At 40.7% G+C, this 144179-nt stretch overlaps 5 protein-coding genes across 5 annotated transcripts; 3 read left to right on the top strand and 2 right to left on the bottom strand.

Annotated features, from left to right (window-relative positions):
- The first annotated feature begins 47655 nt into the window (after positions 1 to 47655).
- On the top strand, positions 47656 to 69448 carry comtd1 (catechol-O-methyltransferase domain containing 1). The gene is made up of 7 exons (XM_034185557.1): positions 47656 to 47763; positions 47858 to 47976; positions 60361 to 60466; positions 60550 to 60668; positions 62201 to 62255; positions 68765 to 68898; positions 69010 to 69448. Exons 1-7 carry the CDS (start codon positions 47712 to 47714, stop codon positions 69160 to 69162), a joined length of 738 nt encoding a protein of 245 aa, XP_034041448.1. The 5' UTR covers positions 47656 to 47711; the 3' UTR covers positions 69163 to 69448.
- Positions 69449 to 70258: 810 nt separating this feature from the next.
- polh (polymerase (DNA directed), eta) lies at positions 70259 to 114491 on the top strand. Its single transcript, XM_034185554.1, has 13 exons — positions 70259 to 70266; positions 70483 to 70487; positions 91456 to 91646; positions 93332 to 93466; positions 93584 to 93816; positions 94959 to 95137; positions 95216 to 95319; positions 95417 to 95536; positions 96994 to 97117; positions 97303 to 97368; positions 98312 to 98484; positions 98568 to 99428; positions 114480 to 114491. The coding sequence occupies exons 3-12, from the start codon at positions 91510 to 91512 to the stop codon at positions 99424 to 99426; spliced, it is 2130 nt and encodes a 709-aa protein (XP_034041445.1). The 5' UTR covers positions 70259 to 70266; positions 70483 to 70487; positions 91456 to 91509; the 3' UTR covers positions 99427 to 99428; positions 114480 to 114491.
- On the bottom strand, positions 72796 to 88539 carry vdac2 (voltage-dependent anion channel 2). Its single transcript, XM_034185556.1, has 9 exons — positions 88392 to 88539; positions 77582 to 77656; positions 77427 to 77476; positions 75351 to 75503; positions 75203 to 75255; positions 74222 to 74449; positions 73801 to 73951; positions 73646 to 73703; positions 72796 to 73414 (listed from the first exon to the last, which is right to left on the bottom strand). The coding sequence occupies exons 2-9, from the start codon at positions 77649 to 77651 to the stop codon at positions 73323 to 73325; spliced, it is 855 nt and encodes a 284-aa protein (XP_034041447.1). The 5' UTR covers positions 77652 to 77656; positions 88392 to 88539; the 3' UTR covers positions 72796 to 73322.
- LOC117523932 (GTP-binding protein 2-like) lies at positions 106503 to 125327 on the bottom strand. The gene is made up of 12 exons (XM_034185555.1): positions 124976 to 125327; positions 119552 to 119578; positions 118854 to 119038; positions 118333 to 118441; positions 118037 to 118234; positions 116630 to 116804; positions 113690 to 113909; positions 113328 to 113463; positions 112764 to 112822; positions 112448 to 112619; positions 109509 to 109673; positions 106503 to 107216 (listed from the first exon to the last, which is right to left on the bottom strand). Exons 1-12 carry the CDS (start codon positions 125171 to 125173, stop codon positions 107034 to 107036), a joined length of 1827 nt encoding a protein of 608 aa, XP_034041446.1. The 5' UTR covers positions 125174 to 125327; the 3' UTR covers positions 106503 to 107033.
- A 4494-nt stretch (positions 125328 to 129821) lies between these two features.
- LOC117523505 (otoraplin-like) lies at positions 129822 to 131530 on the top strand. The gene is made up of 4 exons (XM_034185057.1): positions 129822 to 130021; positions 130171 to 130310; positions 130477 to 130587; positions 131443 to 131530. The coding sequence occupies exons 1-4, from the start codon at positions 129907 to 129909 to the stop codon at positions 131464 to 131466; spliced, it is 390 nt and encodes a 129-aa protein (XP_034040948.1). The 5' UTR covers positions 129822 to 129906; the 3' UTR covers positions 131467 to 131530.
- The last annotated feature ends 12649 nt before the right edge of the window (positions 131531 to 144179 follow it).

Here is a 144179-nt window from a genome sequence, read left to right as displayed (position 1 = left end):
GACTGGTTGGGGCTGAGGGAGAGAACCAGGAAAAAGACATGCAGTGGAGGGGAGCAGAGATCAATCACTAATGATTAAATGCAGAGTGGTGCATACAGAGCAAAAAGAGAAAGAAACACTCAGTGCATCATGGGAACCCCCCAGCAGTCTAAGTCTATAGCAGCATAACTAAGGGATGGTTCAGGGTCACCTGATCCAGCCCTAACTATAAGCTTTAGCAAAAAGGAAAGTTTTAAGCCTAATCTTAAAAGTAGAGAGGGTGTCTGTCTCCTTGATCCGAATTGGGAGCTGGTTCCAGAGGAGAGGAGCCTGAAAGCTGAAGGCTCTGCCTCCCATTCTACTCTTACAAATCCTAGGAACTACAAGTAAGCCTGCAGTCTGAGAGCGAAGCGCTCTATTGGGGTGATATGGTACTATGAGGTCCCTAAGATAAGATGGGACCTGATTATTCAAAACCTTATAAGTAAGAAGAAGAATTTTAAATTCTATTCTAGAATTAACAGGAAGCCAATGAAGAGAGGCCAATATGGGTGAGATATGCTCTCTCCTTCTAGTCCCTGTCAGTACTCTAGCTGCAGCATTTTGAATTAACTGAAGGCTTTTCAGGGAACTTTTAGGACAACAAGATAATGAATTACAGTAGTCCAGCCTAGAGGAAATAAATGCATGAATTAGTTTTTCAGCATCACTCTGAGACAAGACCTTTCTAATTTTAGAGATATTGCGCAAATGCAAAAAAGCAGTCCTACATATTTGTTTAATATGCGCATTGAATGACATATCCTGATCAAAAATGACTCCAAGATTTCTCACAGTATTACTAGAGGTCAGGGTAATCCCATCCAGAGTAAGGATCTGGTTAGACACCATGTTTCTAAGATTTGTGGGGCCAAGTACAATAACTTCAGTTTTATCTGAGTTTAAAAGCAGGAAATTAGAGGTCATCCATGTCTTTATGTCTGTAAGACAATCCTGCAGTTTAGCTAATTGGTGTGTGTCCTCTGGCTTCATGGATAGATAAAGCTGGGTATCATCTGCGTAACAATGAAAATTTAAGCAATGCTGTCTAATAATACTGCCTAAGGGAAGCATGTATAAAGTGAATAAAATTGGTCCTAGCACAGAACCTTGTGGAACTCCATAATTAACCTTAGTCTGTGAAGAAGATTCCCCATTTACATGAACAAATTGTAATCTATTAGATAAATATGATTCAAACCACCACAGCGCAGTGCCTTTAATACCTATGGCATGCTCTAATCTCTGTAATAAAATTTTAGGGTCAACAGTATCAAAAGCAGCACTGAGGTCTAACAGAACAAGCACAGAGATGAGTCCACTGTCTGAGGCCATAAGAAGATCATTTGCGACCTTCACTAATGCTGTTTCTGTACTATGATGAATTCTAAACCCTGACTGAAACTCTTCAAATAGACCATTCCTCTGCAGATGATCAGTTAGCTGTTTTACAACTACCCTTTCAAGAATTTTTGAGAGAAAAGGAAGGTTGGAGATTGGCCTATAATTAGCTAAGATAGCTGGGTCAAGTGATGGCTTTTTAAGTAATGGTTTAATTACTGCCACCTTAAAAGCCTGTGGTACATAGCCAACTAATAAAGATAGATTGATCATATTTAAGATCAAAGCATTAATTAATGGTAGGGCTTCCTTGAGCAGCCTGGTAGGAATGGGGTCTAATAGACATGATGGTTTGGAGGAAGTAACTAATGAAAATAACTCAGACAGAACAATCGGAATGAATGAATGAATTAATGAAAACTGTTTATTTCAAACATTTGATACAACAACAATTACAAGATAGATCAGTGAAGACAACAACAAAAAAGTTCCTACTGTGTACCCAACATGTCCGAAAATGGGTAGGGTGAAGCATCAGCTTATTTTTCCCTACCCGTTCTTCCCCACAACCAGTGATACCCTTTGCCACATATACACATAGATTCCTACACACCTAAACCTATATATATATATATATATATATATATATATATATATATATATATATATATATATATATATATATATATATATACATATACATACACACACACACATATATACACACAAACATAAATATACACCTACACATACCTACTTACATACAAAATACTATATATTTACAAGCCGAAGCAAAAAAAAAAAACACCCTAACCCTCATTACCCTTCCTCCTCCCTATACCTAGAAAAAAACATATTTTTGTACCATTGTTTGAACTGGTTCATGCTTGGACATTGCTTGAGCCCCACTCCCAATCTGTTCCACATCCTCACCCCACAGACAGAAATACAGAAACCTTTTAATGTTGTTCGTGCCCACTGATGCTTTAAATTAAATTTCCCCCTCAGACTGCAATCCCCTGATCTGTTAAAAAAACATATTTTTAATATTTGCTGGAAGTAAATTGTTTATTGCTTTATACACGATTTGTACTGTTTGAAAATGAACCAAGTCTGTGAATTTTAAGAATTTGGATTGTAAAAATAGTGGATTTGTATGATCTCTATAGCCAGTATTATGAATAATTCTTATAGCTCTTTTCTGCATTACTGATAGTGATTGTGTTGTACCTTTATAAGTATTACCCCATACCTCTGCACAGTACTGTAAATATGGTAAAACCAGTGAGCAGTAAAGAATGCGGAGTGAGTTGTGGTCCAGAATATGTTTCGCTTTGTTTAGAACTGAAATGCTTCTTGACAGTTTACTTTGTATATGTTTTATATGAGTCTTCCAGTTTATCGTATCTATTTTCACCCCCAGAAACTTATTTTCATGTACCCTTTCAATATCTACCCCCTCGACTTGTAACTGAACCTGTATGTCTGTATTACAATAGCCAAATAACATGTATTTTGTTTTACTTAAGTTTAATGATAATTTGTTTCTGTCAAACCATATTTTCAATTTTCCCATTTCTATACTGATCCTCCTCAGTAACTCCTGCAAATCCCCCCTGAACAAAAAATGCTTGTGTCATCTGCAAATAATACTAATTTTAATATTTTGGAAACATTGACAATATCATTTATATAAATTAGAAACAGTTTTGGACCCAATACTGACCCCTGTGGGACGCCACAAGCATTGTCCAAGCATGATGATGTATATTCCCCCAACTTCACAAACTGTTTTCTGTTACTTAAGTAGCTTCTCACCCAGTGCAACACCAACCCCCTAATCCCATACTGTTCAAGTTTATTAATATGTCATGATTGATTGTATCAAAAGCCTTTTTAAGGTCTATAAATATTCCAACTGAATGTAATTTGTGGTCTATGGCGTTTGTAATCTCCTCAACTGATTCTATTAATGCAAGTGATGTTGAACTATGTGCTCTGAATCCATATTGACTATCAGTAATTAATTTATGTTTATTTATGAATTTGTCTAATCTATTATTGAATAACTTTTCTAATAATTTGGAAAATTGTGGAAGCAAAGAAACAGGTCTATAATTTGTGAAGTGGTGTCCATCCCCAGTCTTATACAGCGGCACAACCTTAGCTATTTTCATTTGATTGGGAAGTTTACCGGTTTGAAATGATAAGTTACAGATGTATGTTAATGGTTCTACAATCCATTCAATGACCTGTTTTACCACCACCATATCAATTTCATTTAAATCGGTAGATGTTTTATATTTACAATTATTCACAATGTCAATAATTTCTTTTCCATCCACTGCTGTGAGGAACATTGAACAGGGATTTCTTTCTATGAGATTATTATCCCAATCCTCAGGTTGGGAATCAGGATTTTTTTCTGCCAAGCTTGGTCCAATATTTACAAAAAAATTATTAAAACCGTTGACTACCTCCCGTTGACTCCTTATTTTCCTTCTTGACATTATTATCAATGAAATACTGAGGGTAACTCTGTTTTTTATTACCATTTTTGATAATGCTATTTAATATATCCCATATTCCTTTAATATTGTTTTTGTTATTATATAATATGTTACTATAATATTCCTTCCTACATACCCGTATAATATTAATCTATTTTTGTATTTCTTATATCTATTTTCTGCCTCTTTAGTCTTTAGTTTTATGAATTCTCTATACAGTGTTTTTTTCTTATTACATGCATTTCGTAACCCTTTCGTCATCCATGGTCGAGCTTGGATTTTTTGTTTTCTGTAGTCTTGTTTAATTGGACAATTTTTATCATATAATGATGTAAATATTTGTAAAAAAGTTTCATATGCACTATCAACATCACTTTCACTGTATACCTTTTCCCAGTTTTGCTCCTGTAAATCCTTCTTTAGTGTGTTCATGTTTTCCTCTGTCTGCACTCGCCTGTATTTTATTTTCTCCTCTGGCTGATTCCGCCAATGGTTTCTATTATAAACGATGAAAACTGGTAGATGATCACTAATGTCATTGATTAATAATCCACTCACAGTGTTATTCTCAATATCATTGCTGAATATATTATCAATTAAGGTAGCACTATGGGATGTAATTCTGCTTGGCCTGGTGATTTTTGGATATAAACTCATACTGTACATTATATTGATAAATTCATCTGTTATTTTATGCTTATTTGGATTGAGCAGATCAATATTTAAGTCACCACAAATGAACAGTTTTTTGATTAGTTTTTGAGAACATTTTTCCCATACACTCAGTGAATGTTTCAATATTAGATCCTGGTGCTCTATATATACAGCTGACTAATACATTTTTGCTTTTTTCTTCACATATTTCAATAGTTATACATTCTAATAAGTTATCGATCACAGTTGTCATATTGTCTACTATTTTATAATCCATGTTCTTATCCACATACACAGCCACTCTTCCTCCACTCTTATTCTTTCTGTTCACACAATTAAATTCATATCCATCCAGTTCAAAATCCATTCCTTTGTCTTCATTGATCCATGTTTCTGATATAGCAATTATGTTAAATATTTTTTTAAATTGACTTTAACATTCTTTAATGTTGTTAAAGTTTGCATATAGACTTCTGCTGTTGAAATGGATTATTGATAATTTGTTATCCGTTTTAATGATCCAATTAAACTGTTCATCTGTATAATAGCAACAACTGTCATTGATATTTGAGAAGAAATTATTGTCCGGGTCTATATCGTGCTCCAAGTCCAGTACATTGTGGTCTGTGTATTTAAATGTTCTCAGTTCTACTTCTCCATGATCAACAATCCTTTGAGTTATATCCTTCTTGTCTCCAGATGTAGATGATGTAGTAGATGAATAGGTTCCTCTGGTCTGTGTCATGGTGTTGTGATGTGTTTGTGTCCTCATACCTTATTGGTCGTATTTGTCCAGTTCCTCTATGTTCCTGATTACCATAACCTTTGCTTGTTCTGGTGTTCCATTCAATTTGATAAATGTTTTGCAGTTGGATGTCCATGTCTGTTGAATTTTTCCCTGCTTTTTTAAGAAACGAGCTTTCCTGGCGATGTCTGCGTTTCTTTTGGTCAGATGTTCATTGATGAATACGTTTGTTCCTTTGAGTTTCCGTCCCTGTTTTAACAATGCCATTTTATGTTTTCTGTTGACAAACCTCATAACTGCTCGCCTGTCTCCATCCTCTCTCCTGGGCAGGGGGTGGCACGCTTAAATGTTATTACAGTCCATTTGAATACCTTTAGATTGCAGGAAGTCAGCCACCTGTTGTTCCACTGAGCTGGCCTCCTGCTCACTGGCCTCCCCTCCGCTGTCTTCTGACACCGCCCGTGCGTAGGATCGAGGTTTAATATGAATTCCTGTAATAATAACGTCGTTCATCCTTGTGTACTGTTCCAACTCCGCAACACGGTTCTCCAGGTACACCAGACGCCGGTCTTTCTCGGCATTCTGGATCCGGAGAGCCTTCACTTCTTCCACCAGGTCCATAATGGATTTCTGCTGCATTTTAACAACAGAGATTTCCTCAGACAAAAAGTCCAGGGACTTCTTGATATCGTCTCCCTCCTCTGCCGTCAGTGCCTTCTTCGGACCCATGGTCAGATAACTCCGCGCTGGCGCCTCGGGCCTCGGTAAAGCCGCGTCGGTGGAACTGTACTGACGCCTCGGGCCTCGGTGGAGCCGCGCCGGTGGAACTGCGCTGACGCTTCGGGCTTCAGGTGGAGCCGCGCCGGTGGATGTGCGCTGGCGCCTCGGGCCTCGGTGGAGCCGCGCCGGTGGAAAACAATCCTGCTGTGGATCAGCGAACTTCACACTAATAATGTGATTATTAACTGTCAGATGACAATGTAAAACCTCTTAATCATTCTAAAGTTGATTGTAAGCAGAAACAAGGCAGTTTAAGCGCAAATGGGGCGATAATCTCTTAATTGCTGCTAGCACTCAGTCAGCTCCTCAGGAGCTGACTGAGCGCTGACTGAGACTGAGCGCTTTCTCTTTTTTTCAGAGAGAAAGAGTCTAACCGAATCCCGGCATCACTGAAAGCAGCCAAAGAGAACAATATGTCTTTTGGGATGGTTATGAGTAATTTTTTCTCTAATAGTTAAAATTTTATTAGCAAAGAAAGTCATGAAGTCATTACTAGTTAAAGTTAAAGGAATACTCGGCTCAACAGAGCTCTGACTCTTTTTCAGCCTGGCTACAGTGCTCAAAAGAAACCTTGTTCTTATTTTCTTCAATTAGTGATGAGTAGTAAGATGTCCTAGCTTTACGGAGGGCTTTTTTTATAGAGCAACAGACTCTTTTTCCAGGCTAAGTGAAGATCTAAATTAGTGAGACGCCATTTCCTCTCCAACTTACGGGTTATCTGCTTTAAGCTGCGAGTTTGTGAGTTATACCACGGAGTCAGGCACTTCTGATTTAAGGCTCTCTTTTTCAGAGGAGCTACAGCATCCAAAGTTGTCCTCAATCAGGATATAAAACTATTGACGAGATAATCTATCTCACTCACAGCATTTACAACAAGATACAACAAGATGACATCTTGTTGTATGGTATGTTCCATCTTTCAACACTTCTAAATATTCTTACTGTTGCACTCACAAACATTCATTATTTGTACACTCTAATGCAATTAGACTTTTCTTTTGCAGAACGATGATGTGCAAAATAATTTGTTGACCTTAATTGCAGTTACCCAGAGTGAACTTGCAGACAGGCTTTGTAATACTTGATATTTTGCCCGGCACTGCTAAATGTACTGCCAGTGTCCACAAGAGCTATTCCTGGAACCATGTTGCAATGACGACACTGACAGCAATCAACTTTCTCCACAAAGGTCAGCCCAAATGAGCGAGATGTGTCAGTAAACCTGTTTTATAGCAGGCCTCAGGGCACGTGGCTAATGAGACTCAAACATCAACAAAGGAGCATTATTTGAAAGAGCTTACAGGAGTAGACATAAGTTTACATACACCTTGGCTCAAAGCTTTTGCTGTAGCCAAAAAAATGGAAATCAAGACACAGACTGGCAGGAGGCAAAGAACATCCACTGAAAACACTCACTTTATTACAGACATCTGGAGTCCATGGTTACAGCTGAAGACCATCTGTGGAGATTCTCAGTCATCCAGGTTGAGTCCAGTCAACTAGACTTGTTTAGTGCCTCAAAGATAATACACTCTAAAAACAAGTCCAGTTGACTGGACTCAACCTACTAGGAAGTGGAAGACTTGTCTATCGCAGGTTTTTATTCTATACTGCACTGAGGTCAATATGTACAATATGTACATCCAGCTTACTGAAAGCTACATCTCATTTTTTTGTTCATAGTTTTGGGTCATTGACTGACAGCAGTCTATTCCATGTTAGTGAGTCAATCAAAGGTAAAACATAGTAATGTACTTTCATGTACGTGCGAAAGAAGAAGAATTAAGTGTTGTGAAAGTGTCGTGACACGGACCCACAACAGGGGGCGTTAATGAACAGACAATGGATAAGCCAAAAGTAACAATTTAATGTTGTGAATCACACAACGATGTACAGACAATAACAATATAGTGACTGTCAATCATACACCAGGTGACGTGTGGGCAGGCTCGACGATAGAAGACGCCTGGCGAGAGAAAAGCCGGATCACACAGCTTCCACTGCCAACGGAGCTGAAGAACACCGGAGCCGCCAAGCCCTGTGTCCCAGGTGGCCGCTGTCTTCAGCAGTCAGACCCGGTACTGCTGGCAGAGAACAGAGACAGTCCTGATGAGTGTGAGGTCGCACACTCAGTAATCCCACAGTCTGTATTCAGTAAGGAGGGAGAACCTCCACCTCCAATCACACACTCGTGCAGCTCCTGAGATAACCACTTATCTGGGTGGGGTGTGAGGCGAAGCCGTCGCAGTCCACACCAAACGCCAACTCCGCAGACAGGGTATCCGTCCCAGCAAAACGGCTGCAAAAAGAGATCAGACTAATACTCGAATTTGAGGTTTAGCAGAGAATTACCTGATTGGTAGTTGATTTCTCGGCGGGGAGGTGGAGTTGCAGTCCGGCCTTTATGGTGGTGGTGATGAGTAGTGGATGAGTGACAGCTGGTACGGATGATGAGTGACAACTGTCACTCCTGGTCGCTCGTGCTTGAAGCCCGCACCTCAAGCAGGGCGCCATCTTGTGGTGGTGGGCCAGCAGTACCTCCTCTTCAGCGGCCCACACAACATTAAGTCAACATTTTGGATCTCCACAGCCAGGTTCCCCTCAGGGCTCATCTCAGATGCAAGGAATCATGAGCAACTGCACAGTCTACTATAGAGGAACATCAAGGAAATTACTGTTTTAAGGGCCAACCAGAACCTCAAGATCACAACTAAGAAACTGATGGGAGTTGGAGTCCTCGTAATCAAGTGCTCTGAGGTGGACAATGTCACATTTCTATTTCCGGCTCCAACTCTTTCCTTGACTTCCTATTGGACTGGTGGGACAAAGAGTCATTAATTCGAGCCTCCTGCCTAAACGGTGGAAGGTCTGCATATAAAAACAGATTGTACAGTTGTTCATGGTACCATGAATCTTTTCAAGATGGTGCGCAAGGAGGAACCTGGCTTGTGGAGGTCCAGAGGTTTGTTCCAATGCCTTGCCTTAATTCTTTACAATTTTTTATTCGAATTAATGTATAAAGGCACTGGTTCTTCTATTAAGGTGTGTTTACACATAGGCAAGACGCGTTACGAATGTCATATTTGCATCATTCTTGGCACATTCCTGACATTCTTAACGTGACTTAATGCATCTGGCTCTCTGCGTCTCCTCCTCCTCTCTGCGCTACCCCGTGGCACAGAGCTCAATGAAGCATGCAGTCACAAAGTTCTTCTGCTGTGGCTGTTGAGGAAAAACTGGAGCGATCTGAATTGTTCAGCAGCTGACGGTTGGATGAATATGGGTGTGCGCGTGTGTGTGTGGAGACAATTTGCCTCATTCACAACGTGACAGAACTTGATGAGCTGTTACGTGCGATAGCGCACAACAATGCAGAACATTATTCTTGACCATGTGTAATGGTTCCTGATAATTCTCCAGCAACACGTGCCATTAATTGTAATGCGTGGTAACAGGTTAGAGCAGTTCCTGAGGAGACCTGACGCCTCTGCCCTGAATCATCACATTCGTGATCAGCGGCCAAGAATGTATAATTTGTGGCATTTGTGACGTGCTGTCATTATGTGTAAATGCAGCATTAGGCCCGTCAATACAGCTAAAAAAAAATCCCAAATTAACCCCAAATTATGTCATGCACAAGATTTAAAAACATTCTATCAATTACTGCAATCTTCTTTTGTGCCATGAATCCTTCTTATATCTACTGTTTAAAAAAAAAAAAAAAAAAAACTATGGATATAAATATAGTTGACATAACACACAAATTTGATAAAATGGACTGTGTGCAGTAAGACAAAAATTCTTACTAGCTTTTCTCTCAGGGAAGCAGCACACCATGGGTGAATTAATTAATTACAAAGCTGGCTGGGTATCAAAGGTAAATGATTTAATTATATTCTCTGCGTCTTTGTTAAGAAGCCAACTGTCAGGTCCTGGTAAGTGGGGCTGTGGCCCTGTGTGGTGCCTGAGGCACGTGTGTGTCAGACTGTGAAAAAAGAAAAACCCTCTCATATTCATTCATTCACCACTCCCTGCATAACAAACAGCAGCAGCTTGATATTTTGGACACTTGGAGCTTTGGCCATACATGGGTGATTCTTAGACTACGGGCACTTATTATGTCCTTTGATCATATTGTATGAAAAACAGAAAAAAGGGGAAATTTCACACTTTTATAGTTATCTTTATAATGAAAGTGTGTTAAGGAATTTGTTCTAGTAGTCTATGATGACTTTTTCACCTTTTTTCAGCATCATCATATGCAAATATTGCCGTTTTGTGCTTGTCCCACACCCAGACTTTTGATCTTCAATGATAAAAATGAATGGTAAAGAAACATTTTTTCTAATGTTTTAAAATATCTCTGAATAAAATATCAGTAAAATAATCAAAACATAATTGGGGTATTCAATGTCATACAACTGTTGTGATTTTTTTAAACAAAATGTAGTTGTCCCACACTATTGCCGCAATTTCCACCACAACACTGTAATGTCCCTTTAAACAGTTTGTATGAAAGATTGTTTGGGTAGTTTCTATGGAGATAAACAGTGACATCAGAGCACATGTATATAGCGCCAAATCACAACAAACAGTTGCCCCAAGGCCTTTATATTGTAAGGCAATGGTGTGGTGGAAATTACATTTACAAGGCCAATAGTGCCCGTAGTTAAAGAATCACCCATATGTGCGGCTGTTTTAATTCTGATATGGGCTATTATTACGTCTCCCCTACGTGATCCATTACCCATGTGTCACGATACAGATGAGGGGTTGCATTTTGACACCCTTATGACCATATATGTGGGTTAAAATACAAAATGACTATTAAAGTGACAGCTTTGAAGCAGTCTGACGCAACACCCATGTTAGTGCCGCTATTGTCCAAAATGTGCTTTGACATCTTACACGTTTCTCCAACGTTGTGATTTCAAAAACCTTAAGCTCCTTCACTTAGGGCAGTTAATCATTCCCACGAAGGAGGGAGGAGTCCATCATTTTCCAGGAGAGTCCCATTGTAAGTGCAAATCCTGATCTTCCGGTGGAGGTCACAGTCTGCAGCAACCACCAGAACTATGTCATATGCAAAAAGCAAAAATGCAACCCTAAAGCCATCTTTTTAGACATGCTCCGATTCTTAGCTATGCCTCATGATTTTGTACATAAAAAGAATCAGTGCAAAAGCAAAATGTTGACTCAGTCCAGTAGCTCTACTACAGTCACAGGACTTCAGCACCTGCAGTATAAATCATGGGACACCACAAGGGCTACAAGGCTTTTGCAAGTCCACAATGCACATGTGGACTGAGTTACTGCCATGACCCAACCAGAATTCATTGTAAAAGTAAAGAATTTAACATGCACTGTGTATGATGGAGTTTCCATCCTGGTGGAGGCTTTCCAAGGTAGACTGAGATGTCTGTTACCTTTATAACTGCAACACACTCTTCTATCACTTACATTAACAGCAAGAACAAGAAGAGCCGCCACCCAATCAATATTTAAGGCTTGTGACCCAGGAGAAGCCAATAATATTGAACAGTGTCCAGAACTGCCACCATCTCTGGACCAATCCCATTCACTTCCAGGCTTCATTTGTCATGAAAACAAAAATTTGCTAAACGTACCATATAGTCACATCAACTTTTGCATCAACACATTAAAGATGTGATGTCACAGGTAGGCGTGATCCTTTATGTGGGCTGGACACAATATAGAAGTATTCCGGACAAATACAGCTGTTTCTTGGGTTTTTGTCACCACACTGAGAAGTTGTTTATAGCACACATGGCTCAGATAAACCATTTTCTGGCCAAACAAGGTAAATGAAGCATAATTGGAAGCCCATTACTAAATTGAAAAATGGGTGCCTTTTGTTTTAACTGCATTAGAATCGAACTGAGGGCGCCTCTCCTACTCTGTAAACCTGCATCAAACTGCAGGGCTCAATAATTATAATGTTCAGGATCCTTCTGAGGGGCGAAGAAAATCAATAGACTAAGGACAAAGAACCTATAGCCATCACTTAATTCTCTTATCACTGTGATTTAGGGGAAGAGGAGGATGTTAAATAACTGTAAATCTTTGGCTATGGCTTTGAGGGTGCTTTATGGCAGTTCTTACAGCGTCTCCCAGACAGAATGTCCATACCTTCCGCAGACCACACAATTTATAGCTTTATTACCCTTTGTCTTAAAGAGCAGGGAGACATAGCAGGGAGGAAGAAGATAACAGCCAACCCAGAACAGGGGAGGCAGTGGGGGGAAAAAAGTCGGATGCCATCATCGACGGAGACATATCTCTGTGACAGGTTTACGGCTCAGAAGCAGAGCTTCTATTTGGGGTTGGAAGATGATTGAGTGCAGGTCTCTCCACCTCAACAACCTCTCCTATCCTCTCCCACCTGTGTGGGCTGCACACTCCCCAGACTACAGTACGTGGGAGGAGAAAAATTCAATTTTGACTTGTCCTCTGACGTTCAGATGACTCCTCACCGCTGTGGCCACCCTGCAACAACTGGTCTGTAAAAGGTCACAGGGAGGACTGGTGATAGGGGACAACTAAAGCAAGGCAGGGCAGACAGACGAAGTGAGGCGGGGCACATTTTCACCACAGAGTCATGAGTTTCTCTGGACTGAGCAGATGGTTCCTCATATTTTTCTCACTTGGCTGACAAGTAGCTTATTGTCTGCCTTGATAAGGGTACAGTGTTCCTGGTATTGAGAATTAGAGGAAGGCGCAAGTCATTGAGACACTTGGTGAATCTGAATCAATAGATAATGGGAAGTTTTTTTTTTCATGAATGCAAAAGGCACAGTAGCATCAGTACTATATACTCAACAAAAATATAAACGCAACACTTTTGGTTTTGCTCCCATTTTGTATGAGATGAACTCAAAGATCTAAAACTTTTTCCACATACACAATATCACCATTTCCCTCAAATATTGTTCACAAACCAGTCTAAATCTGTGATAGTGAGCACTTCTCCTTTGCTGAGATAATCCATCCCACCTCACAGGTGTGCCATACCAAGATGCTGATTAGACACCATGATTAGTGCACAGGTGTGCCTTAGACTGCCCATAATAAAAGGCCACTCTGAAAGGTGCAGTTTTATCACACAGCACAATGCCACAGATGTCGCAAGATTTGAGGGAGCGTGCAGTTGGCATGCTGACAGCAGGAATGTCAATCAGAGCTGTTGCTCGTGTATTGAATGTTCATGTCTCTACCATAAGCTGTCTCCAAAGGCGTTTCAGAGAATTTGGCAGTACATCCAACCAGCCTCACAACCGCAGACCACGTGTAACCACACCAGCCCAGGACCTTCACATCCAGCATGTTTACCTCCAAGATCGTCTGAGACCAGCCACTCGGACAGCTGCTGGAACAATCGGTTTGCATAACCAAAGCATTTCTGCACAAACTGTCAGAAACCGTCTCAGGGAAGCTCATCTGCATGCTCGTCATCCTCATCGGGGTCTCGACCTGACTCCAGTTCGTCGTCGTAACCGACCTGAGTGGGCAAATGCTCACATTCGCTGGCGTTTGCCACGTTGGAGAGGTGTTCTCTTCACGGATGATGCGAAGGAGATGTGTTGCACTGCATGTTGGCAAATGGTGGTCACACCAGATACTGACTGGTATCCCCCCCCAATAAAACAAAACTGCACCTTTCAGAGTGGCCTTTTATTGTGGGCAGTCTAAGGCACACCTGTGCACTAATCATGGTGTCTAATCAGCATCTTGGTATGGCACACCTGTGAGGTGGGATGGATTATCTCAGCAAAGGAGAAGTGCTCACTATCACAGATTTAGACTGGTTTGTGAACAATATTTGAGGGAAATGGTGATATTGTGTATATGGAAAAAGTTTTAGATCTTTGAGTTCATCTCATACAAAATGGGAGCAAAACCAAAAGTGTTGCGTTTATATTTTTGTTGAGTATATATATATCATTTGGAGCTAGGTGGTATGGAATGCCTTTTCAATATCCTCACATATAATACAGAGGTTACTGCAATTCTACAAATCTGGAATGAAGCATATACCATCTGCTGTACTCTGGTGCAACACAAAGTGTGAATTATAGAGTGACACACGGGGATGGAAATGTTTGCTTTAGCTAGCCAACATTAAACAGGTTTAAAACTGTCCCTGCATCTGAATATTGAGTATGCACTTAATGTTTAGTACATATAACTCAACCATCAATGTAGTATGTATTATAGAAGTAAGCAAGTAGTAGGGACACAATGTGGGTGGACTATACCACCACTTTCTCACTTGTCCTTTGACCTGGATGTTTACAGATGATGTGCATGTGCATAACCAAGTATGCTGTGAAATTTTCTATTTTGCAATGGTACGCTTTTTAAATGGTTCCTGACATATATTTTTACAATGCCATGGTCCCTTGCATGCTGCTTCCATTTTCACGCATGTCTGCTATATTCTTTGAATTTTCCCTGGAAGCTGTTCTTTTGTTACCAGGTTCCAGCTGCATCAGGGGATAACATAGGGTCACCCGTTTGCACACTACAGAGGTAGTAGATCATTTGAATACCATTCGACTGCTACTAAATGCATACAGAATTTTTGGACACCATACGGATTGTAACATACTGCTTTTTTCTACAGTAAGCTAGTATGCATATTTGGATGTAGCCCATTAATTAAGGCAAAAGAAACCAACTAGCATAAGCTAATTTCTAGCTTTTACCTGGAATACATTAGTTTAACTAACAAGCATTTTTCTGTAGACACGTGACACCTCTAAAGGTGAGCAAATGTATTAAACAACCTAGATAGCAACTTACATTAACCTACTATAGTATCTTTGAGTTGTACCACATGCTTGACCATAAATGAGCAATGACAGTCATGAGACAGGATGATGAAATTCTCAACTAACGTTAAGAAATGGTATGGTCAGCTTCAGGGGTGTTGATACTGTATTTGTGTTTTACAATTTACTGGTACGTAGGATATCTAGAAATGTTTCAAATCCTCCGTATTGAACTTAGAAATGTACAAGATGGTCATTTTCGTAAAGCCTGAGAATATCTTTTTAATACACCTGGAGACCTGTAATAGTGTGTTAAGGTATGTAATATGACCTGTTTAAAAGTAATTCTTGCAGGCCTGTTATTTAGTCTTTTTAAAAGAAATAAACAAGTGTAAAAAATTTCAAAAGGGTGCTCTGCAATTCTTTAAGTTATGCCACTAGCTTCTTGAACAATAACGACAAACCACTAGGAAGGGAAGCAAATAAAACAACCTAAAATCAAGAGTAAGGAAATCACAGCAGCCTGTTGCCTGAAAATGACTGGAGCTGTGTGTTTTAGCATCTTGTTGTGATTCATAGAACATGGTCAGCAAGCATGGTAGCACAAGGGTATCTTTGTCTTGACAGCTCCCCCTAGGGTCCTGGAATACATTAAGCACAGAGGTCCACGGGGGTGCTGGGAACAATTACTCACTCCTACCATGTGACACCCTCAATAAATTAACTTCCCCTTTAAGTTTTAAAGGCAAATGCATATTGCGGCCATCAGTTAGAAGCCGGCCTCTCTGTGCAGTAGAATAATTTGTTGTAACAATCTTGCCACAACTTAGTAACACAACCCAGCAGCTAACTACAGATGAGCGAGCAATGTGCCAATAAAGTAGGATGGCGGCAAAGAGGTCTGCAGGAAAAAAAATGCATTAAAGACTATGAGTATGTGTCTTCATAATTAATAAATTCCACTCTGTCAAACTGTAATCTAATTATGAATTATGCATTCATCTGCTGTGATTCATTTCTGCACTTTGTTAACTAAATTAAGGGAAAGAATCCAGACACGTCACATAGATTTAAATTATTATTTTTCCTGATGAAAAGCAAAGACGTTTCCATCCCAACACAAACTGATTGTTAAAACCCTGTAAGCTCAAGCCTTTAAAGAAAGTGTAATTATGTTTTAATAATTGACAAAATAAGCCCAGGGAACTTAATTTCTTTTGGCAATAGCTGTGATCCATAAAATCAGTTTTTCTAACAGCTGCATGTCTAAAAGAGGTAATTACATTCTCTGCTAAAGCATATAAAACCTAAGCAAACATGGCCAGCAGACAGCTGCAGATTAGGGGCGACATGGAGGTGTCATCCTGGCTGCACCATGGTACATCTGGTGGAAAAATACAGCTGGTGAATTTTTTTTTATTTTTCTGAAAATGAGGCTTCTAAATAAAATTCCACTGCTTCTCCTTGTGTAACACTGACAACCGAATGACAACCTCAGAGTTCTCTTAAAACATGGACATATCACACAGAAACTCCCCAAACTGCATCATACTAAGCACAAGGGAGACTGAACAAACATTTCACAGTGTTTTGTAGCTTTGCGTGTCCTTCAAACTCACTTCAAATACAAATAAAACTAAAGGCACTCACTGTCGGTAGCATGTGCCAAGTCACAAACGTGACTTTGCCCAACTTTATTTTTTATATTGTTTAATCACATCAAATTTAAAATGTTCAAACATTCTCTCTGCAACAGAAAACATTTTTTCATGTGTATTAAGAAACTTAATTGTCAGGTTACAACTTCATTTTCAAAACAAAAAACTTTATTCCTTTGAAAGCGTCGTGCCTGCAACAGAACAAAAAGAAAGTTGCTGATGATGACAAAATATATTTTAAAAGTTGGATAAAATATAACCTGACTGTGAATTGCAGGCAATCACCTAAAATTAAATTGTGTTATACTTTTAAATGAAAAATGGTCACATTCTGTCTGTATATATTATATATATATAGACACACACACACACACACACAAAATGCACAATTTCTCCAATCACATCCGCAGAAGCCTATCACTTCTTCAGAGTTGTCGTCGGTGTCTTGGTGGCTTCCCTCACTAGTCTCCTGCACTGTCACTCAGTTTTGGAGAATTGACAAATCCAGATACATTTTCCATAGAGTGCCATACTGTTTGTACTTCTGAAAGTTTGATAGAAATGAAGTCCAAGACATAATCAATGAATTGGAAATGTTCACGTATCCACCCCCTGACTTATCTAAAGAACACTGGCTATAAAAGTGATTTACTATAAATTCATCAAAGGTCCCAATAATTGTGTCCAGCATACATTTTATGTTAGGATTTTTTGTTTCATTTGATGAAAGCATTTGTTTTGTTGTTGTTGTTGTCAAATAAATTTGGACAATTAAAAAAATACTTTGATGAAACAAACATGCTTGTTTATATTTATATATACACAACCCCAATTCCAATGAAGTTGGGATGAGTAAATTGAAAATAAAAACAGAATACAATGATTTGCAAATCCTCTTCAACCTATATTCAACTGAATACACCACAAAGACAAGATATTTAATGTTCAAACTGATAGACTTACTGTTTTGGTGCAAATATTTGTTCATTTTGAAATGGATGCCTGCAATGCGTTTCAAAAAAAATTGGGATGGGGCAACAAAAGACTGGGAAAGTTGATGAATGCTCAAAGAACACCTAACTGGAAACAGGTGAGTGTCATGATTGGGTATAAAAGGAGCATCCCCAAAAAGCTCAGCCGTTCACAGGCAAAGATGGGGCGAGGATCACCACTTTGTGAACAACTGCTTAAAAAAAAAAATAGTCCAACAGTTTAAGAATAATGTTTCTCAACATTCAATTGCAAGGAATGTAGGGATTCCATCATCTACAGTCGATAATATAATCAGAAGATTCAGAGAATCTGGAGAACTTTCTACACGTAAGCGGCTTGGCCGAAAACCAACATTGAATGCCCGTGACCTTCAACCCCTCAGTTGGCACTACATTAAAAACTGACATTGTGTAATGGATCTTACCGCATGGGCTCAGGAACATTTCAGAAAACCATTGTCAGTTAACACAGTTCGTCGCTACATCTACAAGTGCAAGTTAAAACTCTACCATGCAAAGCAAAAGCCATACATCAACAACATCCAGAAATGCTGCCACCTTCTCTGGGCCTGAGCTCATTTGAAATGGACAGATGCAAAGTGAAAAAGTGTGCTGTGGCCTGATGAGTCCACATTTCAAATTGTTTTTGGAAATCATAGACGTTGTGTCCTCCACACAAAAGAGGAAAAAAAACATCCAGATTATTACCAGCGCAAAGTTCAAAAGCCAGCATCTGTGATGGTATGGGGGTGTGTTAGTGCCCATGGCATGGACACCTTACATATCTGTGATGGCACCATCAATACTGAAAGGTACATCCACGTTTTGGAGCAACACATGCTGCCATCCAAGCAACATCTTTTTCAGGGACGTCCCTGCTTATTTCAGCAATGCCAAGACACATTTTGCACGTGTTACAACAGTGTGGCTTCATGGTAAAATAGTGCGGGTACTAGACTGGCCTGCCTGCAGTCCAGACCTGTCGCCCATTGAATGTGTGGCTCATTATGAAGTGAAAACTACAACAACGGAGACCCCGGACTGTTGAACAACTGAAGTCGTACATCAAGCAAGAATGGTGAAGAATTCCACCTACAAAGCTTCAACAATTAGTGTCCTCAGTTCCCAAATACTTAGAGTGCTGTTAGATGGAAAAGTGATGTAACACAGTGGTAAACATACCACTGTCCCAGCTTTTTTGAAACGTGTTGCAGGCATCCATTTCAAAGTGAGCAAATACTTGCACAAAAACAAAGTTTTTCTGTTTGAACATTAAATAGCTTGTCTTTGTGGTGTATTCAATTGAATATAGGTTGAAGAGGATTTGCAAATCATTGTATTCTGTTTCTATTTACATTTTACACAACGTCCCAACTTCATTGGAATTGGGGTTGTATATATATATGGCCTCTGAGTGTGTGTGTGTGTGTGTGTGCTTGGGGCTTCAATCATGCAGAAACTGGGGAGAGCTGACATTTGCCCTTTGGTATGCTTATGTATGAATGATGAAAAATGGAAAGTTGATAGCACTAATATCTTTGGAGAAATTAGCCATTTTAGCTCATCACTATACAATGAACATTGTGCTGCAATGCACCATGGGAGTTCTGGGTTTTAAATGTTATTATGGTTCATGTTACTTTAACAGTGTTAGTGTTATTGGTTTATTGCATTTGTTTAACAGTGTTGTTAGTGTTAATTTATTGTGTTTTTAATAAATCAATTGGTTTAGTCAGTTTAGTTAATTGTCATGTTGTCATTACCATGACTGAAAAGAGTATTGATTGTGATGTCTTCCACCACCACCTCAGTTGGTGCATGTGAAAATTTAAAACACCTGCTTGCAGCAGAATGCAGAAAAGACAAAAAAGGTCTGCATGCATGCGACTGGGGAGAGCTGACATTTGCTATTTGGTATGCTTATGTATTTTGGGTCAAAGATGAACAGAAAGTTGATAGGACTAATATTTTTGGAGAAATTAGCAATTTTATTGACGAGTAAACAATGAACATTGTGCTGCAATGCACTATGGGAGTTTGGGGTTTTAAAGTTATTGTGGTTCATGTTAGTTTAAGAGTGTTGTTAGTGTAACTAATTTATTGTGTTTGTGTAGTTCAGTTGGTTTAGTCACTTTAGTTGTGTCATGTTGCTGTTACCATGACTGAAAAGAGTATTGCTTTTAATGTCTTCTACCACATCTCTATTTGTGCTTGTGTAAAAATTAAAAGCACCTGCTTGCAGCAGAATTCAGAAAAAACAAAAACCTCTGCGTACGTGTGACTGGAACAGCTGACATCTGCCGTTTGGTCAAGGATGAACATTGACAGGACTAATATTTTTTGAGAAACTACCGATATTAGCTTACGTTGCTAATTACATTCTGGACTAACACGCTGTTCCAGCAGGGGGCCATAAATCATCTTTGTATTAAAAGCATTAGTGCGTGCGTGATTTTATCTAGTAAGTTCAATGTAAGTACATAATATAATTGCAAATACGTTAAAAACATGGATGACACAACAAAGTGAAAACGCCATTGCAGTCCATTTAAAAGCAAATAAAATATCAGTAATAACAATAAACATTAATAAGTAATAGTGTGTATATGATAAGAACCTAAACAATCTATAAACCCATTAAGACAGTAAATTAACAGGAAATAAAAGGGTTGAGTTCTTCTAAAAATTGTTGAGATCCAAGATTCTAAAAACATTCTGGAGTCACGCACCATTCCAACTCATTATAGAAACTTTGCTTTATTACCACCCTTGAAAAATGTGGATCCCGCTGGGCAACACGTTAGTATGTATCTGATCTATTCATTTTGGCTTGTATCATACCAGTAATGATGCCAGCATGCCTCTAAAAACACTATACTACTCACATTTATTAAAGGAGCAGGTGGAAATTTTAGGATATGTTATACAAGTAAACATACATAATTGTGCATAAATTCGTTTGTTTTGATACTTAGATATGAGTATTCTTGAGTGGACTGGCAGTTTTTCTCATGATTAAAATCCCCAAAATAACCCAACTCAATCAAGTCTGGAAATTATCTCGTAACAAAACATCTTGGTATGCCAACAAAACATTTATTAAACCAAATTTTAACACTAATCAATAAAATGTTATGTCCCCCTCTAGCATTTACACACTCCTGGCATCAATTTGAGATGTTCCTGATAATCCTGTCAACAGTACAGTAACATACCTGCTCCTTAAATGTGAGTGATGGACATTGGTGCACTATTGTACCAATTTTTGTTTTATTTTACGGAATACACTTTGTTTCATTACGAAACAACCATGTTAACACAGTAAGTAATTTGTAGTTCATCATTCATCAGTTTCCACACAAAGTCATTTTTGTCTCATGTCTCCTGACCAAATAGAAAAAAAAAGACAATTCCAGTCCTGATCAACTTTCTGAGTCCAGTACTTAAAACATACACTGAAATGTTATATTTCAGTTACGTCTTTGCTCTTTTCAACACCTACTAATGAGCTCAATAAAGCAACACATATGTGAAAAAAGGACAAACACAGCATATGTAGAAACCAAAAGCAACAAAGTGTAATGTGATTAGTCGAGTCCCCAACCACGGGCCTCAGTCAAAAGCAGCGGCAAAGATCACGAGACGCATTAAGAGACAATCTGTCATGATGTGAAAGAACATCTGAGCTCTCAGCTGCCGCCATTTATTTTCATAATGACAGTGAATGCAGCTGAAAGCAGTGGGATCTCTGAATGGCATTAAGTGCTCTTCTTTCTACTTTGATTAGGTGACTCGCAGAAGATGAAGAGAAATCATTTAGAGGATGATAAGTGCGTCAAGAGATAATGCCTGCACAGGTTGAACATTGTGAAGATTCTGGCTTTGACTGAAGCTGATGAAACATGGTGACAGCCTGAGAAATCCAGGTGCATGCATGTGCACTGATGCATGCAAAAGTGCAACAAATGATTTGCATGTATTTGAATATGTGCTTGTACATACCAGCTCAAGTGTTCACTTTCTTTGAGTGTTGCCATATGTCTGGGTCTCGGTGACAGTGTTTCAGATTGAAGCACAGCTTGGTAGGAATAAAATAAATGTCTCCAAAAAAAAAAAAAAGCCAGTCTAAAGTACCCATATATATATATATTTATATATATAAATGGACTTTTTGAAAATTTGAGCCAACTGAACCAATTGCGACAGGAGATTCAGTTTTAAAAGGCTCAAAAGACCAACTTCAGCAGTACAGACAGAAAATGATTCACTGTTTCATAATGTTTAAAACATTAAATGACATAACTGCCCCACAAGAAAACACTGTTTCAAAATGCTCAAAACACTGAATGAACCAATTGCTTCAGATGATGCTTTACCATTTTAAAACTCCTGAAAGACTAAGTTAACCACTTGATTTAAAACATTATACTGTATTGAAATGCTCAAAATGTTCAAAGTAACATTTGCTTCATAAAATTATTCCTTATTTCAAAATATTTGAACCACTTGCTTCAGAAAATTATGATTTGCCTTCATCGTTTCTATACACTAAATGACACAATTAGTTCCCCTCAAAAAACTACAGCAGCAAAAGAATTTTTCTGTTTGCTTCAAAATACACGAATTGAACAAATTCCATCACTCTTTCAAACACTTGAAACACATAGTAAGTTTACTTCAGAACATTGGGTGTTCAAAATACTAAATGAACCAAGTGCTTCAGGTAATAGCTCACCGTTTTGAAACATTTAAAGCACTAAATGAAATGATTGCTTCATTATTTTAACGCTTTAATGCTCCAAATTAACCAACTGCTTCTGAAAGTTATACACTTTAGCATATGTAAGTATTTTGAAAACTGTATCAGTTTGATTGGACATACCCCCGCCCACCCCTTTCCCTACCGCCTGGTTACACCCCTGTCCTGAGCTCATTAATGTTCTCGTGCATGTATTTTATTTCAGCACATATCCACTTAGAATCTGGCACGATGAACCACTATGAAGGTATGAGCACCTGGAGATTCAAGTCTGAGCTGTGAAAGTACAAATCCTTCAAAATGTCTTCTAAAAACTTTATGAATGTGCTCTGTGCTCTGACCAAAACAAAACATGATGACAGGTGCCAGTTTACAACACCTCTCTCTTTACGTCAGTCTTCTCATTTTCCCCTGACAACGCAAGACAGAGAGGAAAGAAAGAGCGAGTGAAAGCGAGAAGGGGAAGAAAAAAAAACAGCGCTGGGGACCTGAAGTGTGTTTAGGAGGAAGATGGCTGTCAGTAGCTGTCAATCGTCAACTTTTTGATGCCGTGGTTTTGGCACAGGCCTGTCTGTCTCACAGTGTAACAGCTATCAAAGACACACTCACGGCACAAACAGGCAGCCGCAGTGCAGGCGAATGCAAAATCCACACATTAATTTACACCTGCAACATAAACTTTATGAAATGTGGATGTGTGAATTTTAAAAGATGCTATTGTTCTCGCCCGGCCTTGAATATATGTTGAAGCTGTGACTGTGCAGGAATCTTGGGACAAGAAATGTGATCTGTCTAGTTTAGGTTGGCACTGCCACCTCATAGTAAGATGTGATAGCCATTCAATTCTTATGGCAGCAAACTATACCGAGGTATAGTCTGGCCAAGCCTAAAATATACCCTAATGCAGTGGTTCTCAACCCTGATCCTCAAGTACCACCTAAACTACACATGTTCTGTCTCAGAAAGAGATGGAACATATGCAGGTTAGGTGGTTCTTGAGGACCAGGGTTGAAAACCATTGTCCTAAGGTATAAAACAGCCAAAGCCTCAACTTCTACCAGTCTACACCCTTCTAATCCAGATTATAGCGTCTTGTATTTTTCATGAATGAATCTGCATTTCAATGTGCACAGGTCCCCCACAACAAAAACTACACCAATCCAGTCTCACAGCAGTTCATGGTGGCATTATGAACAGTACATTAATCTATGGGTTCGTGACAGGGGCACACTTACGGTATTGTTAGAGTTAAAGGGGAGGATTATACATAGCAAAATGAAAAAAAAAAGTCACGAAAATGTGGAGGTTTTTACAGCAGCATTTTAGGGCCACATTGAATTTTTATTTTATTTTTATTTTTTTTGGACTTTGAGAATAAAGTCGTAATTTTAAAACTTCAAGAATAAAGTCAATATTGTGAGAATAATCTCATAATATTACATGAATAAAGTTGTAATTTTACGAGAATAAAGTCATATTTTTATGAGAAAAAAAAGCACGTTTTCTGGTTGACACACATCAGCACAGCTAATGTAGGCTGACGCTATCATGTGGAAGCAGCCTTAGAAGTTTTTTTTTTTTTTTCTTTTTTGGAAACAGCCTTAGAAGTAGTTAATTAAACAGTGCCTCAAACTTGGGTTTATGAACAAGCAAAACCGTTTATAGACGTTTGTCATGGATGAGGCGCAACAGAGTGGAGTCACAGAAGCTGTTTAGTGTGCTGTCAATGTTTCATTTCCGGAATCAAAATTTTTTCTCTTTCACGATTACAAGTATTTTCTTGTAAAATTGCGACTTTATTCTCGAAGTCTTTAAAAAAAAAAAAAAAAAAAAAAATCAATGTGGCCCTAAAACGCTGTTGTAGGGTTTTCATGATGGGGCACAAAAAAAAACAAAAAAAACACACAACATGAGACTGGACTGACTATACAATAGAGGATCACTACATTAATCATTAGAATAAAATTAACATTTCAGAGCATATTTTTGGCTATTTTTTGTGTGTATGTCAAAGCAGAGTTTGCCATGGACCATTTCAGAGATGCTGGCTTTTGAGTGTCAAGCAATGCTTTGTGGTCCTGTTTGTATCTAAACAGTTCCCATGTGACAAGGCCAGTTTTGCGCAGAAATACTTAATGAAATGGCATTTTAGGGATCGCACAGTTATAGTTGTGACACTACCAGGAAAGAAATATTAAAATATTCTTTAATAAAAATGATGGAACACGTCTTTGGCCTCATGTATTATATGGATAAATTTGTGACCATAGTTCAATCCGCATACATGAGCAGCACTCAGAAGCCGACCTATTTGCCATACTGATGAAACATTCTGTCACCATCTAAAGCCAAATGGTAACTCTATTCTGTAATTCTTTCCTGTTCTGTGTTCTGGCTGGTATTGTGAGGGTTTGTTTTTTACATGGGCTCTGCAACATTATGTAAAACACAGCTGCTTCAAACTTTTTTGAAATGTGTTGAAGCAGTGCTTCAAATAAGGCAACAGTAACTTGCAGTAACAACAACATTTGGCACCACCCACAACTACACTTTCTGTTGATTCTTTTGATTGTAGTTTTCGTTTCTGGTTATGTTATATATGTCGTCTTAAGTTTGCCCATGTACAGGACATCAGGTTTCTCCTAGAGGTTGCTAGCTCAGCTCCACTTATTAGACACATCTATGGGATATTACACAGACAAAACAAAGCTGCTAATGGGATTTATCAAGCACATCAAAATTCACAAACCAGTATGACTGTGATACATTTGTAATTGATTGAGTTAAATGATGAAAGCATTTGTTTTACAGCTATTGTCTCTACAACCCTACTCTTAAAGCAGGAAAAAGAAATCTGAATTGATTTTTAATAGATGGCCAAAATATGGCCATCGGTTATAGCAAAGACCTTGCGTCTGTCTGTCCAGTCCTGTTAGTGTCAGGGTCTTCAAATTCACAGGGAACATTCTTGGGACAAGTTCAAAGATGACTAACCTTGACCCATTTTAAGAAATCAAAAGGTCACATTCTGTTTCCTGTGTTTATGCTCATATAGCTGAGGGTATTTTAGCATTGCATTATATTACAGTTTATTTTGTTGTTATTATTAAGTTAGTATATTAGTATTATGTTGTTGTTGACTATGTTTTCAGTGGATATGAATTTGTCCTTGGTTGTTTGGTCTTCTTTCTATCTTGTCCACAACAGATCCCTCACATGGCCGAGAGTTCCCACGGCACACCTCATTATTGGTCCAAGACCACGTCAGACTGTGTCCAGATGTCTGTATTGGTGCAGTATGCTGGAAGAAACAGCAGGACGTTTCTTTGCCTTCGTGTTCCATAGTATTCACTTTGTTCACTTGCAGACAGATCAGCAAAGGAATATAAGCTCCGTGCTCAAGCGCACAACTCAGTTTCTGTCAATCTCCTTCCTTTACCGTGCAGCTGCCTTGGAGGAGTCCTGTCAGAGCTCACTGTTTGGCCTTGAACTTGCATTAAGCTATTGAGTTCATCATGCATAAAACATTTAAGATGTACATCCAAAAGGCTGTGGCTGCCTTTTTATTGGCACTCACAGCTCCATAAAGCATTTTCATCCCTTCCAGGATGAGACACACATGCTCTCCAGTCCTGCAGATGGTGTTTAACACAGAATATAAACCATAAAACACAATAATAAACATAAGCGGAACAAATAAATCAGATTCATAATAACCCGGAGGTAGGATTTATGTACGCAAAGATAGAGTCTTTGTGCAAATTGATGGTACAAGCTCTATCAAAGCACCAGTGAGACACTAATACAGTCTTATAAACACACCGGCGATGCCTTAAAGTACCTTCATCTCTCCTCTTTGGCTGGCCTAAGTGCTTAAGTAATGTATTGCTTTCATAAGTGTGGAACTTTGCAACGCTTTCTTTCACAGAAATATGTCTCCATCCTCTGGGTGCTGTGATTAAGAATAAAATACAAAGCGCATTACTGTGGAATAAATTCAGGCACTGACGTAAAGCAGGAAAGCGTTCACCGCTCGAAGCAGAGAGCCCCCAGTGACGGGAGAGCTCCGGCGATATCCATCAGGAGCGCACACTGTCCCCCTGGCACCCGAGCTAATGTATCACCTCTGGATTACAGTAATATCTGCCTGATGGATGCTTTCTGACCACGTGCACACCAGACAGGAGCCTCGGTTGCAGGGTGTAGCTCTGAGGAGATGGGGCCTCTGCTCCAAGAGGTCTATTACAGCTCTACCGTATCTCCATCCTGAACCTCCTCCAGGTCCATTCAGCCTGTCATCTCTCTGCACTTTTGATAGGGTTGTGCATGCACACGCATGCTGGCACGTGTTACTCACAGGTCCCCACCGGGAGGCTGGATGCCATCCCGGGGCGATGCCTGGGCTCCTCCAGTCAACTTTTACTGCTTTCATTTGTCCTGATGAATGGCTAGCTGCCTTATCGGTCCCTCTGCCTGCAATCTCAAGTGGTTCCCCGGAGCGTCACGCTGCCTGCAGATTTGGCTCCTTCGCTCTTTTACACGCGTGTGCACACACGCATTCCGCACAGTCGCGCAATTACATCCAGATATTCTCCACGTACAGTTCAGAAAATGGCATGCGTGTGAACGACAGTGCAACAATTGTGGCGCGTGAGGAGCACAAGCATGGGCGCGCACACACACATCAGCTAGCAAATCCATCATTTCCTTTATTTCTTCCCTGATGTGCTCATATTTTTCTCGTGGCTGCACTGTGCTCGCAAAAAAATGTTTATTTTTCTCTTTCTCTCTCTCCTCCCTTTTCTTGAAAAGGCACAAAAGAAATCACACCTCTCGTTCTTCCTGGCTCATGCCAAAATAATCAGTGCTTTCCAGAGAGGGACTTGTGGTGCGACATGCTTGGAGGGGAAGGCAGGAGGATGCAGACATAGCTCCGGGGCTCCGGTTGTAGATAATAAGTGAGGAGCAGTCCTTGGGTATGTTTTACAGCTATCAAGACTCATCATATTTGACATGCATTCTGGTGTTTACAGAGTCTCCACCATAAAATCCTCTCCAGCTATAGAAGGGAGCAGGATGCGAGGAGCCCAACACACACACACACACACGGCACACAGAAGCGCTTTTAGAAAAGAGCAGCCTGTTGTTGCCTTTGCTTTCTCTATTCTCCGCTTCCCGTCTCTTATCCATGGCACAATTGGCGGCGTTAGCACCTGTCAGCTGACTCACTTCTTGTTCCTGGTGGCTTATGAAAAAATCATGGCTGCTGGGCTTCAGAGGCTGCCTTCCCATCAATATGAATTCACCATGGTCTTCATGCAACATTAGGCCAGGCCCTGTTTTCATACAGCAAGCCATGCGCTCCTTCGTCTGTAATACACAAGAGGAAATGAAAAGAGTAAATAGTCCTTTTAGAATGTTGCATTCGATCACGGGTGGAACCAAGTCACCTATGAAAGAGACCAGTATGCTTGACTCGCCAAAGCACTTTGCTTTCCATCCTCGGGTATTATGGGGCTGTGCCGCCTTATTAGAGCGCTCTCTTTTCCTGTGGAGGCCTCATTGTTAGAATCCAAACCAGGCATCAACAAATACAGCCCGATCTGTGCACTTTTGATTTCAACATTAAAGCAGCAGTTCTAGGGGATGTCACGTTTGAGGATTATGCGTGTACTATAGTGCAGAACTGAATGAAGCAACACAATATTGAATGGATAGTTAAACCTCTCAGTGAACTAATATGGTAGCTTTTATGTATGAGGAAGATGGCGTATCCGGCTAAGGGTGCTTTCACACCAGCCCAGTTTATTTCATTTCAGTCAAGTTGTGGGCTTAAAAATAAAATAAAATTCAAATAGTTTGAATAAATGACCAGCATGTTCCCTCTATAACTGTAGCTAATATCAAGTTATTGATATCTGGTAATGGTAACAAAAATGAAATGATACTAAAATTTCACTCAACAATAAAACCGTGGTCCGTTAGTACGGTGAACCACACACATATCACAGAAATTTGCAATGAAATGCTATGAAAGGACGACCAAATCAGCTGGGTCGCATCCACAGCAGCTCGTGACCACTGCTACACTGGTCTAGAGCCAAAATGCTTCAGAAATAGTCAGACTTGACTTATTTTGGGCCACCGAGAATGAAAATGATGTTTGAAATTTTTGATTGGCTCTGGGTTTTAAGATATGTTACTACTATGCTACTAAGGATTGATATATAACCCTTTTGCTGATTTTAATGTGCTATGAAAAGAGAACAGGGGAAGTATTATTATACAAACAATCAGAAACGTGAAAAACCCATGTTTGTTATTATGAAAACTCTACTATCAATATAATAATGTAAAGATAAAGATCAACTTTATTTATTCCAACAGTGAACATTTTTTTAGATAAGCGCACATTTATGCAAAATGACTGGAACATATTTGCACGAGATGTTTAATAATATTGCACATAACTCTGAATAACTGCTCATTATGTATTCATCCTGCAGAAGGGGGAGGAATTATACACTCTGATTGCTACAGAGAGGAGGGACCTCCTGTGGTGGTGCACCTCGGTGGTCTCAGTCAGGGCTGAAGGTGCTCTGACAGGATGTCAGTGTGGCATGCAGAGGGTGGAAGGTGTTACCCAGGATGCTGCGCAGCTTCCTCAGCATCCTCCTCTCTGACACCATCACAGACTCAGACAGATGTAGACTTGAAAAGAAAAGAAAAAAAAAAAAAAATCTTGGAATCGGTAGCCAAACAGCCATTCTTAAATGGACTGTATTTATATAGCACTTTTCCATCTGCAGATGATGCTCAAAGCACTTTACAATTACGCCTCGCATTCACCCATTCTTTTGTCATATTTTAATTCAGCATGCCAAAATCCATGATAAATAGCACTTTCATTTCTGAAACAACTTAAAAATTTGCAGACCAGTGCTATCAAGGCCTTCGAGGGACACACAAGCTGTCACTCAAAGACAACAAATCATAATTATTCATAATTTTATGGCTTGAAAGAGCGTAAACTGATATGAATTTTATAAAAATTCATCAAAGAGTTATCATGAGCAGAGAAACTAGCTATAAAAAACAAAACCATTTTTTGTACCAGCACGAAACTGGCAGAATTTACGGTAACGCTTTGTATTAGATGTTCTTTTCACCTATTAGGTGTTAAGAAGACTATACAAAATATTAATAATAGCATCATATAAATGTTTATTGTTACACAATTAGCCAATCACATTAAAATTTACGTCAAGTTGTAAAGTGATTACAAAGGTTAATCAGACACTATTGTGGTTCTTATAATTATCTGTGTAAACATTAAAAATACATTTGAGTTTCTCAGGTTCTCAGTCTTCCAGGTAAGAGTTATCTAAAGGTTCATTTGACATAAACTGGACTTCTTGTTGACCTTCAAGCCATTTAGGTGTTTATTGACTTTAACATACTTATTAAGTCATTATTTTATCTTTACTAAGCTTTTATATTACTTTGAGGTTAACAATTAATTATGCATTCATTAGCAGTTACAAACATATAACTTTGAAGTTTGCAGCTATCAGGTCTGAAGTGAGTTTAATTAAGGAATTAATTATTTATCAAGGAATAAATGTGTTTATGATGCCATTGCATCTTATTCACTTATATAATGATAACACGTAATGATTGCCGTACTCATTTTTATAAAGGCCTTATTACCAGTTAACTAATGCTAATTACAAGGACCTTAATGTAACCCATTACCAAATTTACCACCACTACTCCTGACATTCCGCATCATCTCGCTGTTAAGTGAAAAATGCCCAGATGACCCTGGTCACCGTGACCCAGTCCTGTTGCTTAAAAGCTTGTTGAGGCTCAATGACTCCTCCTTCATCCATCCCTGGTTCTCAAGACCAGGCACCTAAGTGGCTCTACGTTACTCTATTCTACTCTTCCTTTTTTAGATATACCGTAGTATACACTAGTAGAGTTCTACCTTAGAAATGGAATATATTCTAGAAGACATACCTTACTGAATTTTCCTGTAACTCTCCAAAGTATTTTTGTAGAAAAAAAACCCCAAAACGTCAGTGCTCGATATGACTTGGGGCTGCCAATCTTCAGTACAGGCAGGCTTGTGTATTAACCCGCCCATGGCTGTGATGATGAAAGACGCACACCACAGTTTGTCCTTTGTAGACATCAGCACGTGTGGTGTGGTTTCCACTGCTGGAAACAAGCTAGAAACAGAACCACATCTAGTTCCACTCCAGATAGGGTATGGTTATTGTTTCTTGTCCCTGTTGTGGTGGAAAAGCACCTGAAACCAACAAAACTGCTCTCCGTCTGTATGGAAAGTCGTATTCCAAAACAACCTGCCACAGTTCAACAATGAAACAGTCTAATTTATTTTGAAATGTTGATTTTAATCTGCTAATAATATAATGACTCATCTGGCCTTGGTTTCACATCTGTTTGGCTGAACCTGCTGCAGACCTTCTCCGTTCCTTCATTTCTGTGTCCATCTAAAACATGTTGAAAGTCAATTATCTACACCACTTCTCTGTGACATCATCGGACTAATCCAAGCTGCTCTTGACCTTATGTTTGTGTGTCTTGGGCGGATGGGAGTGCCGTGCTTCCCCTTGATTGGATTAACTTCAGATGTGGTGTGTGTCTAGATCCATTACACAGGCTGTGTTGTGATATCGAACCCCGAGCCCAGTCCCTTCCCTCCAGCCACCCCTCAATGTGCCACTGTCCCACCCCACTCGTCCTTTACACCTGCCTGAAGGCCTCTTCTCTCTGCGCGCCATCTCACAGCACATCATCACACAGACATATGTCTCTGCTCAAGCCTCAAACAGTCAGAACTCATGTGTCCCTGCTCAGTGATGGAATGCCTGAAGAAAGCCTCCATCCCTCCATCTTACTTTGTTTTGTTTCTCTGAGAACCAACTCAGACCAAGAGTTCATAATCAACGCAATTATACTGCAGTGTAAAATTGGCCGGGATTAGAACATTATCATTAGTGCTTTGTGTGTGGTCAGAGCAGACAGACAAGCAGTGTTAATCGGAGGAGAAAATGCAGGGCCTCTGGACAAAACAAGAAGCAAATACTGACTTTGTGCAGCTGTGCAAATAAAAACAACGGACATGATTTGGCTGTGAATGAAATTTAGTGTTACCTAAAAAGGAATAAATGGGAATTTCTACAACACTTTTCCATCCAATGCAGATGCTTTACAGGGATGCATCACATTCACCCATTTACACTCATGCATTGATGTCAGTGTGCACCCATGCAAGGTGCTCAAGTGCACACTAAAATCAACTAGAGGATTAAGACCCTTGCTTAAGTGACATGAGTGATTATTTTGTTTTACAGGGGATCAAACCATGGATCTTCTGGCTACAGCCCATCTGTCTAAACACTAGACCGCTCTCTTCAAAAATATATTTTTTTTAATGTTAGAGGAAAAAAAGGTTCCCTTTCACTGTGCGTTGAGGCATATGGTACAGTACATTACATAAATGTTTCATCAAAAACCTTAATATTTTAAGTAATTTAATCGTAAGATTGCTTAACAGTAACCACTAAAAATAAAAACTTAAATATCTCATGGTTACCTTTTTCCTCAACGTGTGTAATATTGTAAAGATACAGTCTATTTTGTACATGGCTGACAGAGACATTGGGCCATGCTTTTATTTTGGGTAGAATTGATTATTTGTCTTATTTTAAGGTTCGCTACGCAATAGTATTAAAAGTCTTCCACTGGTTCAGAATGTTGCTGCCATGGTTCAATCCAAGAGGACAAAAACTGACCATGTTATCCGATTCACTGGCTCCCTTCACTGGCTTCCTCCTCATGATAGGTCAAGCACTGTCCCATCTGCTACAGCTTGTAAGAACTTTGCTACATGTACAAGACATATGTATTTCAAAAGTGAAAAAGAAGTCCGCAGGTCACACAGATTTCTCTCATCACTTTTCTTTTCTTTGAGATAGTCTGCCAGCTGAGACACCTTAAAATTAGCTTTCCTGTATCACTGGCTTGTCTCTCACTTCTATTAGACACATCACCCATGACAACAGATTCAGTCTCATCAAAGTAATCTTGTGTCATGATAGCTGAGTATAGGAATCTCCTGCCAATAAATGGATCTAAAATTGAAAAATTGTGTCTTCTCATTACTGATCCCTAATCTCTTTGTAGTCCAGACCACTCCTACATCTTCCTGCTTTATAAGTTATGTTGTGTCTTCTGGTCTGGCTTAATAGAAGGGCTACAGCAGATGGTCACCACACTCAGTCTAGTCTACTTTATGGTTCTTCTTGTAAAATAACAAAAAATGATTAAGTAGTTTTTTTCCTTCCCACTTTTACCGATGTGCTTGCTCATGCAATGGGTTGGGGTCGAGACCTTTCTTATGTATAGCACAATTTTAACTGAAATGAAACCGAATTAATTTTATGTATTTTCAAATCAAGTGGATCATTTTCTCATTTAATTTTCTATGTAGCTACATACACATGGATGTAAAACAACAACAAAGAATTCTGTCAATTTTTTATGATCATTTTGAACTGCCAAATTTGGTCTTTTATTGACATGCTAATGAAGAAAACAGCATAATACATTTTTATAAAAGTACTGGGGTACTTAAGGCTTTTGCACAGCACCGTACAGTACTTTTTCCCCACAATTCTCATTTTTTTGTATTACAACATGAAGAAGCGAATCACAGCCCTGTCCAAAGTTGAACAGGCCAATCAAATGGGCTGGAGGATTGCTTAATTTGCACTCATTAATTCATGAGGGGAGCATATTAACAAGTGACTTCAAACCTTTTTCAGAAATACAGAGTACTTTTTGTGATCAACCCAGTCTCAAGGATTGTCGCGATTCAGCAGCACAGAATATACATTAATCTATTGGTTCATCATCATATTGTCACAAAAAGTGCAAAATTTTCATAATGGCAGCACAAATTCATTCTAATTCATTCTGTGATGGTTGTATGTAATTAAAAGTACAGTGGGGGGGACCATCAGAAAGAAATAATAATAAAAAAAAACCATCACGAAAATTTGACTCATTTCCTGACAGGAGGATGAAAAAAAAAAAAAAAAAAAAAAACATGACACTGGGCTGGATAAACCTATATAAGACTAAATGTAGAGTTAGGGTCATCTAGTGGTGCGGTTCCAAACTGCAGTACGCCGTCGCCGCTCATTATTTTTACTTCTTTGACGGCGTGCTCCCTTGTACACTGTTGTGGCAAACTGTGATCCTCCATTTACCTTTTAGCTTGCACAAGCAATTAGCAAGCAGTGTATAGTTGAGTAACCACCAATTCTGTTTTTTGTTTTTTGTCTTCCAGCCACACTGCAAAATGTGAAAGGCAGATTAAATTTATGAAAATACATAAATATTGTTTGTTGCAGGTAATTCGACACCAACGACCAGATGGCTATGAATGCTCAAAAGCATCTTTGCTAATAAATACTAAATCCTACACACTGTAGCTGTAAAATATTGAGTGCAGCTAAGAAGAGAGTAATAAGTGTCAACCACTGTGTGGCGCTGTGGAAGCTCCAACATAAACATGCTGCCAATCAGAGAACTATATAGCTGAGACACCTGCTAGCTTAAAAACCAGACATTCACCCAGTAATTGTTGTGCAGATGTGACATTTGTCTTTTTTGGCTTGCTCAAGGTGTCAAGCACCTTTCATATTCCCGGGATTTTTCACCTTGGCTCTCGTAGCCTGGAGCATCCCATTTGATCTTTTTGAGGACTGTCAACTTATTGTGTGACTCCATGGAAATTGAATTCTGTATTTATTTACACGCTAGGCTAATAGAATAGATGCCTATAGGTGATTTGAAAGTCAAACAACCACACCTGCCATTCATTCTGGGGATTTTCCCCCCTCTCTGAGGCTGAGACTGTTTTGTTCTCCACCAGGATGCATTTACAAATGGGAGGATGATAACAAATCAAACTGGCTTATCCTTAACGTTCAAGCCTCAAAATGCACAATAGTGTAACATAGCCTCAATAAATGCAGATTTCCATGATGGAAAAGCAGTTAGCTGGTTTAAACAGACACTCTGTGTCCATTTGTTAGAAAAATAAATAAATAAACCAATACGGCGACCCAGTTTCTGCGCATCATCTTCACAAATTGTGCATGTGAGCTTTAAACGCACTTGTCACTTTGTAAGACGCTGCTGTCAAATGGAGGACAAATCTGAGCACGTCAAACACAAACCAACAACTGTCTGTCAGTCATCTTGACGTCTGTCTCTCCGCTGTGATTAATGTCGCTTAATATTCACATGTGCTTATCTGACTGCTGAGACGGCATCAAAGCTTCTAGTTTTGTTTTTGTGATGCCGCGTCACGAGCAGCTCCCTGTGATGAGCACATGATGTAAGAACCGTGTGGCATTACAAGCGTGTTGATACGTGCGGTGCTGCTTGCTCTAAGGGTGTCAAAGGTCAATTCAACAAGAGGAAAATGATATTCCACACAGGAAGTGAAGATCCAGTTGGAGAGGATTAGCTACACAACACTGCCACTTTCTGGTGAAGTCGTGAACAACAGGGAAACAGCTGCATGTGCTCATGCTAAAAGCTAACCAATATACTTCTGAGTTGGTTGAAATTGTTCCTGCTTAAAATAAACACAAAGAAGGTCACAGATTTGACACGACAAAGCTTAAACTATTTTCACATTGTTTTGTGGCTTAGTTTTCAACATTTAAAAACTTTTTTTTTTTTTAAAAAAAGCTCACTGTGTTCCCTCCCACACGCTAACTGCATCAAACCAGGAAGCTGTTGAATTATTTTGTTTCATATTAGCAGTTGTACGTGTCAGTTTTGTTTTCTTCTGTGTCTACCACGTTACTTTTTTTCCCTCTTCACCTCCGAGAGAGAGCATGTGAACGCGTATCATCGTAGCACTCTGACAGTCATGGCTGGGAGGAGGAACAGCAGCGCGCTCGCCGCAGATGGCAGCGCACATTTTTTCATTCCTTAAACAGACACAAAAAGCAGCTGAGGGACCGGGGCCTGTCTGTAGAATGTGCCGGGGAAGAGTAGGTACTTGGCACAAGTAGCAGAAACAATTAGCGTCACATAAGCAGAGGCCCGAAGCAGCGGGGGAGAGAAAGTGAGGGAGACGGTGGCAGAAAAAAGAAAAGCTACCGCGTCTCATTTTCACTGAGGACCTCAGCAGAGCCCCACGCACACTCCAAGACGTCTCCCATCCTTCCCTCATCACAACTCGCACTTTTTTTTTTTTTTTTAAAGAGACAGATCATGTCACGGCTCATTTAATTGATGTGTTCTTGTTGGTGGCGTGTTTTTTGTTTGCATCTGTGCATTATTAATTAGGGAGTAGACAGAGGAAGTGCTGTGTCCTTGGAGAGGCCTCACATCCCACTCACATCCTCCCCCAAAATTCCTTTTTGAACATTCTTGGCTACCATCTTTCCTGTTCCCATTTTGAAGTTAAAAGATGAGACAATCCCAGCTTGTAAACCATTCAGTGTGCTTAACAGATAAGCTTTAAAAAATATTTTACAAGTGAATACTAAAAAACGTTTCCATTCCTCCAACAACTGACAGACCACATTTCAACTTTATGGACCAGTCCACATTTTTTAACACCACGTCTCTCTCTCTCATCTCTGGCTCTCACTGCGGTATTGTATCACTTCCTGTTCCGGAGCACAGCGGTGTTTTTCTGTATCTGTTAGCTGTTTAATCTGCGCAGTTAGATTGATCTAGTTATCTAGATTACAATTTGTTTCACAGTGTAATCTTTACGTGCCTTAACTAAAGCACTCCTTCTGCTGAATCACATCTAAATTATTTACACATTATTCACTTTGCGTGTTTTTAGGAATCCGCTAGCTTAGCGTAGCTACTAGCTCTTAGCCGATTTAGCATGGCGGCTTCTCCTGTCTCTCCCGCACTTTTCTGCTCTGGGTGTGAAATGTTTAGTTATTCCTCGGCCTCCTTTAGCAGTAATGGTACTTGTAATAAGTGTAGCTTATTCGTAGCTTTGGAGGCCAGGCTGGGCGAATTGGAGACTCGGCTCCGCACCGTGGAAAATTCTACAGCTAGCCAGGCCCCTGTAGTCGGTGCGGACCAAGGTAGCTTAGCCGCCGTTAGTTCCCCCCTGGCAGATCCCGAGCAGCCGGGAAAGCAGGCTGACTGGGTGACTGTGAGGAGGAAGCGTAGCCCTAAACAGAAGCCCCGTGTACACCGCCAACCCGTTCACATCTCTAACCGTTTTTCCCCACTCGACGACACACCCGCCGAGGATCAAACTCTGGTTATTGGCGACTCTGTTTTGAGAAATGTGAAGTTAGCGACACCAGCAACCATAGTCAATTGTCTTCCGGGGGCCAGAGCAGGCGACATTGAAGGAAATTTGAAACTGCTGGCTAAGGCTAAGCATAAATTTGGTAAGATTGTAATTCACGTCGGCAGTAATGACACCCGGTTACGCCAATCGGAGGTCACTAAAATTAACATTAAATCGGTGTGTAACTTTGCAAAAACAATGTCGGACTCTGTAGTTTTCTCTGGGCCCCTCCCCAATCACACCGGGAGTGACATGTTTAGCCGCATGTTCTCCTTGAATTGCTGGCTGTCTGAGTGGTGTCCAAAAAATGAGGTGGGCTTCATAGATCATAGATAATTGGCAAAGCTTCTGGGGAAAACCTGGTCTTGTTAGGAGAGACGGCATCCATCCCACTTTGGATGGAGCAGCTCTCATTTCTAGAAATCTGGCCAATTTTCTTAAATCCTCCAAACCGTGACTATCCAGGGTTGGGACCAGGAAGCAGAGTTGTAGTCTTACACACCTCTCTGCAGCTTCTCTCCCCCTGCCATCCCCTCATTACCCCATCCCCGTAGAGACGGTGCCTGCTCCCAGACTACCAATAACCAGCAAAAATCTATTTAAGCATAAAAATTCAAAAAGAAAAAATAATATAGCACCTTCAACTGCACCACAGACTAAAACAGTTAAATGTGGTCTATTAAACATTAGGTCTCTCTCTTCTAAGTCCCTGTTGGTAAATGATATAATAATTGATCAACATATTGATTTATTCTGCCTTACAGAAACCTGGTTACAGCAGGATGAATATGTTAGTTTAAATGAGTCAACACCCCCGAGTCACACTAACTGTCAGAATGCTCGTAGCACGGGCCGGGGCGGTGGATTAGCAGCAATCTTCCATTCCAGCTTATTAATTAATCAAAAACCCAGACAGAGCTTTAATTCATTTGAAAGCTTGTCTCTTAGTCTTGTCCATCCAAATTGGAAGTCCCAAAAACCAGTTTTATTTGTTATTATCTATCGTCCACCTGGTCGTTACTGTGAGTTTCTCTGTGAATTTTCAGACCTTTTGTCTGACTTAGTGCTTAGCTCAGATAAGATAATTATAGTGGGCGATTTTAACATCCACACAGATGCTGAGAATGACAGCCTCAACACTGCATTTAATCTATTATTAGACTCTATTGGCTTTGCTCAAAAAGTAAATGAGTCCACCCACCACTTTAATCATATCTTAGATCTTGTTCTGACTTATGGTATGGAAATAGAAGACTTAACAGTATTCCCTGAAAACTCCCTTCTGTCTGATCATTTTTAATAACATTTACATTTACTCTGATGGACTACCCAGCAGTAGGGAATAAGTTTCATTACACTAGAAGTCTTTCAGAAAGCGCTGTAACTAGGTTTAAGGATATGATTCCTTCTTTATGTTCTCTAATGCCATATAACAACACAGTGCAGAATAGCTACCTAAACTCTGTAAGGGAGTTAGAGTATCTCGTCAATAGTTTTACATCCTCATTGAAGACAACTTTGGATGCTGTAGCTCCTCTGAAAAAGAGAGCTTTAAATCAGAAGTGTCTGACTCCATGGTATAACTCTCAAACTCGTAGCTTAAAGCAGATAACCCGTAAGTTGGAGAGGAAATGGCGTCTCACTAATTTAGAAGATCTTCACTTAGCCTGGAAAAAGAGTCTGTTGCTCTATAAAAAAGCCCTCCGTAAAGCTAGGACATCTTTCTACTCATCACTAATTGAAGAAAATAAGAACAACCCCAGGTTTCTTTTCAGCACTGTAGCCAGGCTGACAAAGAGTCAGAGCTCTACTGAGCTGAGTATTCCATTATCTTTAACTAGTAATGAGTTCATGACTTTCTTTGCTAACAAAATTTTAACTATTAGAGAAAAAATTACTCATAACCATCCCAAAGACGTATCGTTATCTTTGGCTGCTTTCAGTGATGCCGGTATTTGGTTAGACTCTTTCTCTCCGATTGTTCTGTCTGAGTTATTTTCATTAGTTACTTCATCCAAACCATCAACATGTTTATTAGACCCCATTCCTACCAGGCTGCTCAAGGAAGCCCTACCATTATTTAATGCTTCGATCTTAAATATGATCAATCTATCTTTGTTAGTTGGCTATGTACCACAGGCTTTTAAGGTGGCAGTAATTAAACCATTACTTAAAAAGCCATCACTTGACCCAGCTATCTTAGCTAATTATAGGCCAATCTCCAACCTTCCTTTTCTCTCAAAAATTCTTGAAAGGGTAGTTGTAAAACAGCTAACTGATCATCTGCAGAGGAATGGTCTATTTGAAGAGTTTCAGTCAGGTTTTAGAATTCATCATAGTACAGAAACAGCATTAGTGAAGGTTACAAATGATCTTCTTATGGCCTCGGACAGTGGACTCATCTCTGTGCTTGTTCTGTTAGACCTCAGTGCTGCTTTTGATACTGTTGACCATAAAATTTTATTACAGAGATTAGAGCATGCCATAGGTATTAAAGGCACTGCGCTGCGGTGGTTTGAATCATATTTGTCTAATAGATTACAATTTGTTCATGTAAATGGGGAATCTTCTTCACAGACTAAAGCTAATTATGGAGTTCCACAAGGTTCTGTGCTAGGACCAATTTTATTCACTTTATATATGCTTCCCTTAGGCAGTATTATTAGACGGTACTGCTTAAATTTTCATTGTTACGCAGATGATACCCAGCTTTATCTATCCATGAAGCCAGAGGACACACACCAATTAGCTAAACTGCAGGATTGTCTTACAGACATAAAGACATGGATGACCTCTAATTTCCTGCTTTTAAACTCAGATAAAACTGAAGTTATTGTTCTTGGCCCCACAAATCTTAGAAACATGGTGTCTAACCAGATCCTTACTCTGGATGGCATTACCCTGACCTCTAGTAATACTGTGAGAAATCTTGGAGTCATTTTTGATCAGGATATGTCATTCAAAGCGCATATTAAACAAACATGTAGGACTGCTTTTTTGCATTTACGCAATATCTCTAAAATCAGAAAGGTCTTGTCTCAGAGTGATGCTGAAAAACTAATTCATGCATTTATTTCCTCTAGGCTGGACTATTGTAATTCATTATTATCAGGTTGTCCTAAAAGTTCCCTAAAAAGCCTTCAGTTAATTCAAAATGCTGCAGCTAGAGTGCTGACGGGGACTAGAAGGAGAGAGCATATCTCACCCATATTGGCCTCTCTTCATTGGCTTCCTGTTAATTCTAGAATAGAATTTAAAATTCTTCTTCTTACTTATAAGGTTTTGAATAATCAGGTCCCATCTTATCTTAGGGACCTCGTAGTACCATATCACCCCAATAGAGCGCTTCGCTCTCAGACTGCAGGCTTACTTGTAGTTCCTAGGGTTTGTAAGAGTAGAATGGGAGGCAGAGCCTTCAGCTTTCAGGCTCCTCTCCTGTGGAACCAGCTCCCAATTCAGATCAGGGAGACAGACACCCTCTCTACTTTTAAGATTAGGCTTAAAACTTTCCTTTTTGCTAAAGCTTATAGTTAGGGCTGGATCAGGTGACCCTGAACCATCCCTTAGTTATGCTGCTATAGACGTAGACTGCTGGGGGGTTCCCATGATGCACTGTTTCTTTCTCTTTTTGCTCTGTATGCACCACTCTGCATTTAGTCATTAGTGATCGATCTCTGCTCCCCTCCACAGCATGTCTTTTTCCTGGTTCTCTCCCTCAGCCCCAACCAGTCCCAGCAGAAGACTGCCCCTCCCTGAGCCTGGTTCTGCTGGAGGTTTCTTCCTGTTAAAAGGGAGTTTTTCCTTCCCACTGTAGCCAAGTGCTTGCTCACAGGGGGTCGTTTTGACCGTTGGGGTTTTACATCATTATTGTATGGCCTTGCCTTACAATATAAAGCGCCTTGGGGCAACTGTTTGTTGTGATTTGGCGCTATATAAAAAAAAAATTGATTGATTGATTGATTAAAACATGGCATTTAAGATAGAATGTTTTGACAATTCTGCCATATGACAGAAATCCTATTTTAAAAAACTGGAAAAAAAAAAAAATTAAATACGCGGGTTTTAATTATTAATAGGGAACCTAAGCTTTAAAATAACTCAAACCATCTTCCGGCTGTTTGTATGGAGCCCAGGAGCAGGCTTTCAGAGAAAAACTAAATAAATCAAGACAAGGTTTTGCAACATGTGCATAAGATACAGTCCTTGCACACATTTTGCTTTAAGGGGCGCACCAATATTTTTCAACCTGGGCTCTACTTTTAGATGTTTTGGGGTTCAGCTTTTCAATAAGAACAAAAATTTTAGTGGATACTGTACTGATTTATAATGCAAAGTCCGAAATCAACTGTGATGCCAGATTGAGGACCCCTGAGCAAAGTACAACACTGGTAAGGAACAGTCTGTACAAACAGCAGTGGGGGTCTGTATAGTAATGCTATCTGGATGGGAAGAAATGAGGAAGATGGTTGAGGACACAGGTGAGAGCCCAGTACTCAGGAAGACTGTCCGCCAGACAAAAGTGTCCATGAAGGAAGCAGCAAAGGAGTAATCCATAAAAACAGGGAGAGGGTCAATACAGAGCTAACAAATATACCAGGTCGATGGATCATTAAACGACAGGCTAAACTTAGGTGGGTTGGCAACTCTGGGTCAAACACAAGGAAGCAATCTTCAAAAGCAGACATGAGAGCAAGACAATTTGGAGGGTTGGGCTGTGGGTGCTTATATACTGCATGAAACAATGAGGAAGTCAGAATGCACATGAAACCAGAAAGCACATGGAGAGAAGGTGTCAAAAATAATAGCATGAGGAATAACTCACATGAATTAGTTCACTAGGAAAACATGAGAACACTGAGAAGAAACCGAAGAGAGCATGAAGAAATACTAAGCAATATTTATATAAAAAAAAGTTATTACAATCCCAAGATGGAGTAAATACACACCAGTGATGTGAACCATGACACAAATCAGCTACATAATGTAATAACATGGGGCAGGCTATAAACACAGTCAACCACTTCTTATCATAACAGAATGAGTGTCAAGTGGTATTCAGAGGGTCCCTACTGAGGTAAATGTGTTCATGTTTACCTCAATAAATGTAAAAAACAAAAAACTTTAAAACTAATCAACAAGCCCCTCATTGGCAATCGACTTGTAATGACTCAATGAACAGCAAGCAGCCAACATCCCAGCCCTGCTGCAGGATAAGCTCGCTCAGCTTAGCGTGCCCAACTCCACCTGTAGGTGGATCACTGACTTCCTGTCCAACAGGAGGCAGCATGTGAAACTGGGAGGGCACATCTTCAACACACGGTCCATCAGCACCCGATCCCCCCAAGGCTGCGTTCTTTCTCCTCTACTCTTCTCCCTGTACACACCAACAGCTGCACCTCCAGTCTGTGAAGCTCACGTACGATACCACCCTCACTGGACTCCTCTCTGATGGGGACGATTCTGCCTACAGACAGGGGATCAATCACCTGGTGTAAACAGAACTATCTGGAACTCAATGCCCTCAAGACAGTGGAGATGGTTGTTGACTTCAGAAAGAACCCAGTCCCAACCAACCCCATCACCCTGTGTGACGCCCCAGTCGCCACTGTGGAGTCCTTCCATTACCTGGGGATCACCATCACCCACGACCTGAAGTAAGAGTGAACATCAGCTCTCTAACGAACAGAGCACAACATTCTAACCAAGAGAGCACAACATTCTGCGGCAGCTAAGGAAGTTCAACCTGCCAAAAACAATAATGGTGAACAGCTACACTGCCATGATTGAGTCCATCATCTCCTCTTCCTTCACCATCTGGTATGCTGCTGCCACTGCTAAGGACAGGAGCAGGTTGCAGTGTTATCATCCACTCAACAGAGAAGATGGGCTGCAATCTGCCATCCCTACAGGACCTGTACCTCCAGGGCCCTGAGGCAAGCAAGGAAAACAGTGGCCGATCCCTCTCACCCAGAACACAAACTTTTTGTCACCTTCCCCTTTGGCAGACGGCTGAGGTCCATCACGACTAAAACAGCTTCTTTTTGTCCGCAGCTAGACTTATAAATAATACCAGAGACCCCCATTTACCACATCTCCCCCACTCTCACAAAGTACAAATTGCTCATCCCTGCACAGAAAGGTACTGTTCATCTGCATGCCTTGCACAGCCCAATTCCACTATGTTAGATTTATTTGAAAATGAACATAGTTTTGTTCATTGGTCTATTTGACTCCTTCACTTCTTATAGAAATATTTTTTTCCTTTTTATTTTTATTGTTGTTCATGCACTAATGATACCAGATCAAATTCCTTGTATGTGAGAACTTACAGTAGTGTTCAGAATAATAGTGCTATGTGACTAAAAAGATTAATCCAGGTTTTGAGTGTATTTCTTATTGTTACATGGGAAACAAGGTACCAGTAGATGCAATAGATTCTCACAAATCCAACAAGACCAAGCATTCATGATATGCACACTCTTAAGGCTATGAAATTGGGCTATTAGTAAAAAAGTAGAAAAGGAGGTGTTCACAATAATAGCAGTGTGGCATTCTGTCAGTGAGTTCGGCAGTTTTGTGGAACAAACAGGTGTGAATCAGGTGTCCCCTATTTAAGGATGAAGCCAGCACCTGTTGAACATGCTTTTCTCTTTGAAAGCCTGAGGAAAATGGGACATTCAAGACAATGTTCAGAAGAACAGTGTAGTTTGATTAAAAAGTTGATTGGAGAGGGGAAAACCTATACGCATGTGCAAAAATTATAGGCTGTTCATCTACAATGATCTCCAATGCTTTAAAATGGACCAAAAAAAAAAAAAAAAGACACGTGGAAGAAAATGGAAAACAACCATCAAAATGGATAGAAGAATAACCAGAATGACAAAGGCTCACCCATTGATCAGCTCCAGGATGATCAAAGACAGTCTGGAGTTACCTGTAAGTGCTGTGACAGTTAGAAGATGCCTGTGTGAAGCTAATTTATTTGCAAGAATCCCCCGCAAAGTCCCTCTGTTAAATAAAAGACATGTGCAGAAGAGGTTACAATTTACAAAGAACACATCAACTGGCCTAAAGAGAAATGGAGGAATATTTTGTGGACTGATGAGAGTAAAATAGTTCTTTTTGGGTCCAAGAGCCGCAGACAGTTTGTGAGATGACCCCCAAACTCTGAATTCAAGCCACAGTTCACAGTGAAGACACTGAAGCATGGTGGTGCAAGCATCATGATATGGGCATGTTTCTCCTACTATGGTGTTGGGCCTATATATCGCATACCAGGTATCATGGATCAGTTTGGATATGTCAAAATACTTGAAGAGGTCATGCTGCCTTATGCTGAAGAGGACATGCCCTTGAAATGGGTGTTTCAACAAGACAATGACCCCAAGCACACTAGTAAACGAGCAAAATCTTGGTTCCAAACCAACAAAATTAATGTCTCGCAGATGTGAAGAAATCATGAAAAACTGTGGTTAAATAAATACTACGTAGTTCAGTGATTCACAGGATTGCTAAAAACGCAGTTTGAACATAATAGTTTTAAGTTTGTACCGTCAACAGCAGATGCTACTATTATTGTGAACACCCCCTTTTCTACTTTTTTTTACTAATAGCCCAATTTCATAGCCTTAAGAGTGTGCATATCATGAATGCTTGGCCTTGTTGGATTTGTGAGAATCTACTGGTACCTTGTTTCCATGTAACAATAAGAAATATACTCAAAACCTGGATTAATCTTTTTAGTCACATAGCACTACTATTATTCTGAACACTACTGTACCTGGCAATAAATTTGATTCTGACATACACCGCCTGAGTTCAGAGGTAATCCTGGCTTCAATGAGTAAAAGTCCTGCTATGTGTTGTTTCTACCTGTGAACTTGAAACAGGTGATTTCACCTCATCTACCTGCCTCAAGATTTGAACTTAACGCAGTCAGTTGGTTCAATGAGTGGATGGAAAAATTGTAGTAGGACTTTAACTCATTGAAGCTGGGATTACCCACCTTTGCCTGAGTTGTGCGTTTGCGTTGCATTTGAGGCAACTGATGTGACTCACGCAAGAGTATGTATTTACACTCGGCTGTGTTTCAACTGATTTTGAGTTGCTTCACTGCTCAATATTTCCACACAGTTTGTCTTTGGTCGTGGTTTTTTCCCCACACTATACAGCTTTGGATATAATTTTTAGTGTGCTAATCAGCTGGTTTTGTGTGTGGATTTATGTGTTCATTTTTTAACCAGGACATACAGGTGAGCTTAGCGGGCATGAGCACCTCTCTGAAATAACAAGTTGGGTTGAATGTGTTATAAGGGATAAAAAAAAAAATGTACATATACAAATATACATCGACTCATTGCTAGCTTTTCCTTTGTTAAATTACACTGGTCTATAGCCAAAATGCTTCTGAAGTAAATATCGTCAAACATTATCAATTTTGGGCCACTGAGAATGAAAGTGATGTTTGCAATTGTTGATTGGCTCTAGTTTTTAGGATATGTTGCTATCCTACCAAGGGTTAATATACTCGTATAACCCTTTTGCTGATTTTTCAAGTGTTACAAAAAGAGAACAGGTGAAATTTTATTCTATAAATCAGAGAAATGTGAAAACACCTATTATGCATAAAGAATTCAGCATGCCAAAATCCATAATAAATAACATTTTATTCCTGAAGCAAACAACTTTTAAAAATTTGAGACCACTTTTATTTTTATAATTCAAATCCTGTGTGAGTTTAGTTGTGGCCATTCACAAAAGCGACTTCTTAGAAATGGATGGCAGTAAGATGATGTTTTCAGTCAGTGAAATGGTTTTTAAAAAATTGATTGATTGATTGATTGATTGATTTGTCTGTGATGTCTCCACTAGACATATAAACTTAGTAAAATGCATTCATTATTTAATGTTGCCAGTATGATGGCAAAATTATGTTGCTGGTACGATTTAAAAATCACCACCTACAGATAATTTTGCAGTCTATTTTTGCTGCTTGACACTCAGGTCACTTGAAAAATAGGCTCTGGGTTTGTTCTCTCGAGGTGCACGGCAGTTGTGAAGCAAAATGCATCTGCAACACTTTTGTCATGCAAGGATTGTGCAAGATCGAATCGGTTAACAGAGCCAGAAAATGAACAAACAGCACAGCCACATGTTTCAGACTTAACTATAGATTCTGTCCCTTTAATTACATTTAGTGAGGTTTATTTCTCTGACTTAGTACATTTCTGTGTGAAAATGGTCCATCTGTCCCTGATAACCACACCTATTTGTAATTTTTCAGCATTCACCAATCATCCAGCAAATGGCAGATACATCTATGGGATATTGTATAACATCAGCAAAAAGCAAAGTTTTTTTTTAATTTGTCTTGTGCATCGAAGTTCATCAGAATTTGTTTTGTTTATCCTACTTTTTAATCTCGCGAGTTGTAAGATGATGGCCCAAGCAGAGGGTCGCCCCTTTGAGTCTGGTCTGCTTGAGGTTTCTTCCTCAGAGGGAGTTTTTCCTTACCATTGTCACCTGTGTGCTTGCTCTAGGGGTTGGTATGGTTAGGCCTTACTTGTGTGAAGCGCTTTGAGGCAACTTTGTTGTGATTTGGCGGTATATAAATGAAAGAAAAAAAAAAAGAAAAAGATGATCACAGTTTTGCGGGATGTGTGATCTATTCGCTCACTGCATTCTACAGCCAATGTTCATGCCTAGGCTTTCCTGAAGGCTAGAAAATGCGCAATATAACCAATTCTGTAAATTATACTGTAAAGGCTGTCTAAAAAGCAAGCACAAAAAAAAACCAAAAAAAACAGCTCAAAATGTGCTAAAAAAAAATCGATTACACATTAGTAAGCCGACCACCTGAAACATCGGGGATCTGAATAAAACTATCTGCAGAGTAAGGGCATAAACTCTGCACCGGTACAACACGACTGTAATTATATCAGTATTTTTTTTTAAACCAACTTTCTTTTCCCAAAATGAATACAAACTAGGCCACCACATACGCTCAAATGCAAACCTCCGCCAACACTAATTTCCAATGCCACAAAAATTTTAACTTGGAAAAAATTTTCAAGGTCAAAGTCCTGTTAGAAGTAACTTTTCATCAACTAAATTAGATGTGATCAAATGCCAGGATTATGTATTTAGTTTTTTGTGGTGTCATCAGGTCCAATGTTTTCAGTTTCTGAATTCTTTTTCAAATCATTTCCACAGAACATTGGTCATCTTTGCTATGCACAATTTGTCATTGCTTTTTGGCACTTGGTTTCCGACTGATAACTAGAAAATAGACAAACAGGCACAAAAATGGGGCCTCCATCCAATTTTGGCAGTGTAGGTAAATCCATAACAGAAAAATAAGAGTGACTGAGGCACAGTACAAAATGTACAACAAAACGGCTTTTCAATATTAAATTCAAATGTCCACAAAATTCACAATCTGGATCAAATCTGCATTAAACTTTGTCAGGTGACAGTGAGTGCCATTCTGCTCCTCACTTTCACATATGAGAGTGATTGGGCCCCGTTTGTTTAAGATATAATGTAAGATATACATTAAATAGGGTTTTTAATGTAGAATTTAAATGTCCACAAAATATGTAACCTGGATTAGATCCGGATCAAACTGTCTGTCCATAAAGGATATCATCTTACATAACATTCTCAAAGATGAAAGAAATTTAATCTTTGTTGACAGAGTAATGAATTTTTGAAAATTTGCATAATGTTAAAGATAGCGATTTTTCGAGTTTTCCAAAATTTTTCTAACTTTGCCCTTGAAAATTGAATCAGTTCTTGCCTATCAGTAAAAAAAAGTTCATAATGATATATGAAAAATTGTGGGCTCCAGACTGTTGACAAATGGACAAAAATTAACAGAGGCAAAAACGTAACCTTCGCCAAATTCTTTGGTGAAGGTAATCACAGACATCTATTTTGCAATGTTTGCTCAGTAATTTGAGTCTCACTGAAAAGTTCAAGTAAACAGACATTGCCATGTGTACATGCAGCTGAACACAGAGATTCATCAGGTATCTGATCGACTCTGTTGTCAACTGAAGGACTTACGACCAGAACACTATGGGTGTTATTAAAGTATTTCTCTGCACTGCACTTGCTGTTATACTTTCAGGTACAAGGACTGTGTGTACAGTCTGCTGGAGGGGACAGATTTGTTGGACTGTTGGTAATCGTACCATCTGTTTTTCTCCCCCTCATCGGGCCAGGTGTAGGAAAATCGGCTTTCATTGGGAAGCACCACAGCACGGGAAAGGACAATCTGCTGCTACAGTATGTTGTTAACAACTCTCTGAGGGAGCACCCAGTCCTCACCAAACTCAAAATGGTAAGAGAACCACAACCTCCTGCTGGGATGAGGCTGAATAATACATAGGACGTTGTTATTGTTGTTCCAGTGATTCTCTGGTGGGTTGTGAAGGTACTGCAAGGTTGGCCATTACAGGTGACTAAAAATACACCAAACAGGGATTTCTGACATCCGCCAATTGGATCACCTACAAAATTCAGTGGAGTCTCATGCCCTAATATCCATCGGTGGTGCAAATTTGGTGAGAATCCGTGAAGTAGTTTTGACGTAATCCTTCAAAGCCTATAGAAAGTGAAATCTTGATCCAAATCTGTTTCACCTCCATAATTTAATGGCGTCTTCCATGGCCTAATATCTATATGTGGTGAAAATTTCATCCGAATCTGTACAGTAGTTTTGACGTAAGCAGAAATAAAGTAATACGAGGTCTGTTAGAAAAGTATGCGACCTTTTTATTTTTTGCAAAAACCATATGGATTTGAATCATGTGTGATTGCATCAGCCAAGCTTGAACCTTCGTGCGCATGCGTGAGTTTTTTCACGCCTGTCATGTGCGTCATTCACCTGTGAGCAGGCTTTGAGTGATCGTCGGATTTTCATTGTGAGGAAAATGTCTGAATGGCTGGAGCAGCGCTGCATCAAATTTTTCCAGAAACTGTGAGAGACAGCCAGGTGGACACCATTCGGAAAATTCAGATGGCTTTCAGGGACAATTTTATGGGCATCACACAGATTAAGGAGTGTTACAGCCGGTTTAAAGACGGCGCACAATGGCGGAGGGCGCGCCACGCTCTGAGCAGCGATCGACAGGCTGAAACAACCAGATCATTTCCAAACTGAATGCTGTGTTGATCTGGGACGTCGTCTGACTACCAGAGAAATGGCAGAAAAGGTGGACATCAGCACTTTTCTGGCACATTCCACTGTTACAGGAGATTTTGTCATGAAAACAGGAGCGGAGGAATTCGCCACGGAGCCGCTAATGGTGCAGAACAAAAGCACCTCCGTGTTGGTCTCACAGGACATGTGACATGCCCAGATCTTCGACAATTTCTCGGATACTAACTCGACTGAAAAGCCACCCAAAGCTGTCTGAATCTTCCGAATGGTGGAAGAGCTGGGCATGTCCCGTGAGACTTCCAACACGGAGGTGGTTTTTGTTCTTTGCCATTACGCGGCTCCATCCAGACGCGCGAATTCCGCCACACATCTTTCATTACAAAATCTCCTGTAACAGTGTAATGTGCCGAAAAAGTGCTATGTCCACCTCTCTTGCCATTTCTCTGGTAGTCAGACAACGTCCCAGATCAACACAGCCTTCACTTTGGAAATGATCTGGTCGTTTCAGCCTGTCGATCGCCGCTTGGAGCGCGGCGCGCCCTCTGCCACTGTGCGCTGTCTTTAAACCGGCTGTAACACTCCTTAATCTGTGTGATGCCCATAAAATCGTCCCTGAAAGTTATCTGAATTTTCCAAATAGTGTCCACCTGGCTGTCTCTCACAGTTTCTGAAAAAATTTTTGATGCAGCAAAGCAGCAGTAGCTCAGCCATTTTCCTGACAATAAAAATCTGCCGATGGGGCTGGACCACTCATCCCACAAAGCGTGCTCACAGGCGAATGACGCAACCGACAGGCGTGAAAAAACATGCATGCGCACGAAGGTTCAAGCTTGGCTGATGCAATCACACGTGATTCAAATCCATATTTTGCAAAAAATAAAAAGGTCGGGTACTTTTCTAACAGACCTCGTAAATGCTGATGATTTTATTACATCCTTGGTGAACATAATAATAATATAAAGCCATGGGATCTAATGAATGCGTTCTGTGGGTGGGTGGGTTACATATGTCACAAGTCTAAAATGAGCTGTGTCAAACCCAAATTATGTTGATAGCAGAAAAATTTCTGTAAAAAACATTTGTAGAAATGTGTGACTCCTAGAATGTTTAATGTGAAAACTCAAATGCGAAAATGTAAAAAGTAGATAAAAACTGATTTTATACAGTATGAGCCCTTTAACAGTAATCGTATATGATTATGTAATTGGTCAAATCCAGGCGAAGCCCTGCAGTAACACTGATGAACCTGCGGTGAGGGTGGCGCAGTTTGACACATTGGAATAATCAGTAGTTGATTTAATTCATGAAAACAGGCATTTATATCTGTGGCAGGACAACAAACACATTTCTCTGTTTCTGGAGGACAAAAAAACAATCTTTGTGATTTTTTTAGGGGTGGGGAAGACAGGAAAGTGTGAAATAAAAGCCTCCTCTGGTGTTGTCTGATTAATTATTTGCAAAAGATTCAATGCTACACATCTGTGATGTCGTTTTGGTGTATATATATATATATCACATTATTATTCGTCTTTTATATACATATTATGCTGTACATGAAGAGCGCGGAGTGGCAGATGAAAATGTTGCAACTTCTTGTAGGGTCTGAACAACACACATCTTGCCCACTAGATGGCAGCACCATGCTTTAAAAAAACCTGCAAAGCTGAATGAAATTTAATGAAGGAACCATATATCACCATGAAACATGCCAGTCTATTGATTGACACAATTATGAAGCGTGGAAGTATAAAAACAAACAAATAAATAATGAAGTGGAAAATTAACAAGGGATTGCAGAGCTTCATCATTTTCCTTGCCTTGCATTGATCAGTCACAAAATTGATATTTATTACCTCAGGAGTGCCCTCAAGGGTGGGAGGAACGAAAATTAATTGATAAATAATGAAAATGAAAAAACTGTTGGGAAGGTGTCGTAGCACGGACCCACAACAGGGGGCGCAAATGAACGGACAATGAGTAAGCCAAAAGGTAACAATTTAATGTTGTGACAATACACAACTGAATATACAGAAATTGCAAAGTCAATTAACACCAGGTGACGTGTGGGCAAGCTCGAAGATAGAAGACCCCGACGAGAGAGAGGCCGCGTCCCACACGGCCTCCACCACCAACGGTCTGAAGAATACCGGAGCCGCCAAGTCCCGAGTCCCCAGGTGACCTCTGTCTTCGGCTGTCGAACCTGGTACTGCTGGCAAAAAGCAGAGACAAGATGAATGAGTGTAAGTCCTTACACTCAGTGGTCTACAGTCTGTACACAGTCAGGAGGAGGACCTCCACCTCCGAATCACACACTCGTGCAGCTCCTTGTGTAACCACTTATCTGTAGCGCAGTCGTCGGCGTCACGCCACACGCCAATTCCCCAGATAAGGGCGAACACCACAGGATACCGGCTGCAACAGAAGTTCAGAAATACTCAACGATATGAGTCAGCAGAGAAGTTACCTCTCGGTAGTCGATTTCTCGGCGGGGAGGTGGAGTTGCAGTCCGGCTTAAGTACTGGTGTAGATGAGTGACAGCTGGTGTGATGAGTGACAGCTGTCACTTCCTCTGGGTCTGGCGCCCTCTCGTGCTTGGAGCCCGCACTCCAAGCAGGGCGCCCTCTGGTGGTGGTGGGCCAGCAGTACCTCCTCTTCAGCGGCCCACACAACAGGACCCCCCCCTCAACGGGCGCCTCCTGGCGCCCGACCGGGCTTGTCCGGGTGACGTCTGTAGAAATCGGCCAGGAGGGCCGGGTCCAGGATGAAGCTCCTCTTCACCCAGGAGCGTTCTTCAGGTCCATACCCCTCCCAGTCCACCAGATATTGGAACCCCCGGCCCTTACGACGGACGTCCAGGAGCCTGCGGACCGTCCAAGCAGGCTCCCCGTCGATGAGCCGGGCAGGAGGCGGCGTGGGTCCAGGTGTACAGAGGGGCGAGGTGTGGTGCGGTTTGAGACGGGACACGTGGAAGACAGGGTGGATCCGCAGCGAAGCCGGGAGACGGAGCTTCACTGCGGCCGGGTTGATGATCTTGAGGATAGGGAATGGTCCGATGTATCTGTCCTTCAACTTGGTTGAGTCCACACAGAGGGGGATATCCTTTGTTGACAGCCACACCTCCTGCCCGGGCTGGTACGTGGGGGCCGGGGACCGTCGGCGGTCCGCATGGGACTTGGCCCTCGTCCGGGCCTTCAACAGGGCAGAGCGGGCGGTCCGCCACACCCGGCAACATCTCCTGAGGTGGGCCTGGACCGAGGGCACACCGACCTCTCCCTCCACAAGCGGGAACAATGGGGGCTGGTACCCCAAACACACCTCAAAAGGGGAGAGGCCGGTAGCAGACGAAACTTGGCTGTTGTGGGCATACTCGATCCAGGCCAGATGGTGACTCCAGGCCGCCGGATGTGCGGAGGTGACACACCGAAGGGCCTGCTCCAACTCCTGGTTGGCCCGCTCTGCCTGGCCGTTGGTCTGGGGGTGGTACCCGGACGAGAGACTCACGGTGGCCCCCAGCTCCTTGCAGAAACTCTTCCACACCTGTGAAGAGAACTGGGGACCATGATCTGAGACGATGTCCGAAGGTATCCCATGCAGCCGCAAGACGTGGTGAACCAGGAGGTCTGCTGTCTCCTGGGCCGTCGGGAGCTTCGGGAGGGCCACGAAGTGGGCCGCCTTGGAGAACCGGTCCACTATCGTGAGGATTACGGTGTTGCCCTGGGACGGCGGGAGGCCCGTGATGAAATCCAGGCCGATGTGAGACCAGGGGCGATGAGGCACTGGCAGGGGTTGGAGGAGGCCCGTCGTCCTCCGATGGTCTGCCTTGCCCCTGGCGCAGATGGTACAGGCCTGGATGTAGTCCCGGACGTCGGTTTCCAGGGACGCTCACCAGAAGTGCTGCTGGACTACTGCCACGGTCCTACGCACTCCGGGATGACAGGAGAGCTTGGACCCGTGACAGAAGTCCAATACGGCAGCTCTTGCCTCTGGTGGGACGTACAGTCTGTCCTTGGGGCCAGTCCCCGGGTCCGGGCTCCTGGTCAGGGCCTCCCGGACGGTCTTCTCCACGTCCCAGGTAAGGGTGGCCACGACAGTGGACTCGGGGATGATGGTCTCGGTGGGGTTCGACAGCCCCGCTTTGGCTTCTTCTTCGTGCACCCGGGACAATGCATCTGATTTTTGGTTCTTGGTCCCGGGGCGATATGTAATCCGGAAGTCAAAGCGCCCGAAGAACAGAGACCAGCGGGCTTGCCTGGGGTTCAGCCGCTTGGCGGTCCGGATGTACTCCAGGTTCCGATGGTCAGTGAAAACCGTGAAGGGCAACGACGCCCCCTCCAGCAGGTGTCTCCACTCTTCAAGAGCCTCCTTCACCGCAAGAAGTTCCCGGTTGCCAACGTCATAGTTCCGTTCAGCTGGGGTCAACCTGCGGGAATAAAAGGCACAAGGATGGAGAACTTTATCAGCCTCCACGCTCTGGGACAGCACGGCTCCTATCCCTGAGTCAGAGGCGTCCACTTCTACTACGTACTGGCGATCAGGATCAGGCTGCACCAGAACTGGTGCAGTCGAGAACCGGCATTTCAACTCCTGGAACGCGGCTTCGCACCGATCCGACCAGGTGAAGGGGACCTTGGTGGAGGTCAGGGCAGTCAGGGGGCTAACTACCTGACTGTAACCTTTGATGAACCTCCTGTAAAAATTTGCAAAGCCGAGGAACTGCTGTAGTTTCCTGCGGCTTGTTGGTTGGGGCCAATCTCTCACCGCCGCAACCTTAGCCGGATCAGGGGCGACGGAGTTGGAGGAGATGATGAACCCCAGGAAGGACAAAGAAGTGCGGTGGAACTCGCACTTCTCGCCCTTCACAAACAGCCGGTTCTCCAACAACCGCTGTAGGACCTGACGTACATGCTGGACATGGGTCTCAGGGTCCGGGGAAAAGATGAGTATATCGTCCAGATATACGAAGACGAACCGATGCAGGAAGTCCCGCAAGACGTCATTTACCAAAGCTTGGAACGTTGCAGGGGCGTTAGTGAGGCCGAACGGCATGACCAGGTACTCGAAATGACCTAACGGGGTGTTGAATGCCGTCTTCCATTCGTCTCCCTTCCGGATCCGAACCAGGTGGTACGCATTTCTAAGATCCAATTTCGTAAAGATTTGGGCTCCATGCAGGGGCGTGAACACTGAATCCAACAGAGGTAACGGGTATCGGTTGCGAACCGTGATCTCGTTCAGCCCTCTGTAATCAATGCATGGACGGAGTCCGCCGTCCTTCTTGCCCACAAAAAAGAAACCAGCACCCATCGGGGAGGTGGAGTTCCGGATCAGCCCGGCAGCTAAGGAGTCCCGGATGTAGGTCTCCATTGATTCGCGTTCCGGACGTGAGAGGTTGTACAACCTACTGGACGGGTACTCAACGCCCGGGACTAAATCAATGGCACAATCATACGGTCGGTGCGGAGGAAGAGTGAGCGCCAGATCTTTGCTGAAAACGTCAGCAAGATCATGGTACTCCTCTGGCATCGCCGATAGATTGGGGGGGACTTTGACCTCCTCATTAGCTGTAGTGCCGGGGGGAACCGAGGATCCTAAACACTCCCGGTGGCAGGTTTCGCTCCACTGCGTCACAACCCCGGACGGCCAATCGACCCGGGGATTGTGCTTCACTATCCATGGAAAACCCAAGATCACTCGGGAGGTAGATGGTGTTACATGGAACACTATCTCCTCCCTGTGATTCCCAGACACAACCAAGGTCACTGGTTGTGTCTGATGTGTGATTAATGGAAGCAGGGTGCCATCTAGCGCTCGCACCTGCACTGGTGCCGGCAGAGCCACCAGAGGGAGCCCTACTTCCTTTGCCCATCTGCTGTCCAGCAGATTCCCTTCTGACCCCGTGTCTATCAGTGCTGGGGCGTGAAGGGTTAACTCCTCACAAAGGATTGTTACTGGGATTCGTGCCGATCTGCGGGGTCTTTCCGCGTGTGTGTTATGGCCCACCCTTAGCCCAGTTTCTAAGGACGGGCGTTGTAGTTTGACCGTTCAGGGCAGTCCCTCTGCATGTGCTCACAAGAGCCGCAGACAAAACACTCCCCGCGGGCCAGTCTCCTTTGTCTGACATTTAATCTTACTTTGGCCCTGCTCGTGTCCATAGCCTCCTCAGCAGGGGGAGCTGTAGCCACACGGGGCTCTCTGGCAGTGAAGCGTGGGGACGACGTCACCTTGTCGGAACCGGAAGGGGGAGGGACGGCTCGTGCCCGGTCACGCCCCCCGGCCTGCTCCCGACGATGCTCATTCAAACGGTTGTCTAAGCGTATAACCAAATCGACAAGCCCGTCAAAATCCCGCGGTTCCTCCTTAGCCAGTAGGTGCTCCTTGAGGACCGGTGACAGTCCATTTACAAAGGCGGCGCGGAGCGCAACGTTATTCCAGCCGGACCTCGCTGCCGCGATGCGGAAGTCGACTGCATACTCGGCTGCACTACGACGCCCCTGTCTCATCGACAGCAGCACGTTTGAAGCGGTCTCGCCTCTGTTGGGATGATCAAACACTTGTTTGAACTCCCGTACAAACCCAGTATAAGACGTTAGGAGCCGTGAGTTCTGCTCCCAAAGCGCCGTAGCCCATGCGCGTGCCTCTCCTCGAAGCAGATTAATAACATAAGCTACCCGGCTAGCGTCTGATGCGTACATGACAGGGCGCTGTGAAAAGACGAGCGAACACTGCATGAGGAAGTCCGCGCACGTCTCGACACAGCCCCCGTACGGTTCCGGAGGGCTTATGTATGCTTCAGGGGATGGTGGGGGGGTTCGTTGAACGACCAGTGGTACGTCTGATTCAGGCCCAGGACCAGCCAGAGGAGGAGCTGCAGCAGCGCCCTGATCGTGCGCTTCCACCCTGGCGGCGAGAGCCTCCACTCTCCGATTAAGGAGGACATTCTGCTCGGTCACTAAATCCAACTGAGCCGTGAAGGCGGTTAAGATCTGCTGCAGCTCACTCAACACGCCTCCCGCTGACGCCTGCGCCCCCGGCTCTTCCATTGGCCGTTCACGCTCGAGCTGACGCCCCTCGGAATCCATGACGATTGGCTGAGAAATCCTGTTGGGAAGGTGTCGTAGCACGGACCCACAACAGGGGGCGCAAATGAACGGACAATGAGTAAGCCAAAAGGTAACAATTTAATGTTGTGACAATACACAACTGAATATACAGAAATTGCAAAGTCAATTAACACCAGGTGACGTGTGGGCAGGCTCGAAGATAGAAGACCCCGACGAGAGAGAGGCCGCGTCCCACATGGCCTCCACCACCAACGGTCTGAAGAACACCGGAGCCGCCAAGTCCCGAGTCCCCAGGTGACCTCTGTCTTCGGCTGTCGAACCTGGTACTGCTGGCAAAAAGCAGAGACAAGATGAATGAGTGTAAGTCCTTACACTCAGTGGTCTACAGTCTGTACACAGTCAGGAGGAGGACCTCCACCTCCGAATCACACACTCGTGCAGCTCCTTGTGTAACCACTTATCTGTAGCGCAGTCGTCGTCGTCACGCCACACGCCAATTCCCCAGATAAGGGCGAACACCACAGGATACCGGCTGCAACAGAAGTTCAGAAATACTCAACGATATGAGTCAGCAGAGAAGTTACCTCTCGGTAGTCGATTTCTCGGCGGGGAGGTGGAGTTGCAGTCCGGCTTAAGTACTGGTGTAGATGAGTGACAGCTGGTGTGATGAGTGACAGCTGTCACTTCCTCTGGGTCTGGCGCCCTCTCGTGCTTGGAGCCCGCACTCCAAGCAGGGCGCCCTCTGGTGGTGGTGGGCCAGCAGTACCTCCTCTTCAGCGGCCCACACAACAAAAACGAGTGTTCAATCATACTGTTCTTTATGATTAACAGGACATGGTTGATTCACTGAAACCACAATTTTAAAACATGTCATAGCTTTATCTGACTATCGCCTTCCAAAGGAAAAAGATTGTGCAAAATCCAAGTTTTTGTTGGACGAATTCGCTCACTTACTTTTTCTTGATTTGCCACAGCTATAACATCAGTGTCAACCTGACTCCAGAAAGGGCCGAGAGGGTGCAGGTTTCTTGGTTACCACCAACCCCACCAGGTGATTTCACTGATTAACAGCAGACAGAATGAGTTCAGCAATGAAAACACCTGGTGGGGTTGGTGGTAACAAAGAAACCTGCACCCTCTCGGCCCTTTCTGGAGTCAGGTTGACGCCTATGTTAAAATAAGATTAAAGCTCACAAGAAGTCTAAGTCTACAAGTTAAGAACCAACAAACCTCGATCGGTTTGTCAATGGGTGTGGGCTTTTTTTTTCTGAGATTGATAATAATCAGTTGGATGGAGGTATTTGGGGTTCTGGTGATTCCTCTCTGTGCTGGATCATGCACAGAGAAACGAGTCACATGGCTAAAACTGTCATAGATGACGCTCCTTCACACTGCAAGTGATACTCCTCATCTGAGTCTCCCTAAGTAACCCCTCGTTTAGCACATTCATTCTAACATTACATAAGGATCCTAATGACACCTAGTCATTGTAGTGGATCAGATAAGTATGACTTTTGGCCAGAATTGTTCACTTGGTCATACAAGCATCAGATTTGGCATGAATGTTCTTCATAAATCAGTGTTTGAGAAAAAAAAAGTGCTGGCCACTTGAAAGTCCAATATGGTGGCCAGGTAGGGGTCAATGAAGAATTACACAGGGGTCAAAATTTAAAAATGCTCCAGTCATATTGAAAAGTATAACACATTATTTGTCTGATCATAACTATTCCAAAAAGATATAGTTTGGACTATCTATGATTTAATGTTATGGAGTTACGAGGTAAAAACAGCAAAAATGGTGACAAAGGTCAGTTTCAGTTTGTACAAGGGTGAAAAGTTAAAGCTGCTCCAACTTTTGTAAAATGTGAAGCAAATTATTGGTTGAGTTAATAGGGGTTTAAAAAGGAATAGTTTGCACCATGTGTCATGCTTAGTTGTCACGTTAAGGGTAACATACGTCGTATGCCATAGAATCCAATGTACGTCAACACTGTTTGACATTACTCTGCAAACCAAGCATTCAACACAGTCAAAACTATTCCATTTATTAACCCTATTAGTTCAACCAATATTTTGCACCACTTTCTACCAAAATTGGAGCAACTTTAACTTTTTACTGCTGTGCAAACTGAAACTTACCTTTCTTGCCATTCTTGCTGTTTTTACCCCATAACTCCATAACATTCAGTCATAGATAGTCCAAACTATACCTTTTTGGAATCCTTGTGATCAGACACATATTTTGGTATAGCTTTCAATATGATTGGAGCATTTTTAAATTTTGACCCCTGTGTCATTATGCATTGACCCCTACCTGGCTGTCATATTGGATTTTCACGTGGCCAGCACTTGTTTCTCAAACACTGATTTATGAAGAACCTTCATGCCAAATCTGATGCTTGTATCGCCATGTGAAGGATTGTTTCAATTATCTGCTGCACTATTGCCTTTCATCACTGAGTACCAGTGGTGTCAAAAGTACACACATTTGTTACTTAAGTAGAAGTACAGATACTGCAGTTTAAAAACACTCTGGTAAAAGTTGAAGTATCAACTTGACCTCTTTACTCAAGTAAAAGTGAAAAAGTATGTGCTCCAAAACCTACTTAAAGTATAAAAGTATAAAGTAACCTTTAAAAAAAAAAAGGTAGATGCCACTATATGAATTGAAAGCTTAATTTAAAAACTGATTCGTTCTACATGTGGCCCAAGACCCAAAACCCAAAATTACCCCCCAACACCACCTGCATGAAAATGTTTCAATTCTAGAAGCTCTGAAATGCAATCTGGGACTATTCCAGACAATAAACTGGAGTGAGTGCAGCATCCATTTAGTGAAGGGGAAAAAAAACAAAACAAAAAAACACAACTTTCCTTATTCAAATTCATTCCAGTAGTATTCTGCTCTTACTAGGATGTAGCAGTTTTCTAGTTTGGCAGATAGTTCTGGAGGAAATCACTGAAGAAATTAACACAATGAAAATATGGTTTGACCGAAACAAACTCATTAAATAAGACAGGGATGAAGTGGAGGTATAAGAATCACTAGGTGTTCACGGGAAACACTCATTTATGTATGTATGTATTTATTTACGTATGTTCATTGTTAGTTGCTTTTATATTTTCTGTTGTGTTTCTATTCAGGTTCTTTTTGCCTCTTTCTCTAGAATTGTATATAATAATCATTAGATTATTAATATATAAACAAAAATAAATTTAAGAAATATTACAATTTGAAAACAAATGCACTCGAACGTGATGACAGCTGCAACTGCATAATGCTAAGTTTTAACATTGAAAATGCCATAGACATGCTAACGCGTTAGCGGCGCTCCCGTTTTTAAGTTATAAAATACATCCATCAACTGTTTCAGAAGACCATAACAGGTCAGTTTAACATAGAAAAGGTAAATAATACTCACATAAGTATGCTCTTTAGGGTTTTAGCGGGGGAAAATTAAGCGAAAGAAAGAAAGAATAAACGAAGCAATGGTCGTAGCATTGCTTCAATCTGCGAACTACTGCTTCGATTGGTTCACGGTTCACAGCAAAGCCGTGCTGCAGAAAAGTTGATTACAGGCGCACATGACGTGAAATATATATATAAACATTAAACTGAAGCCAAAAGTAACGAGGCTGTTTGTTTTAAAAATGTAAGGAATAGAAAGTACAGATACTTGTGTGAAAATGTAATGAGTAGAAGTCAGAAGTAGGCAGAAAAATAAGTAATGGAGTAAAGTATAGATACCTAAAAAGTGTACTTAAGTACAGTAACGAAGTATTTGTACTTCGTTACTTGACATCTCTGCTGAGTACTGTCAAAGCCACAAGATTATGGCCCTGTCACACCTTGACAATTTAGCCTGCGTATGCCGACCGCTTTAAAAATGCTGGTATCCGCCTGCATCAGTGTTGAGGACCCAAAGGCCCAGTGGACACCCACATTTCACTTGGCTGCAGCAGATTAATGGTTACTTTGGAGATTTGGGGACAGATCGGTGGTTTCCATCCAGGACCCAGTGTGTTTCTATGGTGTGGTGAATGTGGTGCCAGGTGGCGCCACCAGCTCATGCTCTCAGACCTGTCTTGATGTGGTGTTGTGTAAGACAAATGGGTGACATTATTTGTCACTCCGTTTTTCATTTCCCCTCTGTTTTTATGGCTATAGCTTTCAATTCACATGCATTTTCTTCACCTCCAGTTAATTCTTGTTATTTCCACCTATTTCAGGACACATTCCTAATATGATAAATAGGTTGTGTTTTGTGAATGGTAAATGTAAGACAGAAAATGATGAAACATCAAATCGGCTTTGAGTTAATGTAATTGCTTGATAATTCATCACCCCGTGTTTTTATTTCAGATTTATTTGAAACACTCCATTTTTTAATTCACATATTTCCATCACCTCCATTTTTCATCATGTATTTTTGTGATTTCCACCCCTTATGCACAATAAGGTTTTAATTTTTTTCTCAAATTCTCCATTTTTCCATTTCAGAAAACTCTTGAGGACCAGTGGAGTGTCATGATGGTTGCCGCTGAAGAAGCTCAGTTTATGGCCGTCCTCATTAAACTAATCAATGCAACCAAAGCTATCGAAATCGGTAAGATAACCACAATTGCATAAAAACAATATTGCATGCATATTTGTCATGTACTGTAATCATATGAGAGGACGGTTTTACAGGAATGTACACTGGCTATAATGCACTCAGCATGGCTTTGGCAATGCCAGACAATGGACGTGTGGTCGCTTGTGAAATAGAACAGGCATATGTGGACATTGCCAAACCGTTTTTTAAAGAGGTGAGGCATGTTTTCTGCACACATAGCTGTCAATCAACTAAACAAAAAAGAAAACCTAGAGATCTGTCATTAAGCTCCCCAAATTATCCCCCCATTCTGCCATACCAGTTCCTTGCATGTATTATATCAGTGATAGGAAATGTTTTGTGATGAAACAAATTGGTTAACACCTGCAAATGTAAAAAGAAAAGAAAAAAGCAAACAACAACAACAAAAGTTTAATTATTCCCTCACAGTGCAGTAGATAACAGAATATTTAAAGAGCTGGTGATCAAGTGGTGATACAAGCACCAAATTTGCAAAAGTACACCTTAGATATTACTCTTTTGAAAAAACAGACCACTTGAATTTTCAATAGGCAGCCACATAGGGGTTAATTGAAGAATTACATGGGGTCAAAATATAAAAATGCTCCAATCATATTAAAAATTATTCCACATTATTTGTCTGATTGTAAAGATTCCAAAAAGGTATAGTTTGGTCTATCTATGACTGAATTCTATAGAGTTATGGGGTAAAAACAACAAGAATGGTGACAAAGTTCAGTTTCAGTTTGTACAGGGGTCAAAAGTTAGAGTTGCTCCAATTTTGTTCAAACTGAACTGCAAATTATTGGCTGAGTTAATAGGGTTTCAGAAAGGAATAATATGCACCATGTATCATGCTTAGTTATCACGTTACGGGGTAACATATGTCACATGTCATAGAATTCAATGGGCGTCAACATTATTTGACCTTTACTTTAGAGACCAAGCATTCAACACAGTCAAAACTATTCCATTATTAATCCAAGTAGCTCAATCAACAATTTGCACATTTTTTTTTACTAAAATTAGAGCAACTTTAACTTTTGACCCCTGTACAAACTGAACTTGACCTTTGTCACCATTCTTAAGGTTTTTACCCTATAACTCCATATTATTCAGTCATAGATAGTCCAAACTATACCTTTTTGGAATCTTTATGATCAGACAAATAATGTGGTATAGTTTTCAATATGAATGGAGCATTTTTATATTTTAACCCCTGTGTAATTCTTCAACTGACCCCTACCTGGCCGCCTATTGAAAATTCAAGTGGCCCGTCATTTTTCTAAAGAGCAATGTTTAAAGAGAATTTGTGCTGGATTTGGTGCTTGTATCACAATGTGAAGTATTGTTTCAGTTATTTGCTCCACTATCATGAAGTCATCAGAGCAGAATTCTTTTTCTCTTTCACATCTTCACAGCGCAAAGTATCAATGAAATCTATAAAGATGTTGTGGAGTTATGAGTCCATTTACAAAACCAAACACACACAACACAAAATTAGAAAAACTTCACCCCTTTAAGATGTCAGACTGGAATTATTTTTCTTCATGGACATCTTCATATGGTATGCTATATTATGTGACATTTCACAGTTATGAACCAAATGGAAAAGCCAATTAACATGCCCAGGTTTTTAAGCTTTACCTATTTTTTCCAGAATGAACCATTTAAATTTATCACACTGGGATGAATTCAGGTGAGCTGCACTATTTTTTCTTACAGGCTGGAGTTGAAAATAAAATTGATATTCGTCTTCAATCAGCATTAACAACACTGGGTAAGTGTGTCTGTGTAAACACACACACACACACATCATCTGGTCAAGGTCTTTGGGGTCCAAGGTCAAAATGTAACTCCCCCACTCTAACAACCACAAAATGTGGTATTCATATGTAGATTGGTTGTGAACTGCCCAGGTGAGATCAAATTAGCTAAAGGGGTGAAAGTATCAGAGTGAAATGATGTCAAAATGTTTTTCACTGACTTGCACCAGATTTCCTACACACCAAGTTCAAATTTTGAACTGGAATTGCTGTGAATTGCCCTTAACAGGATTTGTTTCGACACAGCTCAATGTCATTGGGGTCAAACGTCAATATTTTGGTTTGTATGTACTCCCAGGTCTCTTTCCTGATTTCCACCAAACCGAATATGTGGTTTGATGGAAATTAAACAGTCAACACCAAAATCCCCCAAAAACAATGAAAGTATTTTGGCAAAGGTTACCGTTATTGGACCAAAGGTCTAAATTTGTGTTTTCAAGTCTGATGTCCACCAATTTTGGCAGACATATGTAGATGGGTTCTGGAATTGCCCAGCCAAGATCACATTTACCAAAGGTCAATCATTGGGGCTGAAGTCATGTCTGCATGTTTGTTTGCTGGCCTTCACCTCCAAGGTCCTTTTGCTGATTTCTACCAAACTTGGTATGTCAGTGAAGGTTGACCCTGAAAATGCGCCGAGCTTATTTGATTTTCAACTTCGTTTTGTCCAGGGCCTGGCTTCATAAAGCAATCTAATCTTTTAGTCTACTAAACTTACAGAGTTGACTAAAGTTAGTCGCGCAACATTAGAAGTCTGATCTGTTTCACATCCACAACTAAACTTGTAGATTAGCTGTCTTACATTAGCTGACAGTTTTCATGGGCATAAGCAGTCTCACCAGTGTCACTGCCAAGAAACGTTTCCAATGCGTGAAAGTTTTGTTTACTTCCGATTGGTCATCTCTCACAGACACATGGTCGACTTGAAATCATGGATGGTGTTGCTGATAACCCGCTGAGGTCCTACAGGTGTAAAACCTCAGTGCAACCAAAACCTGAAGAAGGAATGGCAGGGTGTTGTTCCTCCTTGTTTGGTGGTTGACGGCTGGAGCTTTCGTCCACAATGAAGAGGATTATAGGCAGATGGAAGCTACATCACTGTTAAACCTCAGCGTTCGTAAGCATCTCCAATGGATGGTCCCGTGTGCACCCCCCCCCCCCACCCCCCCCAACAACCCAATAAATTACATATGAGCACTTTTATTGACCTATTCTCGCCAAATGAAAATGTCTGATTATGGAGTCATATGAAATTTAAGTAAATTTTAAGTAAAACTTTTTTGCCAGCTTGCACTCGACCGAGACGGACGCACTTTTCTCTTCTCCCTCCCTCCTTATCTTTCCTGCTTTTGTGGCATGTTGTCTGTGAGGCTGCAGCTTTGCTCTTCTGGAAACGACAAAAATGGATCTGTTAAAGTGGTCTCTGAACGCAATTGACACTATTTTTTCTACAAGATCTTCGGGAGCGGAGGACCCGACCTGTCCTGCTGGGACGCATGTGATGGGTTACGTGATGGACTCGTGGAGGAGATGGCAGGTCATGTGCCTTTACATGCTTTCTGTGGAGGACGTTGAAGATGTGTACATATTCGGCTTGGTGGTGACCGGCTTTCTGATGTGTGGAGCGGGGCACTTGCTGGTTTACCGGAAAATCAAGAAAGTGGAAGCAGCTTTGATTGGTCGTTCCAAGCTGCCCTATATGATTGATTCGATTGGGAAGGCAGTGGCTGCGCAGTCGGCGGGGGTTAACCGCGCATTGGATGACATCTCTAGGAAGATTGCAGCCCTGGAAACCCGCTATGACCGTCTGTGAAGACCACATTCTACATTTCAGATGCATTGGGAGCCACTCTGTTCTCAGAACTGTGGAATCTTTCAGGCGTCTGTTAATCTGGCTATTCATTTGGCTTCCCCAAATACAGTTGCACTTCAAGGTCGCTGTGATAAGATACCTCCTCAGAAGAACAACACTCTTATGCCTCGCTCCCTGGTCTTCCCCCCTCCCCTCAGCTTCTCCAGCTCTGACGTGAACTGTGGACTGTCCAGGACTTTCTCAGCCTGCGCAGGGCTGTTCCCTTCCCCCCCAGACTGTCGAACAAGGCCGTCGACGGCGCCGAAACTGGCTGCCTTCCGGAGTGTTCTGATAAACTGGTCCTTTCAAATCTCGGTTGTCGTCCTGTGTCCTTGTTTTGTCTCTGTGATTATTGTTTTTTGTGCTGATGGGATTTTTTTTTCCTCATTGCCGCTGTGTAATGCAGCGGCTATGAGGGTTTTTTTTCTTCTCCTTTTCCCTCGTGTTTTGCTTCATATATATGTTTTATGTACCGGGCCGGCCTATGTGTTGTGTGTTATGTGTGTTGTTTGTTATGGGTCGGTGTTGGTTTGCTCAGCCCTGCTGTTGACCAAGGCAGGGATGTACATCTGGAGCTGGTCCCTGGGCGCCTAATGGCAACCTCTGCTCCTACTGGCAAATAGGATGGGTTAAATGCAGTAGCCACATTTCATTGTGCAGGAAAGTTCTTCTGTTCTGTGCATATGACAATAAAATTTCCTTGATCCTTGATCCTTAAATGGCACATATCAGACACCGACTCAGCCACATGGGGTGTGCAGCCAGTACATTCTGAGTGCCAGTCCCAAGCCCGGATAAATGAGGAGGGTTGTGTCAGGAAGGGCATCCGGTGTAAAACAAGCCAACCCAACTATGCAGACTAAGAATCGAATTTCCATACCGGATCGGTCGCAGCCCGGGTTAACAGCATCCGCCACCGGTGCTGTTGCCCAACAGGGTGCCAGTGGAAACTGGGCTACTACTGGGCAAAGACGACGAAGAAGAGGAGGAGAACGTTTCCACAAACAGCGGGAGAAGAAGAAAACTAGAAGGGTGGAAATGAGAGTGGGGACTTTGAATGTTGGTAGTATGACTGGTAAAGGGAGAGAGCTGGCTGATATGATGGAGAGGAGAAAGGCAGACATATTGTGTGTGCAAGAGACCAATTGGAAGGGAAGTAAGAGCAGGAGCATCGGCGGTGGGTACAAGTTGTTCAACCATGGTGAGGACAGAAGAGAAATGGTGCTGGGGTCATTTTAAAGGAAGAGTATGTTAAAAGTGTGTTGGAGATTAAGCGAGTGTCTGACAGGGTGATGAGTGTGAAGTTGGAAATTGAAGGGGTGACGATGAATATCATCAGTGCATATGCCCCACAGGTAGGTTGTGAGATGAAGGAGAAAGAAGATTTCTGGAGTGTGTTAGATGAGGTGGTACAGAGTGTGCCCAAGCACAAAAGAGTGGTGATAGGAGCGGACTTCAATGGGCATGCTGGTGAAGGGAACAGAGGTGATGAGGAAGCATTGGGTAGATATGGTATCAAGGATAGGAATGGGGAAGGACAGATGGTAGTTGATTTTGCAAAAAGAATGGAAATGGCTGTGGTGAATACCTACTTTAAGAAAAGGGAGGAGCACAGGGTAACATAAGAGTGAAGGAAGGTGCACGGTGGCCTACATTCTTTATAGGAGATGCAAGCTAAAAGAAATCAGAGACTGTAAGGTGGTGGCAGGAGAGAGTGTCATTAGACAGCATAGGATGGTTGTTTGTAGGATGACTTTAGAGGTAAAAAAGAAGAAGAGAGTGAGAGCTCAACAAAAGATCAAATGGTGGAAGCTGAAGGAGGAAGAATGCTGTGTGAAATTTAGCGAGCAGGTGAGAGAAGCACTGGTTGGAGAGGAAGCAATTTTGGACAACTGGAAAAGTACTACAGATGTGGTGAGGGAGACAGCAAGGACAGTACTGGGTATGACATCTGGACAGTGGAAGGAAGACAAGGAGACTTGGTGGTGGAATGAAGAGGTCCAGGAAAGCATAAGGAGAAAGAGCTTGGCGAAAAAGTTTGGGATAGTTGGAGAGATGAAGAAAGTAGACAGGAGTACAAGGAGATGCGGTGTAAGGCGAAAAGAGAAGTGACAAAGCACTGGAAAAGGCATATTGCGAGCTGTACAAGATGGTGAATAGTAAGGAAGGAGAAAAGGACTTGTACCGATTGGCCAGACAAAGGGACAGAGCTAGAAAGGATGTGCAGCAGGTTAGGGTGGTAAAAAATGCACATGGTAATGTGCTGACAAGTGAGGAGTGTGTGCTGAGAAGGTGGAGGGAATATTTTGAAGAGCTGATGAATAAAGAAACTGAGCGAGAGAAAAGGCTGGATGATGTGGTGAGAGTAAATCAGGAAGTACAATAGATTAGTAAGGAAGAAGTGAGGGCTGCTATGAAGAGGATGAAGAGTGGAAAGGCAGTTGGTCCAGATGACATTCCAGTGGAGGCATGGAAATGTCTAGGAGAGATGGCAGTAGCGTTTCTAACCAGACTGTTTAATAAAATCTTGGAAAGTGAGAGGATGCTTGAGGAATGGAGACGAAGGGTGCTGGTTCCTATTTTAAGAATAATAGTGATGTGCAGAGCTGCAGTAACTACAGAGGCATAAAGTTGATCAGCCATAGCATGACGTGGGAAAGAGTAGTAGAAGTTCATCTTAGAAAACAGGTGAAGGTCTGTGTGCAGCAATATGGTTTCATGCCGAGAAGGAACACTACAGATGCAATGTTTGCTCTGAGAATACTGATGAAGTATAGAGGACAGAAAGAGTTACATTGTGTGTTTGTGGATTTAGAGAAACCTTATGACAGGGTGCCAAGAGAAGAGTTGTGGTATTATATGAGGAAGTATGGAGTGGCAGAGAAGTATGTGAGGGTAGTGCAGGACATGCACAACGACAGTGTGACAGCTGTGAGATGCACAGTAGGAATGACAGATTCATTCAAGGTGGAGGTGGGATTACACCAAGGATCAGCTCTGAGTCTTTTCCTGTTTGCAGTGGTGATGGACAGGTTGACGGATGAGATCAGACAGGAGTCCCCATGGACTATGATGTTTGCAGATGACATTGTGATCTGTAGTGAGAGTAGAGAGCAAGTTGAGTCGTCCGGAGAGGTGGAGATATGCTTTGGAGAGAAGGGGGATGAAAGTCAGTAGAAGCAAGACGAAGTACATGTGTGTGAATGAGAGGGAGCCCAGTGCAATAGTGCAGTTACAAGTAGAAGTGGTGAAAGTAGATGAGTTTAAATATTTGGGGTCAACTGTTAAAAGTAATGGAGAGTGTGGTAGAGAGGTGAAGAAGAGAGTGCAGGCAGGGTGGAGTGGTAGGAGAAAGGTGGCAGGAGTGACTTGCGACCGAAGAATATCAGCAAGAGTGAAGGGGAAACTTTACAAGACAGTAGTGAGACCAGCTATGTTGTATGGCTTAGAGACGGTGGCACTGTCAAAAAGACAGGAGGCAGAGCTGGAGGTGGCAGAGCTGAAGATGTTGAGATTCTCTTTGGGAGTGACAAGAATGGACAAGAATAGGAATGAACATATCAGAGGAACAGCTCAGGTGGGACGGTTTGGAGACAGAAGTCAGAGAGGCGCGATTGAGATGGTTTGGACATGTGCACAGGAGGGACCCAGGGTATATAGGGAGAAGGATGCTGAGGATGGAACCACCAGGCAGGAGGAGAAGAAGGAGACCAAAGAGGAGGTTTATGGATGTGTTGAGGGAGGACATGCAGGTGGTTGGTGTGACAGAGGAAGATACAGAGGACAAGACGAGATGGAAATGATTGATCTGCTGTGGCAACCCCTAACGGGAACAGCCGAAAGACAAAGAAGGCGGCACATATCAGATACCAAATGAAAGCTGTCTTAATAGAGAATCGATTACATTTTGAATGATGTGCACAACTTTCTTGTTCAGATCAGACGCTTCACACAAACCATGTTGAAGGTTGTAATGACATACTCTTGACTCGTGTGGGCTCTTCTGCTACTCGCAGGCATTCTCTGACCATTTTGTATTCCATAATAGGGCAGTTAATGACAGTGTAGTAATCCAATGTCCTCATGTATTATAGTGAGGCCCAGTATTTTTACTGTTACTAGTCATTTTTGTAATCTTGACAACCTAAGCTTTCTAATGATACCAAATTTATAGTGGGTGGGTGCAAGCAGGACCATGTTGGCCCCTGGCCTATACATGACAGCTGTCATGTTTGAGGTAAGACACTGAAGTTTTGTCAGCTAAAATAAGATTAGCTTCCTCTGTAGCACGCTAAAAACTTTAGTCGGCTAACGCAAAACTTTAGCCAACTAAGTACTTTGTGCAACAACTACTGTCAAAAAATTAGTCGTCTAAAGATTAGACTGTTTTATGAAACCGGCCCAGATGTGGCGCACACTTTGACAAAAGAATTGCTCTTGCATGGTCCGAGATCATTTAAATAAAGTTCAAGGTCATTAGGAGGAAATGTCGATTGCTGTAACCCTGAGTGTCTTCATGCCTACGTGAACTATTACTGAGTGTATACAGATCTTAGGCAATCACTCTGATGGGCTCAACCCATTTTAAATGTCATATTCTTGTTTCACTAGATCATCTGATACAGGCAGGAGAAGCTGGAACATATGACTTTGTGTTCATCGATGCTGATAAATTAAACTATGACAACTACTACGAGAAGTCCCTTCAGCTCATAAGAGAAGGGGGTATCATTGCGATCGATAATGTAAGTACACCTTAACACACCGTTTCTGTTCGAGTGCACACAATTATGACATTCAGAGATGCCAAAATTGGCACTGAGAACAGAATAAAACACTGATGTTACTATTTTAAGGTGCTGTGGAGCGGAAAGGTCGTGAATCCGGCTCCCGATGACGAGATCTCCAGGAGTTTGGATGCACTAAATAAGAAGTTGCACAAAGACCAGAGGATTGATCTGAGCATGCTCACTATAGCTGATGGGCTGACCATTGCCATTAAACGCTAGAAATCACATTACTACATCAGTTTTAACAATTAGAACCATGTTAATTTAGGAGAAATGCTTTTTTACCACACAAATGAAAAACATACCAATAGAATGGCATGAACGTTGACCCTTGGTGGTACAATGTGCACTTGAATGAGTGTTCCTTGGTTGGTAATTAGTGTGTAACCCAGTGTTATAGTCAAGGTCAAAGTTCAACCATCGTGGCCCAGACCAAGTCTTAGACTGTCAAGGTCCATACCAAGGCTTTGATCACCAACACCCAGGACAACGGCTGCTACCCCAAGAGCAAGGCTTTTAGCCGCAAGGCCCAGATCAAGATTTTGACCAAATGAATCATACGATAGAGGCTTACAATAATTTAAAAAAAGACAGAACATTGACTTTCTACAGCCAGCATATTTTAAAGTAAACGAACAGAATTACGTATTGCACAGGTTCTTTAGGTGCCTTAACTGTAATTTTTAGAAAAGTAAAAGGCTACGTGCCTTGAAAATACCCAAATTTTATATGACCAAGGCTTTGAGCCTTCAACACCAAAACCTAGGGAAAAAAAAATTTTTTTGCCTTAAAGGATGTTAAGGCCATAAGTGAGCATCAAGGCACAACACTAAAGGTTCTAAACCCTGCTATATGAACAAAATGGAAAGTTATGCTCTGCTAACAATAGCTGGTTTCTTCTTCTGGGATTCTTCTATGCTGCACTTTCTGCAACTATGTGGTGCTGCCCCCAATGGTAAGCAAGGTGAGCTGAGGCAGCAAAGTGCTGCAGCACATTAACAAAACCTGCAGAAGGTCCCTGGTGTTTCTTAAAATATGTACTTGAAAGTAATATCACTTTTGGCTTATTCTAATCATTGAAAATAAAGGTTTACATGAAATAACTGTCAGATTGCACCAGTCATTCCATTAAAAAAAGTGATGTCCCTAAATCAAGAATCTGATGGTTTTATAAATGGGAAATGCACACCCCTCATAATTTTTTTAGTTTATGGGTACTGGGTAGTAAAATAACTTTTGACTTTTTAAATACAAACCACTTTAAAATCTTCAGAAACATAAGGACAATGACGCTGAAGAAAAAAAGAAAAAAAAAACTTTTTCCTTAAAGCTGCTTAATCACTACTAAGATGAAAACTTTTGATAATCAAGGAGTGCCTCATGTTTTTGTCAGCACCGACACAGACCAACCTGAAACTACAACCCCTGGCAAAAATTATGGAAGCACCGGCCTCGGAGGATTTTCATTCAGTTTAGTGTTGTAGAAAAAAAAGCAGATCACAGACATGACACAAAACTAAAGTCATTTCAAATGGCAACTTTCTGGCTTTAACACTATAAGAAATCAGGAAAAAAAATTGTGGCAGTCAGTAACGGTTACTTTTTTAGACCAAGCAGAGGGAAAAAAAAATATGGAATCACTCATTTCTGAGGAAAAAATTATGGAATCACCCTGTAAATTTTCATCCCCAAAACTAACACCTGCATCAAATCAGATCTGCTTGTTAATCTGCATCTAAAAAGGAGTGATCACACCTTGGAGAGCTGTTGCACCAAGTGGACTGACATGAATCATGGCTCCAACATGAGATGTCAAGTGAAACAAAGGAGAGGATTATCAAACTCTTAAAAGAGGGTAAATCATCACGCAACGTTGCAAAAGATGTTGGTTGTTCACAGTCAGCTGTGTCTAAACTCTGGACCAAATACAAACATAGGAAGGTTGTTATTGGGAAACATACTGGTAGACCAAGGAAGACATCAAAGCATCAAGACAGAAAACTTAAAGCAATGTCTCAAAAACTGGAGGAAACTGGAGTCAACATCTGTGACCGAACTGTAAGAAACTGCCTAAAGGAAATAGGATTTACATACAGAAAAGCTAAACGAAAGCCATCAACACCTAAACAGAAAAAAAACAAGGTTACAATGGGCTAAGGAAAAGCAATCGTGGACTGTGGATGACTGGATGAAAGTCATATTCAGTGATGAATCTCAAATCTGCATTGGGCAAGGTGATGATGCTGGAACTTTTGTTTGGTGCTGTTCCAATGAGATTTATAAAGATGACTGCCTGAAGAGAACATGTAAATTTCCAGTCATTGATGATATGCATGTCAGGTAAAGGCACTGGGGAGATGGCTGTCATTACATTATCAATAAATGCACAAGTTTACCTTGATATTTTGGACACTTTTCTTATCCCATCAATTGAAAGGATGTTTGGGGATGATAAAATCATTTTTCAAGATGATAATGCATCTTGCCATAGAGCAAAAACTGTGAAAACATTCCTTGCAAAAAGACACATAAGGTCAATGTCATGGCCTGCAAATAGTCCGGATCTTAAACCAAATGAAAATCTTTGGTGGAAGTTGAAGAAAATGGTCCATGACAAGGCTCCAACCTGCAAAGCTGATCTGGCAACAGCAATCAGAGAAAGTTGGAGCCAGATAGATGAAGAGTACTGTTTGTCACTCATTAAGTCCATGCCTCAGAGACTGCAAGCTGTTATAAAAGCCAGAGGTGGTGCAACAAAATACTAGTGATGTGTTGGAGCGTTCCTTTGTTTTTCATGATTCCATATTTTTTTCCCTCTGCTTGATCTAAAAAAGTAACCGTTACTGCCACAATTTTTTTTTCCTGATTTCTTATAGTGTTTCTTAAAGCCAGAAAGTTGCCATTTGAAATGACTTTAGTTTTGTGTCATGTCTGTGATCTGCTTTTTTTCTACAAAATTAAACAACTGAATGAACATCCTCTGAGGCCGACGATTCCATAATTTGTGCCAGGGGTTGTAAATGGACTGAAAGCTCAAACACTCAGCTGCCGCTTCATTTTCAGTACCACACAGGTCCATTCCGCAGATCCAACATGTTGGGTCTGTGGCTATTATTTAAACATAAGATTGTGATACACCGTCAAAATTGACTCTCCACTTATTTGACTCTTAAATGTACCCGTTTTAGTTCATCATCCAGTTATGACTAATCACTCAATACAACAGATTATGCATTATTACATTCATATGGACACTTAATGCAATGGCATATTTATGGTGGAGGGGGAAAAAAAAATTGTGGCGTTCAAAGACTTTATTCAAAAATTTCTCTTACATACACATAAGGACCTCTAAGATATCATGTGAAGAGTGACTCTGCTCAGTACAAGGAATCATCTAAGAGCGCACACGTACAACTTTCGTTTGGACAATAATCATTGGGCATTAGTGTGAACACTAATTATGTGCCTCGTATTCATCTGTCAGTACCAGATAAATAAGGGAACATTATATATATATATATATATATATATATATATTATATATATATATATATATATATATTATATATATATATATATTATATATATATATATATATATATATATATATATATATATATATATATATATATATATATATATATATATATATATATATATATATATATATATATATATATATATATATATATATATATATATATATATGAGGTGGTTGTTCAAGGAGGTGGTTTTTGCCGGTTTGCAGATCCATAGTTTAAAAGATAACCTAAACCATCCACTTTAAGGGAAGATCATGTGACCTAGTTCAAAAGATCGTGGCCAAACCCTGACAACAGAGACAAGAAAAACAATACAGAGCTTTAGTTTGTCCTTGTGTGCATGACGAACAGAAACAGTACAGCAGTATTTAAATAACAGCAGACAAGCCTAGTGTAAGTACTTTTGTAAGTAAAGTTTTAGATGACAAAGGAATATCAGACATGACTGTAAAAATTGCAATCATGTTCACCCAACAAAACTGTCAGCTCATGTTCTCACAGAAACAGTGCCTGGGATTTTTACAACAAAGCCACACAATTTGACAGACAAGGGGATGTGGAGTGGCTGTCATCACAGCAGTGCGAAAGAAAGAAAGAAAGAAAAAAAAAAAAAAGATTAAATAATCGGAACTGTCAACATCGTTTGAGAACAAATGCAATTATGGAGTGGAAACTGAATACGGGGGAATGCACCAACATTAAGTCATGCTAAATAACTCAGCAGATTACAGCCTTTGAACCCATCTCTCTGATATATCCCCTTGCTGGTTTGTGTTGGAAATACATTTAAGGCCAGATTCTTCTGATATTCCCTCGTCCCTTTGAGTATGAAGATTAAGCCTCCAGTTCCAAACCAAGACCCAGCTTGTGGCCTCCTGCATTGATGTTTTTTCCATCAACCAGGCTAGACAGCGTGAGCTTCACACCTGCAGAAGCAAGAGGCGCCAACATTAGTCCCTACATAGAAACCTACTACTGAACCAGGTATGTTCAAAGTGAAAACACACAGTGGTGCTATGAATTCATTCTCAAGGTGCAGTTATTCACACAACATTTACTCCAGACCAAATATACCTAAAGTAACTAATTTAATCAACTAGTTAATGATCATTATTTCCACTTTATTGTATTTGTTCCTGTATTCAAAATCCTCTTACCTGGTCTAAGAGTCTGGGTGTATCCAACACCAACAAGGCTATTGTTGTTCACTTTAGCCTATTAAAGTGGGACAAAAGAGTAAAAAAAAAAAAAATAAAAAATCAGTTGGTGACTTTATCAGTTTGATAAACTTCAGCTTCTTACACACACTTACACTGATTGAGGCATCCTGATCCAGCTGGTATTTGGCTGCAATACCAAACCGTGTGCTGTTGTTGCCAGCAGTCCATGCCAGGTTGACTGCCGTCTCGAGCTTGTCGCTCACCTTCTGGTAGATGGACCCTCCAAACTCAGCTCCATCATTGCTTTAAAGACAAATCATGACTTTACAGTCTAAGCCGAACTCAAAACGTTTAACTTCAAATTGTGTAGACTATCTTGAATGCAGGCTTCTATTTGACAGTGTGTAATCTAAACAGTACAGTTAACTTTGTTGCTTACACTACAACAGCTGTCAGACACATTCATGTCAGACTCCTGCTCCAGTTTGAATCACCCGCAGATGAGTACCCTTATTTTTAGCAATGTAAAAGAATGCCAACAGTTGACAAACTTGATGTAGAGATGTTTCTTACACATTAGTATGCAGTTGGAAATCGCCTGTCCTGTAGCCAATGGCAAAGTTGTTCTGAATCATCTTGGATTTTGCGGTGTCAAAGGACATCTGGTAACCGGCGAGCCAGCCCTCGTAGCCGACCACACCAGCTCCATGAATGGTGGGGCCAGCGAAGTCGAAGTCCACGTCACAGCCCACGTTGACATACTCACGCTTGTAAGCAGTCTTAACTTTTCCGCTCTTCTTGCTGTAAAAGAGCAAAATTAGTCAAGCTTAAATGAAATGTGTTAAAATAGACATTCTATAAACATACACAGTATCTCAATACTCTCAGCACATGACATTACTACATAAAAAGTTTTAACCAAATTGTTGGTTTCTTCTAAAACAACATGGCTCTCATTATACAGAAAGTGCAAAAAAAAAAAAACTAGTTATCTGCTTCAATTAGGCAGGTGTGTTTTCCTGAACATAAGCAGTTTCTCTTCACTGTCAAAAATCTCTTCATCTTGCACTTTTTTCCCCCCGAATAAGTCTCGACAGCCTTGCTGGTGTCAGAGCAGCCTGTGATTTCACATGAATGAAATAAACTCCATTTCTGCTAATTTTTCTACTAACTCTGGCCTCGTCACAACTAGCCAGACTGAAAAAGTGAAATCTTGCTGACCATATTGTAAAGTCACTTATACGAATTGCATTTTTGGGTGTGTGCGCACGCACGCACACGTGCCTGCATGTGTCATTTCTTCATCACAAGAAACAAAAACATAGTTCTTAAGAAAAAGACTTTTCAAAACCTGATAGTCAATTATAGAAGAGTGCAATAACAGCAGCTCCGTACTGGATCAGGGGTCACATGACCAACAACACTTGTCAGGCAGATCAGGCTCCAGCGTTAAGGTTGAGGAGCAACCAAGCCGCCTAGATGGGGATACGTTGCTAAATAAAAGGCACAAAAGGTTTACAGTCACATTTCTGTGACATTCCCATGTAAATTTACCCAGTGTTTGGTGAGAAGGTTGTGTCAAAAGTCAGCTTCAGTCCCTTGGCAATCTATGAGAAAACAGCAAGATAATTTAACAGGTATGACAATGCTAATATGCAGATAGTTTATTTTTCACAAACAGTTTTTCCCCCCTCCCTCGAACCTGATCTTCAATGGTAATTTCTGTTCCAAGTGTGTTGTCAGTGTTCCACTTCTCAGTGAAGGTCAGCCCATAGTCTGTCTTCTTATATTTAGTTTCCAGGCTCCCCACCACTTTGCTGGTATCAGTGTTGGATGAACCAGATGTTTTAAATTCCTGCAAATTCAGACAAATATTTTAAATTCCTGCAAATTCAGACAAACTGCAAACTGGAAGATTTGTTACTCTCTATTCCTTGAACATAAATAAATAATCGAAACCTTTACAATTTCTTCTTTGGTGCAGTTACTACTGAAATCAAAGTACAACTGCAACATTATATGTCGTGAACTGGCATTACCCAATTACCTACCAGTAAGAGTTGGGAATTTTTAGACGCATCATGGTTAAAACTGGTAGTACATCAAATAAGGGGTATGCAATGAGCATATGATAATTAAATGTAAATTTATAACTGGACTTAATAGGTTTTCACATGTTTAAGAGGTTTTTGTCAGCATCCTTGCAAAAACAGGTTTTAGACCATCTAAAACCCAATGCTGACTAGTCATGACAGTTTCATCATACAACCAATCTGCTTTGTGTAGACATAATCCTATGAGATCTCAGATGTGACGGAGAGTAGGCGCTGTACTGGGTCCACTGTGGTGAGCACAGATAACTGATAAAAACAGACAACAAAAAGTCATTTTTTGTCAAAGCCCAGTTTTACAGAAGAGATTTCAGAAGTACTGACAAATACCACGTCCTCTACTAGGATGCCCCGAGCCAATCACAATGACCATGATCAAGACAGGCTTAATTTGTTTTATTTATTTTAGTACAAAGCTATACAGGTCAATTACAATATACACCCTTTCAAAGATATTTTATTTTTGAAAAAGAACCAATTTGCAATTTTTGGCTCAAATTTCTTCCAAGCCAGATCATTCCCTCGACTCTTAATTCAGTGGCATTGTTGCCACTCCAGTGCAGCTGTGCCACATATTTGCTCAGCCACTTTAACTTCTGAAAGCAGTGGAATTGAGCTGTTCCTTGATCAGAGTTTTCCCCCTCTGTAAGCCACAGAATATAGGATTAAATTACTCAAAATATTTATAAAATTACTCAAAATATTTCTATTGTGCCATCTCTACATTAATTTGGTGACTGCAACCAGAAATAAAATAAAGTGACTTGAATTTTTTTTTTATGTTAATTCACAACACAGGCACACACTGCTCCATGGCTGAGCGTCGAGACTGGTGCGTTTATTGTTGCTGTTGTCTGTACTCTGTTATTCATTCCTATTGTTCTGACTAGAAATGCTGATAGACTTTTTCATACCAGCACTGTAGTACAGAAGGCCAATAAGTTGCAGTGAGGAAATTTATTCAGCAATACTTTCCATCATGTCTTACTTTAATGTGTTATTACAAACCATTTAAGACATCAAGAGCATCTTCAAATCAGCAAGACACATTAAAGAAAGTGATGAAATGTCCCGACAGCCAGAGGCTGTGAGCGCGGACCGGCCGCTGGGCCACCCGCCCTCGACTGCCACACAGTGCTCTCTGCACCCGACCCCCATGGCACCCTCTACAGGTGGTGAACCCACAGGAGGGTGGGCCCACGTCTCTCTTTCGGGCTGGGCCCGGCCAGGCCCCGTGGGCTAAGGGCCGACCACCAGGCACTCGGGCGCAAGCCCCAACTCCAGGCCTGGCTCCAGGGTGGGGCTCCGCTGTACCGGCTAGTGTCTCAGTCCTTGATTTCATACTGGTCATGGGAGCTTCTGAACTACGCTTTGTCTGACCCGTCCCCTAGGACCTGTTTGCCATGGGAGACCCCTACCAAGGGCATGAAGCCCCCGACAACATAGCTCCTCGGATCATCCGGGTACGCAAACTCCCCCACCACAATAAGGTGGCAGTTCGAGGGGAGCAATGATGAAATGTAATTTTAACAATTTCAAGTACCTTCTCTTGCTTGCTATCTATTTATCTGCTCTGAAGTTGTGTAATTCTTTTGTCACTAATATAAAGCAGACACAAACGGGTACAATGAAGTCCAATTGCCATAAAAACAAAGAGATGACATTACCACACCATTGGCTGACTTTGTTTTGACATCAAGCTTCACCAAGCCAAATCCTGAAGATACACAAGAATTTTGATCATATTAGATTAGGTGGGAAAAAAGAAAAAACAAAACATGGGCTGTAAAGTTACAAACTAGTGACTTTTATGAAACCATACCATAGCCTTTGTTGAAGATGTCTTTAGCAGATTTACCCAGGTCAGCATATGAAGGAGGCACTGTCGCCATTTTATCTGCAAGTATAAACAAAATGCATATATATTTTGTTGCCTCCGATATTATTTGCATCATTGCACAAGAAGAAAAACAAACATTCATTTAGTCTGTAAATTACATGACATTCACGTAGAGATCCAGAGACTGGTTTTGCATTAAACACTGACAACATGACGTTATGACCAGCAGCTCTGTTAAGCCACACTGAACAAAATCTTACACATTTCTCAAACCTGCTCAACAAAAAAATCATTTCATGCTGCAGCCAGCTGCCACTGATCTGTGAGAATGGAAATGTGGAGAATCCAACACCCCTTAAAAGTGTTCTGTTAGAATGGGCACGTGTGACAAAGCAGAACAAATAAGACTAAAGGCACCTTGGCACTTGCACAAATTTAATCCACACACTGCCATGTAATTCGCCATTCCAGTGCATCCCGCTTTGTCCCACACTATATAAAATAATAATTTCAGTCGATGATGCATTTGCTCTCAGAATCACAGAAAAATTATATACAGCTGCAGGTTGTCTCATGCACATCGTGCAGTGCACTTGGAATCATCTCAAAAGTTTTTATATATATATATATATATATATATATATATATATATATATATATATATATATATATATATATATATATATATATAAAAAATGGATTAAAAAAACTGTTGTATTTCCAATCCTTATGAGTTAGATAATGAATCTGTAAAATGATGTTTATTATAGATAGAGGTAACATCTCATCATAATCGTTTAGATGCTCTGCGCACCATGTTTTCGAATGGGTAGCACAATGTTCAGGACTAGTTCATGAAATTAATGCATGCCAGAAGTTTGGAACATTTCAAAAAAGTTTTTGCGCCCTGGCACACAGTTTACAACAATTCAGGACGAGTTTATTCATTGGCACGCAAGACTGCAGGCCAGTGCAGGGATCAAATTTGTGCAATTCTCAAGGTGTCACACATTAGCGTGCATAACATTACATAATATGTTATGCAAGCTAATGTAATACATATGTAATAGTTCAGCAACAAGAGACAACACTGGGTGCATGAAGAAGTTTGTTTCCATCAGGAGGTAAGCTTGAAGCACAACAGGATGAAAAAGTAGTTCCTTGGATGACCACTTGTCGGCGGCTCCAGATAGAAGCACATTCCCATATAAACCCATGTTAAAAACACCCAGATTCAGAGCAGAAAGATGTTTACAACATCAAGATAAAATAAAAAATAAAAAAAACAGTTTTGATCTCTATAGCTAGTTTGCTCCTTCATAACAACTGTACAGAGGGCAAATTTGTTTTTTCACTTAAACTCATTTTAAGGTGTTTTAAGCCAGAAATCGGGGCTCTCCCCAGAAATTTAGAGCATGATCACACCAGAGGTCAGTGTGGAGGTGGTTGGGGGGAGCTGGCATTTTGCCTTTTACCAAATACCAATGGAAGCCATTTGATACTTCAGCTTTACATCTAGTCTAAAATTACAAACCACAACAGACGAATGGAAAAAAACAAGAAGTCGTAGTATTTTACAATTTCAATTCAATTTATTTTAATTTATATAGCGCCAAATGGTGGTAAGGAAAAACTCCCTCTGAGGAAGAAACCTCAAGCAGACCAGACTCAAAGGGGTGACCCTCTGCTTGGGCCATGCGACAGACAAATGTACAACTTTTGTTCTTCGCGCCGCTGTTCTTTCTCCCCTGTGAATGCACATCGAGCGGTCAGTGAGCTCAAGACTGTACAGAAAAGTCACAATGAACACTTCGTCCTCAACTCTTAATTTTTTGAGAGAATGGCCGATTTTGGGTCCAGAGGAGTGCGGAGCCTCGTGTCTGTAGCAGTCGGAGCACAACACCATTTTAGACCAGTTTTATCCTGGCTCTAAAAACGTACAGCTGAAAGTGTCCACAAAGCTGTTTTTACAGGCTACCTGAACATGGAGCAGTATTTCTTTCACTGAAACTTCTCATCCTTACAGTATCAACAACAGACACGTTTGAGCGTGCACCTGTCTGTAGCTGGCTCACAATATGCTAAACTGTTATGAAAGTGTAACACAAAGGTCAATTTTTCAAGTTACATGTTTTTATTGCAAACTAGTTTGAAATTGTAGTACACATTTCTTTCATAAACCACAAAGCTCAAGATAACTCATTAACTTAACTTTAAAAATTTCACTTTTCCATAATGGAAAAGTGAAATTAAGAGTATGGACCCTTGCGGATGTTATTTTTGACAGACAATTCTCAGGTTGTTTTCAACTTGTTATAATTTCTTAATACATGTATCTTTTATACAAATTGACGATGTATATCGGAGAACACATTTCAAAGTAGAATGCCCATCTAAGTGTAAATGTTAGCTATAGTTTATGCGACTTTTAACCATCTATAACCATCTATATCTCCCACTTGGTTTTGACAGACGGCGTAACATCCGCAAGGGTCATTTTTAATTTAATTTTTTTGTACTTAAAATTGACTCAAGGTCCTTTTATTTACTTTTAATTTTTCATTTCATGGGTTTTCTATTGACTAACGCACAATGCAATTGCCTTGAGGTTGGTCTGAAAAAAATATGACCTGGTTGAAAAAGTGAGGTCCAATTGTGTTATAATATGTGATGGAAAAGTGGATTTTCCAAACTTTTCAATTTTTCTTTATTTTATGACCAACAAAATACACTCAAATTATGCATACTATACATACATCAGTTACATTAGTATTAACAATAAAACATTTCTATTCAACAATCCATATTTAATTAACACATTCATGAAGTACCTCAGGTGTAATATAAGGGTTTAGCATATTGTGAGCCAGCTGTTTTTATACAGGCTGTGCTCATGACTGTGCACATGCAGTGGCAGCCCCTCTCATTGTTTTGTTTCAACTACAAATAAATAAAACAGTTAACACTTAATGACAACGCTTGATGTTGCAGGAGGTGACACCAGCTGACAAGGAACACGTAATTAATGAGAAAAGGATTTTTCTTTTTCTTTTTTTTTTTTTTAAACAGGACAATAGAGAAATGGGTGAGTTATCTGTGATCAAATCTGACATTTTATTGAAACGAGCAGTCCAACAATTGTAATATTGGGCCGTGCTTGCGCATCAGCACACGCCCTTTTCAGGCAGAATTTTGCACAGGACTTGTGAATATGGCGTACATCTATTCAAATCAGCATTCGCCAAAAAGAAAAACAATTTACCGTACACAAACTGTGTTTATGTATTCCTATATCCAGAGTTGTTAAGTTGTGTATGTGCATGATCCACGTTTATAGTTTTCACTGTGAAACTGTAGGCAAGTTGTACAAGATACACTGATGGTCTACTGGTTAAGCGTTGGGCTTGAGACCAGAGGAACCTCGGTTCAAATCCCAGCCTGACTGGGGGAAAAAAAAAAAAAAAAAAAAAAAAAAAAAAAAAAAAAAATCACTAAGGGCCCTTGGGCAAGGTCCTTAATCTCTTAGTTGCTGCCGGTGTGTAGTGAGTACTTTGTATGGCAGCACCCTCACATTGGGGTGAATGTGAGGCATCATTGTAAAGTGCTGTAAACATATGATGCAGATGGAAAACTGCTATCTAAATTCAGTCCATTTATTTACCATTTAGGCACATATACGAGCCTGATTTCCACTCCCATTTTTATCCATGGAAGGATGCAGACACACCTTCATTCACTTACACATTAACAGTAGGGTGTGAGAATATAGAAGGATAATATTGGTGTCTGCCGATTAATGCTTGAAAAGTGATTTATTTGTATCAGACATGAAAATCTGCACCAGCAAACTGATAATACAACCCCTGGCAAAAATTATGAAATCACCAGCCTTGGAGGATATTCATTCAGTTGTTTAATTTTGTAGAAAAAAAAAAAAGCAGATCACAGACATGACACAAAACTAAAGTCATTTCAAATGGCAACTTTCTGGCTTTAAGAAACACTATAAGAAAGCAGGAAAAATAATTGTGGCAGTCAGTTAACGGTTACTTTTTTAGACCAAGCAGAGGGAAAAAAATTTTTTTATATATATATAGACACTCAATTCTGAGGAATAAATTATGGAATTACCCTGTAAGTTTTCATCCCCAAAACTAACACCTGTATCAAATCAGATCTGCTCGTTAGTCTGCATCTAAAAAGGAGTGATCACACCTTTGAGAGCTGTTGCACCAAGTGGACTGACATGAATCACGGCTCCAACACGAGATATGTCAATTGAAACAAAGGAGAGGATTATCAAACTCTTAAAAGAGGGTAAATCACGCAATGTTGCAAAAGATGTTGGTTGTTCACAGTCAGCTGTGTCTAAACTCTAGACCAAATACAAACAACACGGGAAGGTTGTTAAACGCAAACATACTGGTAGACCAAGGAAGACAAAGCGTCAAGACAGAAAACTTAAAGCAATATGTCTCAAAAATCGAAAAATGTACAACAAATGAGGAACGAATGGGAGGAAACTGGAGTCCACGTCTGTGACTGAACTGTAAGAAACCGCCTAAAGGAAATGGGATTTACATACACAAAAGCTAAACGAAAGCCATCATTAACACCTAAACAGAAAAAAACAAGGTTACAATGGGCTAAGGAAAAGCAATCGTGGACGACTGGATGAAAGTCATATTCAGTGATGAATCTCAAATCTGCATTGAGCAAGGTGATGATGCTGGAACTTTTGTTTGGTGCCGTTCCAATGAGATTTATAATGACTGCCTGAAGAGAACATGTAAATTTCCACAGTTATTGATGATATGGGGCTGCATGTCAGGTAAAGGTACTGGGGAGATGGCTGTCATTACATCATCAATAAATGCACAAGTTTACGTTGATATTTTGGACACTTTTCTTATCCCATCAATTGAAAGGATGTTTGGGGATGATGAAATTATTTTTCAAAATGATAATGCATCTTGCCATAGAGCAAAAACTGTGAAAACATTCCTTGCAAAAAGACACATAGGGTCAATGTCATGGCCTGCAAATAGTCCGGATCTTAATCCAATTGAAAATCTTGGTTGAAGAAAATGGTCCATGACAAGGCTCCAACCTGCAAAGCTGATCTGGCAACAGCAATCAGAGAAAGTTGGAGCCAGATTGATTAAGAGTACTGTTTGTCACTCATTAAGTCCATGCCTCAGAGACTGCAAGCTGTTATAAAAGCCAGAGGTGGTGCAACAAAATACTAGTGATGTGTTGGAGCGTTCTTTTGTTTTTCATGATTCCATAATTTTTTCCTCAGAATTGAGTGATTCCATATTTTTTTCCCTTTGCTTGGTCTCTTCAGAAACATAAGGACAATGACGCTGAAGAAAAAAAGAAAAAACATTTTTTTCCTTAAAGCTGCTTAATCACTACTAAGATGAAAACTTTTGATAATCAAGGAGTGCCTCATGTTTTTGTCAGCACCGACAGACCAACCTGAAACTACAACCCCTGGCAAAAATTATGGAAGCACCGGCCACGGAGGATTTTCATTCAGTTTAGTTTTGTAGAAAAAAAAAAAAGCAGATCACAGACATGACAAAACTAAAGTCATTTCAAATGGCAACTTTCTGGCTTTAAGAAACACTAAGAAATCACGAAAACAAATTGTGGCAGTCAGTAACGGTTACTTTTTTAGACCAAGCAGAGGGAAAAAAATCTGGAATCACTCAATTCTGAGGAAAAAATTATGGAATCACCCTGTAAATTTTCATCCCCAAAACTAACACCTGCATCAAATCAGATCTGCTTGTTAGTCTGCATCTAAAAAGGAGTGATCACACCTTGGAGAGCTGTTGCACCAAGTGGACTGACATGAATCATGGCTCCAACATGAGAGATGTCAAGTGAAACAAAGGAGAGGATTATCAAACTCTTAAAAGAGGGTAAATCACGCAATGTTGCAAAAGATGTTGGTTGTTCACAGTCAGCTGTGTCTAAACTCTGGACCAAATACAAACAACATAGGAAGGTTGTTAAAGGGAAACATACTGGTAGACCAAGGAAGACATCAAAGCATCAAGACAGAAAACTTAAAGCAATGTCTCAAAAACTGGAGGAAACTGGAGTCAACATCTGTGACCGAACTGTAAGAAACTGCCTAAAGGAAATGGGATTTACATACAGAAAAGCTAAACGAAAGCCATCATTAACACCTAAACAGAAGAAAAACAAGGTTACAATGGGCTAAGGAAAAGCAATCGTGGACTGTGGATGACTGGATGAAAGTCATATTCAGTGATGAATCTCAAATCTGCATTGGGCAAGGTGATGATGCTGGAACTTTTGTTTGGTGCCGTTCCAATGAGATTTATAAAGATGACTGCCTGAAGAGAACATGTAAATTTCCAGTCATTGATGATATGCATGTCAGGTAAAGGCACTGGGGAGATGGCTGTCATTACATCATCAATAAATGCACAAGTTTACCTTGATATTTTGGACACTTTTCTTATCCCATCAATTGAAAGGATGTTTGGGGATGATAAAATCATTATTCAAGATGATAATGCATCTTGCCATAGAGCAAAAACTGTGAAAACATTCCTTGCAAAAAGACACATAGGGTCAATGTCATGGCCTGCAAATAGTCCGGATCTTAATCCAATTGAAAATCTTTGGTGGAAGATGAAGAAAATGGTCCATGACAAGGCTCCAACCTGCAAAGCTGATCTGGCAACAGCAATCAGAGAAAGTTGGAGCCAGATAGATGAAGAGTACTGTTTGTCACTCATTAAGTCCATGCCTCAGAGACTGCAAGCTGTTATAAAAGCCAGAGGTGGTGCAACAAAATACTAGTGATGTGTTGGAGCGTTCTTTTGTTTTTCATGATTCCATAATATTTTCCTCAGAATTGAGTGATTCCATATTTTTTTCCCTCTGCTTGGTCTAAAAAAGTAACCGTTACTGACTGCCACAATTTTTTTTCCCTGATTTCTTATAGTGTTTCTTAAAGCCAGAAAGTTGCCATTTGAAATGACTTTAGTTTTGTGTCATGTCTGTGATCTGCTTTTTTTTTTTTCTACAAAATTAAACAACTGAATGAACATCCTCCGAGGCCAGTGATTCCATAATTTTTGCCAGGGGTTGTATTACATGTTCAGACTGCAACAGGTGTGATTCTAACTTTAACACCAGGTTCACCTCAGCAGCTTGTCATAGTTGAAGACATGCGACCAACAAACTGTACCACGATTGGCCAGGGGAGCAGAAATACATTGCGAGGAATGCAGTTCACTTGGGGTATTTAAAGTGGCCCACAAAAAAAAAAAAGAAGTTTTTCTTCAATCAGTGGCTGATGACCTGAGCGAGAGGAGCAACTTAAAACAAAAGACTCAATGTTTTTAATGTCTTTTAGAACTTCCTGAGTGCCAAATAAAATTATGCTAACAAGCCAATATATTTGCGTACAAGTACCCACAAAGCACTGCCTCTAATGTGAGAAGCAGACAAATCTATTAGACTTTGAAAAAGCAGAGGTACTAGATTTTTCCTACACAAAAAATTAAGTGTACAGGTAAAAACAGCTTAAGTTGTTCATCAGCCTCATTTAGTTGAAGATGATAGTGTAGTCAGGTTCACTATGTTTGGATTTTAATTTGTGGTGGATAGTATGAAAACTATACATGTTTTTAAAATGTTACAGTATAACCAATCAGAAAGACAATGTTTTCTGGATTGGGTAGTGTTGTTCTCAACACTAATTTCTCAAAAATGTCCCATCATCTTTCTGTTTTCGCAGCGTTCATCCTTGACCCAAAATACATAAGCATACGAAATAGCAAATGTCAGTTCTCCCAAGTTTCTCCGTGACCGAAGCCATGCACACGCGCACACACAGAGGCCACTTGGATAATCCAATGTGGATTAAAAACCTGGGAAAAGAGAAGCACAATTTCACTGAATGAAAAAATGTTTCATTTAATGGTTACAGTTCTGGAATTACAAAGAAAAGAAAACCTACTCAATTGGCAAAGTAAAGTAGACAATCAACTCTGTACATTCAGAGCAAATGAGCCCGAGGAAGTTTAATTTTAACAAACAACTAGAGACATTCATCACGAAATGCCCCGCGTGCAGTATTATTTTCCATTCAAAGTGCAGTAATATGTACTTGTATGGGGTGGGTATTTGGTTGATGCCTTGTGTGTTTGATGTAAAACTGGGATATACAATGAAAAAACTGGAAATTGGCATAATATTTATTTAGAGGATGTGAAACAGTGACCATAAAAAGTCGGTCAGTCGCCAGCCTTCAATACAAATGCAACCACTGGTGACCTTGAAACGGAGGTCAAGGTCACCGGCCTTTGAACCCATACAAAGTACTCCTCCAAGGGATGTACCAACCAAGTATGAAGTTTCTACGAGTAAAAGATGCGGAGCTACATTGCGGCAAAGGATTTGACAGTTGTGCCCCCTGGTGACCTTTAAAAGTAGGTCAAGGTCACCGGCCTTCGAACCCATACTAAGTACTCCTTCAAGGCATGTACCCACCAAATATGAAGTTTCTGCGAGCAATAGGTGCGAAGCTTCACTGCAGCGAAGGATTTGACAGTTGTGACCACTGGTGACTTTGAAAAGTAGGTCAAGGTCACTGGCCTTCGAACCCATGCGAAATACTCCTCCAAGGCATGTACCCACTAAATATGAAGTTCCTGCAAGCAATAGGTACGAAGCTACGTTGTGGCGAACGAATTGCGGCCGGACAGAAGGTGCAAGCGCCGCGCGGGGCATAAAAAAGTGTATCAGTATATTTTTTTTTGCATCTCCCACTAGTGGTGGGAGACGCAGTAAAAAAAGTACCTTTTTTTTTTAAAATAATAATAAAGGCAGGATCCCGATCTTATAGTGATTATTTTTTTATATTGCACATCTCTGCTGAACTCCAGTGAGGTCAACCCTTGACATCTCAAATTAATTTTTCAGAGCTCAGCAAGAAAATCAGATGTAGATCTGCACACCACCACTCTGCCTGCATGCGATCACTAAATCGAGCTTCATAGTAACCTGTTCTGAAAGTGCTCAATTGTAGCTTGCTTGAACTCTGACTCATTTCAGTCTCCACTTGTTTTGTGACGGCCCAGCACAGCCTCAATCATGAAACCCGAGGCACGTGAAATCTTTGATATTTTTTGCACTTTTAAATTCACACAAAGTTACATGCCCCACCAAGTCTGCACACAGATGCTCTGAACCGAGCAGCACAGTAGCTCCATCCAGGACACCAAGCTTCTGAGAGTGCCCTGCTCAGCTCAGAGCTGCAGGCCCTCAGACTGTCTTGGCTGAATTTGTCAATACCAGCCGCAAAACAACAATTTCACATAAAGACACTCTGCCATTCTTCATTTTTGCCACCTCTGGCTGACACTTGTAAAGTACATATTCATCAGTGCTTAATTTGATCCCTAACAAAACCCTGGTGAGAACAAATATATTTTTGTGTTATAGTAGGTCCAGAAGTGTGTGTATTGCAGGGTGGGTTTGGCATCAAATAGATGGCTCCATATAGTTACATCAGTCAGCCATCGCTGATGGACAACTGCCCAACCCTTGTTTGAAAGGGGGCACAAAAGTATGATGAAAAAATATCCCAGGCCGAGCCACAGAACAGTAGCTAAGACAATGTGTACTGCAGTGCACTCTCCATGAAGGCAGATCATGCAGAAATTTTAATTGTTCATGACCTGATATTGTCACACCCCTAGTTTACACAGGGAAAATAGTCCTCAAGCATAACTACAACAGCCATCCTTGCACAAGTGCAAGTATTTAATTCACATCCACAAACAACAGCTAAGGAAAAATTTAGTTCACACAATTACTATCTTTTTCATTTCTGGTGGAAATCAATGGGAAGGCACTGTTGCTATGGCTGTTACGGTCAAATGCTGGGCAATAACGCACCATTACTTTTAACAGGCAACATTTGTGAAGTAACAGAGTGCCGTTGCTACGTCGTTTCCCCCAACATAACAACTGCACTCTGCATGATGGGACCGGAACTACACACTGCGCAGGTCAGGGCACCTTCTGTATAAAAATGGCATGATTCCAAAATGGGATAAAATTTGATATTTTAGCCATGATACCCCTTCAATTAAAGCTGAAAATCCACACAAACACTTGATTGTTTCGTTTCATTTCATCTCCATTGTGGTGGTATACAGAGGCGCAAAAAAAAAAAAAAAAAAAAATTGTGTAACTTTTCAATTACTTGTAGGCTTTTATAGTCAGTTTTACTTTTCATTCAATCCTTTCAGAGCAGTTACGACAGTCACATGGAGGCGATGATCGCAGCACTTTATGTCAAACTGGAGGTGGACAAGGTTACTGACTGAGGGCCTATCTACCCCTCTACATGTGTGATCTGTCACTGATAGGAGTGGCAAAAACGTACTAGCATTAGTCACTCAACTTGCCACACCAGTTAGCTAAGCTGTCTCACTACTGCGACCTAGGCCAAAGGGAGTTAACCGAATGATAGTGAAAAGTGGGAATAGCAACTTAAATTAAAAGCAGGCTCATTCTACAAATCATCTTTGCAACACATGGGCATTCCTTCAAAAACGAAAAAAAAAAATGTAAACAACAACGTCGGCTTTTTATCGCTCGGCATGTGCAGCACGGAGCTACATTAGCTAGCTTTGCTAACACGCAAAGTACCGGTTGAAAGTAAGTCAACAAATCAGAGACAGGCGCTACGACATAACTTACTACAGTCTGAACAATTAAACGGTTCTCTTACCGGTTGAAGTGGAAGTGTCGGTTGACTAAAGTGACTTTAACAGAGAAGTTCCTCACGCCACACGGTTAAGGGAAGCGTCACCGGGTTGGAGGGCGAACTGAAGGAGACTGTGCCGCAACACAATCCAGACTTATCACATACAGGGGAAGGACCCGGGCCGGCCGGCAATCTGCCTGATTAAAACAGTTAAAAGGTCGATGAGTGGGGGAGTGGGGATCGAAACCTCTTTTACAAGGAAGACCTGGCCAAGAAAGGCAGCAGGACATCATAAAGAACAGGTTAACATCAACATGAGAACGTTGGTGATAAATAAAATACGTCTTGGTCATAACATTGCACATGTACATGATATAAATTCTCAAGCAGATTTAGATTTAGAAGCAAGGCATTGCACAAACAAATCCCATTCCCGATCTCGTAGGATAGACCGGAAGGCGTTCAAGGAGGTCATTCTGGACAGTTTCAGTTCGGACTGGAGAACGTTCCAATCAGAGGGAGCTACAAACTGAAGGCATTCGTTCCCACTTCAGAGGTACACAAAAACATACGTCATTCAAGCGCAGAGCATAATGACTTTCAAATCTCTGAAGTAAACTGGATAAGTAGGTTGGGGCCAGACCAATAAGAGTTTTGGAAACCAGAACCATCCAGTGTGTATAACGCCTGGCAGACAAAGAGGGCATGCCCACTTTGGCATAGAGCTCACAGTGGTGGGTGAGGCGGCTAGAACCGGTGATGAATCTCAGGGCACAATGGTACAGCGGGGTTAGAGACTGTAGACAACTGGATGAAGCACACCTATACATGACATTGCCATAGTCCAATAAGGGCAGGAAGGTAGCAGTTATCACGAGCGTTGAACACTTTCTAAAACAAGTATTCCAAATATCCCCTGTCTGCTACCTTCAACCCGCATGGAACTTAAACATAAACCCAAACCGACTTTCAGATATCTCATATATATATTACTCTGGAACAAACAGCACAAACATTGTTGTAAAGGACAATAAGAAGGGAATGAAGAGAGCACACTTCACTTTCCCTGACAATGACAAGAATAGGATGAGATTGTGGCTCAAAGCAATTCCCATTACAAATAACTGTGAAATCACTTGAAATTCTCATGTGTTTACATAATAAAATCACAATAACATCTAAAAAGTTAGCTAATGTAAAATTAGCTAATAATACAGTGGATTAGTGGTTAGCACTGTTGTCTCACAGCAAAAAGATCATGGGTTTGATTCCCACCTGCTTTTCTGTGTGGAGTTTGCATGTTCTCTCTGTGTTTGCGTGGGTTTCCTCCGGGTGCTCCGATTTGCTCAGATTTCCTCCCACATTTAAAGACATGCAAGTTAGGTGAACTGGTAACTTTATAATTGTCCAGGTCTCATTTGCAAAAGAGATCTCACCTGGTTAAATAAAGGTTAAATTAAAAAAAAGTGAATTTTAGGCACAATCAATAAAAGTTTTACCTTGCGATGTTGATTCCATTGTCTGTGTGCAGCGGTTAAATTGCTGCCTTATCTGAGCGTCTTATAGCAGTTCACCATATTGTTGACTTCTCGCTGTGCTACCATCTCTCTGAGAATTTGCAAAATTTGCTTGAGAATTGAAACCTCAATACAGCGATGATGTTTATATACTGCAGGAACAAGATCAGATACATGAAGGACAAAGCAAAATCTGAGCACGAAGTCAATACCCAGATGCCCAGAGAAACACAGCGTGACTATGTCACAACTGATGTTCCCTCACAATGTAAGTGATACTCATATGTATCACATGAAACTCGATAATCGTTGTGCAGAAAATAAAATTAGAAAATGATTACATTACTTTTAGAACCCATAAGGGTTGGGGGGGAGACATTAGGTGGCTATTGGCTGTACTTTACAAACTTAAAATCCAGATGTATGTGGTGTTTTCTGTGATCCACAGAAGGTGCTGTGACAGATGAGGGCTTACGTCTTATTCAGCTACATCTTTGCTCTGCGAATACTCAGTGACTGCAAGCACGAATATTGGCAGTGCTTCTTGTTGTTGTTGTTTTTGCAGTCCATGTTCATTTTCACAAAAGTCTTTGATTTGGTTGATGAGGCCTGGCTGGTCTCTGGAACATTCAAATTTACAAGTTCCACAAGTTAATGGCCATCACAGCAAGCCTATTCATTGGTGCTGTTATTGCTATGTATCTTTCGGGTGTGTGTTCTGGCTTCTACACCGTTCCGTACTTGCATGGACTGTGTGTTGGGTAGGGTTATGGCGAACAGCAGCTTAGGTGCCTTTGTCAGCGAACAACGGTTTACTGACCTTAATGTTGCTCTGATCTTTGTGGAAACAATGTATATTAGAGGTGGGTGATACTGGGAATTTTGGTATTGATCCTATATCAAGTAAATACAGCCCCAGTATCGCTGATATCAATACCGACACCGATACTTTTAAATATTTATGCTTCATAGATCCAAAGGATCTAAAAGACCTAGGATAGAATTTTGCCAAACATTGTACGTGAGAACAAAATACTTTACTATCACAATCAACATTTTTGTTTACAAAAAATATCACTCAACACAACTTAAAACAAAATCTCCTGAGGTAGAGGGCTGACAAACCACAATACAAGGGTGATCTGCTCTGTAAAAAAGCTTGAGTATCCATCTTTTTACATGAGGATCGGTCAATATCAATACCAGCGTTGGTATCGATATTAGGATCGATCCGCCCACTTCTAGTGTATATACCCTGACTGCAGGACTGAGTAAGGAGGAATTTTAAGAATTGACATTTCAGCAACGTCAACCTGTAGAGTTGTGAGAGAGTTGCCACAACATTGTGCAGAAACATGGTAGATTAATACAACGTTCCTACAACGTTTTTAATTATTGACCTCCAGCCTTTCATAACCAATGACAAGACTCTTCTATTCTACACAGTAAGACATGAGTTAGCCTTACGATGCAGTAGGTGGCGGTATGCACCACAACTGTGGTCGTGGAAAAAAAAAAAACACAAAGAAGACGAAGAAGAAGACCCGGAAGTAATAAAACGCAAAAACAAATTTTGGCGCTCCCAGTATTGTGTAGGACACAGATTGTCTTCACAGTCCGCAGTGATGGAGTACGGCAGGGAACGGGTGGTGGCCTTAGTGGACATGGACTGTTTTTACGTGCAGGTGGAGCAGAGGCTGAATCCCGCTCTGAGAAACACTCCGTGTGTGGTGGCGCAGTACAAGACGTGGAAAGGAGGCGGGTGAGTTTCAAAATAGCCTCTTGGTACGTTTACAGAGGAAATGCGCCAGAACCGTTCTGACAGAGCTGTTTGTGCGGTTTTGTAAACTGGTTTCAACTGAGAAATATAAATTTATTTCAGTCAGAGCTTTTGTTGAAGGCCCGCAGTCTGTAACCCTGAGACAACTAGACTTAAAGGGGTCATATGCAGATTTCCAGAAACTTATGAGGGTCACCACGGTTCCAAAAACTGATGTTAAACTTGGAAGCAAAAACCCCCCCCCCAAAAAACAAAAAACAAAACAAGACAGAAAACGCCTTTTAAAGAAGGTCCACGACGTGTTTCGGTGCCTGTCAATTTAACTGGACAGACATTGCCCCTCATTCTGAAGAAGGGCTACATCCTTCTCATGTGTCCCGGTGTCACAGACTGAATGGTCCCTCCTTTTGATGAGTCCCCCTGCCATCATTTTGGAGCGCCAGCAGCGATTTGCAGATTATCGCCTCATAAAATTGCCCTCCAGTCATCATCTATTGCAGCGACAGATCTTTGAAGATCCCTTCATTGGCTACCGGTTTCTGCTAGATCGGATTTTAAAGTTTTATTGTTGGTTTATAAAATTGTTCATGGACTGGCACCTTCCTACCTGGCGGACTTGGTTAAGCCCTACGTACCTGCGCGGCCCTTGCGTTCGCAGGTCGCAGGGCTTCTGTGTGTTCCGAGGATGAACAAGAAGTCTGTGGGGTATAGAGCCTTCTCCTACCATGGTCTGACTCTTTGGAATGATCTACCTGCTGTTATTCGGCAGTCTGACACGGTGGAGATTTTTATATCAAGACTGAAGACCCACTTTTTTAGACTCTTATCATTGATTTAATCTGTTTGTGTTTGCTTTGTAATTTATTTTTATTCTACTGTGTTTTATCTTTTTATTGTGCTTTTCTTGCTTTTAATTTTGATCTTAGATTAATTTGTGTTGTTGTGAATTGTGTGAAGCGCCTTGGGGCAACTTTGTTGTGAGTTGGCGCTATATAAATTAATAAATTGAAATTGAAAATTGAAGCTTTTGTTCAACAATCATTTCAACATAAATTCAGCATTATTTCATAATTAAAATCAGGGGAGCGATCAGAGCGCGACACCAGCATGTCTGAGACTTACTATCTGAGTCTGACTCTCTACTGATCAGTGAATAATGTGATTATTAACCATTAGATGACAAAGTAAAACCTCCTAAGTCATTCTAAAGTCAGTTTTAAGCATAAACGAGGCAATAATGTAATCTAATACTAATTTTGCCAGTCTCTTTTTGACATCATTCTGAAGAATGTTCACCATAACTTCCTGAAGACCAAGGTGATATTTTCTAACCAGCAGTATAAAACTAAAAGATGTTGATGATGATTAATGATAACTATCTATAGAGCGTTGGGAACTAGAATTCCGTTTGCTGTACTTTACATTTTGTTTGAAATATGAGGACAGGAAACCTTCAATGAGCACAGTGTTTGACGACTGCAAAATCCATCTCGTCTGCTCAAAAAAAGCTGTATCATTTGAGGACAAGTTCTGCCTGTGTGTCATAAATGTCTCCCACATTTACCACAGGTTTGCTGACACATGACGCAAAACCCTTTACACTGTTGCATTAATATGTGCTCACACTCTGCAAACACAGAAACTTCTCTCTCATTGATCTTCATTAGAATCATAGCTGTGAGTTATGAGGCCAGAGCCAACGGAGTCACCAGGAACATGATGGTGGATGATGCAAAAAAACTGTGTCCAAACCTGGAGGTGGCACGGGTTCGGGAGTCTCGTGGCAAAGCTGACCTGACGTAGTAAGTAGTAACTGCTTCTCTTATTTACTGTCCCACTGTGGGGTAGGATGAAGATTTTAACCTCTTTAAAATTTTCCTGTAAATGTGTTGAAAAAGTTGACAGATAAACTTGCGTAGTTACAGGGAGGCGAGCGTGGAGGTGATTGAGGTGATGTCTCGCTTTGCTGTGATTGAGAGGGCCAGCATCGATGAGGCCTACATGGATCTGACTGCTGCAGTGCAGCAGCGGCTAAAGAACATGACAGATAAACAGATAGATCCTCACCTCCTGAGGACGACGTACATCCAGGGTTACCCACGACATTCTACGGAGCAGCAAGAGTCTACAGAGGATGCAGTCTCAGATAAAGGTCTGACATTGTGGACACTGGATGCTGTATAGACTGCAAACAAAGATGAATTAATGTGAAAATCCAAAATTACAATTGGAGATATTCTCTTGTTGCAGGAGTAAAACTCACAACAAATCATGTATAATGGACCTGCTAACCAGATGTGCTGGAAATATAACAGCAAAGGGTTAGAAGTGTTGACCTGTATTGGACCCACTACACATGTAGAGTGGCAAGTGCCAGAACAATAGTCAGTATGTGACACAGTGCTGCTCAAAGTCCAAAATTTAAAATAGGTTCAGAAATAAATGTAAGAGTCCATTTTATAAAATCAGAATATTAAATAAATTGTCAAGAATTGTTACTGAACAACAGTATCAACAGTGATGCCTTTTTATAGAGAAATAAATAAAATAAAATACAGGTGTGACAGTAATTGGCACACTTTGATGAATTTGAGTAAGTCATCATGTTTACAGGTAGCTTTCTTTAGATAAATCAGGGGATGGATACATGAACATTTCCAAGCCAATGACGATGTCTTGGACTTCATTTACAGCAGGGCTGTTAAAAATTCAGAATTCAGTTCAAAATGACTCTTCAATTTTAAATCAAGTCTTGAGGCTGATTTCCAATTTTGAACTGAGGTAGCAAACAGGATGCAGAATTACAATTCTATATTTCTGAATTCTGCACAGCCCTGATTTACAGAAATCATTAAGAAATACAAACAGTATGGTACTTGATGGTTGTCTGGAGGAGGCAGTTCTCAAAAACTGACAAGTGACGGGAGTCCTCAAAACTCCTACGACAACTCTGAAGGAGTTATAGGCTTTGGTGGATGTGATTGGATAAACTGTGCATCGTGCAATGTTTGTCTGTTGCGTCACCAGTTCAGCTTCATGGTGGCATGGCAAAAAGAAGGATTTTCATACAGGAAAACAAATCATATCTAGGCCTGTGTCTCCCATGTCCCCCTTTGCAAGTGTTCATATCTTCTTTTGAAGAAAGCCTTTCTTTATTCCACTCCAACATGAAGCTGTATATCTGAGAATGCAACAGACAAGAACTGATTCAGTCTTGGTGTCAAGCATTTTCTTGGAATACCACCAAAGAATCTCTAGTAGTGTGTTTACTTTGAACATCTCTGTTTATCGCAGAGGAACAGCGGTCCAGAGGAGTCCAGCAGTGGTTGATGTCCTTACTTGACCCTGCCTTGGGGGATCAGAAGTCTGCAGACCTGCATCTGGCTGTGGGAGCACTGATTGTGGAGGATATGAGAGCCGCTGTGGAGAAAGACACGGGTTTCCGCTGTTCAGCAGGGATATCGCACAATAAGGTAGGAGAAGCGTTTTTATTCCTAATACTACCTGCGGTAGTGATGCCACACTATTAAAAGCTGACTTACTGTTTCCAGGTTCTGGCCAAACTGTCATGTGGCCTGAACAAACCAAATCGACAAACTGTTTTGCCTTTGGGGTCCGTGCCAGAACTGTTCAACGTGCTCCCCGTCAGTAAGATGTGAGTTCAAAACACGACTCTGTTACAGACTGTGTTCATCACACAGAGCGTGGCTGTCTTCATACTGTAACTCTGTTGCTGTGTTCTGCCAGAGCAGCCGTAACCTGGGTGGTAAGCTGGGTGCGTCCATTACAGAGACTCTGGCAGTGGAAAACATTGGCGAGCTAATGCGATTCTCTCAGGCCCAGCTGGGACAGCACTTTGGAGAAAAAATAGGGTAAGAGATCTGTGGCATTTAATTGTTCCAAGACCTGCATTTAAGCAAGCTGGTGTCATACAGCACTCCATCAATGGAAGTGTACACAGCGCTTTATGCAGAGAGCAGCTCTCATCCACCGTGAATGTCTCTCTCTCACACACACACACACACACACACACACACACACACACACACACACACACACACACACACACACACACACACACACACACACACACACACACACACACGTGTGCTTGTTTGTGTGCCTGTTGTCAGGTTTCTTTTCCATTTTGATGCAGTTGCGCCACAGCACAAAACTTACTTGACAAACGAAGCACGAAGGAAAGTGCTAAACTCATTAAATATGCCCAACATCTACAATTAATGTTTTTTTTTTCTCCTTCCCATCATCGAGGCATCAGTGGCATCTGTACTTAAGCTGGCACAGCACCAAGCACAAAAGTGTTTTTACCATTCATCAAAAAAGACAGAAATCTGAGTATAGCCAGCAGCACTACCAGAATTAAGTTTTTTATTTTTTCAATTTGCCACCGTGGTAATCCAGAGGCAAACTCTACTTACCATATCATACATTCATTCGCTGTATGTGACTTGGTGAGGGCTAGGGAGATCCTTCATTGGTGCCAGTTCTTATGCCCAGATTACAATCATGTGATCAATTGAATTATTTAGCACCAAATTTGTATCAGTCCTGTATAACGTAGTTCTATATTGGTTCCATTGTGGTGACTGTGTGTATCCCCACATATCATAATGTCAAGTCTGAGAGCCTACACGTGTGTCCCATTTCAGGGGCTGCACCCTTCTAAGGCTGCAGCCATTGGTTGAATGTCATGAGTGGTGCAGCAAGGCTGTCTCATTTTGAAGGTTTCTTGGAATGCAGCAGACAAATGCAGGCTTCTTCCCCCCGAAAACAAAGGATACAATAGGTGTATCAACAACAGGGAAAAGCTAATGATGCAATAGAAAAATGCTATGTGTGCTAGACAGTGTAGTAGTTGTTCTGGCCTCCACTGTCTGTGAAGGCCAGAGCTCCATAAGGTGCAACTCCTCATTTGGGACTCAGCCTATGTCTTCCCCTGGAAGGGAAACCAGTCCACTGCAAGTTCCTTCCCCAGCCAAAGCTGGTACCAGTTTCTAGCTGGGTGGACTGAGACAATTCAGATGGAGTACCTTGCTGGAGGACAGGTAGCATGACTGTAAACCAAACCTGGGTCTACATACTGGCAGTCAAACTCCTATCCACTGAGCTGCCTGCTCCTAAGTGAAGTTTTATTCCACCTGCTACTTCTGAGTACAGCTCAGGTGACGTGCTGTACAGTTCTGTCAGTCATGATATATAAAACAAATGGTTCAATGATTTATCCTGGACACTGATCTAATCGCTGTAAGCATAGATATGAACTTAATAGGCTCTGCACACTTCATGTTGCCTTCTCGCTCTTGTTCAGCCAGTGGTTATATGACTTGTGTCGGGGGATTGAGTTTGAACCAGTGAAACCGAGACAGCTTCCCAAGTCGATTGGCTGCAGTAAAACCTTTCCTGGGAAGACATCGCTGACAAGTAAAGACAAGGTACTCGCCATCACTCTGTTGGTTTATTCTGCACCAGACCCATAAAAAACAGCTGCCTTGAGACAGAAGTGAAACATTTAGAAAATGTTGTACAGAGGAGACAGTTGTAGATGTAGTATTGTTAAAACTAGAAAACCCTTCACATAATTTTGTACATAGTCACACTGTTGATGTTTTGTCCACAGATACAATACTGGCTTCATCAGCTGGCTCTTGAGCTGGAGGAAAGATTGAACAAAGACAGAGAAGCGGTAAGAAAACACTGTTGTGGTGTGTCATGGTATGAATTATGCAGGTCTCCTGTAAATGGCCTTGACCATGAAATTATCATGACAATAGAACCGTGCATCATTTGTAAATATGAGCCGTTCACAAACATGTGGGTATCAGCGTTATTACAACTTTTACAGATTAAACAACGCAGAGAAATGCTTTGGCTGTTGGAAATGTTGTCATTATATAGTTTGTCCAGCAGAGTGCACTGCTGGACAAACGATGTCAACAACAACCAGCTATGCTTGACAGCATTGTTTACATTGTTTTTACTGTCTTTCTTTCCAGTGATGTCATATGCAGCATTGTTTACAATGCTGTCAAGCATGGCTGGGACCCACATCACCCCTTGGCCACACTGGCAACAAAAGACAGGCAAAGTGACCAGGTGCCATTCGTTTTCAGTCAGAGGGCATTTTACAGCGACAAAAGACAAGTGGCCACTATGGCACCAGCTCGGCAAAGCTAAAATAGACCGTCAAGTTTATGTATGCAAATGCTGACCGCTGTGACACGGCAACTGCCAATATGTGTGATGGCGGCGTGGTGTCCATTGATTAGTTTTTATACTTGTAGTTATAGTGTTTTTAAAGTTTGTTTAAACTACAAATACATACAATATATTAATCAAGCCACAAATACATTTTTTGTAATAAGGGTTTGACAAGGAAATGTTAGGAATTACTGCTATTTTTATGTACATATCGCCAGATATATTGGCATTGTAATATTTTTTTAAACTTCCTAATTATTGGTGCCAGTCCCCAAAAAGTTCAGATTGGTCAGGCTCGAGTCCTAAAAGTGGATGGTGTCACAAATGGTCCTGATGTTCTGTTTTCTTTTGTACCCCGTCCAGCTCTTTGTTCTTTTTCCTCTCATTCCATGTTTCTGCATCTTTTGTCTGCTGTACCCATGTTGTAGAACAGCCGGACGGCTAAGTTGCTGACAGTTGGCATACGCCAGCTTGGTGACAAGAGGCCGAATAGTTTCTCCCGCTGCTGCGCTTTAGTGCGCTACGACGCGACAAAGCTATCCAGTGACAGCTTTGCCATTATCAAGAGCCTCAACACAGCAGGAAACCAGCAGGCAGCCTGGTGATTAGAAAAATCCTAAAATCGTGATCCGTAAAATCTTGTGATCGGTAACACCATCTCACACCATGTCTGTATGTCCACAGGAGTCCACCTATCACCCTGCTACACCTGTCAGCGAGCAAATTCAGTGACGCTCCATCAGCTGGGGGAATCGCTGGCTTTCTTTCCACTGATGTCACACCAACCCAGAGTCTTTCCTCCAGGACTCAGTCCTCCACCCAACCAACTTGTCACCTAAAAAATACCTTTAAAAAACCCAGCACCATACAGTCTTTCTTTCAAAAGGCACAGCAACAGGATGATGATGGAAAATGTGAGACAGATGCCAATTCCTCTCTTCCTCAGTTCGGCCTTTGTTCACCTTCTAAAAGCATCTCCTCTTTCTTCAAAAAGAAGAATGCTGAAAGAGACTGGCAGTCTCCAGCCTTCACCAAAACTGAAACTGGACCTGCGTCTGACCTAAAAAGAAACTCTGAAGACACTGATGCTGTTGTATCAGATCTCCAGACAAAGCAGAGTGCAGGGTTTGCATCTTGTCAGTCGGCATGTGAAGAATTAATTGATGACCTGCACACCGTTTCAGAGAAAAATTGTTACTCGACACAAGCTTTACCTTCCATCAGTTCCCCCCCTGAACTCTTGCAGAACCGTCCTGCTGTGGACAGGGACCTGTTCCACTGTGAGCGCTGTGGGCAGGAGGTGTTAGCCTGGGAAATGCCCGAGCACAATGACTACCACTTTGCTCTGGACCTCGAGAAATCATTTTCTTCATCTACAAGTTCAACTGCTGCTTCTCCATCTGTTAGAGGAGGACCATCAGGGACAGCTCAGTCATCATGTGGGAAAATGAAGTCAAGAGGCCCATCAGGACCGCAGCCCAAACGGCATCGCTCACAAGGTGGCAGTATAGTCACACTGGATTCCTTTTTCAAAAGGACTTGAGGGTTATGTGTTTTTTTTTTTTTTTTTTGGTGGTACCTCCTATTGCTGCATTCATCACACTGTGGAACTGGTTTGGGTCCTAGATGGCAACCACCCAGGTGGACAACTGATCCATTTCCACCTCCTGAAAGTAACCATCTATCCCCTGCAGCCCGATGAAATTTGGGGCTCCTCTTGGCATTTTCCAGTCACACACCTGTGTGCTGGATCACCTCATGGACAAAATGTCTTTACTGTACTAGTTTGAGATGTTAATTATATATACACTTCTTAGTCCAGGAAGTCATTAAAACCCTGGATCTTAGACTTTATCCAGCATAATCAAACTCAGACAATCTGACTTCTCACTCATTTTTCGGTATAATGTACTGTAACTCACTGGAGATCCTGTGATTTCTCACAATGTTCCAGGGAGAGCAGCCCAGTCAACCGAATAAAAGGCTTTGTGAAAATCAGCATGAGCTGTAAAGCACTGCACATATTCACGCTTATACGCAAGGAGTCCTTTAAACTCTGATTCAGTTGGTAGTGGACTTATTGGATGTTGAAACCAGACTTTCAGGGAGAGGGAATAATGCTCAAAGAAAGGAAATTAATATATAATAGGGGTATTTGATTACACGTGCAGTTAAGTAATGTATTTCATAAGTGTATTTTAAGATTAAAGCGTGTTCCTGTGTGTAGTCTATTTCAGGCATCTTTTGGATAGAAATATGAGCTATGAACCCATCATGTGTTCAAGTGCCATTTTACAATGTTGTAGTACTGTATAATGCCTGTCGGCTTTCACAGAAATGGCAAAATGCTCTCATAGTAGTGCAGCTTAACTAAAATTTCCATAACAGTTTTGCATTTTGTGATAAAAGCATACAATTTGGCACTTATATTCTAAATTAACTAATGCTTATTTGCAGATATGGAAACATCCTGGAGCTCATCTCTAATGAGTTACAGGGGTCAATAAATAATTACACAGGGGCCAAAATCCTCCAGTCATGTTGAAAATGATATCACATTATTTGTATGATCATAATGATTACAGAAAAGATATAGTTTGGACTATCTGTGACAGAATGTTATGGGCTAAAAACAGCAAAAATGGCAAAGATGACAAAGGTCAGTTTCAGTTTTTACGGGGTCAAAAGTTAAAGTTGCTCCAGCTTTGTTAAAAAAAAAATGATGCAAATTATTAAACATTTTAGAAAGGAATAGTTTGCACCATCTGTCATGCTTAGTTATGTTATGGGGTAACATGCCATACGTCATAGAATCCAATGGACGTCGACCTTGTTAGACCTTTACTTTGGAGACCAAGCATTCAGCAGTTAAAACTATTCCATTTATTAATTATATTAGCTCAACCAATAATTGGCATCACTTTTTTTTTTTTTTTTTTTTAACCAAAATTGAAGTAACTTTAACTTTTGACCCTTGTACAAAGTGAAACTGACCTTTGTCACCATTTTTGCTGTTTTTACCCAGTAACTCCAGAACATTCAGTCATAGATAGTCCAAACTATATCTTTTTGGAATCACTATGATCAGAACAATAATGTGGTATAGTTTAACATGATTGGAACATTTTTAAAGGTTGGCCACTGTGTAATTCTTTATTGACCCCTGTAGCTCATTAGAGATCAGCTCCAAGATGGCTTCATATCTAAAAATAAACATTAATTTAGAATATGTATGCCAAATTTGATGCTTTTATCACAGAATGCATAATTGTTTTGCTATGCTGCCCCACTATCAGGTGAATCCTCAATAGTTTTCCTGCAAACCCATTAACCAGCACTGAGAATGCACAGCTTAAATCCTGGAAAAATCGACTTTATGTTGTAGAGGGTAAATAACACAGTGGATACTTATTTTGAATTTAAATTAACACCTAAAGGTCTTGATATAAAAATCATGTATGATGAAAGGGCTAAATTGTAAATACAAGTTTACAAGTCAGTGATGTGATTGGCAGTGTGGTGGTGTTGATTGCAACAGCAGATGATTCATTGTGCGAAGACTTGATAAACCTTTGTTTCAAAATGTACACAACTCTTCAGATCACAGAACAGATTTCTTTGGTCTTGCATCAGCTGAGCAACAGCTTAGTAGTACAATGAAATAAGGGGTGGATCCCTCTTTAAAAAAAAAAAATCTCTCGCTATACCTTTGTCTATATTTTTTCAACATCTATCTCTACAGCTGTCTGGGGTGGTGGACAAGTGGTCAGTGTGCTTGCTTCAAATCAAATCAATTTTATTTATATAGCGCCAAATCACAACAACAGTTGCCCCAAGGCGCTTTATAGTGCAAGGCAAAAGCCATACAATAATTACAGAAAAACCAACGGTCAAAACAACCCCCTGTGAGCAAGCACTTGGCGACAGTGGGAAGGAAAAACTCCCTTTTAACAGGAAGAAACCTCCAGCAGAACCAGGCTCAGGGAGGGGCAGTCTTCTGCTGGGACTGGGGGGAGAGAATCAGGAAAAAGACATGCTGTGGAAGAGAGCAGAGATCAATCACTAATGATTAAATGCAGAGTGGTGCATACAGAGCAAAAAGAGAAAGAAACACTCAGTACATCATGGGAAACCCCCCAGCAGTCTTAAGTCTATAGCAGCATAACTAAGGGACGGTTCAGGATCACCTGATCTAGCCCTAACTATAAGCTTTAGCAAAAAGGAAAATTTTAAGCCTAATCTTAAAAGTAGAGAGGGTGTCTGTCTCCCTGATCCGATTTGGGAGCTGGTTCCACAGGAGAGGAGCCTGAAAGCTGAAGGCTCTGCCTCCCATTCTACTCTTACAAACCCTAGGAACTATAAGTAAGCCTGCAGTCTGAGAGCGCAGCGCTCTATTGGGGTGATATGGTACTAAGAGGTCCCTAAGATAAGATGGGACCTGATTATTCAAAACCTTATAAGTAAGAAGAAGAATTTTAAATTCTATTCTAGAATTAACAGGAGACCAATATGGGTGAAATATGCTCTCTCCTTCTAGCCCCCGTCAGTACTCTAGCTGCAGCATTTTGAATTAACTGAAGGCTTTTCAGGGAACTTTTAGGACAACCTGATAATAATGAATTACAATAGGTTCAGTGTGGAATGTTCCTGCTTCAAACCCCACTACTGCTACCTTTCTCCATGTAATGTGGAGTTGCGTCAGGAACGGCATCCTGTGTAAAGCCTGTGCCAAATCAACATGAAGACCCACCTTTGATCTGCTGTGGCGACCCTGAGTGAAAACAAGGGAGCAGCCACAAGGACTGACTTTTTTTGTTTTATAGCTATCTCTCTCTATATATATTGTAAATATATTGCTGTCCAAAGATAGGTGCACCAAGCTTGTGGCATCATATTCAAGAAGACCTGAAGCTGTAACTCCTGTCAAAGGTGCATCAACAAAGTATTGAGCAAAGGGTGTAAATACTTATGTAAATGTGATTCCTTTTTTTTTATTTTTATAAATTTGCCATTATGGGGTACTGTGTATAGAATTTTGACGATAAAAATGCATTTCATCCATTTTGGAATAAGGTTGTAACATAAAATGTGGAAAAAGTGAAGTGCTGTGAAGACTTTCTGGATGCACTCCTAGTTTGCTGCTGTGTTTGAGATCTGGAGTGAGTGGATGATATGAAAAACCAGAAGCAGACTTTCTTTCAAGTGACAAAATGAAAAGAGGACAGCTGCAACTGCTAGTTTATTAACATACACCATAATGCACAAATTGGATCTGTACATAAATATTGCATTTCACCCAAATAAGCATCAAAAATATTTAACTTTGAAGGAAAGAGAGGTCTTAAATGTGTGGTTTCAGAAAGTGAATGTGTGGGGGAGAGGAAGCAAATCAATTTATAAAATCTGAAACCACTACAAATCTTAAAAACTTGAAATCACCTGCTACGACTCAAAGGCTATAAAATATCTTTGGTTTAAATATTTCTCATCATTCAGTGCACAATCATAATGTGCAAGACAATGATATGGGTCACACATCTTAACTGTATCACTGATTCAGTGGGACCACAACCTGTACACATCAACATGCAGTAAGAAAACCTGAATTCAACTGCAGCCTTCAACAAGTCATTTAACATTCGAGTTCAAAGTCAGTGTGTACAGTAGTGTTCAGAATAATAGTAGTGCTATGTCACATAGCACTACTATTATTATAAAAGGATATATAAAAGGATTAATCCAGGTTTTGAGTATATTTCCTATTGTTACGTGGGAAACAAGGTACCAGTAGATTCTCAAATCCAATAAGACCAAGCATTCATGATATGCACACTCTTAAGGCTATGAAATTGGGCTATTAGTAAAAAATAGAAAAGGGGGTGTTCACAATAATAGTAGCATCTGCTGTTGATGCTACAAACACAAAACTATTATGTTCAAACTGCTTTTTTTTAGCAATCCTGTGAATCACTAAACTAGTATTTAGTTGTATAACCACAGTTTTTCATGATTTCTTCACATCTGCGAGGCATTAATTTTGTTGGTTTGGAACCAAGATTTTGCTCATTTACTAGTGTGCTTGAGGTCATTGTCTTGTTGAAACACCCATTTCAAGGGCATGTCCTCTTCAGCATAAGGCAATATGACCTCTTCAAGTATTTTGACATATCCAAACTGATCCATGTTACCTGGTATGCGATATATAGGCCCAACACCATAGTAGGAGAAACATGCTCATATCATGATGCTTGCACCACCATGCTTCACTGTCTTCACTGTGACCTGTGGCTTGAATTCAGAGTTTGGGGGTCGTCTCACAAACTGTCTGCGGCCCTTGGACTCAAAAAGAACAATTTTAATCTCAGTCCATAAAATATTCCTCCATTTCTCTTTAGGCCAGTTGATGTGTTCTTTGGCAAACTGTAACCTCTTCTGCACGTCTTTTATTTAACACAGGGACTTTGCGGGAGATTCTTGCAAATAAATTAGCTTCACATAGGCATCTTCTAACTGTCAGGCATCTTCTAACTGTCACAGCACTTACAGGTAACTCCAGACTGTCTTTGATCATCCTGGAGCTGATCAATGGGTGAGCCTTTGCCATTCTGGTTATTCTTCTATCCATTTTGATGGCTGTTTTCCATTTTCTTCCACGTGTCTGTTTTTTTTGGTCCATTTTAAAGCATTGGAGAACAGCCTATAATTTTTTGCACCTGCGTATGTTTTCCCCTCTCCAATCAACTTTTTAATCAAACTACACTGTTCTTCTGAACAATGTCTTGAACGTCCCATTTTCCTCAGGCTTTCAAAGAGAAAAGCATGTTCAACAGGTGCTGGCTTCATCCTTACACAGGGGACACCTGATTCACACCTGTTTGTTCCACAAAATTGACAAACTCACTGACTGAATGCCACACTACTTTTATTGTGAACACCCCCTTTTCTACTTTTTTTTTTTTTTTTACTAATAGCCCAATTTCATAGCCTTAAGAGTGTGCATATCATGAATGCTTGGTCTTGTTGGATTTGTGAGAATCTACTGAAACCTTGTTTCCCATGTAACAATAGGAAATATACTCAAAACCTGGATTAATCTTCAGTCACATAGCACTACTATTATTCTGAACACTACTGTAGATATCAAATGCTGTTTCAAGTAGCACCAACTTATACTTTTATAAGTAATAAAATCTTTGGGGGGGGTGAGGTTAATCAGAAGGTTACTCGCCTTCCATTAGGCACGGTGTTGAACCACAGCTTGTGAGATCAGTAACTTAAGTGAGGCGACGATGTCATCATTGCTTATAAAAGAAAAAAAAAAATCAAAGTTGGGTTAACAAAGCTGCTTCAGCTTTACAGACTATACAATGCATAATTAAACATTTCTTTGGGAAGAAAAACGTTTTCCATCAAACATCAACAGAACCCTGCAGAGGTTCTATGAAAGTGGAATGCCACACTGACCTGAGTAACTAATGCAAATGTGGGCATCAAAACAACATGGTCTCGCTGAAACATTGAGGCATACGTGAACACAGATAAACATCTCGATTAAAAGAGGTGACTGCCAATGTGTGTTATCTTACCAGGCTGGAATACAAACTGGGTCTAAACCTGATCCATGTTATTAAAGTGCGCTCATCTGCAATACAGCATGTAGCAAGATAAACGTATACAAGACGAACAATGTGGAGTGGCAAATGGTTTTGCAAACAGCTTAACAGGATGTGCGTTTGGAATATTTATGATAAATGCACCAAGACCAGCTGCTTGTCCTTTGCAGGGTTCTCCCCAGACAATGGAACAACGGCGTTGTGCCATTATAGTGTTATGACAGTGCTGTTATACTGCACCGTGCTCTCAGATATTTTTTAATCCAGCCAGGCTGTTTGTGCTGAACGGACTGCTGCCTGCTCGCCCCTCTCCCGCCGGCAGCCAGCCAAGCCAAACAGAACCACAGCATCGCAGCTCAGAGAGTGAAAGAACAAAAACTCAGAGAGAGCGGAGGAAAAAGTATGAACAGCAGACGCTACATGGTGTAAAAAAGCAGAGAAGCAATTTTAATCAATGATCATCTTCACCACACAGCCTCAGTCAAACAGTAAAGTGTGGAAAACTGATTCAGAAAGTTTTTAATCCAGGATTTCATCTTTAAAAGAGCAGATTTACTTATTTACTTCTTGCAGAAATATTTTTTCATTTTCTTTTTATTATTGTTGTTTATGCACCAATGACACCAGATCAAATTAGGGGTTATATTGTTTTTAGAAAGTATGCAATCCCACTCAGAAATGTTAAAAAGAAAAACTAAACTGTCAACATGACAGAAAAACTCTGTTTTACTGGATTAAAGGTACAGTGTGTCATTTTTGAAAAGGAGAGCAAATGTTATGTCCATCAAACATGAATGTGTTTTTAAACTTTTCAATGTTATTTATTTTAACTTAGACTGAAACATGCAAAAAAGAACTTTGATATTATAACATAAGTGTCATTTTTTGTTTATTATTTTTGCTTTCAATGCATCTAAAACCAGTCAAAATGGCTTGTAACGTGCGCCGCCTCGGGTGATAATTACCAACAGCACCGCTATACTAAAAATGTCTGGGGAGAACCCTGCTTTGTTAAACTAAGTAAGCACCATTCTGGGTGGAACACGCACTCTGGTGAAATGGGTTACACCCTAATGTTCAAACATCTCACACTTTAAAATTTGTGAACATGTAAACTATACGCTAACGCTATGTTCCATGAGTTGAGTGTATGCTTCAGTGCAAGTGGTTCGAGAACTGCATGTCAGGTTTAACTATGTTAAGGAGCACTTAAGTGAAGGTGTGAGAAAGCAAGTTCCTCAACATATGAGAACCTGCGCTGAAACTGCTCTTGACAGCTTCACATAAAATAATGCTGCACAACATATGATGGCGTTGGCTCGTATCAGTCACAAATCACAACACTCAAACATTCGACACATGAAAGCTTATTAAAACATGAACAGTTTGTTAAAAAAAAGCTGAAAAACATCATATGGAAGGATACTGGTGAAGACCGGGCAGTGAAAAGTGTCTTAATGTGCACGGATCAGAACAATGATTTGTAGAGGAAGGTTCTGAATGAAGACAAAGACTGTACACAAAACGCCACTGTGCTCTACACTGCCTCATCTCCGTTGCATGATGGTTGGTAGTGGGCGACTGGTTGCAAGTTGGTGATGTGCCCGATACCTTTGGTCACACCTTGTCTGAAGAGCAGCTTAGCTCCCACTTTTAAGTATTCTGGGTGCTTGATGAACCTGAAGCGAACCACCGCCTTTTCGCCTGTCCGCAACTCCTCCTGTGACAAAACAACATCCGTCACAAAAACATGTTTCTGCCACACACAACAAGCAGAGCACAAAACGGCAAACAAAGGTGTGCAGGCAGCCCCTGCCTCATCTTCGCTCAAAGTTGTGAAAATGCACACAAGTTTCTGTTGAACTTTGAGGACATCAGCTGACAAGGAACTCAATTTTGCAGATGTAAAAATGACTTGTCAGACAAAAACAAAACCCAAACTGAAAGTAGCTCCTTCACTGTGTGACTGTTGATTGTACAAAGCTAGCCACTGTCACAGAACACTTCTTGTTTCTTGCACAAGAGTCTTTCACAATAAGAGCACAGGAGAAATAGATGTCATCACAAGTCATACGCAGAAGAGACGGGGAAAACATAAATGAAAACTAATTTTTGCTTTTCATGAAAAGCAAAAATCAGTCTGCCCTACCTTCGCTGCGCATGCTTCAATTCTAAGCATCCGCAGTATTTCACAGATTATCACCTCGTTTCTGCTTAAAACTGTCATCATCTATCTCAGCGACAGATATCTGAAGCTTTTGTACAACAATCATTTCCACTTAAATTCAGCATTATTTCATAATAAAAGACGGAGGAAGTGATCAGAGCGCAGCAGCCATGACGAGCTGCTCCTGCTGTGTTCATTGTGCCTCCGTCATTTCAAAGTGTCACCGATTATCGCCTTGTTTCTGCCTAAAACAGTCTCATTCTGCTTAAACCTGACTTTAGAATGACTTAAGAGGTTTTACTTTGTCATCTGATGGTTAATAATCCCATTATTCCCTTTGATCGCTTTGGGTGAAGAGAGTCCGTCTCAGACCAGCTGCTGAGCTCCGAAATGACATGTGACCAGTGGAGGCAGGGCGGAACCAATTTTTAGGGGGAACCGTTTGGTCTGCGACACCAGATTTCCAGGAATTCCTGAAAAACTCCCATCACTGTGAAATAAGGGCGACCACTGAAATGGACTCCGTCTATGTGTCCATCCTTCACATTTTGAGGGCTCTAGATTTCACTCTTACCTCTTGCATACATAGTACACATCCATACTATATTGTACACAGACACAAATGTGATGTCCAGGGATGTGACTTTGGCTCAGATTTTCAAGGTCATTCAAGATAATGGTTGAAAAAGACTTCAGATTGTCACTTTATCTCTCCAAATATCATGTCTACAGCTTACATTTGTATTGAACACCTATAGGAAACCATGCATCATGACTCCCTTGACCTGACTGCATTTGGCCTCGGACCTCAAGGTCAAACATGACTATTAGTGAAAAAAGCCACTATCTGACCCCACAAATGGTTACTTTAACTTTAATACAAACATTTTGGTCTGAAGTAACAATTACACTTAACAGTACACATACATTTCAATTTCAGCAGTGATTTGTACTCTTCACTGAAATTGCCTCTGTCTGACATATCATGCTGTAGAAACTTATGTTTTCAATGCCCACAATTATCTGTTAACACCTGCATGTACACATCACATGTACAAATCAGCTTAACAGGCGGGGGACCGCAGCAGAGTATCTACTTGTTTAACTGTCAGAAGAAAACATAAAAAATTCCTACTTCATATGTCTTAGCATTTCTTTAGACTTTTGAAAGTCTAATTTAAAACATTAATACCAAGTAAGGCCTTCTATTTTAGTTATTCTATGCCTTTTAAGACTTTTTAAGAATCAGCAAAAACCGTGCAAGAGGAAGTTATGGGTTTCAGCACAATTTGGGAAAAAAATTAAAATAAGTTACAATTTTTGAGCTTTGACAAGAACAAACTCAAATAATCCTACATTAGCAGTATTATTATTAGCAGAATTATTCTTATTAGACGCTTATCTGGGCCTGGGTCCTGGTGGCAGCAGAGCAAGCAGCTCATCCCACACCTCCCTATCCTCTGCGAAGTCCTGTAATTCTTCCTGGGGGATCCCAAGCCAGCTGGGATGACAATAATAATAATTATTATTATAATATTTAATAATATTAAATATTATTAAATTAAATAGAAAACTTATACGATGTGATAACCCCCACCCCTCCCACGATGAAATCTTCAGAATTCTGCGGATTTTTCACAACCCTGATGACCTCTGCAGAGTGGTTCCTAACCATCGTCCTCTGGGACCGTCTAATTGACACATTTTCCACCTCTAGCTAATCAGCTTGTGGCAGAGCAGGGAGAGATGGAAAATGTGCAAGTTAAGGGGACCCCAAGGACCATGGTTGGGAACCGTATGACAGTACAGCATTTTGAAAAAAGATTATTTTGTGCACGAACCAACCTTGCCGTGTACTGCTTCCACTGTTGCAGTCTGTCTCACGTTGCCAATGTGTACCGTAACCTGAAAGCCTTTGCGGAAGGTCTTGGTGTGGAAGAGCAGCACGATTTCGGCTTCAAACAGCCAGCAGATAGTAGGATCCATCTCTGGACTCACCATCACCATACCCTAAGAGAAACACCTCACACAAGTTAGCTTTCAGAGTAATCAGAAACAATATACACAATCCTACATGTGTCTGAACTGCAGACTCAGTTGAAACATTTCATTTTTTTTTAAGTCTTTTATAAATATATAAAAGTACTAACAAGTAATAACTCTGCCACATTTTGGAATCCTGCAAGTTACGGCTCAGTACTACTATATTTTTTGCAGTGCGCTTTAACGTATTTTCCCTTTGCAGGGCTGTGAAATGAAAACTGTGAAATCAGAAGAAAATTTGCAGGGGGTCTGGGGTTTAGGGCTTGTCGGACCCCAGAAACCAAATTTATTTTGTATCTAATGATACATTTTCAGCATCTCCTGGAAGAAAAAAAAAATCTCAAAAGAAGCACGTATTTAAATGATCCTAGATTCAACCTTTTTGAATTGTCAATGATAATGTTGAAATAACAGAATATGACATGAAAGTAGGACCTGGAATGATTTTCCTTTTAATTTTAAACCAAATTATGCATTATCTCAGAACAATAGGGGAGGTGATGGTCTAGTGGTTAAGGCGTTAGGCTTGAGACCAGACCTGAAAATCCCAGCCTGACTGGAAAATCACTAAGGGCCCCTGGGCAAGGTCTTTAATCCCCTATTGCTCCCGGTGTGTTGTGAGCGCCTTGTAGGGCAGCACCCTGACATTGGGGTGAATGTGAGGCATTATTTGTAAAGCGCTTTTAGCGTCTGATGCAGATGGAAAAGCGCTATATAAATGCAGTCAATTTACCATTTAACAATTAAACTACATGATTCATGAACACTGAAAAGACTGTTAAAGCATTTCAAAAACCACAGCTAAAGCTTGTAGAATATTTTGAAAATCATTGTAAATGATCAATAACATACCATATAGTAAAAACGTCACATATATCCTTGTGTAAATTCCTGTAAATCCGTTCAAAGCCACAATGTCTTTTTTTTTTTTTTTACAATGAAAGAAAGTCTACATGAATTAAAAAAAGTCACATAATCTTGTCTGAAATCCTGTTTGAACAACAAAATGTTTATTCTCTAGAGACCAAAAAATTCTTAACGTAATTCTTGAGGGCACAAGATAGAGTGAGCGTTTCCCGTTTCTTTCATCTGTGTTCATGACGACGAACTTTAGGGCCCCTTCACACATAATGCGAATTTGGTCGAACTGCGCATAAAGTATGCATGAAGCGGGAATCGGCCATGAGGGCTGTGTGTGGCGCGCCGCAGGACCAGGACAACCCAACAGTGCGACAAATACACCACTTTCAGTCACGTATCAGCAGAAATATGGCATAACAAATGCCGTTTGGTCAATTATCACAGCGCTTTTTTTTTTTTTTTTTTTGAAAATAAGATTATCTGCTTGCTGATTTTAGCCATTTCACTCTCCTGTTACAAGACAGTGATTGTAGCGCAGTGGTAATGTTTCCGTCTGGTAATCACAGCGTGTGAGTTCAAATCCCGTGAGTGGCATTTTTTTTATTTTTTTTATTTAACCACGGGCTTCTGTATTGCACCCCCTTTTATGTATTATTTATATCAACCCAGTGATATTCTCGAATTATACAGCTGGTTTTAATTTTATTTTCCTCCACATCAGCGGCGTGATGCACCGCAGCTGCAGCAGCTCGCACTGTGTTCCTGCTCGAAAGACACCGTCGCGTGCATGAACTGTCGCGCTGACATCGTGCACACCTGCCCGTCGGCGCAATGTTTTGTGGGGCACTCATACGAGCTCTATCGCTGTGAGTCGCTCTGAGTTGTACATATTTACACTATGTGTGAAGGCGCCCTTAAATTCAAGCCAGCACCAATTCCACAGATTCTTGTCCTTATTAAACTTTTTTCCAAACAGTATTTCTCGCCATCTTCCCTCTCTCTGACGTTGCTCCGTGACCTGCAAAATTTAAAAAAACTTGATAGCGCTTAAACTATGCGATGTCCACATGCTAAGCTTAGCTTGGTGCAGCCACACAGCATCGCCGTAGCAACCAACCATTCCTGCTTTACGATAACTGTCGCAACAGCCACACTTTGAGAGAGTCATTTTTCTCCGCAGACTTCCGCGTAGCCAAGGACACAGATGTTTTATCTGTAACACACAGATCAGCGTCCGCGGACTTATAAAACTTGCACGATGTTGTTAAAAAAAGAACGCTTTGTGATAGCCATTTTAAAAAGTCAGTGAAGATCACGATTACAGAGTACAACACTAACCCCCCCATGATGAAATCTGCGGAATTCCTCCTATCTGCGGAGTTTTCACCGCTCTGCTTAGATCATTCATACTGCTGTGATTAGCTGACCGAATTCATTACGGTGACACTGAAAATGCAACATCAATATTTTAACTGAAGCATCTTTTTGGCGCATCTGTATTTTTACTTTATTTACTTTTAAATCACTCATCTCATGAAAAATGACACCAACAAAACAATAAAAATTAACTTTTAAGTAGCAGATTTGAAAATTAAAATAGTCTTGGTCAAATAAGATCATTATTAAAGGGTGTGTGTTGTGCTAAATATGCTTTATCTACCTTTTACATTTAATTAACCCTTTAGATTGATGAGCTATTGGTAAAAACAGCTGATCGATTAATCAATAGAAAAACAGTAAGTGGAAGCCCGACTGCTCTTGCAAACTTCACGGATTTTATTTGTTACTGTATTTGTATGGGAATGCCTCTAAGAAACTGCTCTGACTATATAATTAAGTCAGGTGGAGAAGATGTGACTCCAAACTTTAAAGGGTCTGACCTTGCGTAGTAGTGACCGGTCGAAGTTCCCCAGGGCCAGTGTAGCAGCCTGACCTGCCTTCAGGACTCTGCATGCCGAGCGGTTTCTCTGTATGCTTCCAACAATCAGGTTGTGGAACTGGCCGGAGTCTGTAGGTCCTACCACGAGATGATCTCCTTCACGGCAAATACCACTGTGGAGTCAAAGAGAACAGAGTCAGAGAATGTCAAGAGTGCTACCCCCCCCCCCCCCCAACCCACCAGCAGTAAAAATAAATAAAATACAATTTTGAGTGAAGACCAATAGGTAAGTGCTATGAACATTTCAATATACTGACCTGTACAGAGTACCGCCCACCACAGTTCCCACTTCAGGCACTGTGTAGATCTCATCCACCTATTACACAAGGCGCACTGTTGTCATTCATATTCAGACACATTTTGAACAAGAAGAGGCTCCCAGAGAGAGCACTCACCCCCACCCACCCAATGCCTTACAAGTTTGACAGTGTCAAGTAAAATTCATTCTTTGTGATTTTTTTGACATTTGATAAATTGTTCAAAACTGAACCAATTTATCCTTGACCACAGGGGATTCAAAGCTACCATCGGCTACACCAAAACACAGACTTTGGCCTATGTCTTTAAATTGTAACTGATTTTTCTTCAAAATAAATGAATAATTAAAATAATAATAAAAACTTCTCTTGGCTGACAATCATTTCCTTGTATTTGGTCCAAAATGGATCAAAACTCTTTTGAGTAATTTTGTTGACAAATGGACAGACACAGACCTAAACACATCACTCCTGCACAATCTACTGCATGCAGGTGTAAACATTGATCAATCATCTGTTTTTCATGCCTATGGTGGGACGCAGCTACATTTCTGTCAAACCTACTTGAAACTCAGTGAGCTGTTGCATAAGCTCCTCCTGCTCCTTGCTGTTGCTGAGGGGAGGGATGATGTTGAAGAAGACCTTGAGCAAGTCCAGACTTTCTCCAGACACACTGGACAATGTGAATATAGGCGTGATACTAAAAGGGGGTAGAAATATTAACAGCTTACATGGGTTTGGGTGTAACAGTCAGCTCATATCATTCAGGTTTGAAAGCAGTCAATCAAATAGCATCTTCTGGGAGATTTGGTTAACATAACTAACAGAAGCAGATTCATAAAACATATCACTTTTTTTTCTTTTTTAAAAAAGCCCTGGAAGATGGTTAGGAATTACACAAGAACCGCATGTGGCCGTTTTCGTACTTGGGTGACTGGGCAAACTGTTGTGCTGCTGTGACGGCGTCGTCTGTGCTGTGGATGACCATAGGCACTTTGTTGCAACCCGGCTGCTTCAGCACGCGCTCCAGCTGACGCACAGTTCGGTCCACAGTGGTCTGCGTGCACAGATCCACCTTACTGACGACGATAAATATAGGCACCTTTAGAGCCATGGCAAGCCCAAGATGCTCTCGTGTTGTACCGGCTGAAAAAGCGCACACGCACACACACACAACCCCAATAAGGTTTAGAAACCAGAACACCTTTTCTGAGTGAAAAGAAATGATATGACTGTGCTTCACAGAATCCTGCTCATAAAATGCTCTTGCAGACAAACAAAAATAGCTCTTCTCTGAGCGGAAAACTCCACAAACTATAGTCGTAGATATCAAAACTCGCTCCTACTCATCAGCTGAGCGTTTCTTCTACAGATGAACAGCATATGTGCACACTTTAAAATGTCCACGCAGCTACTTTGCACAGAACACTGCAGACTATTAAACATCTTTAAATTTCTCTCAGTCATTCAGAACACCATTAAGAGCTTTTTAAACCTTTCTGATTTCACACAGAAACCACAGTACGTGTCCCACAGATGTGCCTTTGGAGTCGCATTTCACTATAACCAAAACTGCAACCTGAGTGACAGACATGCAAAGCAGGTTATGATGACTTCGCTTGATTACAGCTCTCAACATAGGCTGGATCACGAAGGAGTTCATGGACACACCTTTACAGCCTTGACAGACTCAAAATAACTCCAACCCCTCATCAGCTGAGCTGTGGACTGCTAGCTGGCACATATAAACAGGCAGTCTTTTCACCCACGTCACAGTCAGCAGATTCCAAGTAGGTCAAAGTTCATCACCATTTATAAAAGTATTGATGGCTAAAGTAGAGGGATGGCAGTCTTTGTTATGGTAACAAAGATTCCAAATGTTAATATGACCTTTGGAAGTTTTTTTTTGGCTTGTCAGGTACAACCAAAGACTAGTTACATATTACAAGGATCCTTTACACCATTTCATAATTAAAGTTGTAGTTCTTGGGTTTCAGACACTGTGTTCCCTTTTGGACTCTTGTGCAGTATATCTAAGCTGGTTCTCATTGCTGACCCCATTTCTTCCTGCATGCCCGACTTTATTAAAGAAGCAGAAACATATAAGGTGCTTTTCAAAACCAGGCAAAACAAACAAACAAACACCCTGAATGAGGTTGAAGTGAATACCCTTACCAAGGTTCTGGAATTCAACAAGGATCAGAGAATAAACAGATTTTCAGTCATTAATAGCGTGCAAATAGATCAAGGTTTTGACACTTATATCAGAGCTGCTGATGCTGAAGACAACACAATGGTGGTGAAATGCTGGTCAGTTCGCACCATTAAAAGCTGAAAATCTATCAGTGTGCTCCAGTCCTTGTTGAGCTGTAGAAGTCTGCTGTCCTTGAACTGAGAAGCACCTGATTCAACTGGCTCCTTCAACAAGGTTCACACTTCATTATGTAATATTAATACAAAAAAATAAAAAAATCCAAAAAGGTGCTTGGTTCAGCCTCATTGTCCATATACACCTTAAAACATTATAACACATTACAGGCACAAACACAAATGTGTTAACCTCCTGACTACCAGGGCATATACATTTACATAGGTCCTGGAAGTCAGGAGAATATGGTAATACCAAACCAACAAGAAGACACAGGCAAACACAAAACCCGTTCAGAAGATGTAATTAAGCCATCATTAATGAAGTATGAGCGTTCCTTCCTTGACTACATTAGTAATATTTAAACAGAACACAAATGTCCTGTGTAACACCCATTTGCGTTATTTACAGGGTAACAGAAAGTGTTCTGCTTGGGGGGGGGGGGGGGGGGGCTTATTATGACCCATAAGGACAAAGAAGTTTGTTGTTTGAAATGCTGAAGACTGTTGTCTTTTTTTTTTTTTAAATGCATCAGGAATATAAATTTTGCATTGCATACGAAAGTGTAATTTTAATAAGTTCAGCAACAGAAATATTTTTATTTTGATTACATTTAATTAAACTCAGAATTACAATTATCACTCTTTGAAGATATTGGACTGGAATCATTTTCCTTCTTGTGCATCTTCATATGGTGTGCCACCATTGTGTGAATTTACACTGAAATCCACCAAGCACTTTAGGATGCGTTGCACTAACAGGGTCAATACGAGGTGATGCATTAAATAAAAACTAAAGCCCAATTATCCCCCCACCTTGAAGATGTCGGACCAGAATTACCTCTCTTCATCTTTACATGGTGTGAAGCTTCACTGAAATCAACCAAACGCTTTAGGATAAATTGCATTTATAAGGTTAATAAATTATTATTTTTTTTTGCAATGGAACGTCAGGTTGGGGGGTGTGGGGGTATATTTACTTGCAAATCTGAAAAATAAAATAAGCATGCCTCATATGCATCACTAAGTAATGTCTGCAAATATCAGGGTTAAAATGTCTCTGTTGAACAGCAAGAATGATGAAATACTCCGTTTTAAGTTACCATCAGGTTTAAGCTTTACCAGTTTAGCTTTGGGAAATGCTGCTGCTGGTGGAACTCAAGAGTCTGACAAGAAGGTGTTTGAGATATTCTGGGACTAACAGTAGGGGGATGAGATGAAGAGGAGGGGTGCAGTTGTAGCTGGAATGGTGGTCTGCTACCTAACCTCAGATATCACATTTGCATGACATCATGTGGTGAAGTGTGCACGATCATAGGCTGTGTGTGTCAGACTGTTCCCATGAGAGTTTATTACCATCCTGTTACAATATCAATATTAATATGGCCTGTAGGTTAAACAGACAAGCAGTGAGATAAAGTACACAGACTCAGAGGAGCACCTTGGTGGGAGTTTGACTGTACCAGTAAACAAACTCGAGAAAACATGAAAATTCTCACCAATGCCAGTATTCGCACTGACGACCAGCATAGCGAAATCAGGACAGTAGCCAGTGAGCCCAAAGATGGTGGTCTTCAGGTATTTGTGGTGACCAGCCAGATCAATAAACGTGATCATTTTAGAGGCGCTCTCACAAATCTCCTCCGCTGTCCGGGACTCGCTGTAATTCACAACCTAGGCAAAGAAGCAGCTGTATTTGTAATGTTACTATCTTACAGATGTACCCATTCCAATGAACACTGCATTATAGTTAAGATATATTCTCCATTATCATATCATGTATAGCATTTCTATTCTTCTTTATGTGTATCCATATGAATTATTACAACTAGGGATGTGTATTAAGAGTTTATCGATATGGATACCATTAATGATTCCGCTTATCGATCCGATTCCTTATCGATGCCTCTTGTGAATTTTCTGTGCACTAAAAGTAGGCTTTACAGGTTTTCTATGTCAACAACATTTTATTGTGTCTTAAAGTAAATAAATATGAAATTGGTCACTGGATCCTTGATCTCTGGACTTTAATTAAAATCTACATGGTGGATCCTTGATCTCTGGACATAAATAGAAATAAACAAAATCTGTACTTTTTATCAAAAGCATTTCCTTTCAGACATTTTGGCATGATATTCCATACCTCTGAGCTGAACTCAGCCGGCTGCTGCACATCAGCGCAGGAAGTCTCATTTTGGGAGGGAAAAAAAAACGATGTGATCGATTGCAATTTATTATTTGTATTACAATGTTTGGAAAGAGGTGTCATTTGATTTAAATGGCGATTCGCTTTGAAATTAATAATTCCGACCATACTCTATCTTTCTAACTTGACTCGGCAGAGAGCCACGCAGCGTTTGAAACTGTGCGAACGGAATGGAGGATGTTTCTCTTTTTTCTCACAAGACAGCAGTCCCAGGTAGTGATTTTATTCTGCACAAAAGTGACTCACGATTGACATATTTTAATGGCTCTGAGATGGGATAAGAAGCAGATTTCCCGCTTATGAAAAAACAGTGAAGCAAAGAACCAACAAAGCAGCGGGTCAGAGCACTTCTTCATTGCTTCAAGCTTCAAAGCAGAGCCACGCTGCAGAAGCAGTTGATTACAGACCTACTGCAAGGTCTGTAATCAACGTAGAGAAATGATCATTTTCCCGACAAACACCCTCAAAATCAACGGCCGCTCTGAAGGACCGATAAGAGAATCAAAAAGCAAAAAGGCTATTGATGTCGGTGGATCAAATCATTTCTTAACAATTCTCGAAAAGAACCGATTCCCGATACCAAACCCTAAGTACAACTGAATTCTTATCTGACTGAGGGATGAAATATTAAAAGTATATTATAGAATTACTTTCTTAAGCTTAAACAATACGTATTCTCTAGCACTGGATCATCTCTCACCTCCCCTTTACTGTTAAAGCCGAGGATCTCAAAGCTGATGCTCGAGGTGCGTCCCGATTGGATCTCGTGGAGATGCCTGAAAAGATTCAGTCTTGCTCGCCCCCGTCCATTGTCCAGCTCTCCTTGTGTCAAAACACCCAGCAGAGTGGACTTTCCTGAGTCCACGTTACCCAGTACAGCTACTCGCAGGTCCAAGAACTGCCAAAAGCATGCACAAGAGCAAATAAACGCTTTAATAATTTTCAAAAAGAAAATATGTGAAAATTAAAAGGAATGCCTGCAGCGGCGCAACTGACCTGCTGGTTGTCTGGCACTTTGCGAATGAGAACTTCAGCAATCTTACGAGGTATGTCAGCGTCATAGTCCACCTCTCTCTCTCTGAGAAGAGTGATGTCAGCGCCGACCCTGTAAGAGTTATTTTTATGTGCCTTTTTGTATTTTTTAGCTACATGTAAGGGAAATATTGAAATGCAGGTGGCATTATGGTGTTCTGAGTTAAACTGTGAGGCGGATAACAAAACTCTAAGTGCTTATAACCTTTGAAGACAGGCACTTAATATATCACATTGTACTTAAGAACCAGATGAACGAGTGTGCACATGGATGAGTTGGCAGGCAGAAATATTTATGCACAATGTCACGGGACAGGAACTTACACTTTACGTGGAGACTACCTTTCATTTCATTTAATTTACATAGCGCCAAGGCGCTTCACACAAGTAAGGTCCTGCAGCTCAATAAAAAAAAAAAAAAAAAAAAAAGAGTGATAATAGAGTCACAGGTCTGAATAAAAATGAACAATATTTTATGGCCTTACTTCTCTGCTAGCCTATGGAGGGTCTTCAATGAAGCGCACATGTCTTCATCAGACAGTCCCACAAGCATGCCATTATCCTCAACGCCAATTTGATAGACTGCTTCGCCACGACCCTCTTGCAAACGCCATTTCATTTGTGTGGCCAGATGCTCAAAGCGGTATTGCGTCGGGTTCACCAGCTTCAGCTAGACAGGAAAAAGACCTTAGAAATCAGTGTTGAATTTAAACTTGCACAATAACAATCCCATTGAAATTAATCTAATGAATAAATACTTTTAATGCAAATTACACATCAATTATTATTTGGGACAGCAAAAATAAGAAGGTCAAACTTGAAGTAGTAGGAAAAGCAGCTGCCTTGATACTAAAAATGCTCTTGCTAATCCACAGTGGTGTCGGCTTTTTGTGGATTGTGTGTGACTGCACATATTGTTTGCAGCTCATGTCATTAAGTTTGTCCTTTTGAAAGGTGACTATTAACACACATTTAATAATGTGATGTGTAATAATAATAATAATAATATTTTGTAGGCTGACACTTGTCAGCAGAGAATTTGGCAGTTTGTGAACAGAAACACTGTGAATAACTACTTTATGCTGACTGTGTAGCCGTTTCTCTGAAGCATTGTGCTCATCATGAAGAGAATAAAAACGTGTTTTGAACAGAGCCAGGTCATCGTACGACATAAATTGCTTACCTTATACTCTATGTTTCCCTCTTCAGCCTAAACAACAGCGGATGAGAGAGAGAGACAGAGTATAAACAACAGATGTCTGATTATGGAGGCATGAGACAACAGATCATGAACAATTACTACTGTTCAAACCTACAAGGGTTCAGCTAGTCTTTATGTACAAGTATTTAATGTGCTACTGGGTGAAAACCACAAATATATGAATAAAAGTAAGTAAGTTATGGAAAAGTGTAATAATGATTATTGGTATTATATATATATATATATATATATATATATATATATATATATATATATAAATGAAAAATCCTGACTCAGATAAATGAACCATTATGGAGGAACACTACATAGGCAAATTTAATCAAACAGTAATAAATTAAACTTAATTCTTTTCATTTTAGAACATTGTAATTTTTAAATGAACTCTCTTTGTGTTTTGGACCAATCACAGATCACACAATGATCATTTAATCAATAAGTAATAATCAAAAGACTACATGAATGGAAATCAGTGAAGCCTTAAATGGTCCTACTTTGATAAGGAAGTTGAGCCAGTTACATGATATTTGAGATACATGACAAATGAAGTCATTTAACGTGTTCAGACTTGCTCCGAGGCCAAGATGTTCCATCCCTACCCAGGATCCTCATAACTTGCTGCAGTCGCCTAAATGCATTACTGATTTGCAGTTTGAATTTGGGTCAGAGTTGTAGGGTGGTTCTTGTGTTCGTAGTCATGCATTTTTGGATGGTCGTGTGCTGGGCAACTTCTACCATGAATACAAAGATGCATCTCTTTCAAGAAATGCATCACAGACATTCATCTCTTGGACAATCATGTGAGAGGTGGCTTCTGCCACGAAAGTTAAACTGTGAATGACATCACCCCTACTAATTTTGTGATCACACCTATCTTTAACACAGAAAACAACAACAATAAAACAAGGCATTTCAAAAGTTTTGTGGCGCAATGATGATGCAACTGACCAATATTGCTCCAATCACAGCCACAGAAACCTGCAACTCTTTCATAAATGTCATGGGTGCTTGGTGGCTTCTCCTTGCACTGTCACTCAGTTTTTGATAACTGCTGCAGCCTCTAGCTTTATCATAGAGTACCATACTGTTTGTATTTCTTAATGACTGATGTAAGGCCATTTGGCCAATTCATATTCAATAAAGGTATCATTTAACCATCCCCTGAATTGTACTCATGGCCCTATAAATCAATGCATTGTGTATAAAAATGGCTGTAATTCCTAAATACATTGTTTTTGTTAAACCCATGGAATTAAATCTTAAGGCTTCTTACCCTGTGTGCTCATATACAATGCTGCTGGAACCTCAATTTTCCTGAGGGAGTATTCCCAAGGGATTAATAAAGTTCTATCTAATCTAAAGTCTACACTACAAGCACATTTTGATTGTTTCAGTTCAATTATGTTGTGGTGGCGTACAGAGGGGGAAAAACAAACAAAGTGGCTATCCGAACGTAGCTGTATTAATAATTCCAAACTCTATTTGTGCGTAGACAGCCAGTGGATATTTTTCCGTGACCGGAAGAGGATTTACTTTGGCTATTTGTCCGGAACACACTGTGACGGGAGCACGAGAGAGTGACAAGGGGGGCGGGGGCATCATGGTTAGAGTTAGATAAGATAATACAATCCATTAATAGTCCCATGATGGGGAAATTTACAATGTTGCAGCAGCACCGGGACAGTCACAGAACAACAGTGCAACTATGCAAAAATATGGTAAAAGAAAAATAATTACAAAATACAGAAGTCAATTTCTGTGTTCACAGAAGTCTTCTGTGTACATTTCTGTGTGTGTACACAGTAGATATATATTGTTATTCTGAACAGAACCTGATTAGGGGAAAGGCAGTGTGATTGGGGGGGGGGGGGGGGGCATCTATTATGGTTAGGGGAAAGAGAGAGTGAAGAAGGGGGCCAGGGGTTATGGTTAGGGGAAGCGTTACAAATACAAAAAAAAGTGTCACTAAAATATTAAATATAACACAATGCTAAAGGACCCTCGGCCATATGAGCGTAAAAATTCACACCAGAATGTGACCTTTTGACCTCTTAAAATAGGTCAAGGTTAGCCATCTTTGAACTAACCAAGGTCTGTGTGCCAAGAATGGTCCCTGTGAATTTGAAGACCCTGGCAGTAACAGGAATGGAATGCTGAGGTACGTCAGCATAAGTCTTCGCAATACCCAATGGCCATATTTTGGCTTTGTGTAAAAACCCAGTCACTCGCTATAGTGGTGATGATCACGCAGTGTCATCACACTCAGCCAACGTGTTCCAGACAAATAGCCAAAGTAAGTCCTCTTCCAGTCACGGACGGGGTTATGGATACATAACTGCTTCTGTAACGTAGTTGATGAATCTATGTATCAATAGCAAGTACAATAGTAAGCACAAGTCACACACACACACATATGTATGTCGAAGTAGAGTCTGCGATTTGGTAGAATCTGAGACTCTACCATGGAGACTCTGACTGGAATTGGAGACTCTACTAGTCGAGACTCCAAGCCAACTGTTATCATGACAAGATGATATCTAGACATACGAGGTCTATTAGAAAAGTATCCGACCTTATTATTTTTTTTCAAAAACCATATGGATTTGAATCACGTGTGATTACATCAGACATGCTTGAACCCTCGTGGGCATGCGAGAGTTTTTTTACGCCTGTCGGTTATGTCATTCGCCTGTGGGCAGTCTTTGAGTGAGGAGTCGCCCACCCTCTCGTCGATTTTTTTCATTGTTTAGGAATGGCTCAGAGACTGCTGCTTTGTTTGATCAAAATTTTTTCAAAACTGTAAGGCACAACTGAGTGGACACCATTCGATAAATTCAGCTGGTTTTCGGTAAAAATTTTAACGGCTGATGAGAGATTTTGGTCTGGTAGTGTCCCCGTAAGGACGGCCCACGGCGCCTGACGGCGATCTGCTCTTCGAAGCGGCAGCGTCTCACCGTTTCAAGTTGAAAACTTCCACATTTCAGGCTCTGTTGACCCAGGAAGTCGTCAGAGAACAGAGAACTTTCAGAAGAAGTCGGCATAAGGAGTTTATTCGGACATTCCATTGTTAACGGACATTTTGTAATGAAAGAACGTGCGGGCAGAGCCGCATGTCGGGCCGGACCCGACCGCGGGGGGTCACGACAGGAAAAACACCTCCGTTGGAAACCTTAACGGGTAAGTTGGAACATGCCCAAGTTGTTAAACAATTTCTCAGTTACTCACTTGTTGAAAGCCATCAAAAGCCGCCTGAATTTTACAAATGGTTTCCAACACGGAGGTGTTTTTCCTGTCGCGGCGCACACAGATTTGCCGAGTCGTCACGGAAACGACTCGGCGAATTTGTGCGCAGGTCTTTCATTAAAAAAATGTCCTTAAACAGTGGAATGTCCGCATAAAGTCCTCATGCCGGCCTCTTCTGAATCTTCTCTGTTCTCTCACGACGTCCTGGGTGAATTAAGCCTTAAATTAGGATGCTTTCAGGTCGAAACAGGCCGACGACAGCGCCTGGAAGCGCTGCACGATGTCCTGCTCTGTGGGAAGTCCTTACACCGACAGAAACACCCCATAATCTCTCATCAGCCATTAAACTTTTCACCGAAAACCATCTTAATTTCTCAAATAGTGTCCACTCGGATATTCCTCACAGGTCCAGAAAAAATTTTGATAAAGCAACGCGCACCGTCTCGAGCAGCGTGTGAAACAAAGGAATTCAGCCGAGAGGGCGGGACCACATCTCACTCAAGGCCTGCCCACAGGGAAAAGATGTCACCGACATGCGTGAAAAAACTCACGCATGCGCACGAGGGTTCAAGCATGAATGGTGTAATCGCATGTCATTCAAATCCATATAGTTAAAAAAAAAAATAAAAGGGTCGGTTTATTATCTAACAGACCTCGTAGAATGACAGCAATACCTTACTGTGGAAATTAGAAAAATATCTGTCACATCAACTTAACATTAGAACTACACCATGCTGAAGATCACACAGTAAGAAAGTAAGAACTTCGAATCAATGGAAACTCTACTCGTAGAGTCTCCAAACCACTGGGATTTTGCCAGTCTCTACTGTTACAATCTCCAATTCTACCAGATCGCAGTTTCTACTTCGACATACATACACATATGGGGTTTTCAATCACGTGACCAATTTGCTGCAGGACAGGTGCCGTCTCCATTCTGGATTACAAGGAGGCTGGCGCGTGATAGAAAAATGGAGAGAATGTACGGTTATTACGAGGCTTTAAATCCTTGAGATAAAGCTATTTATCATGATAAATGTGTAGCAGTTGGTTCAGTGGATCCGTATCTTATACCAGATAGTGAATTTAGTGGTGATGTAATGAACTGGCCGACAGTGTCACACTGCGATATTGTGAACTAGGAAGCTGCCGACCAGGTCAGCCTCGCCGGCCTCCTGCAGAGCATCACAGCAGAGCTCTGAAAGCGGAGGTCGTCTTGAAGTCCTGAGCGATTTCTCTCACCAGGCGCTAGAAGGGCAGCTTGTGGATCAGCAGCTCAGTGCTCGAGGACCACAATGTAAATAAGCATCCGTATTGGAAGCGTTCTCGAGTTATCCTCGGCGGTATTTTTATGTATTCTTATATAATTTTATTGCCGAATAAAATAAAATAAAATAAAATTCTGGTAGCAGTGGATTTCTGGTAGCGGCGGATCTCTCTCAGCGCCACGGTGCCGTGAGGCTTCTTCACGCCGACGTTGAAGCTTCTGCAATTGTTCGCCCAATGCACGTAGCGTAACACAGCGACCACCGCGTCGTAATCCAGAATGGCCGCGGGACACAAAATGACGTGACCGATACGTCACATGAAAACCCTCTATATATAGTTGTTGTGTTGCTTTGTTTTTATGACCCCCATGTAGAGCACTTTGTTTCAGTTTTGGCTGTTCTAAAGTGCTCTATAAATAACGTTGAAGTTGATGTTTAAGTAACCTATAGCGACCAGATACGTACAGAGAACCACTGTCAAAAACAACAACAACAAAAAACTATTATTGGTCACTGTCTCAATACTTATAGAGGTACCTGTAATGTTGACTCGGTTGACTCAGATGGAAAAATGTTTTACACACACACACACACACACACACACACACACACACACACACACACACACACACACACACACACACACACACACACAAACACACACACCGAACAGATGTGTGCAGTTCTCATTCATTGTGACTTTCACTATCGTTAGCTACGTGTCACTGCTAAGCTAACCGCACGGCTAACTAGCCAAAGTCTCGCACCATAAAGTAATTTAAATTAAGCGGTTTCGAATAAAAAACGCTGGTGTAACTTGACAAAGTGTAAATTAAGTGTAAATTTTGTTTTTTGTTGGGAATATTTTCAGCCTTACCTCTGGAGGTAGATACGGAGTGTTGTTGCTTGGCTTGAAGTTTCGAGCAAACCGGGCTTTTGCTTTCTTGTTACTTTTCAACGAAGGCTTTTTGGGCGCTAACCCAAAGCCATTTCCAGCTTTAACAGACCCAACAGCTTGACATCCAGAACCTTGTCCATTTCCTGAGCCAAATAAGTCTAAAACCCGCTCATCCATCAGCCAGAGTTTAGCGTCGATTAAAGTTGCTTATCTTACCACCGCCTCAGCAGATACTTGTTTGACAGTTATCAAAAACATGCGGGTGTTTGAGTGGTGATCATTCACAACCATCACATTAAAAACAAAAACACCTCAACCACTTTTTTGTACATTTACGTCATTCGCCACGACGCGGCAGTAGGATGAGCTTTTCGACTGAGGGTGCGCCCGATTTGTTTAACCGTAAATGCCGGTGGAGCGGTGTCTTTCTGTTTACGAAACAGAGCTCGAACCGGCATCGATCGATTGAAGCACCTTTGCTATTTTTGTATTTTTAGTTTTAAGGTTGGCAAGGTTAATTCCATTCTTGATTTCTGTATTTTTGCAGGTGAAAATTCAGTAAGGTTCTAAGGTGGAACTATGCTAGTATACTAAGCTATAAGGTACTAAGGTATGATTGTTTCATCCTCTACAAGCTTTTTGCATTTTTTGTATGTTCTTAAAAGTTCAATAACAAGGTTCTGCAGGATTTTATTATTACTATTTTAATTATTTATTAATTAGTTATTATTTAGCTTTTTTGTTGCCAGGTCTCGCTCGAGAAACAAGCAAAAAAAAGGCAGAAAAAACTTTCAAACAACTGAAATGTAAACGTCCACTTCACATGAAATATTAATTTTTATTCATGTACAATCTCATAAGATCTCAGTTATGATGATTATACGGGGCATTCAACAGCCTGTCTAAACCAGCAAAGCAAAAATGTTGGCAGACGGAGGGACAATACTGAATATATCCTGTTTCAGTGTATGTATAAAAGTGTACTCTAGACTTAAATACACGACTTTTATCAATTATATCAGGTATGTAAATGTGCTGGTAGCAGGATAGAGGTTGAAGAGCAAAAAATGTAGACAAGGAGGTGGCTGGGTTAGTCTTTTCCAATCCATGTGTTGATGATAACTCAAAACAGCAATTTACCATATTAAAACAGAATTACTTTGTGTGAAACTTTGAGGCATGAGATCAATCCCAAAAACAAATACTCAATGAAACATACAAAAGAACAGGAAAGCATGTCTGTTGTTGGCAAAATTCCGAACTTCTCCAGCAGATGACCGTCCTTTCGAGCACTATGAATGAACACTCCAGGAGTGAAACAATTTCCGATACAATGGTTCAAAAAGCTTCACTTTCTTGTTAAACCCCGCCCACCCGGCTCCTCGGGTTGACTCGTCCACACAAACGAGCAGTTTTTGCAGCGAAAAATACATAAATATGCGTGACGTTCAGAACCAAATAAAAATAAGTTTCCCGCAGTTCGTTCTGCTCATCCTAATAAAAATTATTATTATTATTATTATTATTATTATTGTTGTTGCTGTTGCTGTTGTTGTTGTGTCCTGAGTCAACAGGACACATCTCGGCTCAGAGGTTTAACAGACAGTATAATTATTATTTTATTTTATTTTAGTGATTGATTTTTTTAATTATGAGTATGATCTTATAAATCGAAGAGACACAAAGTGTGATTGCGCCGCCTAGTGGCTGAATTATGAATAGAATTTTTCTGACCAAAACTTGCTTCTAAGATAGTGCAAACTATTCCTTATTAGAACCCTATTAACCTAAACAATAATTTGCATCTTTTTTTCTTTTTTTTTACTGAATTTTAGCAACTTTAACTTTTGACCCCTGTACAAACTGAAATTGACCTTTGGCACAATTTTTGCTGTTTTTACCCCATATCGTAACTCCAGAACATTCCATCACAGATAGTCCAAACTGTACCTTTTTGGAATTGTTATGATCAGACAAGTAATGTGATATAGTTTTCAATATGATTGGAGCATTTTTAAAGTTTGACCTCTGTGTAATTCTTCACTGACCCCTACCTGGCTACAGCTACCACCCTGAGATTGCTATCATACATTTTTGTGTAGGCCATGATACACTGAGACTGGATTCTAAGTGTTGTTTATTCCCCTTAAGTGGAACCAATTTGGTCAAAATTGATGAGTGGCTCATGGACTAATAGGTTACTTTCCCAAGAAAGTCTTGGACAGTGCACAGAAACTGTCTTGACCAAGGACCAATGCTACTTCCTTCAGCAGTCACACCATCAATAGACACCAGTGATCCAGTTCTATTGGCAGCCATATCTGCTCAGGCTATAACACTGCCCCCTTCGCCATCCTCTTTCTGTCATTCTGGCACAAGTTAATATTGGTTTCATCTGTCCAAGGAATCTTAATCCAGACGTGGGCAGCCTTTTTAAAGATTTTTGTTTTAAAGTGTAATCAGGCTGTCCTGTTCTGTACATTCACAACGGTGTTTCGTGATGGGAGACCATGACAATGACATAGCTACCTCCTGCAGAATGTTCTAGACTTGGGTAGATGTTTGGGAAGGGGTTTTTCTTCACCAAGGAAAGAATTCTGCCATCATCCGCCTTGTTGGTCTTCTGTGGTCTTCCAGACATGTGGTCTTCCACAGAAGACAAACTGCTTTGCTCACCAGTGCATTACTTATTTTTTTAAATAATGGACCAAATTATTGATTTGGGTAAAAGGTAAATGGACTGTTCTTAAAGTTAATATCTGTCTGGTAGTAACTATGGTCTCCTTTACTTAGAGCAACATTTCTTTGAAGGTCATAATGAAACTTCCAAATGCAAAGTCAAAACGTAGAATAATGAGGGACCAGGCTTCACCTGACCACGAAACTACTTTTCAGTTTGTTTGTTTATTTGCTTTCAGATGCCTGCAGTTGCTCAGTGTCTCCATGGCAGATCTACAGAGATCCACATTGGGATTTGGCACAAGATTGACAAAAGATGCCCTTTCTGATACACCTCCATATCTACATGGAAAAAACACATGCAGCTCCTGGTATTCTTCAGCGGTTTCCCAGCTAAGTACTAATCAGGACTGACTCGCTTAATTTCTGAGATCTGACAGGATCTGGTGTGTAAAGAGCAGCATGGCTTCAATAAAACTGCTTGTCAGTGAATTGTTCAATTACATATGGCATCTAAAAATGCGTGTGCATAAAAAAAAATGCTATAATTCTTAAATTGTTAGTGATTTTTTTTTAGTTGATTAATTCAGTTTCTCTACCTGCTTACTCCAGTCAAGGGTCACGGGGGGTTGGAGTCTATCCCAGCAGTCATAGGGAATGAGGCAGGGTACACCCTGGACAGGATGCCAGTCTACTGTAGGGCTACGTAAAGAGAAACAAACACATTCACACACCATCGGTCAATTTAAAGTCACCAGTTCACCTAAGCTGTATGTGTTTGCAAGTGGAAGGACGCCAGAGCACCCAGAGGGAACCCACGCAAACACGGGCAGAACATGCAAAATCCAACAGAAATGAAAAGGCAGGAAGTGATGCCAGGACCTTCCTATCCTACAGGCACAGCACAGTGGTTTCTTTCTTTCTTTCTTTCTTTCTTTCTTTCTTTTTTTTTTTTTTTTTAGCCCTCTTGCATTACAAAGAAAAGGTCTCAGGTTTGCTTCTGGCCTGGTCCTTTCTGTGTTGAGTTTGCAAATTCTCCTTGTGTTTGCATAGAATCACTCTGGGCGCTCCGGCTTCCTCCCACTTCCAAAGACCTACAGGTTAAGAGAACTGGTGACTCTAGATTAACCATAGATGTGAGTGTAAATGTGTTGGTCTCTCCACTATGTTGGACTCCAATACTGCGATAGACTGGTGACCTGTCCATGGTGTACCATGATCCAGCCCCGCCTTCAGTGATCCTTAAGTGGAATACATGAGTTCAGAAAATGGATGGATGGATGGACTTTATAGTACAGAAGTAATGAATTGTTAAGAGTGCAATGGAAAGAACATTTTGTATGTGTTGAAAATTGAACATTCCATTTTCAACACATGCATATATTCTTACCATTGCTCAAATGGAAAACATTCATTATTTGTTTTATATGACACCTAACTTGAGCCTTGTCATTTCAGATTTGGCTTAAATTTAGACGGGGGTTTATTCTTATAACAGGAAGCTGACGGCAGACAGCCAGAGACAACGTTGTATCTGCACAGCAGTTCATTCCGTGCGGTAGGTGAGCCGCTGACACACCGCTGAGCAGGACTGAAGCAGATTGTGTGGAAGTATACATCTGCTTTCTTGTCTAAGAAAAAATCATGATAGTTTCTTGTCCAATTCTTCATCTGACAGTGTTTTTACAGCTGCCAAAGATATCCCTTAGAACATTGTGAAAGCTTCTATTTGACTTACGGTGTCCCAGATTTAGCTTCCTTATGGGCACATTTTAACAAGGTGGAGCAAAACACACAGAACAAAACTGCACAATAAAATGAAAATCAACCTTACAATGGACTATTTTTCTATACATTGGGACAAAGAGTCAATGCCATGTGACATACAATTCACCAGTCAAACAGCAACAATCTGATGATTTGTTTGGGCACAAACTCTAAAATTTTTGGTGTTCACAAAGCTTAAGACATCAACATTAACGCAAATTCAACATTTTGCATGTTGCAATCTCACTCTCAAGGAAAGCCAACTCTCATGTGAGAAATAATTACTTCCAGAATCTGTTCATTGCAGAAAGTCAACCCTGATTGGGCAGACAGCCGGTCATGTGGGGTGCTCAGCCCATTCTCGTTCTCGCTGTGAAATGTGTATGTGATTTTTGCAGCCTTTAGTGTTACAAAACATACACATTCAGGCCCTCTCGCACGCTATTTGTGTTCCACCGGTCAGGATGAGTTGCCACGTGGCGATCCTGCTCGGCCTGTCGCTGCTGTGCCGCGTCTCACTGGCTGTTCTCATGGACAAACTGGCGGACAACAAGATGTGCGGAGACAGAGAATGCTCACGTAAGTCAGCAGAGCTGCAGAGAAAAACACGGCACTGTGTCGTGCTCACGAGAACACAGTAATACTGGAATGTAAATAGTGATGTATTTAATTAAAATATATAATAATAATTAAAAATCAATTTTTAAAAATTTGTTTTTCTGTCTTAGATGTTCTTTCCGTGGCCACAGTTCTGAATGACTTTACAGCTCCTGACTGCAGATTCATTAACCTCAGGAAGGGTCAGATGGTTTTTGTGTATTTTAAACTCATTCCAGGGGAGGGCGCTGGAGTCTTCTGGTCTGGAAGTGTATGTGTGCACACTGTTGCTGTTAAAAACAACTACAGTAGATGCACAACAGCTACAAGAGATTTGAACTTAAATCTTTGCATTCATTGTATCTGAAATGAGCAAACATTATGTGTCTCACATGATGGATTTTGTGTTTGAGAGGCTGCGTTTTTCTCCCTGGCAGGTTTACAGTGAGCGGTATGTGGACCAGATGGGCATTATTGGATACTTTCCTGCAACTGCAGTCAAGGAGATGAGGACATTTACAAAAGTCACAGTGACAGTTCCCACAACTGTGAGTTTCACTGGGGGAGTTGATGGTCTAGTGGTTAAGCGTTGGGCTTGAGACCAGAGGATCCTTGCTTCAAATCCCAGCCTGATCCTTAAAGATCCTTAAACCCTAGCTGTTCCCGGTGTGTAGTGAGCACCTTGTATGGGAGCACCCTGTCATCGGGGTGAATGTGAGGCATTATTGTAAAGCGCTTTGAGCATCTGATTCAGATGGAAAAGTGCTATATAAATGCAGTCCATTTACCATTTCAGTGGTGGTCAGTGCTTTATCTGAGTTTATTGTGTCTGCCAAATAAGTTGTGTGTCTGTGCCTTTTTGTCAGCAATATGTCTCAAAAATGGATATGCCTTAGGTCACAGATTTCATTGGAATTCGAGGACGGGAATCCATTTGCATCATTTTGCATAACTCTCAAACTGATTCTTGATCTGTATGAGAAAACTGTATTGAAATCCATGTTTCAGTGTGTTATGAATGATTTTTCTGCCACTAGATGTCACACTGGTGCTATATTTCAGCATATAAACAACGCTATTGCTGTCTATTTATAAATGAGGGGAGGGGCAATCAGAATCAGCTTGTTAGTAGTTAGTAGTTTGATTGTTAGGGCAGGACCCACATGCATTTAAACGTGCATGTGTGACCATACCAGAAGGAAAGAAAAGCTCAGAGCACAGAGGGAATGTTGCTTTAGTCTCTACACTGGACATCATTAAGCCACTAAGTCTTTGTTTTCTGCTTTATTACTGTTCAAAATCTGAGTTAGAGAACCTTTAATGTTTTGACATATTCAACTGACAGAAGACTGTTTAGCGTCAGTAGTCATTTATTCTAATTTTTGTTTTGTGTTTCATTTCAGGTCATGGACTTCTACTGTGACTAAGACACAGCATGCTTCCATTTTATCTTAAGTGTTTGCTTATTGTAGTGAAATATTAAAAAGGATAGCAGAGCTTTCTTCTCCTGTGGTACAACATCAACATTTCTATACCTGCCCTCATTGATGCTTACACTCAACAAAAATATAAACGCAACACTTTTGGTTTTGCTCCCATTTTGTATGAGATGAACTCAAAGATCTAAAACTTTTTCCACATACACAATATCACCATTTCCCTCAAATATTGTTCACAAACCAGTCTAAATCTGTGATAGTGAGCACTTCTCCTTTGCTGAGATAATCCATCCCACCTCACAGGTGTGCCATATCAAGATGCTGATTAGACACCATGATTAGTGCACAGGTGTGCCTTAGACTGCCCACAATAAAAGGCCACTCTGAAAGGTGCAGTTTCATCACACAGCACAATGCCACAGATGTCGCAAAATTTGAGGGAGCGTGCAATTGGCATGCTGACAGCAGGAATGTCAGAGCTGTTGCTTGTGTATTGAATGTTCATTTCTCTACCATAAGCCGTCTCCAAAGGCGTTTCAGAGAATTTGGCAGTACATCCAACCAGCCTCATAACCGCAGACCACGTGTAACCACACCAGCCCAGGACCTCCACTTCCAGCATGTTCACCTCCAAGATCGTCTGAGACCAGCCACTCGGACAGCTGCTGAAACAATCGGTTTGCATAAGCAAAGAATTTCTGCACAAACTGTCAGAAACCATCTCAGGGAAGCTCATCTGCATGCTCGTCGTCCTCATCGGGGTCTCGACCCGACTCCAGTTCGTCGTCGAAACCGACTTGACTGGGCAAATGCTCACATTCGCTGGTGTTTGGCACGTTGGAGAGGTGTTCTCTTCACGGATGAATCCCGGTTCACACTGTCCAGGGCAGATGGCAGACAGCGTGTGTGGCGTCGTGTGGGTGAGTGGTTTTCTGATGTCAATGTTGTGGATCGAGTGGCCCATGGTGGCGGTGGGGTTATGGTATGGGCAGGCGTCTGTTATGGACGAAGAACACAGGTGCATTTTATTGATGGCATTTTGAATGCACAGAGATACCGTGACGAGATCCTGAGGCCCATTGTTGTGCCATCCAAGAACATCACCTCATGTTGCAGCAGGATAATGCACGGCCCCATGTTGCAAGGATCTGTACACAATTCTTGGAAGCTGAAAATGTCCCAGTTCTTGCATGGCCGGCGTACTCACCGGACATGTCACCCATTGAGCATGTTTGGGATGCTCTGGACCGGCGTATACGACAGTGTGTACCAGTTCCTGCCAATGTCCAGCAACTTCGCACAGCCATTGAAGAGGAGTGGACCAACATTCCACAGGCCACAATTGACAATTGATCAACTCTATGCGAAGGAGATGTGTTGCACTGCATGAGGCAAATGGTGGTCACACCAGATACTGACTGGTATCCCAATAAAACAAAACTGCACCTTTCAGAGTGGCCTTTTATTGTGGGCAGTCTAAGGCACACCTGTGCACTAATCATGGTCATTAATCAGCATCTTGATATGGCACACCTGTGAGGTGGGATGGATTATCTCAGCAAAGGAGAAGTGCTCACTATCACAGATTTAGACTGGTTTGTGAACAATATTTGAGGGAAATGGTGATATTGTGTATGTGGAAAAAGTTTTAGATCTTTGAGTTCATCTCATACAAAATGGGAGCAAACCAAAAGTGTTGCGTTTGTTGTGTGTTGGGGGGTGTGGCTGGATGTTTTGGTGTTCTTTTCTTTTCTTTGCTCTTCAGGTGGCATGAGAACTGATTTGTCTGTGGAGAAGGTGCTGGCTGAAGAATCCTCACCCTCATCAACATCTTGTGTAGCACCTGTGACTGGTGCTCACATGCAACCTTAAAGACTTTCAGCTGAAGCAGATAATTGGATGGCGTTCTGCATTTAAGTCATGTGTGATTCAAGCAGAACTGCCGGGAACTCGACCTTGTGATGTCCGTTTGTGAGACGCTGAGGACCGCGCCTGGGTTTGACACATCGAGCCCGTGAAGCAAGGAAGGGTGAGGACACTTGCTGTCAGCACACATTAAAGGTGATTAAGTGTTCGACTAATTGTTGATAGTAACTTGGTGTTTTGTTACGCAGTATACTTGAATTGTGATGAGAATTGTGCAGTTTGCTTCTCACTGCTGTGGCGTGCAGGATAAGTGATCCTCCACTTGTTGTGAGAAGCTGCTCATTTGCATAAAGTTAAAAAATACAGACCTGAATGTGTTGCTGATAGCGTGTGTCTTTTGAAAGATATTGTTGTAACTGCTGACTTACCTCACCTCTTCTTTGCTTCACAGAGAGTCAGTTTGTCGTGTCCACCTGGGGGGTGTTTGTCTGGTGGTAGTGGGTCCAGGAACGCTGGGCTTTTATCCTTTTGGGCGCTTAAGAGCGCGCCAACAGTCACTCCACCAGAAGGACGTTCTTTTAGTTTTGTACACATTATTATGCACAGGTGAAAAATAAATTGTTTCTGTTGTTGGAACCGCTTTCTGGTTATTTTTAGCGCTGGGTTCTGTCTGACGCAGGTCCGCTCCTCAACTCGCGTCGACACATAACAGCGTTTATATTTTTGTTGAGTGTAGCTATCACACTGTCTTGCAACTTTATTTTTTTACCAGAACATTTGATTATTTCCCTCAATAAATCCTTTGATATCAACCCAAAATATTGATTATTTTAGCATTCAGTAACTTTTCAACATTGCATTTATGATTTTATTGTACATTTTTGCAGAATTTCTAGAGTTTAGATCTGAATAGACAAGACTGTAAATAGAATTGGTGAGATACTGTGGCCTATAGCTAGAATGGCCATCCGTCTTTGCTTTTGGAGGTAGCAATGGCAACAGCTGCAGTCGTGCCACATATCATAATTTAATAAAATTTGACCCGACAAAGGTTGTCAATTACTAATTTTGACAATAAATTCTCAAGGTCAAATCTAATCAGTGAAACTCCAAATTGACTTTAATTTTAAAACTGCAACAACAACAGGAAAGCCCGAATTACCCAACTAGTCAAGCACAAGAAAATTAATCCAATCATCAGGTACTAGCCAGTCATAGTAGGCTGTTAAGATCTAGTCAGGCCAAACCTAGATGCCATACAGGACCCAAGGCACTTCTATAGCATGATAGATTCAGTGACATGTGGCACCAGCACATTCTCCCAGACCCCACTTGATCAAAACAAGCACCTATAATATCTTAAATGTAGGAGTCTGGAGGGTAAATGGCATAGGTCTAATTCATAAGTTGTTTTTTTTTCCATCTTTCCTGGCATGATGGCATACTGGAGTACAAACATGTTATTAGCTGCAAAGAGGGTTTATTATTCTGACCTAATTAGCAGAAACAAGCATAATCCAAAACTTGTTTGACACCGTGGCTAAATTATTTAAGGGCAACTGTCTGCAAGCTGTTCGCTATTCACAGTCCAAAATTACTTGGACTCCTTTGACAAGAAAACAGGAAATTAGGTCAAAAACATCTTGGCAAACCTCAGTCAGGATGAATGATCCTATTACTAAAGAAGGCCTAACTGTGATAGAAAATCAAAATGTATAGATTTTGACACTATCTCGCTTGGTATACTCACAAATTGTGGATGATGCTAAAAATGCTACTTATCTCTTTGATCTGTTACCAGCTAAATTGTTTATAGACCCGTGGTCTTCACTTGGTGCTTGCAAACATTTACATTGCTGCTGGCTGTTGCACAGACTAACAGCCCATTCTTTGCAGTAATTGACATATCTAGTGACAAGGGCAGGCCAAGACAGGCTGGAGCCGACTGGATCCTGTTGCCGCGACTGGCCGGATGATATGTTTATCACTACTCTTGGGGAGGTGCCTGTCACCATGCACTGACTGGCAATGGTCCACTACAGACCTTAGGATGGATATTTTATTTCATTCTGCCAGGATGTCAAGTGTCACCCTCCATATCTAGTCTAGAGCCTAGATGTGGTTGCCAGTTTAGTCACTGATGGCCCGACCCATGCAGCAGGTAATTAGTTACCAGTAGCAGATAACCAATACCTGACCGCACATGCCCTCAGAAATCTAGAGCAATTAAGAACTGCGCCACTTGTGCAAGAGCTTCAGATAACAAGGCAGCACTGTGTCTGAGAATGCAAGGGTGGATGAGAAAATTGCATTCAGAGTGGGAAGAGCCAGTGCAGCCTTTGGTAAACTTCAAGATGGAGCGTGGAAAATCGACATATTACAATCAGAACTTCCATAGTTTTGTATTTCAGAGTGTCACTGTGTGTGCCAGTCTGAGATCATCTGTATCTTTTCTCTCTGCTTCACCTACTCAGACACAGATCGTTGGATTATCAGACCTGAAGATGATTCATTTGGAGAATTTGCATCAGTTATTCAGCCTGTATTTTTGATTTCACTCTCTCTAAAAAAAAGTCTGTGCTATAACTGCAGTCCTATTGATTGGCGAAGCCACTGCAAACCTGTTTAATTTTATTAGTTTATTTCGGTTTGACCCGAGGCATTCTTACAAATGCAGGACCGCCAATTGAAGAGGAAGAGTTGTCACAGATTTCAATCAGTCTCTCATTGTCTTCCACACCCACATCGATATAAATCAGTTTAAAAAGTGCACATCAGCTGCAAAATGTCACCTAGACATTTTGTTAAGTTAAAAATACCCCCCCCAAAAAGATTGCACTGACGAAACTGTTCGACATTTATTACAAATGGCAATCGAAAAGCCATAATCTGCTTCTGTATTGTTGAAAACAATTACACCCCTCTTTTCTCAACATAAAGCAACATTTCTGTCCTCAAAGATGAAATTGAAGTCACGGTAACAGAAGAACTGAATTCTGCTCTTGTGGTCTTCATTAATAGTTGTCCTCAGGTGGGGAAAAGGTGACTGTCTGTTCAGCTGGTTGCCAGTTTTTCTTTAAAATGACTCTTCAGTCAGCTTTACAGTGTTACCATGGTGGCAGACGAGGGTAGTGTAACACAGATCGTGCGTGTTTGTGTCTCTAAAGGAGCAGCTGCTGAGTGCAGGCTACAGTAGACGCGTTTGTGTCATCATCCGGTGTCAAACCCACACCTTTACACAAGGCAGAGCTGCAGGCGTGTCATCGTTTAGACTGAAGAAACAGGAGATTTCTTTTTTTAATATATCACAAAAACTGACATCTGCGTTCTATGCACGGTGAAATGTGTTCTGATGCTGTGAAAAATATGCAAATTAAACTGAGTTATCAGTCTTCTAAATGCTTTGAAGAATAATAAATGCCTGTTTGATTTGCATATCTGCAGATGATTGCACAATTTGCGTATACGCCAATAAATATAAATTAAATATGTGAAGTGTAGTGTGTTCTGCCTGTATGTGCTGCTTGACTATGAAACAATCATGTTTCATAGTTTGTAGTTTTTAATTTGGATGACAAGTTATTTGCAAGAAGCAAAGTTTGTGGAACAAATTGCTGTTGAAGAGTTACCATGGTAATGGCCACAATCAAATAAATTCAGCTGCTTCACAAATCTCACTCTACACCAAAATGTTCAAATTAATTAAAAAGAGATTAAGTAGTGTAAACTCAAAGTTTTTAGAAAACGTTTGACTTACTTAAATATCTCAAGTTTGTGTAACATGGTCTTGCTTTTTGAGTAAATCAAACTTAGAATTTTTGATTGATTTGAACTAATTGTATATATTAAGTAAGCAAAACTTCAAAGTATAACTTAAGCACAACTTAAAAGAATTAAGTAATTATATATGAAAATATTTGAGCTGACTTTGTGAACTCTTTAGCAGTGGTGGTGGCCAAATGGTTAGTGTGCTTGGTTTTGATGCAGAAGGTTCCTGGTTCAAACCCCACCCCTGACACATTTCTCTATGTCATGTGGAGTTGTGTCAGGAAGGGCATCCGGTGTAAAACATGTGTCAACATGCAGATCCACCTTGGACCCTGAGTGAAAAGCAAGCAGCTGAAGGGATTTACTTTTACTTAACAGACACTTTAATTGTAATCATGAGGTACAAGTAACATATATTCAAAACTTTTAAGTTCTGGGAACAATTGACTTTAAGTTTATAAATTTAAAAATATTGTGGCAACTAACCCTAAACCTCAGTACTTTTGAGTTCTGCTAACTTGTTTGGGGTTACAGTGTAACTACAGATCCCAGATGTGGTGTTATGTTACTTTAGAGACCTCAAATTTAATATTTTTCCTGGAAATGCCAGTCAATGGCTGTTTTGATTGTAGATTTGATTTTTGATTTTCTTCTAAAGATATGCAGTGACCATGTGCACTTACATTTGATCTAACTCAACGGCATTCCAAACAAGCATCCAGAGAATTCATAGTCTTGCACAGAGTTTTTGGCGAATATTCCAAACACAGTCAAGGTGATGGAAAATTACTGATTACAACAAATTACAATCGGACAAAGTGAGTGATGTTTGAAAACGTCAATTATAAAAAGATTGTACATATCGTGATCAAACAGACACAGCCTATTGATCAGCACAAACAATAATAATGTCATATTGTGACATCAAATACATGAGGATATTTATATGCATGCTGATTTATATGCACTGTGGATCATCCTTCTGGCTTTTCTAGCTTTAGGGTCACTGAGAAAAAGTGTTTTTGGATTGTATACTGTCATATGCTGGCATACGGTGACAATAACATAATGTCATCTGTTTGCTGGTTGTTCATATGAACTTGAGATCATCCTTCAAGCTGTGTTTCAAAGTTATTGCAGAAAATGCGCTTTTTCATCGGTGTTACATGAGACTGGCAGATGGTGTTGTGTTTGCTGATATGTGCACTTGACATAATTGATCCTGCTGCCTTAGTTTCAAAGTTATTGTGAAAAATGTGATTTTCAGAAAATTCAATGACCTTGTTTGAGTTCGAACTGATGTCATGTTATCGTTGGCAATTCACATGTGCAATATGAATGAAATCAGCCAAGTGGTTCCTGAGATATTGAGACACTCACAGACAGACAGACAGACAAAGGAAGTGATTACTGTGCAATTGACACACTGGATGGCACAAAGTGGTAGGACACAAATGCAGGATTTAGAAGTCAGCATTATAAAGTTGAATGTCAGTCCAGGCAGAGTTTGGTACACAAAAAGGCAGGCAATTTAAACAACGGTAATCAAAGCATTAAGCAGAGACAGGATCCAAAAGCACACAGACAGGTCAAAAACACAGGTAAGCAATAACTGGACAGGACACTCAGAGGACAAACGCTTGAAAGTGGCACAACGCACAACAATCTCACAATAGGATGAGGGGAAAAGGTGTGACTAATATAGGAGTGATAATGAGGAAATGCAGGACAGGTGTATGATCTGGAAAGGGGCGTGGCAAGCACGATGGGAGGGCAGCTGGGAAACACCCAGCACCAAACCCCAGATACCGAGACAAGAAAAATCCCTCCAACAAAACCCAAGCACCAAAAATAACAACAGAGAACAAAGACAATAATACAAAACCACCCCACAGACCCAATCATGACCGCAAACCCCTCTGAAATCTTCTGTACTCAGTTTTGATCCAGATAAGACAGCGTGGTGGTCAAGCAGCTTGTGCGCTTGTTTCCAGAGCTCATTCTCTGTGTAAGTGGAGTTGTGCAAGGAAGGCAATCCAGTGCAAAACCTGTGCCCAGTCAACACGCAGATCCATAATGAATCTGAAAAGAGGGAAAAACTGAAAGAGTGTATGTTTACTATGAGACACAATAAAGGATTTCTGTGAGAGAAACTCCTGGATTAGTAAAACACTGCAGATTACAGTCATCAAATTGGAGCATCACATTGTGCAGTAGTATGGTGGCTAGGAAGTGCAAAGGGCAGAACAATTTTACAAGTCCCGAAACAAATTTAAAAAACAGCAGAAAACGTTTACAAGTCCTGAAACAAGTTTACAACCAGCAGAAAACTTTTACAAGTCCCGAAACAAATTTATAAAGGGCGGAACACTTTTACAAGTCCTGAAACAAATTTACAAACAGCAGAAAACTTTTACAAGTCCCAAAACAAATTTACAAAGGGCAGAACACTTTTACAAGTCCCAAAACAAATTTAGAAATCGCAGAACACTTTTACAAGTCCTGAAACAAATTTATAAACAGCAGAACAATTTTACAAGTCCTGAAACAAATTTAGAAACAGCAGAAAACTTTTACAAGTCCTGAAACAAATTTACAAATGGCAGAACACTTTTACAAGTCCCGAAATAAATTTAGAAATGGCAGAACACTTTTGCAAGTCCCGAAGCAAATTTATAAAGGGCAGAACACATTTACAAGTACCAAATGCCGAACATGAGGGAAGGGGAATGTCTGCCATTTGATATATTCCCCTTCCGTCAGTATCTGTCTATTGGTACCTTCCCTTCTGTCACATTCGGCCTTTTGGTACATTCCCCTTCTGTCAGAATCTATGATTTGTAAATTTGTTTCGGGACCTTTTGTAAAAGTGTTCTGCCATTTCTAAAAGTGTTTTTGCACTTCCCAGCCACCGTACAGAAGTGAAGAAGTAAAAAAGTAATTATTAAACAGTATTTAAAATGCCAACACATTTTGTCTTGTAGCATGAAATAACGCAAGGAGAATATCGTTCTCTGTAATTTGGAGCTTTATACTCAGGACAATGATGGAAAACTTCACTTGCTGTCCAAATGTGTACAACATAAAGCAAAAGAGTGTATGTTTTTGTGTGTGTGTGTGTGTCTGCAGTGACAGCCATCTTAAAAGAACTTTAATGGCAGGATAGTGTATGTCAGTGTAGCTTTTCTTCAGAAGTGTCACTTGTAAAATGCCAGCTCACAGTTTGTTTGGACAAAACCAATCAATCAGTCAGGATGTATTTATCACCACTAAAGCCTGAGGATCAGAGGTATCCTTAATTAACATCCTCTACATTTTCACACAAATTCATTTGTCAGGCTATAGATTTATGTCAAGAATTTGTCACCATAATCCCACATGACAAAGAACAAACAAACAAAAAATTCATGCGGAAAAAATACATAATTAGCTAGTATGGCCACACTTCATGCCAATCAGTGTAGGCAGTCTTGAATGATAAAAAAAAAAAACTGTTTCTGGGATAACTTGCTGCTTGGCAAAGAAATATGGACAGAAAGAAGAAAGAGTTTAGAGAAATTTAAAAATCTTTTAAAACCATTTGATAATAAATCATGGATGCATGCATGCACTTACACAAGATTGACTTGAATATAAGATGTACCTGATTATAATACACCCCCATATTTTCCAGTCAGATGTGTTTTGAAGAAAAAAAGAACAAACAAAACACCACTGTCGAATATTTGCGCCAATACAACACACACACACACACACACACATATATATATATATATATATATATATATATATATATATATATATATATATATATATATATATATATATATATATATATATATATATATATATATATATATATATACGAGGTCTATTAAAAAAGTATCCGACCTTATTATCTTTTTCAAAAACCATATGGATTTGAATCACGTGTGATTACATCAGACATGCTTGAACCCTCGTGGGCATGCAAGAGTTTTTTCACGCCTGTCAGTTACGTCATTCGCCTGTGGGCAGTCTTATGGATACATAACTGCTTCTGTAACGTAGTTGATGAATCTATGTATCAATAGCAAGTACAATAGTAAGCACAAGTCACACGCACACACATATACAAACATATGTATGTCGAAGTAGAGTCTGCGATTTGGTAGAATCTGAGACTCTACCATGGAGACTCTGATTGGAATTGGAGACTCTACTAGTCGAGACTCCAAGCCAACTGTTATCATGACAAGATGATATCTAGACATACAAGGTCTATTAGAAAAGTATCCGACCTTATTATTTTTTTCAAAAACCATATGGATTTGAATCACGTGTGATTACATCAGACATGCTTGAACCGTCGTGGGCATGCGAGAGTTTTTTCACGCCTGTCGGTTATGTCATTCGCCTGTGGGCAGTCTTTAAGTGAGGAGTCGCCCACCCTCTCATCGATTTTTTTCATTGTTTAGGAATGGCTCAGAGACTGCTGCTTTGTTTGATCAAAATTTTTTCAAAACTGTAAGGCACAACTGAGTGGACACCATTCGATAAATTCAGCTGGTTTTTGGTAAAAATTTTAACGGCTGATGAGAGATTTTGGTCTGTAACTGTCGCTTTAAGGACGGCCCACGGCACCTGACGGCGATCTGCGCTTCGAGGCGGCAGCGTCTCGCCGTTTCAAGTTGAAAACGTCCACATTTCAGGCTCTGTTAACCCAGTAAGTCGTCAGAGAACAGAGAACTTTCAGAATCAATCAATCAATCAATCAATTTTTTTTTAATATAGCGCCAAATCACAACAAACAGTTGCCCCAAGGCACTTTATATTGTAAGGCAAGGCCATACAATAATTATGTAAAACCCCAACGGTCAAAACGACCCCCTGTGAGCAAGCACTTGGCTACAGTGGGAAGGAAAAACTCCCTTTTAACAGGAAGAAACCTCCAGCAGAACCAGGCTCAGGGAGGGGCAGTCTTCTGCTGGACTGGTTGGGGCTGAGGGAGAGAACCAGGAAAAAGACATGCTGTGGAGGGGAGCAGAGATCGATCACTAATGATTAAATGCAGAGTGGTACATACAGAGCAAAAAGAGAAAGAAAGAAAGTGCATCATGGGAACCCCCCAGCAGTCTACGTCTATAGCAGCATAACTAAGGGATGGTTCAGGGTCACCTGATCCAGCCCTAACTATAAGCTTTAGCAAAAAGGAAAGTTTTAAGCCTAATCTTAAAAGTAGAGAGGGTGTCTGTCTCCCTGATCTGAATTGGGAGCTGGTTCCACAGGAGAGGAGCCTGAAAGCTGAAGGCTCTGCCTCCCATTCTACTCTTACAAACCCTAGGAACTACAAGTAAGCCTGCAGTCTGAGAGCGAAGTGCTCTATTGGGGCGATATGGTACTACGAGGTCCCTAAGATAAGATGGGACCTGATTATTCAAAACCTTGTAAGTAAGAAGAAGAATTTTAAATTCTATTCTAGAATTAACAGGAAGTCAATGAAGAGAGGCCAATATGGGTGAGATATGCTCTCTCCTTCTAGTCCCCGTTAGTACTCTAGCTGCAGCATTTTGAATTAACTGAAGGCTTTTTAGGGAACTTTTAGGACAACCTGATAATAATGAATTACAATAGTCCAGCCTAGAGGAAATAAATGCATGAATTAGTTTTTCAGCATCACTCTGAGACAAGACCTTTCTAATTTTAGAGATATTGCGTAAATGCAAAAAAGCAGTCCTACATATTTTTTTAATATGCGCTTTGAATGACATATCCTGATCAAAAATGACTCCAAGATTTCTCACAGTATTACTAGAGGTCAGGGTAATGCCATCCAGAGTAAGGATCTGGTTAGACACCATGTTTCTAAGATTTATGGGGCCAAGTACAATAACTTCAGTTTTATCTGAGTTTAAAAGCAGGAAATTAGAGGTCATCCATGTCTTTATGTCTGTCAGACAATCCTGTAGTTTAGCTAATTGGTGTGTGTCCTCTGGCTTCATGGATAGATAAAGCTGGGTATCATCTGCGTAACAATGAAAATTTAAGCAATACCGTCTAATAATACTGCCTAAGGGAAGCATGTATAAAGTGAATAAAATTGGTCCTAGCACAGAACCTTGTGGAACTCCATAATTAACCTTGGTCTGTGAGGAAGACTCCCCATTTACATGAACAAATTGTAATCTATTAGACAAATATGATTCAAACCACCGCAGCGCAGTGCCTTTAATACCTATGGCATGCTCTAATCTCTGTAATAAAATTTTATGGTCAACAGTATCAAAAGCAGCACTGAGGTCTAACAGAACAAGCACAGAGATGAGTCCACTGTCCGAGGCCATAAGAAGATCATTTGCAACCTTCACTAATGCTGTTTCTGTACTATGATGAATTCTAAAACCTGACTGAAACTCTTCAAATAGACCATTCCTTTGCAGATGATCAGTTAGCTGTTTTACAACTACCCTTTCAAGAATTTTTGAGAGAAAAGGAAGGTTGGAGATTGGCCTATAACTAGCTAAGATAGCTGGGTCAAGTGATGGCTTTTTAAGTAATGGTTTAATTACTGCCACCTTAAAAGCCTGTGGTACATAGCCAACTAACAAAGATAGATTGATCATATTTAAGATCGACGCATTAAATAATGGTAGGGCTTCCTTGAGCAACCTGGTAGGAATGGGGTCTAATAAACATGTTGATGGTTTGGATGAAGTAACTAATGAAAATAACTCAGACAGGACAATCGGAGAGAAAGAGTCTAACCAAATACCGGCATCACTGAAAGCAGCCAAAGATAATGATACATCTTTGGGATGGTTATGAGTAAGTTTTTCTCTAATAGTTAAAATTTTGTTAGCAAAGAAAGTCATGAAGTCATTACTAGTTAAAGTTAATGGAATACTCAGCTCAATAGAGCTCTGACTCTTTGTCAGCCTGACTACAGTGCTGAAAAGAAACCTGGGGTTGTTCTTATTTTCTTCAATTAGTGATGAGTAGAAAGATGTCCTAGCTTTACGGAGGGCTTTTTTATAGAGCAACAGACTCTTTTTCCAGGCTAAGTGAAGATCTTCTAAATTAGTGAGACG

The sequence above is a fragment of the Thalassophryne amazonica genome, chromosome 13 (genome assembly GCF_902500255.1).
Source record: "Thalassophryne amazonica chromosome 13, fThaAma1.1, whole genome shotgun sequence".
Taxonomy (NCBI): Eukaryota; Metazoa; Chordata; class Actinopteri; order Batrachoidiformes; family Batrachoididae; genus Thalassophryne; species Thalassophryne amazonica.
The sequence above is the reverse complement of the archived record's forward strand: the minus strand, read 5'-3'. Positions and strand labels throughout refer to the sequence as shown.

Coding starts and splice junctions, on each gene's coding strand:
- polh (XM_034185554.1), top strand. CDS start 91,510: ATGGAGTACGGCAGGGAACGGGTGGTGGCCTTAGTGGACATGGACTGT. Junction 93,817..94,958: donor GGATGCAGTCTCAGATAAAG/GTCTGACATTGT, acceptor TGTTTATCGCAG/AGGAACAGCGGTCCAGAGGA. Junction 95,537..96,993: donor CACTTTGGAGAAAAAATAGG/GTAAGAGATCTG, acceptor GCTCTTGTTCAG/CCAGTGGTTATATGACTTGT.
- LOC117523932 (XM_034185555.1), bottom strand. CDS start 125,173: ATGGATGAGCGGGTTTTAGACTTATTTGGCTCAGGAAATGGACAAGGT. Junction 113,464..113,689: donor CAGTTTGCCCAGTCACCCAA/GTACGAAAACGG, acceptor ACCCCCTTTTAG/TATCACGCCTATATTCACAT. Junction 112,823..113,327: donor AACAGCTCACTGAGTTTCAA/GTAGGTTTGACA, acceptor CTTGTGTAATAG/GTGGATGAGATCTACACAGT.
- LOC117523505 (XM_034185057.1), top strand. CDS start 129,907: ATGAGTTGCCACGTGGCGATCCTGCTCGGCCTGTCGCTGCTGTGCCGC. Junction 130,022..130,170: donor CGGAGACAGAGAATGCTCAC/GTAAGTCAGCAG, acceptor TTTCTGTCTTAG/ATGTTCTTTCCGTGGCCACA. Junction 130,311..130,476: donor GAGTCTTCTGGTCTGGAAGT/GTATGTGTGCAC, acceptor TCTCCCTGGCAG/GTTTACAGTGAGCGGTATGT.
- vdac2 (XM_034185556.1), bottom strand. CDS start 77,651: ATGGCGACAGTGCCTCCTTCATATGCTGACCTGGGTAAATCTGCTAAA. Junction 75,504..77,426: donor CAAAGTCAGCCAATGGTGTG/GTAATGTCATCT, acceptor CTGAATTTGCAG/GAATTTAAAACATCTGGTTC. Junction 74,450..75,202: donor ACCTTCTCACCAAACACTGG/GTAAATTTACAT, acceptor GCTCTTTTACAG/CAAGAAGAGCGGAAAAGTTA.
- comtd1 (XM_034185557.1), top strand. CDS start 47,712: ATGGGTGTTATTAAAGTATTTCTCTGCACTGCACTTGCTGTTATACTT. Junction 47,764..47,857: donor ACTTGCTGTTATACTTTCAG/GTACAAGGACTG, acceptor TCATCGGGCCAG/GTGTAGGAAAATCGGCTTTC. Junction 60,467..60,549: donor AACCAAAGCTATCGAAATCG/GTAAGATAACCA, acceptor ACGGTTTTACAG/GAATGTACACTGGCTATAAT.